At 43.8% G+C, this 142,188-nt stretch overlaps 6 protein-coding genes across 14 annotated transcripts in view; all 6 read right to left on the reverse strand.

Annotated features, from left to right (window-relative positions):
• Nucleotides 1-6,827: 6,827 nt before the first annotated feature.
• Nucleotides 6,828-17,230, reverse strand: LOC146559079 (aldehyde dehydrogenase, dimeric NADP-preferring-like). 2 transcript variants are annotated; one of them, XM_085244742.1, is made up of 10 exons: nt 17,086-17,230; nt 15,883-16,046; nt 15,558-15,789; nt 14,915-15,000; nt 13,846-14,054; nt 9,306-9,423; nt 9,061-9,202; nt 8,815-8,981; nt 8,626-8,725; nt 6,828-7,263 (listed from the first exon to the last, which is right to left on the reverse strand). In XM_085244742.1, the coding sequence occupies exons 2-10, from the start codon at nt 16,036-16,038 to the stop codon at nt 6,950-6,952; spliced, it is 1,524 nt and encodes a 507-aa protein (XP_085100868.1). In that variant the 5' UTR covers nt 16,039-16,046; nt 17,086-17,230; the 3' UTR covers nt 6,828-6,949. The 2 variants fall into 2 exon arrangements, with proteins under 2 accessions (XP_085100868.1, XP_085100867.1); XM_085244741.1 differs by having other exon boundaries at nt 15,558-16,046.
• Nucleotides 17,231-17,429: 199 nt separating this feature from the next.
• Nucleotides 17,430-31,885, reverse strand: LOC146559080 (aldehyde dehydrogenase family 3 member A2-like). 2 transcript variants are annotated; one of them, XM_085244743.1, is made up of 13 exons: nt 31,855-31,885; nt 31,641-31,700; nt 30,989-31,151; nt 29,357-29,588; nt 28,531-28,616; nt 28,234-28,442; nt 28,032-28,149; nt 27,792-27,933; nt 27,427-27,593; nt 27,241-27,340; nt 26,921-27,159; nt 20,250-20,385; nt 17,430-17,807 (listed from the first exon to the last, which is right to left on the reverse strand). In XM_085244743.1, exons 3-13 carry the CDS (start codon nt 31,148-31,150, stop codon nt 17,779-17,781), a joined length of 1,620 nt encoding a protein of 539 aa, XP_085100869.1. In that variant the 5' UTR covers nt 31,151; nt 31,641-31,700; nt 31,855-31,885; the 3' UTR covers nt 17,430-17,778. The 2 variants fall into 2 exon arrangements, with proteins under 2 accessions (XP_085100869.1, XP_085100870.1); XM_085244744.1 differs by lacking the exons at nt 20,250-20,385; nt 31,855-31,885 and having other exon boundaries at nt 31,641-31,781.
• A 3,606-nt stretch (nt 31,886-35,491) lies between these two features.
• ulk2 (unc-51 like autophagy activating kinase 2) lies at nt 35,492-69,393 on the reverse strand. The gene is made up of 27 exons (XM_085244748.1): nt 68,242-69,393; nt 64,257-64,349; nt 64,032-64,073; nt 56,253-56,285; nt 54,146-54,182; nt 52,003-52,176; nt 51,586-51,659; nt 51,365-51,466; nt 51,220-51,278; nt 50,001-50,083; nt 49,347-49,397; nt 49,176-49,264; nt 48,662-48,830; nt 47,110-47,167; nt 42,815-42,964; nt 41,314-41,459; nt 41,147-41,227; nt 40,372-40,634; nt 40,117-40,295; nt 39,715-39,824; nt 39,441-39,578; nt 39,107-39,348; nt 38,823-39,001; nt 38,578-38,696; nt 38,333-38,490; nt 38,110-38,245; nt 35,492-37,941 (listed from the first exon to the last, which is right to left on the reverse strand). The coding sequence occupies exons 1-27, from the start codon at nt 68,329-68,331 to the stop codon at nt 37,877-37,879; spliced, it is 3,120 nt and encodes a 1,039-aa protein (XP_085100874.1). The 5' UTR covers nt 68,332-69,393; the 3' UTR covers nt 35,492-37,876.
• A 1,478-nt stretch (nt 69,394-70,871) lies between these two features.
• On the reverse strand, nt 70,872-73,532 carry tmem97 (transmembrane protein 97). The gene is made up of 3 exons (XM_085244639.1): nt 73,356-73,532; nt 73,136-73,280; nt 70,872-71,336 (listed from the first exon to the last, which is right to left on the reverse strand). Exons 1-3 carry the CDS (start codon nt 73,467-73,469, stop codon nt 71,062-71,064), a joined length of 534 nt encoding a protein of 177 aa, XP_085100765.1. The 5' UTR covers nt 73,470-73,532; the 3' UTR covers nt 70,872-71,061.
• Nucleotides 73,533-82,614: 9,082 nt separating this feature from the next.
• On the reverse strand, nt 82,615-93,345 carry LOC146559083 (tyrosine kinase receptor Cad96Ca). Of its 2 annotated transcripts, XM_085244975.1 has the most exons (13): nt 92,814-93,345; nt 92,627-92,699; nt 92,469-92,556; nt 90,716-90,941; nt 90,432-90,570; nt 89,509-89,607; nt 88,919-89,079; nt 88,646-88,783; nt 87,441-87,552; nt 86,573-86,672; nt 84,818-84,917; nt 84,290-84,430; nt 82,615-84,005 (listed from the first exon to the last, which is right to left on the reverse strand). In XM_085244975.1, exons 2-12 carry the CDS (start codon nt 92,640-92,642, stop codon nt 84,323-84,325), a joined length of 1,287 nt encoding a protein of 428 aa, XP_085101101.1. In that variant the 5' UTR covers nt 92,643-92,699; nt 92,814-93,345; the 3' UTR covers nt 82,615-84,005; nt 84,290-84,322. The 2 variants fall into 2 exon arrangements, with proteins under 2 accessions (XP_085101101.1, XP_085101100.1); XM_085244974.1 differs by having other exon boundaries at nt 82,615-84,430; nt 92,814-93,344.
• A 5,433-nt stretch (nt 93,346-98,778) lies between these two features.
• The window catches only part of usp32 (ubiquitin specific peptidase 32), a 67,900-nt gene continuing 24,490 nt past the window's right edge, over nt 98,779-142,188 (reverse strand). Inside the window, exons 3-35 of one of the 6 annotated variants that reach the window (XM_085244757.1) lie at nt 137,359-137,464; nt 134,876-134,994; nt 132,542-132,701; nt 125,804-125,935; nt 125,535-125,642; nt 125,104-125,219; nt 123,814-123,876; nt 123,412-123,495; nt 123,247-123,308; nt 123,059-123,161; nt 122,079-122,265; nt 121,808-121,986; nt 121,150-121,290; nt 120,343-120,508; nt 118,234-118,388; nt 117,317-117,398; nt 117,159-117,233; nt 115,432-115,570; nt 115,172-115,277; nt 114,822-114,995; nt 109,196-109,370; nt 108,727-108,878; nt 108,424-108,465; nt 106,752-106,863; nt 106,489-106,673; nt 106,217-106,401; nt 105,820-105,906; nt 105,282-105,402; nt 104,549-104,740; nt 104,200-104,425; nt 103,646-104,100; nt 103,466-103,558; nt 98,779-103,060 (exon numbers count right to left, since the gene is read on the reverse strand). In XM_085244757.1, the coding sequence (XP_085100883.1) occupies nt 102,887-103,060; nt 103,466-103,558; nt 103,646-104,100; nt 104,200-104,425; nt 104,549-104,740; nt 105,282-105,402; nt 105,820-105,906; nt 106,217-106,401; nt 106,489-106,673; nt 106,752-106,863; nt 108,424-108,465; nt 108,727-108,878; nt 109,196-109,370; nt 114,822-114,995; nt 115,172-115,277; nt 115,432-115,570; nt 117,159-117,233; nt 117,317-117,398; nt 118,234-118,388; nt 120,343-120,508; nt 121,150-121,290; nt 121,808-121,986; nt 122,079-122,265; nt 123,059-123,161; nt 123,247-123,308; nt 123,412-123,495; nt 123,814-123,876; nt 125,104-125,219; nt 125,535-125,642; nt 125,804-125,935; nt 132,542-132,701; nt 134,876-134,994; nt 137,359-137,464 (4,656 nt within the window). In that variant the 3' untranslated portion in view covers nt 98,779-102,886. Of the gene's footprint in view, nt 103,061-103,465; nt 103,559-103,645; nt 104,101-104,199; nt 104,426-104,548; nt 104,741-105,281; nt 105,403-105,819; nt 105,907-106,216; nt 106,402-106,488; nt 106,674-106,751; nt 106,864-108,423; nt 108,466-108,726; nt 108,879-109,195; nt 109,371-114,821; nt 114,996-115,171; nt 115,278-115,431; nt 115,571-117,158; nt 117,234-117,316; nt 117,399-118,233; nt 118,389-120,342; nt 120,509-121,149; nt 121,291-121,807; nt 121,987-122,078; nt 122,266-123,058; nt 123,162-123,246; nt 123,309-123,411; nt 123,496-123,813; nt 123,877-125,103; nt 125,220-125,534; nt 125,643-125,803; nt 125,936-128,925; nt 130,677-132,541; nt 132,702-134,875; nt 134,995-137,358; nt 137,465-142,188 lie in introns of those variants that run through there. The other 5 variants (XM_085244751.1, XM_085244755.1, XM_085244753.1 and 2 more) reach the window with 5 other exon arrangements.

A 142,188-nucleotide genomic window follows, 5' to 3' on the forward strand; every position in this document is an offset into this window, starting at 1 on the left:
GACCGAGCGTTCTTAGTTTTCTTGTGTTTTTGTATTTTGTTAGTTTGTTGCCATCCTGGCATCCTGGCAACAAGCTGTTCCAACTTCTGCAATCTGGTAGAAGGTTCCGCATCTTCCAGGCAAGGACAGAGAGACTCAAGAGGAGCTTCTATCCCCAAGCCATCCGTGCCCTAAACACACACACCCGCCCTCTCACATCATCTATAATTGACTGAGACAGGACTCTTCCAGACACTAAACCAAGGCACAATGTACATTTCAATTCCTTTAATTTTAAATATGTTTATATTGTCTATCCTGTAAAATAGTCAGATGTCTATTCATATTAATGTACAGAATTCACCTGTTTGCTGCTACTACTGCACATTCACCCAGTGTATATACTATATATATATATATATATATATATATATATATATATAAAATGTTCTTCCTCTACACCCCCCCCCCCCAATTTTTGCGCATGTCGAGGAGCGTGTCAGGCTACATTTCACTGTGTGTTATACTTGTATATTGCGTTTGTGTCTCTGCCCTCGTGTCTCTGCCCTCGTGTCTCTGCGCCGTGTCTCTGCCCTCGCGTCTCTGCCCTCGCGTCTCTGCCCTCGTGTCTCTGCCCTCGCGTCTCTGCCCTCGTGTCTCTGCCCTCGCGTCTCTGCCCTCGTGTCTCTGACCTCGCGTCTCTGCCCTCGTGTCTCTGACCTCGCGTCTCTGCCCTCGCGTCTCTGCCCTCGTGTCTCTGACCTCGTGTCTCTGACCTCGCGTCTCTGCCCTCGTGTCTCTGCCCCCGCGTCTCTGCCCTCGTGTCTCTGCCCTCGTGTCTCTGCCCCCGTGTCTCTGCCCTCGTGTCTCTGCCCCCGTGTCTCTGCCCCGTGTCTCTGCCCTCGTGTCTCTGCCCTCGCGTCTCTGCCCCCGTGTCTCTGCCCCGTGTCTCTGCCCCTGTGTCTCTGCCCTCGTGTCTCTGCCCCGTGTCTCTGCCCTCGTGTCTCTGCCTCGTGTCTCTGCCCTCGTGTCTCTGCCCCCGTGTCTCTGCCCCGTGTCTCTGCCCTCGTGTCTCTGCCCCCGTGTCTCTGCCCTCGTGTCTCTGCCCTCGTGTCTCTGCCTCGTGTCTCTGCCCTCGTGTCTCTGCCCCCGCGTCTCTGCCCCGTGTCTCTGCCCCGTGTCTCTGCCCTCGTGTCTCTGCCCCCGTGTCTCTGCCCCGTGTCTCTGCCCTCGTGTCTCTGCCCCGTGTCTCTGCCCTCGTGTCTCTGCCCTCGCGTCTCTGCCCCCGTGTCTCTGCCCCGTGTCTCTGCCCCGTGTCTCTGCCCCGTGTCTCTGCCCCCGTGTCTCTGCCCCGTGTCTCTGCCCTCGTGTCTCTGCCCCCGTGTCTCTGCCCTCGCGTCTCTGTCCCCGTGTCTCTGCCCTCGTGTCTCTGCCCCGTGTCTCTGCCCTCGTGTCTCTGCCTCGTGTCTCTGCCCCCGTGTCTCTGCCCTCGTGTCTCTGCCTCGTGTCTCTGCCTCGTGTCTCTGCCCCCGCGTCTCTGCCCCCGTGTCTCCCTATGTGTCTGCGTTTTTATGGTGATGTGAGTTCTCGTGCCATCTTGTTTTCTCCAGCCTGTCATGTCCGCCTCTCTCCCTCGTGCTCCTCATGCTCTCTCTCTCCTTCTCCAGTCTACTTCTCCGTGTACTTCCTGTTTTACTTTGAAGGTCCGTGTCCTGTGTTGGTGTGTTCAGTCTTGTGTTCTCCCTGTCTCGTTTGTGTAATCAGCGTCCGCCGTGTGTCCCAGCCGTTTCCTGTCAATCCTGATCTCCTCTTGTATGTAGTGTCTGTGTCTTCCGCTGCTCGTCGTCGCATCGTACTATCAAACATCGCTGTTTGTTCCGTTAACCTGTTTGCCCGCCCGTTAGTTTGTTTTCTCCTGTTCAATCTGCGACTGGCAGTAAAGCTGTTTATTCTGAGTTCACCCTTGCCTCCGTGAGTCCTGCATTTTGGGTCCTTTTCCCTGCCTGCCTGCACACAGCCATGACACTTGCCTCTTGACATTTGACCTCTTAACCTTTAAAACGCATTATCCTGCTTATTCAAACAACTCAGATCACAGTGCCCCATTTCTTGCCTATTCACATGTATAGACTGAGCAGTTATAATATGGAGGCAAGGTGCCTGGCTGAGATGATTTAATGTGTTATGGCACTGTTGGAAAGTAAGGTAACAAAGGATATAATGACATGTTGTAGAACGCTGTGTTTGGTGATGTACCCAGAGAGAGGGCTGGCCAAGTGTGTCATATGTGAAACAGGCAGGCTCTAGACCTTCCTAGTACTGAGTACTCAGTAGGCGGGCTCAGGCAGTCCAACCTGTCCTTGGTTGACTGTGAAAGGCCCTTCAGTGACTCCTGTTCCTCCTCCCCAATGTCATTGTTCAGTTCATTGTTTTGGTGTGGACCGTCTTGTTCCATCCCTGCTTCCCTCGCTTCTTTTGTTGTAGTTTGTTCCTCAAATGGCGTTGCTTCATTTCCCTGAGCTCACCCACGTGTCTGGTCGCAGGTACGTAAAGATTCCTCTTTGTTTCCACTCCTCAAATCATTCCTAACCTGTAATAAGTGGAGCTCACGTTCTCATCCTAGCTTGTGTCACAGTTGGATTGAGACTCAGTCGCTCTTTGAATTCAATTCAGTTTTATTTACACAGCGCCAAATCACAACAACAGTCGCCTCAAGGTGCTTTATATTGTGAGGTAGATCCTACAATATTACATACAGAGAAAAACCCAACAATCATATGACCCCCTATGAGCAGCACTTTGACGACAGTGGGAAGGAAAAACTCCCTTTTACCAGGAAGAAACCTCCGGCAGAACCAGGCTCAGGGAGGGGCGGGGCCATCTGCAGCAGGGGTGAGGTAACAGAGGTTAATAGTAACTAACGATTAAATGCAGAGTGGTGTACGTGTCTGTGTGAAACAAGGTGAGAAAAGGAGAAACAGTGCATCGTGGGAAGCCCTAGGCATACGTACGTGTACTGTAGATGTAAGCATGCATAATGTAAATAGAACTAGCCTAGCACAGAACCATATTAGCATTAGTGTGTGAGGAAGACTCCGTATTTATGTGAAGAAATCAGAGCAGTGCAGTACTTTTACTAGAGCGTGCTCTAATCTGTGTAATAACATATTGTGGTGAACAGTAATGAACGCTGCACTGAGGTCTAGCAGGACAAGCACAGAGATGAACCCTGACAATTATACCTGTGCTGGCGGCAGTGAAGTGGATCTGTAGAATCACAGTAATTAGGATCTCTTTGCCAGCACGTCGTTATTGAGCTAAGATTTAAAAAGCTCTCTGACGCCTCTGGAAAATAATGAGACAATAATAATGACACGACAATGATTCTAATGCTCAAGAAAAGTCTAAAATATAGGATCTGGCAGGATCCCCGTAGAAAGGAAGACAAAAACGACTAAAATCCAGTGGATGGTCGCTGACAGAGCCAATCTGATTCAAGTCACAAAGGCCACTAATGAGCTCAGATAAAGTGATGAGCAGTTAATGAGGCAAAGTGGAACTGAAAATACAAGTTGCTGACAGCTACACACACACAAATAAAGTGACGAGTAGTTAATGAAGGAAAACAAAACTACAAACGCACATGACAGCTTCGCTTGTCTCGTCTTTAAAAGTCCAGAATGAAGCTTTTAAAGATCTGAAATATGGTAAAACTGTAGGAAGTAAATAGTGCTTTCCTCTGAGTGACTCTACACCACTATATAAATGACTGTATATACACTATACGATGCTTACGCAACGTTATTGAGGCCTCCAGGAAAAAGTGAAGGCTGCCTGTGTGAGTGAGGCAGGCTGCTGAGAGGGCGACTGTTTCTTTTTGCTGGCTCACGAGCTAAAGGGCTCAGTATCCACAGACCTATTAGGTGATAAAGCTGTCAGTTAAGAGCTTAGCAGAGGGAGCAGGGGGATCCAAATGCTAATGGGGTGCTAGCTTAAATGACTTAAACAAGCTGTGCTACAACTCTTGTTGTACTTTTACGTATAACTAGACATTCACTGCAAGTTTTCCATGGGTGCAGTGAAATATCATGCAACATGATATTAACAGAGAGCCTGTCAAGCCTGAGAGGCAAAACCATCTTCATCTTCTTTCAGCTTTTCAGTCTACTCTCACTGCTTACATGAAGACTCATCAGACGAGTGTGACGATGTGAAGGACAGTTCAAACATCATGTCCAAGTCACTTTTCTTCTCTTTTCAGGATTACAGAGACATTTTAACAAGAACATTTTGTGGAATTACTTTTATGTGGAGCTTTAAAACTCCAAATAAAAGCCTATAAATGTGAACACATGGAACACTTATTCACCATTCTCAGTTCTGGCTCTCTACCATCTCAAAGATCTCTGCTGCCATCTGGTATAGAAACATCGTATGATTTCAGTAAACTACAACCTCTGCGCTCATATGTTGTTAACAGTCCGTGTCATGTAGGTTAAAGCTATGAAGTTGTACCTGTGGGTGGCTGTAGTTCAGGAGGTTGAGCAGGTCAGCTACTAATCAGAATCAGCTTTAGTTAGGCTACTCCAGTCTGCTTAGGTAAGATACTAACCCCAAGTTGATCTCCAGTGCTTCCATCAGAGTATGGATGTGTGTGAATGTTAGACAGAAAGCACTTAAGCCCAGAAAAAAGTGCTTGTGTGATGTTGTATTAAGTGCTTTGTATAGTAGAAAAGTGCTGTAGAGGAATCAGTCTGTTCACTGTTTAAATGAACTAATCATATTCAGCATTTGTATTTTGTTTGGCAGGGATGCTACAAAAACATACATATATAGAAAATAATGAAGCACTGGAGGCAGGAAGTTAGCAAAGACAACACGCAACAGAATCACTTCATAGCAAGTCTGTGAAATTAGCTTTTAGAAGTGATTTAAATCAGGTCACTGATCGTGTGAGCCTGAATTCCTCAGACAGGCCGTTCCAAGAAGAAGGAAAGAACCCATATTAGCACTGTCAGTAAAAGATACTGATTTTTGTCTTAGTATGGAAACTTGGAGCCAGGATATGTCCTTCAATGCACATGTTAAACAAATGTGTAGGAATGCTTTCTTCCATTTGTGCAACATCTCTAAAGTTAGAAATATCCTGTCTCTATTACTTCCAGGCTGGACGACTGTAATTCATTAATATCAGGAAGTCCTAAAAACTCCCTGAAAAGCCTTCAGTTAATCCAAAATGACCTTGTAGTACCATATCACCATATTAGAGCACTTCACTCTCGCACTGCAGGCTTATTATTGTAGGGTCTACCTTACAATATAAAGCGCCTTGAGACTGTTGTTGTGATTTGGTATCAGCGAGACTGCATGCTACATTGACCTGCTGCACCATCTTGTGGTCCAAATTAATATTACAAGAACGTATGACCCTGCCCTACTGTAACTTCTGTCTTCAACGCAGTATGTTGACTTAAAGTCATAGAGGTTGTCTCTCTGCATTCTGTTGATTACAGTCGTTCTAGAAGAGTTTAAACTCAGTTTAAATTTAAAAGCCAGATGGGTTTTTGTGACTGCTCTTGAGCAACTGTTCTCATTGAATCATATCTGGTAGTCATGTCTTAAGAAACAGGAAAGAAATCCAGCAAGGACATGACATGATCCCTAAGAGATTCACCTAAGCTCTTCAGAAATGGTCTCGGCGATGGGCGAGTTGGCTCTGGTGAGGTGAAAGGTAGGAACAACAGATGGGTTTAGAGTGGAGGCAGGAATACATCGGGGATTGGGTCTGAGCCGCTTCTTCTTTGCAGTGGTGGTGGAAGGGCTGAGAGATAGGATCATGTTTGCAGATGACATTGTGATCAGGCAGGTAAAAAAGAGCCTGAAGAGGTGCAAAGTAGAAGAGCAAAGTAACAAAATGCATGAGAGTGAATGAGAAGGAGGCAGGCAGAAAGGTGAACATCCAGGCACTAGAGATACTGAAGGTAGATGAGTTTAAATACCTGAGGTTAACTATCCTGGTGAAGAAGCGAGTGCTGGCAGGGTGGAGTGGGTGGAGACGAGTGTCAGGGCTGATTTGTGACAGGACAGCATCAAGAGTGAAAAGTTAGGTTTACAAGATGCAGTTCCATGTATGTTTGCACGTGTTTAAATCACACCTATTTTCCTAGAAAATGTAAACAAGGGGTAGAGCAACACTTTTGCACAGTAGCTTTAATGATGTATGGTTTGGAGACAGAATCACTCAGAAAAAGACTGGAAGGAAAGAGTGAAAGTTGCTCTCCAGAGTCAACATCTGGGTTGTCTTTGGGAGTCCTGAATGGACAAGATGAGAAATGAGTAGATCACAGGGACAGCTCAGGTTGAGTGGTTTGGACACAAAGTTAGAGAGACGAGGCTAAGATGTGCAGAGGGATCGTGAATACACTGAACCAAGGATGCATGAAGAGAGAAGGAACACCAAAGAAAAGGTTCATGTAAGAAGTCATGCAGAGAGCTGGGGTTACAGAAGAGGATGCTAAAGATGAGACAATACAGAGGCAGATGGGGCACTGCAGTGACCCTTAAAGGGAAGAGCCAAAACAAAAAGAAGATATTAAATTAATTTGTCTCAATAGTGCCCTCTTGTGGTCACAATAGTAACAGAGTGTAAAAGGATGGAGTCTTGCTCAGTTTTGTGCCAAAATAAAATGAAGGTTTAAGAAAAAAAATGGAATATTACATTTTAAGAACACATCTTTTAATTTTAAACAACAAATTACATCAATATTTCCTCACAAAGTGAATGTTAACCGACTGTAAAAATAGAATCCAATTCACACACTGCTCATAAAAGAGATAATAGATCAAGCCAAAGGTTACTGTTTTATTCATCTTTATGAAACAATAAAACAAGATTCATCTGATCATGAACATCTGTGAAAAGCACTTTTGTTTCTTTGGAAGGATCTTCCATAGCGAGGTCACAGTGTGTCTAGTTATAGAAGCCTCTCCAGTACCAGCAGGTGCAGTTGAGGCCCGCTGCAATGAGCAGGATGACCAGCAGGGCGATGAGGAGACCGAGGCCGATGATGGTGGCAAGAATGGCCCACACCAGGGTCCTCTTGGACATGTCAATCAGCGGCGACGTGAGGGCCATCCGAGCCCTGCGTGCCCGCTGGCGGTTCTGAGGAGGGTACCTGGCCAAGTTAACGCTCTCCATGCCCAGTGACCGGACCATGCATGCCCTGTGGTGGCTCAGCTGCTCAAAGGTGTGTTTGCCATGGTAGCGTCCCATACCACTCTGACCTGGAGGGGTGACACACAAGTCAGTCGTGTCTTCTAAAAGGAGCGCTTCATTTGTGATTTGTGCTGTCAGTATGTGCTCACACATGGACTGTAACAGGGTGAGAGTGACTTTTTCTTGCATCAGTGATCACAGTGCAAATGTGCTCCTGATGTAAAGATCCCCAATATTGTGTATGTGTCCCCATACATCACTGAAGGTTTAAAAGGTGAACTGGCTGATGTTAGTAGTGTGAATGATGTAACACTTAGCTTGAATAGTTTTATTGCTCGCCCACAGATTTGCACAGTGGGTCAGTTTGTGATTGTAGGGTCATTTTTTAACTCAAATGAGGGAGACTACAACACAGCCCGGAGACAGACAGACAGTCCTCTCTACATGTCCAGCCAGCTTGCAAGCACAGCCGTCTCCTCCAGCCAGAGATGCTGAATAATAACACATTTAATGTTGGAGGGCAAGCTTACACATGGGAAGTCCAGGTTTCAGTAAGATACATGAAGATAGATGCTATTACCGAAATAGGCAGTGTTCTCCAGAACTCAAATTTGATCTCAATCTTGTCCAGTATAATTTGCTTCATATAACACTTTTAACTGTTTGTAATCTCAGCTCCTGAATGTATTCTTATTCAGGCTTCATGAAGAAAGTCTTGCTCACTAAGCACAACAGGCATCAGCTCAGAATCAGCTGTAGTTCCAATAAATGTGTGGAACAGTTTTCTCAAATCTGCAGGAGCTGTCGATGAATGTTTGCTCACTGCTCCACAGCACACACAGAAAAACGCCAAACGGAGAAAGTTTTATTAAAAAGGACTCGACTCAAAGAAAAACAAATATCCTGAGAAAGGAGACGGAGATGGGTTAAAGTTAAAGGTTCACTTCTGCTGCCAGCAGATAACAGCTACTCACTAGTAGCTTAAAGGTAACACAAATGTGACTTGACACAGTAAAAGTTCACGACTCAGTGCTGGCCCGCTCACTGACTGAGCAGCTCTTCACAAGCTTGACTCACTGCTGAATGAATGGGTGGCAGCTGAGCTCCTGGAGGCGACAGGACACACACACACACACACACACACACACACAGACAGCGCAAAGAATAGGAGGGCTGTCCGTGGCATGTCCAGTAACCAACAAGTTAGCCAATGAGCAAGCGGTATCACACTCGGACCCGCTTCTCTGCCTCCCTTTCTTTTTAAAAACAATGTTTAGCTGCATCCATCTTTGATTGTTTGTAGTTTTGTCTGTCATCTGACATCATGGTTTAGCTGACACTGTTTCATCTGATGTTGTGTTTCTTTGTCTAAAGTTGTCACATTTTGTGAAGCTTTCCCACTTCAAAGCCACACTTTGAAGTCTTCCTACCTACGCCACCGAACGGGAGGGAGTTGAGCGTATAGTGCATCATGACGTCGTTGACCGTCACGCCACCGCTCGTCGTCTCCGCAATCATTTTTTTTATTGCCTGTGAGAAACGTGAGAAGAAATCGTTGTAAGACGAGCACGAGGGACGCTGCTAACGTTAAAAGCTACTTAAAGATGGTTCCTTCTCACCTTCTTGTCAGAGCAGAAGATGTACAGAGCCAGGGGCTTCTCTCTCTCGTTGATGAAGGTGATGGCATTGTCCATGTCACTCACTGTAACTATGGGCAGCACGGGGCCGAAGATCTCCTCCTGCATCAGCCTGGAGTGGGGCGGCACGTCCTTCAGCACCGTTGGGGCTTTCAGTGCAACATCAACATTTATCAAACAGAGCACAGATGGATCTGCATCGCATGATTCAATCTGCATTTTCATTACCAATGTAGCGCTGTGAGGAATCACTCTGTCCACCCACCACAGGAGTGTAGCCCTCCATCAGCCCCATGATTCTGTTGAAGTGACGCTGGTTGACAATTCGCCCGTAGTCAGGTGAGCATTTTGGATCGGCACCATAAAACTCCTGGAATGGAGCAGAGAGGTAGTCTCAGTAAGGTTTCACACCGTGCAGCTCCACCTGTATGAGCGATGTCGCAGTGATTCTCTTTGGTTATTGGGTGCTTTACCAGAAGCGTTTGTCGGATGCACTCCACCACTCGGCCCTGGATGCACGGCTCACACAGAATGTAGTCTGGAGCGATGCACGTCTGCCCACAGTTGATGAACTTCCCCCACGTGATACGACTGCAAACAAACCAGGTGGAGAACAACTTTACAATATTCGTGTTTTGGTTCATTCTTAGAGGACCTTTATTCATTTTATTGAGAGTGTAGCTATCCCCCCCAAAATAAAAAAACAAGGAAAAAAACACCTTTTTCTTGCTTTGACATTTACTTCCTTTTAACTGAGAAAAGATTTGTTGCGGCCCCAGCAGGGCCTCCTCCTGAAGTTACCTGTGTGGGCGGGTCCTACCGTCTCTCCTGCCTTAGGTGCCGCCTTTTTCTTTTGTACAGCTGACTCACATCAGCAATTAAAGGTATTTAAATGGTGATAGCGGCTTGTAGTGATGGCCAAATGAAGCTTTCTGAAGCTTGTATTGAAAAACGGTTCATTACTCGAAGCTTTTCAACACAGTCCTCTCTGGTGACATCTGGTGGCCAAAAATACAAAGAGCAGCGTGAATCCACAAAATAAAACCAACTGCTTCATTATGACTGCCCACTCTACAGAGTGGAGTTCTGTCTGATATTGGGCCGCCGTCGTGTTGCTTTGAACGCGTATTGTTTGGTGGTTAAAAAATGTGTTTTATTTGTTTAATAAATAGTTTTGACCAGTAAACTCTTCTTGTTTAAACATGCATCATGGTGTGGTCTTTCTTTGCTTGTGACTTCTTGATGTTGGTACATACAATAATTGAAAAATACCACGTTACATATAATATACATATAATAATGTACAACACATTATGGAGTGCAGAGAAACTGGTAGAGATGCAGTTATACAGTCTACCTGGGCCCCACCAACTATCAGCTAAAGAGAATAAATAAATTCAATTGCTGCACATTTGGCAGACTAACATTTTCAGATTAATTAAACAATAAAATATATATTTTTACAACATTACATGTAAAGAGTCAAGTGGAAGTTTTTCTAAAGTTATTTAATGATATTTATATTATGGAAGCAGATTTTTGACATTTTACCTTTTTCCCGTTTTCAGATATAATAAACACGCACAAAACAAAAAGCAAACGGCCAGAACACAAAGCTGGAAAACCCACCTGATCGACAAAAATCAACTCAAAATCCTCCCACACAACAGAACCTCCTTTATTCCTCGCTGGCTCCAAATCTCTCAGTGGAATGATCAGTGGTTCGCTGTCACCATCAAAACACTCCACAAATCCCACGAATGATTCACTTCCTTTTAAACCATTGAATCAGACACCGAAGCAGTTAGGCTCTAACTGAAGCTTCGGACGTCACCGATCACGTGACTCTGGCCAAACGAATCAAGCTTCAACGCAGAGCTTCTGAAGCAGTGTGTTGATTTTTTTGACGCACGCACCGGAGCTTCAGCTTCAAGCGGACCATCACTAGCGGCTTGTCCGTCTCTGTTAGTTGAGTTATTAGTAGAAACTTTAATAAAACTCTCGAATTTAACCCCTTTTGCCGCCCTGTCTCCTTTTTCTGACCCGCACACTTTTGTTACTTTTCCTGGACCCTTTTAGGGGAATGTAACAGATTCTGGTAACATCGAATGGTTCATGACATTTCTGTGAGTTTGATCTTTTCTATTTCGGTCCTTACAATAAAGAGTTTGTTGTTTTTTGTACAGTAGGCTTGACATATTTAACTAAATGACAGAGTTGGAGTTTAATTCAGTCCCAGGAGTTCCAGAAGAGTGGGTCAAAGTGTGCTGCGTTTAAGGACCTGTATTTTCCAGCTTTTTGAGTCCTTGTAATTGAAGCACAGGAAAAGGACTCAAACTAAGCTCTGTTTAACTGCAACCAAACCAAATGTATGTTTAAGTTCATTTACTCAATAAAACATCAAGGCCTAACATTTATGAACTGAAACCAAACAATGTTTGTCACGTTAGTCAAAATGTCCATGTGAATTTTTATACTCAGGAATTTCTTAACCAACATTTTAATATACAGTGGGGCAAAAAAGTATTTAGTCAGCCACCGATTGTGCAAGTTCCCCCACCTAAAATGATGACAGAGGTCAGTAATTTGCACCAGAGGTACACTTCAACTGTGAGAGACAGAATGTGAAAAAAAATCCATGAATCCACATGGTAGGATTTGTAAAGAATTTATTCGTAAATCAGGGTGGAAAATAAGTATTTGGTCAATAACAAAAATACAACTCTGTTAGAGTAAATAGTTAAACATTTGTCATTTTTATATTTACCATTTGTCTATTGTTTTTAACTCTGTGAAAGGAATTCTTTCTTTCCTCCCATCCCCAGATTCTCGAGGTTCTGGGTGCAAGGTTGAAGTGTTTTATCACAGGAACATCCTTTTGAAGGTCTGTTTGATGTTTGGTAGAACTTCCCACCCTTTGTATGGTTTGACTGTGTTATCTATGGTAAACCATACATTGGGTGTGGGGGAGACTACCCTCTTTATGACCAAGGATGTTGTTCCTGCTTTTAGGTTTTATGACCCTTTGATCAGCAGGAACAAACAAACACACACACACACACACACACACACACACACATTTACATACAGTCCTTGTCTATGTAACCAAAGGGGGTGTTTTGTAAACTATTGTTTGAAGTTTGTCAATAAAAAGGCGGCGAGAGGAGGCCACCATTGTGGTCATTTCGACGTGCTGGTCACAGATGAGAGGCCTCCCTTGCGCAAGAAATCGATCGAACACTGTTGCCTTGTTTTTCTTTCATGGGAATAAGTCCTGGATACAGCGGGGTCTGAGTTTAGACCCAACAAACTCAATACTTTGTAACATAACCTTTGTTGGCAATAACAGAGGTCAAACGTTTACTATAGGTCTTTACCAGGTTTGCACACACAGTAGCTGGTATTTTGGCCCATTCCTCCATGCAGATCTTCTCGAGAGCAGTGATGTTTTGGGGCTGTCGCCGAGCAACACGGACTTTCAACTCCCGCCACAGATTTTCTATGGGGTTGAGGTCTGGAGACTGGCTAGGCCACTCCAGGACTTTCAAATGCTTCTTACGGAGCCACTCCTTTGTTGCCCGGGCGGTGTGTTTTGGATCATTGTCATGTTGGAAGACCCAGCCTCGTTTCATCTTCAAAGTTCTCACTGATGGAAGGAGGTTTTGGCTCAAAATCTCACGATACATGGCCCCATTCATTCTGTCCTTAACACGGATCAGTCGTCCTGTCCCCTTGGCAGAAAAACAGCCCCATAGCATGATGTTTCCACCCCCATGCTTCACAGTAGGTATGGTGTTCTTGGGATGCAACTCAGTATTCTTCTTCCTCCAAACACGACGAGTTGAGTTTATACCAAAAAGTTCTACTTTGGTTTCATCTGACCACATGACATTCTCCCAATCCTCTGCTGTATCATCCATGTGCTCTCTGGCAAACTTCAGACGGGCCTGGACATGCACTGGCTTCAGCAGCGGAACACGTCTGGCACTGCGGGATTTGATTCCCTGCCGTTGTAGTGTGTTACTGATGGTGACCTTTGTTACTTTGGTCCCAGCTCTCTGCAGGTCATTCACCAGGTCCCCCCGTGTGGTTCTGGGATCTTTGCTCACCGTTCTCATGATCATTTTGACCCCACGGGATGAGATCTTGCGTGGAGCCCCAGATCGGGGGAGATTATCAGTGGTCTTGTATGTCTTCCATTTTCTGATGATTGCTCCCACAGTTTATTTTTTCACACCAAGCTGCTTGCCTATTGTAGATTCACTCTTCCCAGTCTGGTGCAGGTCTACAATACTTTTCCTGGTGTCCTTCGAGAGCACTTTGGTCTTGGCCATGGCGGCGTTTGGAGTCTGACTGTTTGAGGCTGTGGACAGGTGTCTTTTATACAGATGATGAGTTCAAACAGGTGCCATTCATACAGGTAACGAGTGGGGGACAGAAAAGCTTCTTACAGAAGACGTTACAGGTCTGTGAGAGCCAGAGATTTTCCTTGTTTGAGGTGACCAAATACTTATTTTCCACCCTGATTTACGAATAAATTCTTTACAAATCCTACCATGTGGATTCATGGATTTTTTTTTTCACATTCTGTCTCTCACAGTTGAAGTGTACCTCTGGTGCAAATTACTGACCTCTGTCATCATTTTAGGTGGGGGAACTTGCACAATCGGTGGCTGACTAAATACTTTTTTGCCCCACTGTATTCAGCTTTCAAGAGTTTTCATGTTTCTTGTTGTATCCAGGTCACAGTGGCTGTTTCAGTGATAGTTACTGAGTTGTGATTTAAAAAGTGCATGTGCTATACCAGCATCCACTGAAACATACAGAAGTATTAATGTACGTTGTTGGGGCTTGGAGAAGGTTGTAAGTTCTGCTATTATTGCGCTGAGCTTCAGTCACCCTGATATGTACCTGCAGACACAGTCAGCGCCTCTGTGCCCGCTTTGATTATCAGACTTTTAAATTCCCGTGTCAGCAGCTGTAATTCACTTCGTTTGGCTAAATGTGGATTACCGGCAGGCGACCCTGATGTTGCAGTTCTTGTCGATGTAGCAGGGGCTCTTCCCTCCCAGCTCCAGGGTCACCGGGGTGAGGTGACGAGCTGCAGCTTCCATCACCAGTTTGGCCACTGTGCTGCTGCCCGTGAACACGATGTGGTCAAACCTGAGCCTCAGCAGTTCCTGGGTCTCTGACACACTACCTGTCACCACTGGGTACAGATCCTGCAAAACAAACACATTTACTGATATATAAGTTATTTACATTAAGCACAGAGTAACTGACTGTAATATAGGTCATGTTTCCAAACATATAGTGATGGGAAAATCTCTACTGGGGAGGGGGGGTCACACTTACATGTTTCAGATTAAACAAATTCTAATATTAGAGAGTGATAAACCAAATAAATGCAGTTTTAAATTATATATTAAGTGGAAAAGGCTCGCACACTCATGTCTGATTATCAGACCTGAAGAATCAATAAATCACTTAAACAGAACTCGAGTCACAAAGTAAAGTAGGCTAAAAGCAACACATCACACCATGATCTGAAGAAACAGATTAGAAACAAAATCACTGACATCTGTGCGTCTGCATCAGCAACTCATCCAGGAGGACACCCACGAACCCACAACAGCATCTACAGAACGACTACTTTCCTCAGCTAAGGTCAGAGTTCACGATTCAACAGGATGACTGTTCGTGCTCAAAAACCCTCCAGCGTGGCTGACATGAAACAGTAGAACCTCACAAACGCTTGACTGGAATTAGGTTTATTAGGTTTAGGACGAAGTTACCCTTTCCCACAGGGCAGGGCAGGTTTGCAGAGCTTTTTTCCTTAATAAATGAAATCATCATTTAAAAACTGCATTTTGTAATTGCTTTGGTTATTTTTGTCTATTGAACTTTGTTTTTTGATCATCTGAAACATTTAATGTGCAAAAATTCCTGTTTTGTAGCAGCATATTCAGCGAAATGGCAACAAACGTTGAATCCTGTGTGTCATTGGGGTCTAAATGTCTGAAGCACTGTAGTATGATGGCTCAAGGCTTTAATGCATGAACAATAGACCTGGTGTTCAGACCTTGTCCAGATAGCGAGGCAGCAAAGCCCGGAGCAGCAGCGACGAGCACTCGCTGAGCTCCGATGGCTTCACCACAGCTGCGTTCCCTGCAAAGAGAGAACAGTTTTCCATGAACGGGATGAGATCACCGTGTGACGCAAAGCCGGCGTGTAGGAGGCTGAGAATGCAGAGAGAGAGGCAGTCAGATGCACTCTGTTTCCATTAGTATTTTATTTTTTGAATCGGTTTTGCAAAAGTTGAACGACAGGGAGCAAAGACTGCGTTTCTGAGCCGTCAGCTGACATGTCTGGTACCGAGACAAGCTGATCAGCTGGGACTCTGACTAGGACCAGTTTATCAGTTACATCGATTGTTTCTGTATTTCATGGAGCTCAGCTGACTTTTTTACCTACATTTAAAAGAAGAGGATGTTATGTAGAGTAAAACATTCCCACTGTGGGTGATTGCCTTGTTAGATCTGTTAGAAATACAAAATACATTTTGGGTTTGATAAAGTCTAACATGACAGAATCCAGCTGCACACAACTGAAAACAGCACAGTGACTGTGACACCGGGTTGCGGCCGTGCCTTCTCAAAGCCATCTCAGACTGCTGTTATCAGGGGTACGTGACTGTCGCAGGTGTGGAGAGAGTGTCTCCCTACCTGCAGCAATGGCGCCAACAAGTGGCATGAGAGTAAGGCCCCAGGGGTAGTTCCAGGCCCCGATGATGAGTACGACTCCCAGCGGCTCTGGCTGGATATAAACCTCATCTGATATCGTGAGGAGGTTCTTTTCTGCCGGTCGCGGAGCAGCCCACTCTCCAAGCTTCTCAATAGCCAGCTTAATCTCGTTCTCGATTCCAATCAGCTCCAGGAGTGGTGTGTCATACTGACTCTGCAGGAAACCCAACACAGTTAAGCAAGCAAACGAGCCCCGATATACACATTGTATTTCACATCTTATTCTTAGTCTCTCGTGTCTGCTAACTCTGTTGATGTCCTGTTTGAGAGCAGTGGCTATCTCCGTCTCTTTCTCAGCGATCATCCTCTGCAGGGCGTGGAGCTGCTGCAGTCTGAACTCTAGAGGTCGAGTCCTGCCGCTCAGGAAGGCCTCCCTGGCCCGCTGCACTGCCTGCCTCTCCATACACACACCTGCATGAGAACAGAAAAGCGTTTGTCCACAGGACTCTCAAATGTTCACAGATAAGCTGTCGTTCTAGCAGAGGTGCTGCAAACATTTCTGCTGTCACCAGGAAAGCCTGTCTGCCCTCCTAGCTTACCTTAGAGTGAGCCTGTGCGCTCTGCCGAACTAATGTTTTACTCTCAGCAATTTGAAGAGCAAAACAGACGACTGTAGGTTACAGAGTTTAATCTTATCAAAGGCTTTACAGACAGACAGCAAAGTAATAAAAAGCAGCCTCGAGGCGCACAAGCAAGAGACACCACACACACACACACACACACGCACGCACGCGCACGCACACGCACGCACGCACGCACACACACACACACACACACACACACACACACACACACACACACACACACAACAAATGATTTGATAAACAACTGACACGTCTGAGAAAATGAACTGAAGTTTATCCACGTAAAACAGGCAAAGGTAGATTTTCAGCCCCACGTGTTACTACTGTGGACACTTTGCAGTCTGTTAGTGTGTCCGGCATCGAAACGCAGTGAACACTTCATGCCTTACAGTCATAACTGACATAATGTCAGTGACAAAGTGGAATAAGAAACGTAAAATATACTTTAGTTCCCTAAAATAAAGAACTTTAGAAGAAATAGACACACTAAATTTAAAAATACACGTACGTGACAAAACGAAGTCAAATAGAACATGTATCCTGTATGATGCATGTGTTTTATTGAGACTGTCACATGTTTGCATAGCTGATAATAACTGTGCTGTGATAAAGTCTTAATTGTTGCACGCTGAGAAAAATACCTGGCTGCATGTTGCTTGCTGACTGACGCAAACTCCCTGAAAGATGAGTAAATAAAAATGAAGCGCTCCGCTGGTGTTCGCGGACCGGACGAACAGCTCACATCACTACAGAAAACTGATTCTGTCCGCTAAATGCCGCACAGCTCGTCATTTTACAATTAATCAATCGCGTTATTGATCACCGATAATTCACCATGGCGCCCACTGTCAAAGTCTGAAACTTACCGAAGCTCAGGTGCAATTGTTCCTCGGATATAAGCTGCAGTCCGTCACTCGTGTGATCTCACGGACGCGCTGCGGGATCCCTCCCTCACCCAGCGCCCTCACCCAGCATTGTCCTGTGTTCATCGGTCACGCTGCTCTGGGATCAGTTTACCGGGGTAGATTGGTTACCGTGTCCGAGTTCACTGAGACCGATAGCGTCGTGCGCATGTGCACACCCCACTTCAGCTTGGCTCATCTTAATAGCAGTCATTCAGTCAGGCAATCTATTACAGCCTTGAGGTGATGTTAATGATATACCACAGACAAGTGGTGTGCAAAGAAACAGAAAGAGCAATTTCAGCAAATCTCTGACTATGAACTTTTTATTGATGTTCAACAGCAGGCAGAACAGACATTAACACGGAGAGCTGGCATCTTGCTGGCTTACCTCTAAAGCAGGAGTTAACAGTGATTTTGTTTTTATTCTTAAAAGAATCACAGCATCACAGACAGGTTTGTATTTTCAATATCTACCAGAGTGAATACTGAAGAATTAAACTCAAAGTGTAGCTAAACGTGTAACAGAAAGGAGATGCAACAATAACAGAAGAAAAACAAATATCAGTGAAATGTCATGGAGCGTGAAACATCTGCATTGCTGTGATTAGTCCGTGTGGCTGTCCCGGGATCGCCTCAGCGCCGGCACAGCGCCGTCTACCTGCTGAGCTTCATCGCAGGAACCTCTGCAAACAACAGATGACAAAGCTGTCAGCAGTGGGACAGTTTTAACTGTTCACATGAGCATGTGTGGATGTCCACAAAGGCAGTGGGGTGGACTAAAACAAAGGAGGCTATTTAGCCATGGGGAGTGAAGCATGCTGGGTAATTAAAGGGAGGGTAGACGAGCAGGCATTACCGGTATGTGGTTAGATCTCCTGCACAACACCACACATTGTGTCCAAGAGACAAAGCTATTGTTGTGTCCAGTGTACAAGCCTGTGGACGGTGGGTGTATGGGGGGCACGAGTACCGAGATTCATTCGGGAAAACGCAATTATTTACAAAGTTGTAACCACACAAATAATGCCCTAGAAGGGGATGACATATGTCTGCAGTGCTGTGCAAAATATTACTGTGCAAAAGTAGAAGAACATGTGACACCGGCACGCAGACGACCTGATTTTCAGTCCTGCTCTTGTGTAATTTGCATCACCTCAGCCTTTTCTCCTCATTTACCTTAAGAATGACTTTACAACCTCCGTCCACTGGAACCACTGGATTTATTCCAATTTATTAAGATCATGACTTTCGGACACACTTTATCTTTTCTTTTTTTGTTTACAGGACACGTTACTCACCAAGCTGAAATACACCAGTTGTTTTTTGGCTGGAAGCCCTTCTGGGGATTACCTTCCTGGTGCAAAAATACTATTTTATGCCTTTAAAACTGCGTTATCTTTGTAGACTCAACTAAAGTAACAGGAACAAATGTGGTCCTAAAGATATCATGTAATATTGGTTCTTTGATAAGCCATCAGTTATATGTAGACAACAGAGGTGTGGACTCGAGTCACATGACTTGGACTCGAGTCAGACTCGAGTCATTAATTTTATGACTTTAGACTTGACTTGAAAAAATGTTCTAAGACTTGTGACTTGACTTGGACTTTTACACCAATGACCTGGGACTTGAATTGGACTTGAACCGGTTTACTTGAAAAGACTTGATATTTCACCCCAAATATAAAATTTAACATGCATATTATATAGAGATTGAAAATGTGACGTCATTCACGGGTAGAACCGCAAAGGATTCTGGGAACTCGTGGCAAGAGGTACTAGCGCACGCAGGCTTTCAATTAAAATCAGTCACACAGCGATAAAAAGAAACACAAAAATGTCAAGAAGCTGTTGTATTATTAACTGCAATAGCCGGTCGCATGACAGCCACGGGAAGCCGACGGGTAAAGAGATCGGTTGTTATCGGATTACGTCGTTGAAGAGAAATTGTTCAGCCATGTTTCCGAAGTAACAAAGACGGCCTGGATTGCAGCCATTCAAAGAGCAAATATAACGTCCCAGAACCCTCCAGCTCACAGGTTAGTCTGCTCCAAGCATTTCCACGAAGGTCAGTCTGCTGTTGTAGTTAATGCGTCATTTTCATAACATAATTGGTGATATAGGTTACAAGCAAGTCTGGCGCTGAACAGAAATTGTCGCGCTATGCTCCTTTGTTTATTGTGCATAAATAGTGAATTGTCCTGACACAATATTGCGTTTCGCTTCTGTTATTATGGTACACTGACAAAAACACATACTTTTATTCACAGGATAAAACAGGTTTTTTGTATCACTAATTGCCCAGTACGATTACAGCATACAGTATTATTGTCACTGCTACATTTCTGTGATGCTACCAGAAATTATTTCCACTACTAATTAATTACCGTTGAGCTCAAAGGTCCTATTAATAAACGGTTAATGAATGTGTATTTATGAAGACGATTTGTGAGACTGGTAAACTTATGATACGTACGATGGTCTTTCGTTCTACACGTGCATTTCAAGGTCCTGCACCCATCCGTCGGTAAACTGTACCTGGGCTTGTTGCAGTGACCTGAAGTTACTAAACTTCATGAGTGTATGCACTCACTCCAAGAACCGTATAATTATAAATATGCATATAAATATGCTAAGATGAGATAGCTGACTTCATCTAACTAGCAAATGTTTTCCAGGCTACGTTGGTGATGCAGTTTTTTTTTAATGTGTATGATATTTTTGTCATGCGGTTTTAAAGCCGGTCCTACAACCGCATCCAAGAATAACATGCAGCTTATCTCAGAACTGTCGGTGAAAATTATTCTAGGAGCTAGGTTTAATTGAGCTGCATTTTAAAGAGGTGCAATTTCACAATTTGTGTATATTTTCTAAGTTCACTATTTTGTCATGTGTTGAGAAAAACACAGATTTAAAATTACATGGTCTAATATTTACATTTAGCATAACTGCAACATTATTTTTTCTTTTCTTTTTTTTAAAGACTCGAAAGGACTTGAAATTCAAAGTTTCAGACTTGTGACTTGACTCGGACTTTTACACCAGTGACTTGAGACTCGACTCTGACTTGCCTGACATTACTTGAGACTTGACTTGAGACTTGAGGATAAAGACTTGAGACTTACTTGAGACTTGCAAAACAATGACTTGGTCCCACCTCTGGTAGACAATACTGTTTGATTCCTTGACTTCGGTGCCTTTTATACACTTGAATGATTCATAGGTCGCTGGTACGTGGCTTAAAACTATCAGGTACAAGGACTGGAACAAAAATGAGTGAAAAATGCTGAGAGACCTTCAGAAAGCCTGAATTTCTGCTCAAGACCACTTTAAAAATACTTTAGAGTACTTTAATCTATGGAAAAACAGAGTGAGTTAAATATTACCACTGAATTTATCACTTTGTGAATAACAGCAATCTAATTTTGAGAGAAATCTTTCAGGATGTCTAAAAGATGATGACAACATGTGGACATGAGAGCAGCATCACAGCAGAGACATCCAGATACTCTTCTAATACAAGATTGTTTGGTCACTTGGTTACATGTGCACAGTTTGCAATGACAGTAGATGACACTTGATCTCCCTACATCACTCATGATTAAATATAACACTAAATAACAAAATGTTCCTGGTCTAGGCTTATATATGGGGACACACACTTCACTTCCACAAGCATCACATTTCTGTAGGGTGGCTGTAGCACAGGTGGTAGAGCAGGTCATCTACTGATCGGAAGGTTGGTGGTTTGAGTCCTGGCTTCCCCGAGTCTGCATGCCAAATATCCTTGGGCAAGATATTAACCCCAAATTAATCTCCGATGCATCCATTGGAGTATGGATGTGTGTGAATGCTACTTAGAAAGCACTTAGAACAATGTGCTTGTGTGAATGGGTGAATGCAAAAGTTGTGTAAAGCGCTTTGAGTGCTCAGAAGAGTAGAAAAGCTCTATATAAGAACCAGTCCATGTCTTCTTTCGTTTGTTTTCAATTCAGTGGAATTCAGTTTTACTTATACAGGACCAAATCACAACAACAGTCACCTCAAGACGCTTTATGTTGTAATGTAGACCCTACAATATTACAGAGAAACCCAACAAGACCAGGTTTCCTCCAGAAGGTTTGCCAATTACCTGTGAAGCCCACAAGAACTTTGCCTACTCGTGTCTTGCTTTGCTGTGTAATTAAATTGTCCTTAACGTTCCAGCGAATAGGTTTATGCTACAAACCTATCACCTGTGCGTCCAAACTGTAAATGAATCACGCATGAGCGAAGCCGCTGCTCCCGCACTGACTGTAACGCAGTCAGTTCTGCTTTTACTCTTATGTTGTTTTGCGGGTCACAAGGTTTAAAACTACTTATAAACACACACACACACACACACACACACACACACACACACACACACAGTAACTCCACCAGAGTGCCTATTGCCGGTCCACTTTTGCCGGTCCAAGCCCGGGTAAAGGAGCAGGGTTGGGATTGTGACATTAAAAAAAAAAAAAAAAAAACCAACAACAATAATTGCTAAAAGAAATTTAATTTGTAGTTCTAAATAAATTCTAAATGCATTTAGGATGTTTTTAGCTCACTTTATGTCTCTTCCACGATGTTATTTTTCTCTCCAACAACGTAGGTTACAATTACATTAGACGTCATTTAGCGACTTCTAGCGACTTTTAAGACGGCCAATAGCGACTTTCCTTACTGAGGAGTTGGCAACACTGTGTGGCACATTAGTATATGTGAGGGGGCAAACTCCTCAAGATGGGCGGTGACCATGGTGGCCATTTAGAAGTCGGCCATCTTGGATACAACTTTTGTTTTTTTCAATAGGAAGAGGGCCATGTGACACATCAGACTTATTGGTAATGTCACAAGAAAAACAATGGTGTGCTTGGTTTCAACGTAACTTTATTATTTCGTGAGTTATTTACAAGTTTCTCTTTGTTCACAGCCATTGACATGTCAAAGGTTAACACGTGAGGAGCGGATCGAAATCGTGTTGATATCTGGTGAACGCAGTAACCGGGTCATTGCAGCAGATTTCAATGCAGACCCCCTACGAGACCACCCATCTCCCATGCTACAGTTAGCAAACTGCTTGCTAAGTTTCGTGAAACTGGTTCAGTGTTGGATTTGCCAAAATGTGGACGCAAGAAAACTGTCACTAATGAAGAAACATCAGTGGCTGTCCTAGCTTCATTCAGCAAGAGCCCACAGCGTAGCACTCGCCGCATGTCACTGGAGAGTGGCATTAGTCGAACATCCCTTCGGCAGATATTAGCTACTCACAAATGGCACCCTTACAAACTCCAGCTACTGCAGCATCTCAACGAGGATGACCCAGATCGGCGCACAGAATTTGCAGAATGGGCAAAACAAAAATTGGAACAGGACCCTCAGTTCACGCAGATTTTGTTCAGTGATGAGGCAAACTTTTATGTGAATGGTGAAGTTAACGAACAAAACCACCGCTATTGGTCTGACACTAACCCACATCGGATGGATCCCTCCAAGACTGTTGGACCAACAAAAGTGATGGTTTGGTGTGGTATATGGGGCACAACGATAGTGGGTCCATTCTTCATCAATGGAAACCTCAAGGCCACTGGATATTTGAAATTGCTACATGCTGATGTGTTTCCCTCTTTATGCACTGAAGCTGGCACGTTCCCTGAGTTTTTCCAGCAAGATGGTGCACCACCACATTATGGGTGCAGGTCCGAGCATTCCTAGATGAACAGTTTCCTGGAAAGTGGATTGGTCGTCGTGGGCCAGTTGAATGGCCCCCAAATTCTCCCTATCTGACCCCTTTAGACTTTTATCTTTGGGGTCATCTGAAGGCAATTGTCTATTGTGTGAAGATACGAGATGTGCAGCACCTGAAACTACAGATACTGGATGCCTGTGCTGGCATTTCTCCTGCGGTGTTGCTATCAGTGTGTGAAGAGTGGGAGAAGAGGGTTGCACTGACAATCCAACACAATGGGCAGCACATTGAACACATTTTATAAGTGGTCAGAAACTTGTAAATAACTCATGAAAGAATAAAGTTACGTTGAAACCAAGCACACCATTGTTGTTCTTGTGACATTACCAATAAGTTTGATGTGTCACATGGTCCTCTTCCTATTAAAAAAACAGAAGTTGTATCCAAGATGGCCGACTTCTAAATGGCCACCATGGTCACCACCCATCTTGAGGAGTTTGCCCCCTCACATATACTAATGTGCCACAAACAGGACTTTAATATCACCAACCATGTTATTACGGTGTATCCATATAAATGGCCCACCCTGCACATGAAAAGAGAAACAAATTAAGTTTGAGTGAAAATGTACATTTTTTGCACTCTCTGGTTAACTGACTCAGTGACTCAAAAATCCTGATTCACTTTGGTGAGTGACTCATTAAAACTCGATTCAGTAAAAAGAATCGAATTTACCATCACTACAGCCTAGTGTGTCCTTAACATGGGTGAGCCAAGTGTAGGGATGCAAATAGATAAGAATGTAACAATTCAGATTACTGATATCACTTATCAATATGATTCCTTATCAACTCCCTTATCAGTTCTCACTGGCTCCATTTTGAGAGTCACTGCTACCACTAAGCAGCATATCAAAGAAATTATTTTCCATGCAAATTAACTGCATGCTGGCTAACTTAGTGTTAGCATGCTGTCTGTGCAGATGCTTGCAAAGAGCCGCAGTTGTGCTAGCAATATAATACAGTTGTTTCTGTCCTGGATGCAGTTTACACTTTACCATCACGCTCTCATCCATACTTGTTATTAATCTCCGTCTCTCCTCCACAGCATGTCTTTATCCTGTCATCATTCTCTCACCCCAACCAATCACAGCAGATGGCCCCGCCCCTCCCTGAGCCTGGTTCTGCCGGAGGTTTCTTCCTGTTAAAAGGGAGTCAAAGGAGCTTGCAAAGAAAAGCGTCTGGACTTCTTTAAGTTACTTGAAGACGTTTCACCTCTCATCCGAGAAGCTTCTTCAGTTCTAAGGTCAAATGGTGGAGAGTCCCAGATATAAACCTAGTGGGAGTTTCCCCCCACAGAGGGACAAAAGGACCCCCTGATGATCCTCTAATCGCCTGAGCCAAGGTGTGAAACTGGGTGTGGGTCCCAATCAGCCAGAGTTTCGGGTGTGTTCATTGTGAAACCTGGCCCCACCTTATCATGCGAATTCCTGAGGTCAGATGGCCCAGGATGTGAGTGGGCGTTAAGGCGTCTGGGAAGGGATCTCAAAACTGGATTATAGATGGCATTATATTGGTGTAAAAGTCAGCAAAGAGGCACAGAAAAGAAGACCAGACACCAGCGAGGGAGGATAAGAAGGACAGACGCAACAACATTGTCATCCCCTATGTAGCCGGTGTATCAGAGAAACTCAGGAGAGTTTTCTCCAAGCATGACATCCCAGTGCATTTCAGACCCAGCAACACGCTCAGACACAAACTGGTTCACCCGAAAGACAAAACGCCAAAACACAGACTTAACAATGTGGTGTATGCTGTACAGTGCAGCGAGGAATGCCCAGACCTCTACATCGGAGAGACCAAACAGCCACTTCACAAGCGCATGGCACAACACAGAAGAGCCACCTCCACAGGACAAGACTCAGCAGTCCATCTGCATCTAAAGGTCAAAGGTCACTCTTTCGAGGATGCCAATGTTCACATTTTGGACAGAGAGGACAGATGGTTTGAAAGAGGAGTGAAAGAAGCCATCTATGTCCACTGTGAGCGACCATCTTTGAACAGAGGCGGTGGTTTACGACACCAACTCTCTGCCATCTATAATCCAGTTTTGAGATCCTTCCCAGACACCTTAACACCCACTCACATCCTGGGCCATCTGACCTCAGGAATTCGCATGATAAGGTGGGGCCAGGTTTCACAATGAACACACCCGAAACTCTGGCTGATTGGGACCCACACCCAGTTTCACACCTTGGCTCAGGCGATTAGAGGATCATCAGGGGTCCTTTTGTCCCTCTGTGGGGGGTCACTCCCACTAGGTTTATATCTGGGACTCTCCACCATTTGACCTTAGAACTGAAGAAGCTTCTCTGATGAGAGGTGAAACGTCTTCAAGCAACTTAAAGAAGTCCAGATGCTTTTCTTTGCAAGCTCCTTTGACTACGATGACCTGGATGACTGAGAACCTTCACAGACATACTGTTAAAAGGGAGTTTTTCCTTCCCATTGTCGTCAAAGTGCTGCTCATAGGGGGTCATATGATTGTTGGGTTTTTCTCTGTATGCATTATTGTAGGGTCTACCTCACAATATAAAGCACCTTGAGGCGACTGTTGTTGTGATTTGGAGCTGTATAAATAAAACTGATTGAACTGAATTGAATGTGCATCATGCACATAAGGATGAACTACTGGAACCAAGTCTTCCCATCTTCCCATCCCTAATCAACACATTTGTTTTTTTAATTGTTGTTGTTGCCGTTGGACCATTTAAATGTAACATTACCAGCGTATTTATAACGTGGTTAGAGGGGCCCCATCTAAGACATTTGGTTTGGCACAAACCGGTTGTGACAACACCTTGGCAAAACTCCAGCTAAACAGAACTCTGGCCAATACTAAACACTGTTTAAAGATATTAAAAATTAAATATGACACTTTAATTTTAAACTACTGATTTTAGCCATCACGTAACAAGCAAAGCAAGGATCTATGAATAGCCATCACAGGGACAGTTAGACAGCTAGCTGTAGCGTAGCTATGCAGCTTGTATCGGTTGCTTCACGTCAAATTTAACTTTACTGATACTCATGTTATTCTGCCATGTTAAAATATTCCCTGAAAAACCCGCCATTTGAATGGGAGTATTTGTTGCTTTAAATACCTGATATATTGTAAATTCCTGGTGGTGCAAAGGCACTGAATCACTTTAACCTGCATATGTGGCTGGAACGATAAACAGTGTTCACTGGCAATGATTAGAAACTGATCCTTAGCCATGAAGTAAGTACCACGATAGAATGATGCCTGATTTTAATGCAGAGGCCCTGAAGGTTGTTGACGTGTCACCCTGATTTTGAGCATTGTCCCGTGTGCACAGAGATTTCTTGAGAATGTTTTGATATTATTATGACGGAGATCAAAAGTGAAAGTTGCCTCACTAATATGCTTTTTTTCAATGAACCTATTAGTTGCAAAATGTTTCTCTAGATGTTTTTTGCATCACTTTTACTTCTAGTTTTGAAACAAAATTTGATGCTGCGATCAAACTCAAAATGACCCTTTTTGCTACACTTTCTCGATTTAAACACTGGATGTGTTTTTTGTCCTATTGTAAATAAAATGTGGGTTCATGACATTTGCTAATCATTGCATTTGCTTTCTTACGCATGTAGATGGACATTTACAGCTTTTTGGAATTAGGCTTGTACATATTGTTGTAGAAGACGTGACATAGTAGTCCGAGAGACCTTTGAGTAGGTCTCATCGTTGTTTTGGTTGATGCTAGCTCACATAACATATAATACTAAACCATAAGGGTTGTTGCCATTGTACATTGCACTTTTTTTGATGATAATTTGGGCTGTTTTCTCTGGGCTTTGTGTGTGTGTTGTTTGTTTTTGTCTCTCTGTATGGACAGACTGCAAATCAGTTTCCCAATGGAGACAATAAAGTTACCATTGACCACACAGCGTGCAAGATAGCTAACAGCACACAAACATTAACATTGGAATACTGGCTAATAGGAGCAGTTTTATGAGGCTAATAGGAGCAGTTTTATGAGGCTAGGCAGAGCTTCTTTACCTGCACCACAAACGATGCCACGCCCACAAACATAGCCAGCAGCATCATGCGACGCAGCCTGCCCAAATTGATCTGCTTGAGCAGAAAGAACCGAGCCCAGCCCAGTTTCTTGGCAGTGTGTGGGGGGTAACGCATGCTGTTGACTCCTTCCATCTTCAGCTGTTTGATTAGGCAGCTGCGCATGTGGCTCAGCTGGTCAAAGCCGTAGCGACCGTGGTAGCATCCCATACCACTGTGACCTTAGAACGGAAAAAGAACAAGTCAGCATCAAGATGAAAAACCAGTAAGTCTGATGGAGGGTTTGACAGGCATCCACTCACCAACTCCTCCAAAGGGCAGCGAGCTGACAGTGAAGTGAACCAGACAGTCATTAGCCAGCAGAGCTCCACTGGATGTCTCAGCTATTACTCTTTTGATCAGCTGTGGATCACACAGGAGGAGTGAAGGGAGGAGATTTAAAGAGATCTAAATAACAGGAAATGACGTCTGCAGGTGATGCGCTGTACCTTGTTCTCATTGGAGAAGACATAGATGACCAGCGGCTTCTCTCTCTCGTTAATAAACTGGATGGCCTCATCCACACCACTCACTGTGATGATGGGAAGCAGTGGCCCGAAGATCTCCTCCTTCATCACTTTGGATTCGCCTGTAACGTTCTTCAGCACAGTGGGAGCTGCACACAGACGACAGGGTCAGAGGGCAATGACCAATACACCGCACATACAGAGCTTTGGAACAGAGGCTTTAACCATCATGTGCATGACATTAGAGAAACACAAAATACAAAGATGGTTCCACTTTACAACCAGTTGGCTTAAAACAACATTTTGAGGGATACCAGCTGGCTCCATCATACCACTTACATACATACCTATATAGCACTGGGATTCATCAGAGTCTCCACCAACAACAACTGTGCTGCCCTCCATGAGAGCCATGATTCTCTTAAAATGCCGCTTGTTGATGATTCGTCCGTAGTCCTCAAAAGTCTTTGGATCATCTGTGTAAAACTCCTGCATTGTGTCAAAGGAAGATCATTTAAGAATAAAAGAAGCATTAAAGTGCAAAAGTCTTCAGCCACCACTCATTTCTTTATATAGTGCAAACCAACCTTGATGCAGTTCTTGATCTCCTCCTGTACTCTGCTCTGGATGGAGGGTTCACACAGGACGTAGTCCGGAGCGATACACGTCTGTCCACAGTTGACAAACTTTCCCCACGTGATGCGACTGTGGGAAAAAGAAAACACTTGATGTTTGGAAACTCAGCTGTGTTTTTTAAAGTTTCTCCTTTGTTCTACAGAGATGACCGACCGGCACGCAACAGTGATGTCACAGTTCTTGTCGATGTAGCAGGGGCTCTTCCCTCCCAGCTCCAGGGTGACTGGGGTGAGGTTGCGAGCCGCAGCTTCCATCACCAGTTTGCCTACTGTGCTGCTGCCCGTGTAGAAAATGTGGTCAAATCTCTGCCTGAGCAGCTCCTGGGTTTCTGGCACTCCACCGGTCACTACCGGGTACAGGTCCTGTGGAAAGGGCGTCAAGTCACTGGAACTCCTAGCATGCTTACACTACATGTACGAGAAAGGTAATCCAACAGCGAAGGAGCCTCACCTTGTCCAGATACCGAGGGAGGAGCTCCTCCATGACCTTAGCAGAGTGACAGCAGACCTCAGATGGTTTTATTACAGCTGCATTACCTGAGAGACCGAACAGACACAGTGACATGGATGACGGCACGCTTTAAGAACCGACTGAGCAGAAGATGCAGTATTCATTCGCAGGACAACTGGTTTTATTTCTCACACTTTACTGGTTAAAGTTGGACAGTGAATCATTGATTCCAGTCTACAACAGCAGCAGAGTCCTTCCCCCATTTCTTTTTAATTAAGGCTTAGCATGAAGGTATTTAAATCTATTCTAAAAATGCTGAACTATCCCTTAAAAGGGGATCCATCATACTCATTTCTAGCTCATCTTCTAAAACAGGTTAAGCTCCTTTTCACCTTCTTTTAAGCCGAGGTGGATCGAGCTTCTGCGCTCCAAGCCAAGGCTTTGTGTCTGACAGGAGCACATAGGGCTACTGTACAGAGCCTGGAGTGGAAAAACAGAAACCGAGTGTGTGGAGACTGAGCATGTGGTTCACAAGGATTACCTGTGCACGAACTGATCTTGGGCCATGATTACTAGTAGTATACAACACTGTAACAGTATAAGTAAGAAAAGGACAATAGGTTCACTTTAAACAGTCCTTCCTTTGTGATTAATATCTCTAAGGCTGATTTGCCTACCCTGCTCTCTGTGATAATGTGCAAAGTGTCAGTGCACTAGAATTTGTGCAAAAGGAGGTTTTGATATGCCAACAAAGGTTGCACATGTGCTATAGACTATGCACCTAAAAGAATACTGGTAAATAAATACACATGGGTATATATGGTACCGGCAGCAATAGCTCCGACCAGCGGCTGCAGGGTGACAGCCCAGGGATAGTTCCAAGCACCAATGATGAGGACCACTCCAAGGGGCTCGGGATGCACGAAGACCTCATCCGATACAGTGAGGAGGCTCTTCTCCACTGGCCGAGGAGCTGCCCACTCGGCTAGCTTCTCGATAGCGAGCTTGATCTCACCCTCCACTCCCAGTGTCTCAAATAGCTCCGTCCCATGTTCACTCTGAAAGCAGGGGCAAAATCCAGTGGTGGACAGTTTGCAAACCAAACTGCTTCCTGGATGATCTGCAGCTGGTCTCCACAATATTCAATATGACACCAACACAAATAGTGACATCATTTCCATAGAAAGTAGAGCTTCAGGCACACAAAGTAAGAAATAGCAGTCAGATTATTGCCGTGAAGAAAATGAGAGCATGTCCCTTTGATTTCTTTTAATATGACACTTGCTTGAGAACTTATCTGGTGTCTAAACTGCTGTGAACATACAGACGTATACTAAGTATACAAGAACGGGTCCTGCCAGAACATTTGTTTTAGTATTAACACTTTCCAGCCACATGTTTCATTTTCTCCACAGGGAACTTACATGTCACACTGTCACAGCCACCCCTCTCTCTCTCTTCTTGTAAATATTTTATACTTTTTACTTCTATAATGTTTCTGTAACACAAATTAATGTGTCATGATCGTGGCCCTACTAAGGTTAGGTTACTTATTGTTGTTTCATGTTAATTTTTGTGTCATAATCAGAACCATGAGTAAGAAAGGTGCTCTCAACATGCTCCACAGCACTCCTAGTGGGCTACTAAAGTGGGCCTAGTTAATCAGCCAGCTGGCGTATCCTCGGCTCACCATTAGCCCCTGATTACTCTGAGCATCTGCCAGTCTGCTCAGGTCAGGTGCAAGGGTCTATGTGGATGTCCATGTGTCATTCTTTAAACTGCATGGACTCATCCTCAGAGACTTTATATTACAATGTAGCAACTGCGCCCCAGGCAACAGACTTGAAGCTAACGTCAAAGACGTCAGGACTGAATCTCTAGCTGTCCATGTACGCAGCAGTATCAATGATTTAGACCCACACATCTGGTAAAGGGCTGATTACTATAGGGGTGCTGCCCTCCTCCACATTGGACTCTTCTCCACACACTTCGTGGACTAAATAACACTCCCTTCCAGTACTTGCACTATTCTGTATTGCACTGTTTGACTCCGTCTGTGTATTGTCTTTATTTATTCTCATGCTTTTCTATTCCTATTCTATTTCTATTCAAGTACAATATTGCTGTACTTATTCTTAGTTTATCTTGTTTCTGTATAGTTGGATTTTTATCATTTTTATCTCTACAGTTTGCACCTTTGATCCAGGAGGACAATATTTCGTCCCACTGTACACTGGACTGTATATTGTTGGGTTCACTTGTCTGTACAAGCATCTGAGAGAGAAAGGGTGGGAGAGCAGGTGAGAGCTGTACCTGAGGTGTTTGGTGTTGTCCAAGACTGTGCTCACATGCTTTAAATATTTATAAGCCGTTAATAATAAGAATAACTGATGGTGTTCATTCACAGGTTTACAGACGACGCTAATGTACCATGTGCTGTTAACAGTGATACTGTCACCTTGCTGAGGTCCTTCTTGACAGCCTCTGCTATGTCCTTCCGTCTCTCTGTAACGAAGCGGAGCAGGTTCCTCAGCTGGTGGATCCTGCTTTCCAGAGGTTTGGTTTTTCCCGTCTGGAAGGACTTCCTGGCCCGCTGCACGGCCAGTTGTTGTCGGGACATCCTTCACAGAAAGCTACAGCACGTCAGTATTATACTCGACTCTCTCTGTCTGCTAACGAAAGGCTACGTTTTCCCCGAAGATAAGCACTGAAGATAACCTTATAGAGACCGTAGCCTAAACGCCCACGTTTCTGACATTTGTCACATGTGAAACGTCAACAACACCTAAAGCAAAGCGTGAAGTGTACGGTACTGGGAATGAACATGATGCTATCATTACTGCTAATAACGATGAAAGGTTATATAACCTTGTTCGCTATGAGCAGCTTTCCCTGAGCGTTAGCTGTATAATCAGTGTTTGAGAGCCATTGTGATCCAAGAATGTATTCAGTACTGCATAAAACTCCACGGTGCACAAATTGTTGGTGGAGCTCCAGCTCGGATTAGCCTGGCTGCTAAAACAGTGTTTATGTGTAGCTAACATGTTAGCGGCTAAGCAGCGTTAATAACTTGTGAACATCTGAAGACCGGCTAAGCGAGTAAGTTTTACCTTAAAAAGTCCCTATTCCACTCCAGCTGGTTCCAGTATTAACCTCCAACTGGACACAATCTGTTAAAACAAGCCCAGGAATGACGACGGTATGCATGACAATCAAGGAAAACACCAATCAGCACAAGAGACGTCTAACTAAGCACCGCCTACCACCACAACAACAGGCTGCTTTTAAAGGTAAGAAGATTCAAGATAAGATAAGATAAGATACCTTTATTAGTCCCACAAGGGGAAATTTCATGTTAAGGCTGCGGACCTGTTGCACGCAATGGCGGCGCTATCTTACCCGGGACATTTCACAGTAGTGATGGTAAAATCGATTCTTTTTACTGAATCGAGTTTTAATGAGTCACTCACCAAGATGAATCGAATTTTGTGAGTCATTTGAGTCACTGAGTCAGTTGACCAGAGAGTGCAAAAAAATGTACATTTTCACTCAAACTTAATTTGTGTCTCTTTTCATGTAAATCCTACTGCTAAGATGATTGAAAAAGAAAAACAACTATTTTTATAGAGCAAAAAAGAGCAAAAGAAATTACGATTTCTAAAGGGAACGTTTATTTTATTTTTATTTTATTTTATTTTATTAGTATTTTCCTCAGATGTGTCAAATATATATTTTCTCATTTGACTGTCCACTGAGCTGTGAGCCAGGGGGCGGTAATGCGCCTTAACATTGGTTGCCAACCAAGAAGAAGAAGAAGAAGCTGTGATCCAGGAGGGAGGGGGTGAGTGAGTCCTGAGTGATTCGTTCATGCTATGATTCAGCTCAGGAAAGGAAGGGGTGAGTAACTCAAATGTGTTGTTAGCATGTTAGCAGAGCGATGCTACTGTGAGCTGAGAAACTATTGTCTTGATGTGAGCTTCTACTCGGGGGTTTTTCTTCCAGTTCAGAGCAGAAACGTTTCTGTTAAGAAACTGGCTGTTTTCCCCCACAATTTTAATTATAAGCTAGATATATTTCTATTAATGAAATTAGTTTGCTAACAGCAAAAGGGACGAGTCAGTGAATGAGTCAGTTGGACTTGTGAATCATGATTCACAAGTCAGTAAAGTGGTTTTCGAGTACTGAACGGTTCGTTCATGATTCGCACATCACTATTTCACAGGCTTGTCGGTCAGATTTGGAAAGGTTGATCTACAGGTATTGAATTTCTTATCAGAAAGACTGGCAGACCCTGTCAACAGGGAGACATAAATAAAGTAGAAAGTGTAGAAAACACGGTGTTCTATGACAAAAGTGTGAAATTTGTTTTGTAATGTTTTATTTTATTTTTCAAAGAACAAAACAACTAATTAAACCATTTAAGTGAAAGTTTTGCTTAAAAAATAGAACACAAAAGATCTTGAATAAGTAGATGGCAGTAGTGCGGAAAGAAACGAGAACATAAGGAGCACCAGCTGCTCCTGAAACATGTCTGAGGTCTACTTTGGAGGATCCCACACTTCTCATTCCTGTCATTTGACGCCACTGTAGCAGCACAATCTTCCAGTTTAATGAGACTGAGGTCCTAAATGCAGCCTTACAATGAACATTGCCTAACAACTATTCAGAGAACTGCTCGTGGATGTCACTGCCACAGAAGGACTGGGCCTTCTGAGGCCTTCCTGTCCCACTCCACAGAGAAGGGATTGTCTTAATATTTTCACAACTTGTTCATAAATATTAACTCTTTACACCAAAGCATATTCTGTCCATGTGTTCATTTGCTATTGTGAAGGTTACATTGTTTCACTTTTCCAAGTTTTTTTGCGCCTTTTGTCACACTTACCATTGTTTCTTTGTTCTAAGCCTCTATGGAAGTCAGGTGATTGGGAAGGGGGCCGCCCAGCTTTTCCTGACCTTTATGGTTGGTATGGTCATTTCATATCTAACCTGATCAGGTTAAACCAAGAGGCAGGGTGTTTTTTCCATAGGAATCTTTTATTCTGTTTGTTTTTCGGGTTGTGGAAAAATTTCACAGGAGTATTTGTCCCAGAGGGCGACATTTAGCTGTGCAAATGAGTGAGTCGTGGGATTAGTGAGTTTTTATAGGATTTTCAGGTACTCATGTGGATTTCTAAATTTGCTGGCTTAAACTATCGTTACTGCCTAGACCACATGTGTCGAACTCCAGGCCTCGGGGGCCGATGTCCTGCAGGTTTTAGATGTGTCCTTAATCCAACACAGCTGATTTAAATGGCTAAACGACCTCCTCAGCATGTCTTGAAGTTCTCCAGAGGCCTGGGAATGAACTAATCATTTGATTCAGGTGTGTTGACCCAGGGTGAGATCTAAAGCCTGCAGGACACCGGCCCTCGAGGCCTGGAGTCCGACACCCCCGGCCTAGACTTAATGTGAACTGACAGCCCTCTATGTTACACAGTCATAGGTTGGTTCAGAGGAGGATGAGCGGTGTTGTCTAGAGCAGGGGTGTCCAACTCCAGGCTTCAAGGGCTCGTGTCTTTGATTCAACACAGCTGATTTAAATGACCTCCTCAACATGTCTTGAAGTTCTCCAGATGCCTGGTAATGAACTAATCATGTGATTCAGGTGTGTTGACCCAGGGTGAGATCTAAAACCTGCAGGACACCGGCCCTCGTGGCCTGGAATTGCCCACCCCTGATACATACTGATGACAAATTGAACCAAAAATGTCATACTTAGATTCATGAGACCTACTGCCACTGATTCTCATTAACCAGTTCCCTTTCTTAAGAATGGCTCCTTCACAATCACCCTGTACCTCAGACCATTTCTGATTATGCTTCAGTGAACACTAGAGGGCTCAACTGAATGGCCGGCTGCATCTCTGTGTCAGGTCTTTGCAGGATTTTTTCCACCCTATTTCTTAATGGCATGACTTTCAGGTATTGATTGCCTGCTCTGTTTATAGTGGATGTGTCGGTTCCTCTCTTGTCCTCCACTTGTCCAATTTTGTCAAATGTTTTAAGGACACTGCACACAGTGTCAAAATATGGCAGGATTTCATCTAATAGCTCATTGGTGCAGACTTGGCACCTATAACACACCCATTTCTGTAATATATCTATATAACCCTATATTATTGCTAATATATATTTTGTAATATATCTATATCATGGCTAAAGCATTTGATGGATGCAAACTGCATTTCGTTGCCTTGTACTTGTGACATGTGCAATGACAATAAAGTTGAATTCTATTCTGTTATCAGAGTTGTCTGTTATGTGTCGACTGCACCAGTTTCTCCCTTGAGTCAGGTGTCTTGGGTCATGGGTCAGGGCTTTAACATTCCTCTAAAAATGGTGAAAAACCAGCCAGTGTCCCAGGAAAAACTTCCAAAGGAAGTCAGAACACCTGGAGAACTATTGTTCAAAACCACTTTTTAAAAAATAGCAAGAAAGTCTTTGGAAATCAGAAGTTTTGAACAACTCCTGAAGATGATGTAGTGACAGAAGTTCAAGTTACAGGCAGGAAAAAGCTTTTAAAACTTGAATTTGGGTCCAAATTAGTTTTTGATTTGTAAAAATCAGATTTGAAGAGAGATTCTAAGGAGAAATTTATTTATGCATCATAGTAGCTTCACAAGTAAATTTCCAGTTCCAAGGACAGCAAATGTTAATTAATCATTTAAAACGATGTAAATTAAATGATTGAATTTAGGATCGAAAAGTCACATTTGTAAATTCAGTTGCACAGTAGTCCAAGTAATTTGTCATTTGTTAGTTCGAGCCGTTATATTTTTAAGGATTAATCTGAGAGATTGTTACGTTGCAGTCTTTGCGATTTAGGAAACTGATTTTTCTTGTTAAAAACAGAAATGACAGAAATAAAATTGTACATTTAAAATCAGAACTAAGATTAAAGACAGCGCAGTGACACAGCTTCACTTTTCCTTCTCTTTTTAATAACAAAAACTGCATTTCAGTTCCATAAAGAACAAAGAGAGACCCCCCCAGTGACAGACGAGTATAATGTTAAACGTGGAAAAACTGGTGTTCATCATCAGGGTCTGATGGTGGGGGCTTCCAAAATGCATTGAGATCAAGCTGGAGAGGCGCAGAACGACAGGATACATACATTCCACATCCTAGAGGTTGTACAGGGTAAAATGCAGACGTGGTACCCATGCTTTACCTAAAATATCTCAGTTTTACTCGTAGTTCAGAATGGTACAAAGTTTCAGGTGGCTCGCCTTATTTATCCCTCTTCACCCTTTATGCAGAAAAGGCTTTATGTGGCTCAGAGCGCCCATGACAGGGATGAGGGAAAACCGAAACCCAGACGTGTCTAGAAAAGAAAACGAGAACAGTACATCGGAGGAACAGTCCAGAGACCGCCGTTATACAAAGAATGTATTCACACCTGTACAGAGGAGTAGGCCTGTGTCTGCTTTCACAAGAAGGCACCTCCTTTCCATGCTGACTGGATACTACTGGCCTTAAAGCACACCTGGCAAGTGCACGTGTGTTTATATATGCTCGTACATACAGTACATACCCCGTGAGGACTTGACGGGGGGGCGGGACGATGTGGATTGTGACAAATCAAGTCTCACAAAATTAGGAGAATGAAATCTGAAGACATTACGCTCACTCGGGAGCGCTGAACAAACATGACCTCAACAATGAACAGTCCTGGTAAAAAGAGTTCTCTGGAAAGATTTGGAGCTGCCAGAAGTTTTATTGTAGTCTTTGGCACACTCCTGTTGTGCCCAAGGAGGGTTTCCTTATCAAACCCTTGGCAGACTTGAATACAAATTCATCTATCTACATATAAAGATTTGTGCTCTTTGACTGACAGGCAGGGCGTTTGATATCCACGCCCTCTCCCACACACTCACCCTCCTCTCAAAAAGAGGCTAAGGGAATAATCACATGCTCCACAATAAAATATATACAAGTCTGCAAACATGGAGTTTGTGTTTACTCAAAAAAAGCTACAGATTCTGACGAAGCATAAAAAGCTGTAGTTTGTTTTTAGTCTAAGGAAACATGTTATTAAGGTAACTTGTCAAGTAAATATGACCAGTTTAAATCCATCGAGGTGTAAAGTGGACACCCGACTGGCTGCTCAGCGAGGCAGTGGTGACAGAGTCTCTGATCCACTCAAGTTCTGGGTTTCTTTTGGATATCTGCCGCCACCACACATTAGCCTCCATCCCTCATGCTGTGAGTGGCATGATCCAAAGGTTTCAGCTTTCTATGCAAACGCTGACATTTTGTATTTTAGCTATTAGTTTGAAAATCAGCCTGAATGCGTCACATGCAACATACAGTTAGTGTACCTGAAATCCAAAGATTTAGTGTAACACTTCCAGAAGGTTGGGAACAATCACAGACTGAACAAAGACATTTGTAGAAGCTGCAGGAACCGAATATTCCTACGCACCAAGCCACTCTAAGCAGAGGAAATTCCCATGCCAGAATCAGGATGACTCCCAGTGACATCACCAGGGAATCTCGGAGAAAGCTCCAATCTGTGTCACACTACACAGACTGAGCTGCACTCAGATAAATAGATCATGATTAAAGCTGTGGCTTTACAGCAGCTTGATGATCATCCCACACACAGCAGGTCGATTTTGAGGCTCGGAGCAGAAGTGATCACGTTTCCACCTTCCTCCTCCTCTCAACGGTAAAGTGCATGAGCTAAAAATACAAGAAACATAAAAACAAAGCAATCACAAATTAGATGTTCCTCCCCCCCAGACACAGAGCTCTCCAGCTGTCTGTAACAGTTTAATGTTAAAGTCCACAGAGTTAGATCTGTTACAACGAACAACAACACGCTCCTCAACTCCAATACTTGAGGTTTTCAGGGAGAATCCATGTGCATGTGAACCAATAAATAACAAAACGAACTTCTGAGTAAATAACGGACACTGACAGGATTTGAAAAGATGAGCCACATCTTATGGAGCTCGAGTCTGTCGAGGTCCCGTGAGTCCTCTTTGTTCTGGTAGAAACGAATCCCCAATGTTTCCGTCTGATGGCGGTCGACCATCGTGACATAAAAAAGTGCACCTGAAAGGGCAAGTTCACCTACAGCCAGGTTCAGCGTCTTGTTTCCGGATCTGCCATCATCTTTGGTTGTAGATTTATGCGGTCACTCTGCGATGCAGCTGGTAAAATGAAGTCATGATAAACAGAGATGGAACCTAGCCGATGAAAGGTGCTTGAACTGCTACACAAGGAATGAGGGCTTTGTGGGAACGGTAATCAACAGTCTTAGGACGTGGTCCCTCTGTCTATGATTTCACCAGCTCTTCTACTCATACAGTGTGACAGTACAGTAGCACAGAGCTGAGATCCTGCGGTCCACACTGGCCTTGTCTGCAGGGAACAGATACAAAACAGGAACTCGTTAATAGAAGTCATTAGATAAACGTGGAATGCACAGGAAATGCTGCAATGTCTCATGAATCACAGCGCCATCCTGAACACGTCTGAGTAAAACATCCCCCCAAGTTCAACTGCTTAATACGGTGAGCTCGTGCTTACATTTCATCACGTTTTCGATGTCTGTGGGGTCTTGGAGGATCTTGGACAGGCCGTCCAGGAGCATGGAGGCCTTGCTGTAGCGATAGGCTATGTCCTCCGTCTGCTTGAACATCTCATCGAGAGCTGCTGACTGAACCTGGAGCACGCACACGATCGCATTAGCCTCACCAGCACCAAGTCTATCTGTACAATAGGTTTGTCACTGCATACACATGAGACCCACCAGCTCCACTGCGTGATTGTAGACAAGCTTCTCTGCGGTGACGCTGTTGATTTCGTCCACAAAGCGCTGCTTATCAGAGAAGAAGTGGTTGAGTTTGTCGGTCAGCTGCCTGCACAGGGAGATGCAGCTTTTGTAGCGCTCATTCAGACTCTTGACCACTGAGAGGATAAAGGGAGAGCCTTTATTAAACTAATAAAGATAAAATACAAAGGAAAAAGGCAGCGAGGAAGCCGAAACGTCCTTACCCTGTTTGACGGCAGTGGAAGGGTTGAGCTTGGCAGATTTAATCTGAGCTTTGGCCAGATGGAGCGAGGAAGCAAGGAGCTGAGCTGCCTTCATGTAAAGCACCAACTGCTCCACCTGCCTGTAGGGGGCAGCACAACCACAGCTCGTAAGACAAATGGGAAGTGTTTACAAACAAAGGGCCCTATGATTACATGATATTAAAAACGATATTACTTAAAAATCAGAGCAGACTTAAGTTTCTTACCCCCACTCTTTGCTCAGCTGGCTGATCTGGTCCACAACCACGCTGTCCTGGGGAGGGTAGAGGGATGCAGCCGAGATGCCGAGCTCTGTCCCCCCGGCTCGAAGCGCCGCCATCTCCAGGATGCAGTCGGTAAATGAAAGCATCATCCGCAGGTGCATCAGGGTGTCTGTGTGCTCACGCTAGGGCACGGAAAGAAAGATTGCAATGAAATGTTGAAGAGGAGAAGAGACACTGCGTGAAAAGAATCAACCACTTCTTGTAAGGCACCAATCCCTACTTCTCACCTCCATCAGAGTCTCCTCAGGAAGTTCTGGGGCTTCAAAGGTGATGAACCCCTCTAGGCTGGGAGGAGAGGTCCCATACGGGACGTACCGCAGGCTGCTGGGTGCCCCCTCTGCCCCAGGGGCCAGCTGCCCACCTCCGTAACCTCCTGGAGGAGATGAGCCTATGGCCATGCCCGGAGGAGAGCCGACATAAACCCGACCACTGACTGAGCACAGAGAGCCTGCTGAACTGTTGGAGCCCACTGAGGGGACAGAGAGGAGAGAGCATGGCAGAAAAATTTTAAGCTTTCCTCCTAAAGCTCAGCTCTGCAAGAAGGTGGCAGGTTTCCCTCACCTGAAGTGGTGCGTGATCGGGTGCCCAGGTGGCTGCAGGTTGGAGGAGTGCTGCTCTTGGGTGGTGAACCCACAGTGAAAAGGACCGTACGAGGACTCGCTGACCCACCGTGAGCGAGCGTGCTCGGACCTGCGGGGGCTTTGGGCAGGAGGAAATGTGCTCGTTACTTCTGTCGTTCAGTGAACCGTTTATTTGTAAACGATGTTCTCACGGCTTAAACTGGACACAATGTTGCTAATTTCACACATGCAGAGTATCTGCTCAGTGCTCATACCTGTGTCCATGGGCCGCTCAGTATTCAGGCTGTCACTGCTGCCCTGATAGGGCTGCCCACCCAGAGTGATTCTGATTGGATGGTCAGACAGACGACCTGTACTGACAGACCTGTAAGGAAAGTGCAGATGATGTCAGCAGAGGTGCACAGCATCATCCTTTCACAGTTAAAACACTCTTAACATCTTTCATGTAAAAAGGAAATCAATCAGATTTCCGGGAAGTCTGAAATTGAGCCAGGCGAAAGATTGTCACTGCATAAGAACACCAACTGATCAGCTGTTTTTTATTTATTTATGACGAATCTCACAGTCCATGTTGTAAGTGACTGCACTGGACTGTCCATATGTGCATTTATCAGATTTAACAGCTCCAATGGAAGCAGATTTGGGTGCTTCTATACCTGCCAAATGTCCGGCTGCCCTCAGGAGCAGCTGGTCGCCCGGCGAGGAAGGGGTTGCTGTGGTGTCCGCAAACATCGTGTGCGTCAGCCAGCATCCTTGTGGGTTGGGGGCTGTCTGCCAGCGCCATCAAGTTACAGGAGGCTTGTGTTTTGGGGATCTTAAATGGTGCTGAAATGGTCTGAAAAAGAGACAAAAAGGTGAAGTAACCTAAATTTAACAGCTAAAAGCATACTTCTTCACTGAAGGGCACTCACTTTAGTTGGGGAGCCAATGATTGTGGGCAGTGGGGACTTTTGAAGCCAGTCAGACGTGCGAGGGGAGGAGCCCAGCAGCTTGGTGGGGGAAGAACCAAGGTTGGCGGGACGGCCAAGCTGCGGGGAGTGACTGCAGGAGGAGGAAGGCTGCACAGGGTCAGACAGCTGCTTGTGGAGCTTCTGCCTGGTCTGGTAGACCTCAGTAAGAATGGGGGCGCTCTGAAGCCGAGCCCCCAGGAGCTGAGAGGATGGGATGGGGGAACCTAAAGACACAGTGGATTAGAACCAATACCAGTTAGTAATCATCCATGGCTTAGCATCAAGTCTACCATTTTCCCTACAACCTTCCACAGAGTGTGTGCTGCTCATTTGTGTGCCTCTTCACACAGGGGACAAAGCACTAAAATCTGATTCATCATTTAGGACAGTGACGCCTCCTTCCTGGTCACCATGACAGCAAACCTCTTGACACAAACAGTGAACAAGGCGTAAGACATGTGCGGAGCCAGAGACTCTGAAAATGGCCTGGAGTCATGGTGACTCATGCACTTTCCAAAAATTAAGTCATGTCACTAGCAAGAGAATCAGAACTCAGAACAGCAGTTGTTGTCAATTCTGCTTCTTTTAAATGTCAAACACATCGTTGTTGGGAAGGGTTGTATACTGTGAATCTCCTTTTTCATTACAACTGTACCCACAGCACCTGAAACTGAAGGGAACAGGACAATACAGAGTGAGATAGCCCTGAGAACGAGCAGGGAGCCTGAGAACGTACCTCCTGAAGAACTGCGGCTGCGGGGTTCCTGGTTCTGTAGGTGACAGCAGCAGTGACCCAGCTGCTCAGGGATGGTGCCCACTGCACACAGAAAGAGCTTAGATTTGTCAGGAGACTCGAGAGATGTCCCCTTCATGTCTGGGAGGTGTCCTTAAACGTAAGCTTACCGAGAGGTGAGGGCGAGTAGGGCCGGGAGCTTCCAGTGGAGAGGCGGCGGCCCACAGTCTGAGGGACGTCTGCGGAGCTCGGAGACCCCGAGCCCACCTTGGGAAAACCCATTGGACTGGTGTTAGATCGCCTCACTGTGCCAGATCTGAAAAACACAAGCATGAATCTTTAATTATACAAAACAGACATGAAGTAACAGTCTAAGCCAGTCTTCCTTTGGCTCATTTCATCTTGTGGCAGTTTGCAAACATTTGTTTGGCTGCTGAGACGACTCACGACAGCTGAAAGTTGGCAGTTTTCAGTCCGATACTAAACTGTGTAGTCTACTCAGTCGTCTAAACATGAATATCACCATCATCAGCTCGTTACACATTCATGGTGCTTCGTGTGATGACACAGATACCCCACATCATCATATCTGTCAAATGTGGGTAATATGTTTTGGTGGTACAGCTGTATGTTCCTCGCTGCACTTATGAAACCACGAAGGCAGGACGAATGTCTGCAGGGCTGAAAGAAATAGTGATTCCATGCAATGCAACTGGTAAACTGCAAAACATAAAACACAGAATGTTTTTTAAAATTAAATTAATATCTTTTAAATTTGCACAGTCGTTTTTTTGGAAAAACAATTGACACGATTCTCATCCTTGTATTAAAAGAATCTTTGTGGTGATTCTTTATCACACGTGTTAATCATGCACGTTAAAGTGAAACATTACAGTTTGACTGTCCTGTGGTTAAAACATAAACGAACACCTGAAATTCACCTGCATACGTTGCTCACGTAAATTGTGCTAAGAAAACTCAAAAAGCATCAACCTTTCATCAGCTGCCTCCTCTGCACTCCCCACCTAATATTAGCATTTGTGTGCACTGTTCTGCTGCTAATACAGAGGAAAATGAATCCACAGATGAGGAGGAATGTAACTAATGTTGCTCCTGCAGTGAGAACAATAACACTAACCATCTGACTCTGAGCTGAAGATTTGAATTTGTCTCTGACACTTTGTTCAGCATTACGGGAGGAATTTCACTGGCAAAGTAAGTAAACCACCAGACGAACGAAATTCTACAGAGAAGCTAACATAATAAACTTCTAATAACAGAGCCATTAGCAATGCCACAGTGAGTAGCTCCACATATTTGATTTGGCAGATTTTTACGCGGGATGCCCTTCCTGACATAACCCCAGAGGGATCTGTGTCTCCTCCCAGGATCCGATCGAGGACCTTTCCCTTGTTAGGCGAATATGTAAACCACTACACTATCATGTAACTAGTTTCCCTGAGAAACAACGTGCCATCCCTTCTCTTCTGTCTTCACGTGAAACTGTCAACAAACCCCTCAGTAAGGCCATAAACTCAAGCAGGCAGTTGACTGATGTAATTTCAGTGAAACCTTATGGCTGATGAAATAGTTGTGGTGAGTTAAGCATTCCTCTGCAGTTCATCATTGCCACTCGATAAGTTGACTGAGCAATCCCAGCAGAGTCCTTACCTGGGGGAGCTGTAGAGTGTGGTGTTCGGGCTGCTGGACAGATTCTGCTTGATGCGCTGGTAGTTGCGAACCTGCGTAGGAACTGGAATGGGGGTGGTCTCAGCCCGCGGGGACACCATAGGCGTCTGTCCTGGGGTGGGCTGTGGCTGCCTGGAGGGGACGAAGTGAGAAAGGAGCGTCGTTAGCCAATGTGTTTGAAGTTGCTGCTGCTTGCTTGTTTGCGTGAAGTTGTCTGGAGTTTCAATTGTCATGGTAAGTCCAAAAGTTACAGCTTGTGAACTTTCACAGCCCTGAGGTCTTTGTTTACGCTCAGATGGAGGCAGGTTGGGGAAGTTCAGTTTTAGCCCAGCCTCTCAGGGACAGAGGCTTCCATGTAAACACAGGCAAGACCAATCAGCTTCAGACTTCACTCTGCTTGGGGCAGGACTACATGTAGGGGCAGCCAATAGCACGCATGAGGGCGGTCCTCTGCTGTACAGACACGGGAGGGGAAGTGCATTTACATTCTTTTATCATTCCAGAGGAGACAAAATGTTCTGAGCGTAAGGTAATGACACCTAAACAGGGCCTTTAAAAAAAACATCCTATATGTTCTTAATGTTTTTTAAAGGTGACACGAGTTAGAAACCCGTTATGTAATAATGAAAGCCTGGAAGGGTCCATAAGGGAGGGAGGGAGGAGGACACGTGAGGCTGAACTAGTCCAGACAAAGAACCCGAGAGCAGCTGCTTTGTGGCATATCTGCAGTTCTGAGAAATAAACACTAGCACGTGCTGCACCACTAGCATGTGAGGTAATGAGCCTTGTTGAAGCGATCCATTTTCTCTAAGCTGCTAAAAGCTTTACTGAGCCCGGCCATTGTTAATATGGAGAAAGGTGTTGCGTGCTGCTGTTATTGGCTTTAAAAAGGAGAAAGAACATTTGGTCAGTGAACAGCTGCTCTTCAAAAAGAGCCAAGAGTAGAAAGAGAGCGAGGCTGTATCTTCAAACTCAGCTGCGTCTCCGACGACCTGGTTTTTAAACCATGTCAGCATCTAAAAAGTGTCCTCATTCATCACCATCACTTGCTTTGTCTGTTTTTTTACAGTAACAATATCTCTACACGCTCCTCTCGCTACCCCCAGGGTCCACACTCCCTTCCTGTGCCACCTTTCATCCTTTCTCTGGACTCCAATTCAGGACAAAGAAAACAGGATAAACAAGGCTTTGGTTTTGGAGAGTGTGCCTGCTGTTTCCAAATTGCTAGGGACAACTACTGCAATGAAATGAAAATTGGTTCTTCCTGTGTGTCAATGATTAACTCATTTATGTAAGCACTGAAGACTTATTGTTAAGGGGAAAAACAAAACCATGAGAACAGTAGAGGGAGGGAGTAAAGCTGGCAGCACAGGGTGTTAGAGGGGCACAGCACAGAATAGACACATAGGAAGCTGAAATGGAGCAAGTGTGAGCAAAACGGGAACAGAGAGTAGTGAGGACCGTTGGCTTGGAGCTGGTTACACATGAAAAACAGGAAAGTAGGGAGACGAAGTGCAAAGCATTGGGGAAGGACAGGGGCACGAGAAAGTAGTCACAGAGAGCAAGCAAATGTATGCAAAATACTACACAAGGTAGTATTTAACTCTCATATTAACCTTTAACTTGAATTTTGGGTCTGTATTCAATCAAAATACTTACGGGTTTTACCATCTATCTATCCTGCTGAGTTTGAAGTTGTCTGCATTAACAGTGTTAGGCTAAAATGTGTGCTCCATTTACCAGGGTTTCTGCATGCAGGGGGAGGGGCATACACACACACTGGTGCTCAGCTGTCTGTAGGGTCAAATGGTGATTACAGACAACCTGAGATGCCACGGCTGTAGTAGCTGTTCATGTTAAACGTTCAAGCCTGCCTGATGGCTGCATTGCATCGCAAAGTCTGTGTGAATGAGTCCATGCAGTCACAAAACCACCGGCAGAGATGTGCACACCTGCAGAATGTAGAAACTGTGCGTAAGAGGCTCGGAAAAGCATTCGTGTCAGCATCGCTCAGAAGACAAACAAGTGCTGCTCGCCTGGGGTGTTTTCCCAGACAGCGTTAGGGGTACGCTGCATGCCTGCCGCAGTAATCAGGTCTAACATGGGCAGTGAAACTGAACTCAGCTTTCTATAAGATTGACTTCACCAAACATTCTTGATGACTAGTTGCAAACAGCTAACTGATGATTTGTTAGAACATCTGTTACAAACATGGTTTATTTGAAGAGTTTCAGTCAGTTTTCAGCACAGAAACAGCGTGAAGGTTACAAATGATCTGGCCTCTGACTGCGCACTCATGTCTGTGCTCGTCCTGCTAGCCCTCAGTGCAGCTTTTGATTTGGGGACCATAAATTTTGATTACAGAGATTGGAGCACGCCACAGAGATTTATAGGTACTTATAGGTACTGCACTCCAATGGTTTGAATTCTATCTAATAGACTCCAATTTGTTCATGTAAATGGGGAGTCGTGATCCATGCTACACATGCTTTGCTTGGGCAGTATCATCAAAAACTAGTATTTATTAGTTCTAGGCTGGACAAGTCAGTCATTATTTATCAGGCTGTCCTAAAATCTCCTTGAGAGTACAGGACAGAACTGGACAGGGACTAGAAAGACAGAGCATATCCCCCATACTGGCTTCTCTTCTCTGCCTCCCTGTTAAACGCAGAATCAAATTCAAGATCAATTTAAGAGTATTTTAAAGTAGAATGGGAGGCAGAGCCTTTAGCTTTCAGGCCCATCTTCTGTGAAACCAGCTCCCAGTTTGGATTTGGTAGACAGACACCATCTCTGCTTTTAAGATCAGGTTCCAAACTTCCCTTTTGGATAAAGCATATAGTTAAGACTGGATCAGGTGACCCTGAACCCTAATCCCAATAATGCCTTGAGGCACCTGTTGTTGTGATTTGACGCTATATAAATGCAATTAAATTAATAAGGAACTTAATCAAACTAAACTGAATTAATGAATCAGTGTGGGGTTGTGTGCAATTTAATACAACATCACAGGTATCACAGGTAGGACAAGGAAGTCTGAATGTATTTCAATATGGACTATCACATTACTGCAGTAAGAAAAACACCAGCTGATCAAAGGGAATAAACTTAGGAAGCATATGGAAGGCCAAAAGGAGATGAAAGCCGTGTCAACGGCAGTGTGAGAGTGTGTTTGTGTACAGTACTTACTATAATAAGACCAATATTTATTCCATAAACTGTGTTTGCGTGTGTTAAAAAAATGCAAGAGAGGTTTGGGGACTCTTATTCGAATACACACAGTCCTCTCTGTGGGTCTGGTGCTGTTTTTAGCACAGCACCACCATGTTGTCTGGCTCGGTATCTTCTTTGTAACCGATTAATCACGAAGAGCTGGTAGTGGGCAGGAGCGTTCAGTCAAGATAAATAAATCGGCACCATTTAAGGGTTACCCAGGATAAAGCTGGAAGCAGGCTGTTTGTCAAGTGCTCACAGAAATAGTGATACAAAGAAAGAAAGTAAGCCCTGCTGACACAAAAATAGATCATATTAAAATGGATAATATGAGCATTCAAACATGTCTTTGTGTGAAACAGTCTGACTCATCGTGACACACTCCTATTGTCCTGAAAATATCCAATTCACAGCCCACAAACGGTGCCTGGTGGCTTAGTGACGCTGGGCTGCATTCAAAGCATCTCCAACATCCAGTGAGGTAACAGCCTTTTTTATGAATCACACTTAACTGTTGTTAAACAAAACAAATAATTACTGAAAAAAACAGATGTGGCGTGTCAGCCCTACCACAGCTATGTCTGGAAAACCTCCATTCACCTCAATGTGGCCAACTCTAACCCAGCTCATCTTTTACATGCCACCTGCAGTCAACAGGGGTTTAACATTATAGGGCACAGAATTCTGGTAGCAGCAAACCACCTGTCATCTAAATGGGGAGCAAGCACACAAACAGCAATGGGTAGTGAAAGTCAAAGCTGAGTGTGAGTCTGCTGTGGCTGCTCTTTGGTGGCTCATTACTCTCTGCAGTACTTCAAATTGATCCACTGTTTGGTCCAAGTCTCTCTCTGCAGACACACTTTGCTAGTTCTGCTCTTCGGGCTATGTGCATACAGCAACACACGACAAGTGCCAAACTTGCTGACAGAAGCAGAAGTCATTTATGGTGAACTTTCAGTTCTCTCTTTAGAACTGCATTTTCTTTTTCGGCTGATAATTATTTTGGTAAGGTCAGAAAATTCAACCTAACTTAAGCAGAATGTGTTGCACAGCCTCGTACTCACCCTCCACACATGAGAAACTCGCTGGATGCCCGACGACCCGGTCCCATTGGTTGGTCATCTGAGGATGAGGAAAAAAGGAAAGAAAACAATCATTAACACACACACACACACAATGTCTGTGAAGGTTCTCAGTCATCCAGGTCATCGTAGTCTAGGAGAAGCTTCTTCAGTTAAAGAAGGATGAGAGGTGAAACGCCTTCAAGCAACTTAAAGAAGTCCAGACGCTTTTGTTTCCAAGCTCCTTAGACTAAACACACAATGTTGTTGTACAGCAGTTACAAACAGAGGTGAGCAGTCTCTCGGTTTTCTGATGAAGAGTTGAGACATTTTTAACCAAACAGAACTAGTCTAATAAAAGTCCAGTGAGCTCTGATAAATTACTGACCGTTACATCCTAATGGGGTTTTTAAACGACTCGAGGGTTTGAGTAAACGGAACATTTAACACATTATTCTTTGGACAATTCTAACTCACACTATTACTGTCTGAAATGTAAAATGTTGTAGATTTACGAGTAGTCTTAGGAATAGTTTCTTTTTTCTATTAACAAAAAACCCCAAAACAAAACAAAATCTTAAGGAAATATCAGGTGTGCTGGAGTTTGGTTTACACCAGAGTTGCACTGTAGACTACATGGTGCGACATGCTGGTGCTACAGCTGTCATTACTATAGCATAGGTTAGCAATTCCCATAAAAGCTGTGATTTGGTCAGCTGTTATATTGAGATCACACGTGAAGCACATAACTCACACTGGTGTAGTTGCTGGAGTCTTGGAGCATTTTATACTCTACAATTAACTAATGGGAGAACCACTTCTGTCTACAATATAACAAGTGGTCTATGTCAGTCACCTTCAATTAATGAGTACATACTTCTGATACACAGTAAATAAAGACTGAGTTCAGTTTGCATGTGTTACAGCCTGGCAGTCCCTCCAGCTGATACCATGAAGTCACCACATGGTCTGCACACAGATCCATGGATATATGTATAGATTCCTTTAAAATTACAGATAATGGAATGGTGCTGAAGTTATGTCTTTGATGTTAAATTATCATTTATCGTCGAATTAAATGATAATGTAGCTCAGGCTGAAATAGGCAGTTTGCAGTACTATGGCAAAGTTTACAGTGATGGACTCTGGTGCACTGCTAGGTTAGGTCCTGGGTAGACACACAGATATTATAAAAGAGACATAGCACTGAAAGTACTGAACTTTATGGGAGCAGCAAAGTAAAGTAAAAATCAAGCACAAATATAACTTTCCTGGAAAAAGCTAAAGCTTACATTATTTTGGGGGCCATTTTTAGGCAGTTTATTATTATTTTATTATTTATTATTTTATTAAACATTTGGTACATGATGTTTTTATGTTCCAATCACCATTAAAAGTCATTTTAGATAATGCATCATAAAATGTGAGTCATTAATTTAAGCAGGTCTTTAGTTCTACCTCAGTACTAGCGGTTGAAAAGAAGACATGACGGCTAATATAATGAAGACATTAAGATGCAAGTTAGGTGTAAATATAGACAGGTGTTGGCACTTACAGCTGTCAGCAGAGATGTGGGGCACCAGGACAAAGTCGTCCGTGTCACAAGAAGAGTTCTTACTGCTGGTGCTTCCTGCAGACTCTTTGGACAGCTGCAGGAAGTTGGGCGGACCGAGTGGAGGGGATGACAGACCATCCTCTGCTAGAGTCTGCATGTCTGGCAGAGACTGTTCACATGCAGAGAGAGTATGGGAGAGGAGGGGGAGGAAGTATAAATTGTAGTGAGGCTCCTGACTGATCCCATTAAGTCTTCCAAGCAGGGCAGCGCTGACTGTCAAACTAATCTCGTTACATTGTTACAGAGAACACTGCTGAGAAATCTCTCCTTTCCTCCTGCTGCAGTGACATGAAGAGATTGCTATAACTAGCGGAAGATGTAACCGCAGCAGCACTCACGCTAGCAGTATTCAAAGGCAGCACACACGAGGACCTAAAAATAAGGCTGAAGTGTTTTTACACAGGATCTGTGCATTTCCCAGACAAATCCATGTGATACATGTGATCAAACTCACAGGAGGAGAGCTGTAGCGGATACATGGGGAGCTGCCACAGGAGCTGTCTGTCACAGGATTGGAGGTGATGGGCACAGGAACTGGACACGCTGAGGGGGGAAACTCACCATTAATCATGGTTTCAAGTTGATGAGGCGTGGATGTGCTGTAGACTCTGACCTTTGTGCTTACATTTTTTAATGGTGGATGACGACTCCAAGAAAGGGTGGCTGAAAAATGTGTCTGAGAGAAAGATGGATAGGTAAGTGAGAAACAGCACGATATACCCCATCTAAACCTGTTCAGAGTTTTTCTTACTCTTCCCCTCCTGCTGCATCAGAACCAGCCGACTCACACAGATTCATTTTCATTCTTAAAGTTGCTGTCAAAGCTCAGAGTCAAGTTTTCATTTTTACAAACACTGAAATCCCAATTAGGCTGTTAGTTTTTTCCCAGTCGTTACTCATCAATATGTTTTATTTATTTATCTAGATTCTCCATCTTTCTAGCTTTGAATCTGTGGACAGTCGTGCAGCTGTCCAGCCAGTGGTCCAAGGAAAAGCTGTGATTGGCTGTCAGGTGTTGAAATCATTTCTTAAGTTTTGCCTTGTATTAGTGGAACATTTTTAATCTTGGTTTATCCTGTTCATTTAATCGTAGGAAACCAAAAATCGTGATTTGTATTGAAATTCAACTGACTTTGTAGCCCTGGTAAACAGTGGAATAAAGTGTCTCACTGTGCACAGTATCCTTATTTAAACCCTACACCGTTTAACACACTTTATACTGAAATTAGAGGAAAAGTATGGAAAGCACCACTACTGAAAGACTGATGTCAGTACGTACCAAAGTCCATTCTGTCCTTCTGATTCCTCTGCAGCAGCCCAAGCAAAAGATCGCTCAGCTGTGGGGACGTCTCCCTCGGGATGCTGGGTAGTAAGAGTATGGAAACATCAACACTTTGTTTCTCTCAGGGTGCATATCAGCTGTGCAGTGCATTCTGAGGCACGTCAGACAATGCAATGGGTGCACTGTAGCTTATAGGATTGTTACTGTTAATCACGTACGTATTACAAAGTCAGTACTGTTAGTCTGCCAGTTTGGATACAGCTTGACAGACCATTTGAAAACTGACCTGCAGGTAGCACTAAGTAACTGAAGTCAGAACTTCTACTCCTCCACGGCTCCATCATTCGCTATGGATCTCTGGCTCTCTCCCACAGCTTGTGTTTTTGCCCTCTTCCTCCTCTCAGACAGACCCTCCCTGAGCCTGGTGCTGACACAGGTGTCTTCCTTTTAAAAGGGAGTTTTTCCTTCCCACTGTCACCAAAGTGCTTGCTCATAGGGGGCCATATGATTGTTGGGGTTTCCTCTGTATTATTGTAGGGTCTATACCTTACAATATAAAGCACGTTGAGGCACCCGTGGGTGTGATTTAGTGTTATATAACTGAAACTAAATTGAATATACACCTTAATTTAAAACTGAATTAGTTCTTTTCAGCCTATGCTGCTATTCAAAGCATACAAGTAGTTCAAATATGTCAGAATTGGGGGTGTAACACCTGACAGAACACCACCTTCATGCCCCAAACCATGTCCTGGATGAAACAACAGACGCCTCGGCACCAAAGCTGTGCCTTCAAAGCCGACTTGAATTCTTTCCTACCACTCAAAGCCAGTCTCAGCGTCTTCCTCAGCTCTGTGCAGCATCCTTTAATCCTTTCCTCTGCCTTCACTCGCTTCCTTTTCTTCATGTTCACCTGTGTCCTCCTCTCTTATGTTGGTCTTATATGGTCTTCCCTTTTCTTAAGTCACATGTTCACCACAATCCACAGCAACAGCAAATAACACCATACCTACACAGTTTCTGTTCCTAAAAACTATACTGTATAGTCCCATTTTCAACTAGACAGGTATAAGCCACCAACTTCAAAACATAATCTTCAGGTATTATGTGTCACTTGTATCCTGTTAAATCTATTGATCTATTTGAAAGAAACAGACTGATTGCACATATTTATTATGCATCTCGTGTCTGAGGCTACGGTGTGAAGGTGACTTACATGGGTTGCAGATTCTTGTTCTTCTCATAAAACATCCGTAGGTCTTGGGGACTGTTGGCCTGAAAATATAAGTTGAGAAATAAGACGCACAGTCGCAAACACCGACAGGTCCATGCGTTATTGGTTTGTTGTGCACACTGTTAACCTGGAATGGTGGCTTTCCAACCAGACACTGGTAGATAACCGTCCCTATGCTCCACAGGTCAGCCTTGGCGTCATAGTTCTGGGACATGATGACTTCTGGGGCCTGAGAGAGAACAGGTCACGAGCCAAGAACCACAACACAGAGTTATATGTAACAAACCGAGCAGACAGATCTTTTTTAAAGCTGACACACAGAAAATATAGAGAATAAAACACACTGACCATGTACATGGGGGACCCACACAGTGTAGCTGCCATCATGTTGCTGTGGAGGTACCGTGCAAAGCCAAAGTCAGCTGTAGAACGGAGACATGAAGCACACGTGTTGTTATCACCAGTAACACAAACCACTATTGTTGGATGAAGAATGAATGGAGACGCCCTGCACTCCAAACAGAGCTCGTACTGTGGTGTATAACAACACAACACTGCTACTCATCATCATCATCATGGCTGCATTACTTTTATAAAAACTTTCTGAATTTATAACATATTGATTTAAACTTAACCTCTGGCCACTGTAAATGACACGAAGCGAAACAATGATAGGTCTGTACACGCTTCCAAAATGTAGTTATGAGAAAACTACGCTGCACGTAACTTAATAACTGATAGTAACTGACATTCTTCTTCCATTACCAATTTTGATGCGGATGCCACTGATGTTGGACTTCTTGCGACCCACGTATGACAGCAGGATGTTCTGTGGTTTCAGATCACGGTGAATAATGCCTTTGCTGTTGAGGATGCGCATGGCAGCAGCAATCTGCTGTAGAAAGACCCTCAGTGTATCCTCTCTCAGCGTCCCCTTAGCTTAAACAAAAAAGACCACAGTAGTCAGGATCCAGTTCAATGTTTTTCCTCAAGGAGCATTTATGTAGCAACCATGCAAAAATGTTCATTAAGCTGCATCTATGTCAAATTCTCGCTTTGTTTTCAATTCAAAATTCTTTGAGTGCCATGTTTCGCTCATGTTCCTGCTAATGAAAAATGTTCATTACTGTTAAGACATAAAGTCATAAAAACTCTGTGGGCATAGATAATCTGCTCTCTGCCCAGCACAGCGGATCGACTTCTAACATGAAAAGTTGTGTAAACTGTAGAATAATTTACTAGAGATTATGCAATTTAAATGGCTGTTACCTACGCAGTGTTCACAGCAGCACTCCAATAATAAGAACACAATCACATAAGGTGCCCAGTGTAACGTAGCGCTCTGCCCACAAAGGTTTCAATTTCACAACCACTAGTGTTACTCAAGCAAGGCTCCTGGATCACGGATCCACAGAAGGGTCTGACTGTGACCCATGCTGCAAAAAGCACCACGCAGGCAGGTACGTCATGCAAAGGTACAGTGATAAGAACAGTTCCAGCAGCACAATCAGTGTTTTTATGGAACAGAGGTGTAAACACATGTCAGAGGGCCCGGTGGCGCCAGTGTCCGGCAGCCTCGCCTCTGTCAGTGCGCCCCAGGGTGGCTGTGGCTACAATGTAGCTTGCCATCACCAGTGTGTGAATGTGTGTGTGAATGGGTGGATGACTGGATATGCAAAGCGCTTTGGGGTCCTTAGGGACTAGTGAAGCGCTATATAAATACAGGCCATTTACCATTTACCATTTACATGTTCTTATCTAATCAAGGTGCCGTCGACTCGGAGGATTTGATTCTAGAAGCTGACCTGGTTTTAACCCTGTGAAACTATTCACAGAAACAGTGTGTTGGACACCAACACCTACATCAAATAAGCCGAGGTCACAGTTTGCTTGTTTAAATGAACCTGTCCTGTCCGGGTGTCCGGGCTGAGTGTTTCAGCAAAGTTGTTCAGTAAGCCAACAACACTTTATCCTAAGTCAGGGGTGGGCAACTCCAGGCCTCGAGGGCCGGTGTCCTGCAGGCTTTATATCTCACCCTGGGTCAACACACCTGAATCAAATGATTAGTTCATTACCAGGCCTCTGGAGAACTTCAGGACATGCTGAGGAGGTCGTTTAGCCATTTAAATCGGCTGCGTTGGATCAAGGACACATCTAAAACCTGCAGGACACCGGCCCTCGAGGCCTGGAGGTCCACCCTCCCCGGTGTACACAGTGGTCTCAAACAACAGCCTTGATGTCATTGCAGATGTGATTTTTTTTAAGCCCAAACCTTTGAGATCAATTCTGAAGATGACTTCAGTATATGCATTTAAACCTTGTGACATTTTTACAATATTTCCATGTAATTCTTAAATCAGTGTTTTGCTACACGAGTAAAACTTACTGTAAATATTCAACAGTAAAAAACAAAAGTTGAAACAGAGAATTATTTTGATTAATTGCTTATTTGACTATCATAGCAACAACACTGCTCGCTTTAACATTGTTTATTTTCAACATGGGTTTGAAAACAATCTGATTTTGCTTTCATTTATATTTCATACAGAGCCCAAGTTTTTGGTTGTGGTCACAGATCCAAGGCTGTTAGCTTAAAGTGTGTAACCTGCGTCATCCAAAATGCAAACACAAACATGAAACTTGACTATCTGGTTTTTCTCATGTGCAGCTTCAGATTCTTGTCAGGGTGGCACATCCTGCTCTCATGACAATCCCCCACCCACACCCCCACCCTCAACTTCACAACTGACCTGGTAAACTTCACACTTCCTTTATTTTCTTTGCTTTACGAGCAGACATGCTGATATGATACACCACTGCATGCACACATAATCATAATATCAACAGTTACATTAGCTACTTTGTTTTGATGAACAATAATAGGTGTGTGGGGCAGACAGATGCTTACCTTGCAGGTAGTCTGCAAGATCACCTCCGTTACAGTACTGTGTGTGCAAAGACAGACAAACACCATCAGCAACAATTACATTCAGTTTCAACAAGTTGATTGGCTCCTTATGCATATACATGTGCCTCGGCATGCTTTTATTTTAATCCTAGTCCAGATTACTGCAGGTTTATTAGTTAACCTGCTAAATGTCTTAAAGGTTACCAGTGCTGACAACTCCACTTGAGAGAAATGATTTCTCATGAGTGAAAAGAAGAAGGGGCAGATGAGACTGCAGCCGTGAGTTAAAGGAAAGGGCTATAATACTCTGTTATGAGAAAAGCTGAGAAAAAAACTGATCTAGGATCTGCTTCCATTTAATCTGTGAGCTCCAGGTACAGACGGTTGGTGATCAAAAAGCTTCCCTGCTCTGATCTGTAGTGGAGGGATGACACAATCCTTCGAAAAGCTGCATCTTGATGCTGTAACAGTGGAAGCCAACCCATAACGCATTTTAAAGCAATTGGCTTGCCTCCAGCAGAGGATAAACAGGGGCTGACTTTACATCATGTTCAGTGGAGCTTCACAGACTAACATTGTCCTGAAATACCCCACAGGGGTTTAGTTGACTTGACTCTCAAATCATCATAAGTGTAAACTCGACTGTGGGAAGATCCTGCGCTTCCAGAGGCTGTTTGTTTTCTGAATGGAAAGCTGGATTTCAACCAGAAAAGTCATCAGCCATTACTACTGGAAGAGAGAGATGGGCAACTTGGTTAACCATGACTATCTGTGACTAGATATCAGCTGAACAACATAAGGCTAGTATGGTTTTTAAACTTATTTAGTAGTTCTTATCTCCTTTTACTTTAATCCCAACAAAGTATACGATGTAATTAATGTAACGTAACAATTCCATACACTGGCCAACCTAACAACTGAAGCCTGGGTCTAAAAACATCTAAAATATGCACTCAAACGCTTTAGTGTAACAACAACAAGCACCATGTGCTAATGAAGGTAAACATATCACAAACCAACTCTATAGAGAGACTTGCACTGGTGGATTTTGGTCAGTTGACATTCAAACTGTAGAACTTTATTTGTTCATTTGATGAGCATCAGACATGTCGCCTGTATCGCTTACACAGATGCTTTTATTTGTTTCATCTGTGTAGGCAGGTCTTTTAAAAGACAAACAAAAAACACTAATATAAATATACCAGAGCAGTTTTCAAAGATATGTCTGCTGCTGAATGAACAAAGAAATATTCAGTGTTCTAACAGCTTCACTGTTTATATTATCCCCTCCAGACTCGGGGTTCAGTGAATACAATGCTCTCTTCATTGGGACTGCATCTGGCACATTTGCTTGGGGCCTATGGTTAATGTTTCCAATACCAGAACAAGACGAGGTTTCTCCACCCAAACAAAACACGAGGGCACAGCTCCAATTTGGCCAGGGCAAGTTCATACTTAACATTCCAGCGAGGGCCTGATGATCCGGTGGTGCTTATTCCTTCTTAAGGATGGAAGTTGGAAATATATCCATAAGAATTCATTAGCAAAGCTCCACCAATCTTCAGCTAGTGCCAGCTCTGAAAATTTTCATACATATGATGACAAACCCCCAGACAAGCTGGAGGAGGTGGCTGGGGAGAGGAAGGTCTGGGCTTCTCTGCTTGGGCTGCTGCCCCAGATAAGCGGAAGAAAATGGACGACAAAACTGTTATGTCAACATCCTCAGAGTAATGTAACCTCGCTGTAGGACAAACAAAGTCATGTTTCTAACAATGTAATGTCCTAAAAACTCCAAAGCAAGATTTTAAGCCAAGGTAGATCTGATTCTTAGAAAAGAGGCTTGTTGTCAGAGAGAACCCTGAGATGGTTTGTTTTCTATCCTGCAGCCAGCCGAGTGTTGCAACACAAGTGCAGAAAGTTGGAGACCGTGTACAGAGTGAGGTCATCAGGAGGTTAAGAGAAAAAAAGGCAGCAACAACAGAACATTAGTGAAGCCTACACCAGCACAGAGGGAAAGAGCACATGCTGACATCTGGCCATAAATCATTACTGTGTTTAAAAAACACATATGTTCCAACTATCTACAGTGTCATGTTTCTATACTTACCTCCATGACCAGGAAAACAAAGTTGGGCGTTTCCTGGAAAAGAGGAGACACAGAATCTGTTACAGCAGCCATTTATCCTGCAGCAGCTGTCAGCTCCAAACACACACGACAAAACAGGCACTGGAGAAAACACAACGTACCCAAACTACTTGCAGATGCCATTTATAACAGACCTGGCTTTTTCTGAACCTGCATTTTTATTACTTCCATCTTACTATGCATGTACGTGATGTTAGAATAATCTGCAACATCGTTCTGAATGGGAACGTTCACCAGAATGCCCACTCGACTTGGAAACTGAGAAAACGTTGTTGCCAACTTCTGAGGGAAATTTTGACCCGTTGCCAAGCTGCTGACGTCACGCACGAGCGGCAGATGAAAGTAAAGGGGTGACTATGGAAACCAATTAGTGGACATAACTGAGATTAACAGGCCAAATGATTATATTTGCATGATGACGCTTCTGTTTAGTAGCTTCCAATGATTAAAATCATCTGTAAAAGTCTCTGCACTGTTTCATCCTTTGATCATGTGACCGCAGTGCATTGCTCTTATTAACCTGCGCTCTCACTGACTTATTCTTAGTGCTGATTGGTTGGTGAAGCCTAACCACATAAGACAGCACGGTGGTCGTTCCCACTGACCTCCATCAGCAGTGGCTTTATCTTTCTGTTGCTGTTAGCTTAGTTTAAGTACAGGATGAGTTGACGGTTACCAGCACTCCTGTTTTCAGTTTGGTTTATCTAAACTAGTTTAGAGGAGCAGCCTCAGTCCAACGGCCCACTGTGTGGTTGACTCTGGGTTTTCCTCCTCTTTTGTTTGTTTAGCCATATGGGCAGCCATCTTTTTTGTTTCTGTTTGTCCTTCGTAAGTAACAACATTTTAACTCAACGTTGTGGCGTCTTATATGTTCTGTTCTTTAGAGCCATAAAATTGTGAGCGCCAATGTATCAAATTCATCTAAACACAGATCAGGCCCTGAGGCTCAATTTCAGTCACAACATAACTTTAGTGCACCACACGCACAAACTCTTCTCTAGCATTTCATGAGATTCACTCAGCTTATCGAGCCACACAACAAACACGACTACTCGCCGTAGCACGGTGACACCATGTAAGTCAGCTGATGTGTGTGACCCCGACATAAATGGCTTTGGTGTTTTGTGTCTTCTAGGTAGCTCTTAAGTAATCTTTTCCAACTCCATACCAATGATTTCACCAGCTGGGGCAGATGTTGGAGGGAGATGGGACAGCCGAATCCATTCTTGGTGTGTCAAGTAGGAGGGATTACATAATGTGGTCGTAATCTTGAAGAGGGGGAAGTGAAAGAAGAGTCACATCACAAAGCCCACTTCATAACTAACCTCAGAGACACTGAGGTTAGTTATGAAGCAGACATGACTAAATAACACTCTTACACAAACAAGTTTGAGCATCCACAGAAAGCAGAGGTAAGCAAACAGCAGGGAGTGAAGCTGTTGCCTGGGGATTGATCCGTTTTATCCATGACGGTTCGGGCCCTTCACACGTTACCGTCTCTGGCTGCAGCAGTTGCTTCGGTTTCGGCGCGTTGCCCATTGGTAAGAAACAACATGAATTTCAAGAGGCAGGTGGTGACGACTGCACATAGGGCAGCCTCTGTCTGTGAGAGCTTAGAGGAAGTAGCAGCTCACAGTTATAAAAGTGACAATCTCTGACCATTTATAAATGATTTCTAGAATGTACCGTTCACACACACTGGCTGCTTCTGATGTAAACACGGGTGAACTTTGGATTTTGATGGGTGGATTGGGCTGGGCTCCAAAAACATCGCCTTCCAGCACAAAATTTCCAAAACAACTATGACATAAATAGACTCTCTCCTCCTCTCACATCATAGCCATGTCACACACACATAGCACTTAGAAGCCGTTTCACAAGCAACTCAGCTGGCTGGCTGCTTCGCATGATAACTGACGACACAATACATGGGCGCTGTGCACATTCACATGAATGCAAAAATACTTTGGACTGCAATGAGTCAATGTGAGCCAAAACAAGATACTGCCTGGTTAGCTGTTCCACTATTACATCATGCCAACTCCAGGAGTGCACGGTTATGTAACTATATGGGGGATGGGGAAAGGTCAAACCGAAGAGGGCAGGGGTGCACGGTGAAGCGGGAGGTCAGGAGACAGGTTCTTCACAAAGACTGGAATAATTCAAGGGAACTCAGCTCCGAGAAAAGCCTACGTTTGACCAACGGGAGAACAACGCGACAGATGGCTTGTGTAAGTGACAGCAGGGAGCAAAACAAAAAAACAACTAATGATGTGTTTAGAACAATAACTCAGGATCACTTGTTGACCATCACAGCTGCTCAGTCACAGATACACAGGACAGGATGTTTATCATTTCGCAGGAAGAGAAACATCGCGTCATTACGCAGATATGCCAGTTCACTCATACATCAATATACACTTGACTGCAACAGGTCAGTGCATGTACAACAAAAAGGCCAATAATACACTTTTATTAAGGGCCAAGACAGTCTGACACACAGTACCCACAGTTTCACAGGCTTGTATTTTGTGGCTTGAGACCTTCAGTCAGCTTCTTATGCAACATGTGTACTGAACATCATGTGACTGTGTGCGCTCATGCTTACGTGGTGATTAAACAGACACATGTACATGTTCTAAGCAGATGACTGGGCATATGTTTGTGTGCTCCAATGAGCAGCCACAGTGATTTCCTCTGATCTTCTACCCAGTTAAATGTCTGGAAAGCAAAGCTGTGCAAAAAGAATGTAGACACAGGACGATTTTCTAGGAAAACTCAAACGAGCTCTAAAACAGCAGCTAAGAGGAAATGTGCCTCTTGCTCCTTAAAACAGCCCCTATACCAGATGTTTTTACACATGTCAGGCTGGAGGGACCCTCCTTGAACAAGCACACAACGTTCCTAGGAGCAGCTTTCTCAATAACCAAAAACCTGTCTTCCTCTGTTTAACACCAGTCAGAACCTGTCCTGCTTTAATCATGTTGATCTGCTCAGTGTCCAGTTATTAGCCTTTTGTAGAACTTTCAATAATAAAATTCAAATCTTTGTCAGGAGGCAGGAATTACTCAGTTGGACATCATTCTTATGTGCTGAGAACAACAATCAACTTTTTGTTGACTGAGCACATTTTCTCTGAGTCGTCTTGTTTCTCATTTGACGAGAAGGAATTCAGTGAAACCATGAAATCAGCCATTATTATGCATCCATCCATCCATCCATCGATAAGAATCCAAATAGCAAATCTGTGGTGGCGGCAGCGTTAGAGAGGAGAAGGAACCAGGAGCCTGACACGGGACACCTTATAATTAGACCAGGCTACCTCACGCTGCTGCAGAACGCTTAACATCAACAGTGCAGAGGACAAGGACTGTAAGCCAATCAGCTGTGTGCTTGAGGCTGTCATTAAACAAAGCAAATGAACAGAGCTCCTCCAAACTACAGCTCTGGTCCCAAGGACCTGCAATCTTTCAAAGGTGCAGACTCCTACATCCAGCTACACGGTCTTCTGTCAGCACACAGCTATTCTGAGAGGCTGCTGGTGCATCTGTGTACATCTGTGACTCACTGCATCCAAAAAAGCTAGCACACTCTAGTGTATGTAGAGGTTTCCAAAGATATGTAGAAGTTTATTTAGATTCTACAGTATGACCAGAGTGAAAATCAGCAGAGAAAAACATGAAAGAACTGTGACTGTTCTGTGCCATCAGCAACTAGCACGAGAAGTGCTGAGATGCCACGCTGTACGTTAATATAGTCCCTCGTCAAAGTGTGGATGCTGAGTGAACACATGTAACATACACAGGGATGTAAGCTGTTCTACTAAGTGTGTAGTAACAAGCACATGATCTATATGGTGCTCATAAAGATCCAAAGCAGTGTGAACACAAACAGCACTGTGAGCTAGAATCGCTTGATCTCCACATCTAAATTTTCACTGACCATCGAGCTAGCATTTTCCAAATGACCCTACTGAAAAAAGCAGTAGGTCACTGTGTGCACTGTTATCACTCACAATGTTCTGCAGTTCCAGCTCATACAGGATTGCCACAGTAATGTAAAACCAGCTTTGTTGCCAGTTTGCTTTGTGGGCTTGGGATGAAATATTAAGGTAGTGGAACCATAAGAAGCAGAAAATATCTGCTCCATGCTCCTAATACAGCGGCTAGGACGGTTGCACAAGTTGGTTTGGGTCACATTTCCTGTTGTGTCTGGTAAGCCCATACATACAACACATGCTTCAAACAACAGCTAATAGAGCTGGGAACAGGTCAAGTGGGGGAGCTGGGGGGTAAAGTGAAATATATATCACGTATAAATAATGGGAAGTGACAGCTGCCAGGCTTGTAATACACCAGACAGTACAGATAACCGCCAAGGGAGCCCAGCCTGCCACGCAGCATTGTTCTGCTAGCACAGGGAACACTAAAGGGACAGTAAAAAAAGATGCAGCTGCTAAGAAAAGACACGGAGACACTGTGCCTGAAGCGGTGACAGGCAAAGCTTGGTGACCGTCTCAGACATGCAAGCAAGAGGTGACAGAGCTCAGGTAAACAAAATCACGACCCAAAGTGTACGAGTACGAAGGAACTGCAACCACACAACTGAAAGAGTGCTGGGAGTGACTAAAATGCTTTTAAGCCAAAAACAGCAGCAGTATCTCATCTCATGCCACAAACATCATGTTGGGTTTGGGTTCTTTAAACCCCAATTCTGTCAGTATGATAAACAGATTTGCACACTAAAGTCAAGTATCAGTGGGATGATCTCATAATTTCACTGACCTCTACCAAACACGACTTTTTGTGTGCCTTCTCTTTTATGTGAGTCTCTTATTTTCTCATGATGTAACCATTTCTCCCCCCAAACACCTGATTAAATATGAAACTCAGAAACTTGAACATCTCATCCCTGCTGGAAACGCACCCTGACTAATGGGTTCCTCAGCCACTTGCTTGTGGAAGAGATCTATTACATCAGCAGGAGAGTGGATGGGTGACGAAGGGATGAGGACATGGTGGGAGGAGTGGACCGGTGGAAAGGCTGACCAGCAGGATCCCAGAGGGAGGCTTACGCAAACACAGGAAGTACCATTGCTATGTGGGATGTGCTTCACCATCACATTTGAAGTGGTAAATTAGTAGTTATGGTATTACAGCCAATTCTGGACATCTAAACAGAACCTTTTTACTGCTTGCTGATATGAACCAATATAACAGAGGATATAAACAACATAGCAGTTTGAAGAACGGGTTTTTCAGCATTCTTGTCAGAACCATCCTACTGTGCGCTCGCCTTGTGACAGACATCAGCAAAGTGGAGTAAATCACGTCATTTATTCGTGACTGCAAGTTTTCTGCCTTTAAAAAATTCAAAATCAAACATTTGTTTAACATGTGTGGAGTAAATGCAGAACAGCCTCTCTCACACCCACCATCAGTGAACAACAGTCTGTGTAGGAAACTAACTCCATCATTAATGCATCACAACATTATCTACGGCTCAACCACTGCTAAACACTACAGACAGACAGCTTTGAAAAATACAATCAAAGGCTCTCCTGACTCCAGTCTCGACGCACGCTCGTCCAGGTAAAGAAATCCACAAACGCTGACCCCGTCCTTCTGGACGTAGTGTTTTCTAAGTGACTTCTTCTTCAGCCTCAGCTGACAGCAGGTTTCCCCAATCATATAAACAGTACATTTCCTTAATGACTGAAACCAGCACCACTAACTAACAATGAATGTATAATTGTTAGGTCTAAAGGGGATCTAACCGGAGGTAAATGGTATGATGCCCGATCTGTGGTGAAGATCCGGGTTCAGGAGAGATGAGCAAAGGTAGCAAGCGCCTGGCGACGGGAAACAGCTAACACTCCTGTCTGTGGACAGTTAAGCTAGCTAGCTAAGTTTAAGATTTGCTCCGAAGCGAGAAGAGGTTTTTGAATAACCACCGTGTAATAGCGCAAGCTAGTTAAGGGTGTATGGCTCTGCCCGACATGGCCGTCGCCTTCACCAGCCAATCAGGATTGGCGGAATGAGATAAATGCTTTTGAGGAATACGCAGGGAGGCGCATCCAATAGTGAGACATTGCAGTCATGCTACTCTGAGAACCGGGGTTACACAAGTAAGCTAAAGTTTTTGTTTTCCTCCTAACGTGAACATGGGCAGCTCAGCAGCAGACTGACTGCACTGACAGGTTGGCCTTTCAGATTAAAACACTTTTCTACTAATTTGACTGCAACATATTACGACTAGTTTCTTGTGGTGCTGTGATCTACTCTTAGAAATGCATATAACAGCATTTTCACATCAAGCTCGATGTGCATGTGAGCCATAGAAAAGGCCAAAATGATAGACTTACTTAACTGTAACTGCAAAGCACTCTGGGTAATTAGTCACATGGCCGCCAGATTGTATTCAGGAATTCTGGAAGCTTTTATTGTGTTTGTCAGAGTTAACGGTTTTAACACCATCATATAACAGTAATGCACTTTGACACATTTAAGGAGGTTAACAGGCTTAGTTTGTGAACTTGAGCTGCTTTGTTAATGCCAACAGCTGAGATCAGAGTAAAGCAGGCGAGTTCAGAATCAGATTTTTTACCCTCACTAGGAGTTTTGCTTGAGTTCAGTCATGTCTAGAAACACAGACAAGTTTACCCACAGACTCAGCGTTTCCAGCAGAAACTGCATCTGTGGCAGTAGCGAGGCCGAGGGCGTACGCCGGCGCATGAACGCCCGCAAACATGTTTGTGGATGGACAAAAACCACATACACTTTGTAACAATATTCAGCTGCCTCTAAGTTTGTCATCAATATTCCCATCTAGGAAAGCCTATGTACGGCAAAACAACAAGACCAAGTGACTAATGCAATAAAATAATTTTTTAACCAAAGTATTTTTATTTATTTAAACATTCCTTAATGATCCCTTCACTAAGATAAATTCTGACTAGTTGTGCCAAAGTTATCAGATTAAGAAGACAAGCTGCTGCTCAGCTCTTAATACTCAGAGATCCCAAATAAAGTGATTAAGATAGCGGTGTGATAACCAGGACAGCGTGCGTGATCTCGTTGGCACAAAAGATCTACGGCATCATCACAGTTTAGTGTCACCCGTTCATCATCCTAAGCGTCCATGACTTATGCTATATGTGGCACTGAACAACAACATTATCATTTCTTTTTTGAAATTCATATAACATGTTATCATAGCTATCAGAGACAGTTGCTGCTGATCTCACAATCACAACAGCTGCAGATGTGACTCATGTTTGAGGATATATTTACATTTTACTTTCACATTATTTAGCAACATGCTAACAAATGTTCATTTCTAACTTACCAACGGATAAGTATACTGCCAGCGCAGCCTGATAATCCGCACCTCTACAATATCATTCAATCACATCCGTTTAAACGTATGGCCAAAATGCTGGCAGCTTGAAATAACAGTAAACCAATGTGTAACTTTAATATGGCTTCATCCAGCTTTCACGTACTGCCTGTGCATTGAACCATAGCCAATCCCAGGTTAGGCTAGCTGAACATATTCTTACGCTTGGTGATCTTTTTGGATGAAGGTTCATTTTGAAAATTTCTGTTTTTCTACCACGGACTTTAGAAGCTCATCCTCTCAGACACAAACAAACGATGAAACAGTAGTTAAAGAAGCTGCATACTAAAATTAAATCAAACACTAAAGACGTACATTACTTTAAAAGATTCCCAAACTTACCTGGACATCATAAAGTGCCACAATGTTTTCATGCTGCAGCTCCTGAGCAAAAAGAGCAGAAAAGTGAAAAGCATTAGCAGGAGCATCAACTAGCCTACGGAAGTTAATCGGGTCACTTTCATTCATGTTTCTATCTGGGCCGGATTTTATAAGGTGCACGCTCAAGTCGAGTCGACTCCAGTAAAGAGGAAAAAAGGAGGGAATTAAATTCAGGGTCATGCTCACCTTCAAGATTTTGATTTCCTTCCCAAGAAGGATCTGGGACTTGGACAGGTTCTTCTTGTTAATGCTTTTGATGGCCACCTCCCAATCAGTCTTCTACACAACACAAAACAAGAGGAAACAGATCACGTGAGAAGTTAACAAGGATGTTCCTGCACAACAGTTCAGATTGAATTTTTAATGCTGCCACTCATACGTTTCCTCTTGAGGTTTTGAGTTCCTTGACGCTGCAGGCTGACCACTTAAAACCAATAGAGAAAGTGCATGAGTTAGTTGTGGCTAGAGGCAACCATCCTTTCACTCAGGAAATATTTTTGTTGACCTGAAACCCGTAACATCCTGGCCAACTCGTATTGTGATCAATATACCTCGGAGACAGCCCAACAGAAACACACATGTGGGATTTAGTGTGTGATAAAGCTCTACCAGAGTGTTTTATTATTCAGTCTTAGCAAACACTGCCTCGGTTTTAGACGAGGCACGCTAAGGTAACAGACTTTATCATGTAAGATCAAGACTGGAGGTGGAGGTGAAAGAGAGATAACGGACAGTCTGAGCACAATAGCAATATGTACGTGAGGTCATAAGCTCAGCCCAATCAATCTGTGTTTACAGGATGCCCTAGAAGTCTTCGAACCACACTGGGAATCTTTAACATCAACTTCTGTCTAACTGACCGAATGTTTGCATGGTGTTCTACACTGAGCACTGTTTAATACAAGCCTCATTCACCCTGTCACAAACACTCATACAAGTGTATTTTCTATACCCTACACCGTGCCGATGAGTCAGCATGAACCACAAAGAAGGCATGAGACTTACAGACAGCAATCTAATCAGTCCATTAACTTTAAAGGCAAGAGCAGCCAAATTTATCCCCCTGATTTCCAGGTCCTCATCAATGATGGCAACCCTAACCCCTGTGGCTATCTGGCTAAACATTCTGCCACACATCAAAAACTCTAGATTTTATTTTTCTCCAAAATCTAAGGTTACATCTTATCATTGATGTGAATTTACACTTCAAAATTAAACTGATATGGCTTTGATTTTTCTAGCACATGCAAAATGCTGTTGGCACTGCAGTGGACAAGTTCTCGTGAAGGACGAAGGAAATTTTAGCTGTCCCAGTGACACCGGGTCAACTGGCTTTCTGACAGCAAGGTTCTGCACTCAGTGACAAGGCGCTCAGATGACTGTTAGAGCAATATCTTGTTTCCAGATGAGCTCTTGGATCAGGATGCCTTTATTGTACAATATAAAGGAAATGTATTTGCTCAAACCTAGCTAATTGCCACATAAGAGTTATGAAAAGGTGGAGTCACCAGATTTGCCCTGTTGAGCGCGACAGAAGCACGTGTTCATTTTCCAGGATAAAGCATTATCTCATTTATGAATCACAGCTGATTACAGACCTGTGAGCATCAAAGAGATTATAGTCAATAACACTGCAACCAGATATAGCTGAAGGTGAGACTGGACAGCTGAAAGTAGGACCAGAGCACTGTGAGCAGCGCTCTTCATAGCTTATGCGAGCCACTCATTGTACACAAAGTTTAAAATCACTTTAAGCATATTTGCACTGCACAAGACATGATGTGGATCGCACAACACTGGTCACTATATTCTTCATTTCCAGTTAATACTTGTACAGCTGCTGTTATTGTGTGTGTGTGTGCGCGCGTATAATATAAAAAAATATATATATATACCTTCATACATTCTTATATAGTTCTATATTGTGTATTTTGTTGTACAGTTATTTTATTTTCAACTTTAATTTATATATTTTATCTTATTCTTTCCCAGTTAAATTTACCCTTCATTCTAATTTGTGTTGTACAGTTATTTCATTTCTAACCTTAATTTTTTATATTTTATTCCTTCCTAGTTAAATTTACCCTTTTTAATTTTTCATATTTATTTCCTATCTTATTCATAGCCTTTTCCTTTTTTTCTTTAGGTCACGAGCAGTTGTCTAAGCATTTCACTGCATATCGTACTGTGTATGACTGTGTACGTGACAAATAGAATTTGAATTTGAAATGTCCTTGTCCTGAAAACATTGGGTAGATCAACATCCAGTCAATTAAAACCAGTGGTTATGAATACATCTCTACGATTCATGTTTCAAAGAATAAAACTTGCATTGAGAAAATATTATAATTTGTTATATTATTATGAAAAGTTAAGAAAGCATTTTTAAAATGTAACAATTCTGCATCATTCTAACATGAGTTAAACAAAATCACACCCACAGCATGGCCCCAAAGGAAAACTGCAATTACAGATTTACAGAATTTAATCTTAATTTAATTTTTTATACATTTAAGTCGTATTTCACATAAAATAAAATGAACCTTTGTTTATCATTTGGCCAGAAAAATCAGGTAAACAACTCACTGTCTTATCTATACAGACCGGTAGCGCTGACTTGCACAGTCCTCCCCTACAGACCCACTTTGGGTGAGGAAAATTACCCCTTTATTTTTGAAAGGAGGGGGTGCTTGTTTTGCATTAAATACCAGAAAGAATTTGATTTTGGTAGTTTCTAAGGTGATAACATATTTGGTGTAATGTATATTATATTCATTCGCCTCAAAAAATACAGCAGTCATATATCTGTCACCTCATTGCCACTAACTGGGCTGGCTGAACTGTTCCTATTGACTTGCTAGCAATAGCTGATAACATAGCTCTCCACCCAACAGTCCAAATATGGTCATTTCTATCTGAAAAAAAAAAACACAACAACAACAGGGCAGCAGAGACAATGTTGAGGGTCTTAAATGCAGTCCAAAACCAGTGGGCGATGTCACAGTTGTTACATCATTTATATAAAGTCTAGGAATAAAACACAAAGTGAAAAAGTGTGATATTCACACCAAATACATTTATTTCTTTTCCGACATTTGTTGTTTCAAAGTTCGAGGGGGAATTACCCACAGAAGCCAAAAGACATTTCTCAAACTAGCCCCCGGTCTATCTTATCTGTGAACAGACTCTGCATAATAAATTGATATTTCAGTGCAACATGAGACCATATGCAACATCCAACACCGCCCGAGGAATGAATCAATCCATTAGGTCTGATGCATCCAGGTGCCTCTAACTGTCCTGCGCCTGTGAGCCCACACAATCCTATAAATAGGCTAAACAGAGGGCAGATGATGGGACTAAAATAGTAAACACACTGATCACATGCCAGGTCTGTTTTAACCTGACATGGAAGCATGTGACCACACACAGGGATTGTTTACACAGACACATATGTTTCAGAGTTTCCAGGCTCTGAGCTGGTAATCGATTATCACAGTGAGATAGAAGCTTGGCTCCAGGGATGCTCTGATGCAGCTTCAGTTCAGGAATTCAGGACCATCTGTTTCACACCAGTAGCACTGGGCCACCGTGATGTCATGGCCTGCATCTCTGTCACACATATATAAACCCACCCCATCCTAAGCTTCTTCTGTCACGGAAAGCCCCACTCCGGGAAATGTTAGCAATTTAATCCACTTTCTGAGCTTAATGATCTCTCTGTGGTTCAGTGTGAATGAATGTTGTGCAGCTCTTACATAAGTAAAGCTCTTCTGCTTAAAAAGGCAAAAGGAAAAACACTGCACCCCCATGCTCCCTCCTGCCTTAGTACGTCAGCAAGTCATTCACAGCTGCCTGACTCATCTCGATCATGAATGAACGAAATAGCATAAATGCACTCATGCACCTCCCATCAGGCCGGTGAAATGGCACCATAATCACCTGTCACAGCATGACTCCACATTACATCAGCCAGGATGCAGGGGTTTAGTTATGAAAGTGCTTGAAAATATTATCTTTCCCCACAAAAAAGGGTGATATAGTGCTGCAGAGCAGCAGTCCCCAGTTCTACTGACTGACCCAGATTTCCAAACGAGTTGTCTGCTCGCTCTCCCTTTCCCTGCAAGATGAAGTAAAGGAGGGGATGCAAATGTGCAACTGATTTATTTACCTTCCTGTGTCTTCCTTTGAACACCACAGCAAAGGCTCCATGTCCAACCAGATCTTTTCTGCTGTACTCAAAATCTCCCACAGTTTCCATTGTGAATGACCGATGGTCCAGCTGGGCACAGTTGGTTATCCTTGGATGACGCTGTCCTCTTTAGAGGAAAAAAAATCCCAGGGCAAGCTATCGACTGAGTCCTGATGATGCTGCTGCTTCTTGCACTGCGGAATTATTTCATGACAGGCTGCTCTGGTGTGCGTTATTGCATAAATAAGAGATGCAGCCAGGACATGATGCATTCACATGCCCTCCAAGCAGGCTGGGATGTTTGCAATATCACACACAACGGACGAGTTTAAGCATGGCTAACTCAGTCTGAGCTAAACTATATCCGTGCCAGCTGTCACTCGTTCACCTAGTTCAGTAGCTTCAATCCAGCTTTGCAAAGCACTCTAAGGACGCTCACTAGCACATTGCGTGTCCTGGTCACCTAACCCGTTCAGAGGGACAGTCTACATGATGCCAATCTTGCAGATGCAGACACTGAGCTATCTGTTAGCCTGACAGTGATATAGCCCTTTGGCTATACCAAGCGTCATGTAAACAGCGCCTAGGAACATACTAAGTAGTATAAGAACGTAAGGATACCTGTCCCGATACTTGACAATAAATCCAGACTCAAGCTAAAACATACAAGCTGTAGCAACCTATGAAGCTAGCCAGCATCAGGGAGCTAATACACAGACCATGTTAGCGTAAAACATCAACACAGGACTGTTAGTCCCTATTATCTGTCTTCTTCGACAGCAAGCCCAGGTCCATAAGAGCTGTTGGAAAAACACAGACGTCTCCCCGGTTAGTATAAATTTCATCCGTGTAAATAACAAAAACACTTCGTTGTTTCCTTCGTCGTCGAGTCTGGCAGGACAGCTAACGCTGCCTCTGGAAGTAACTGTCACCTTCGATTAAATCTGCTTCCAAACGCAACGACTGTAAGTCTGCCTGTACATATACTGTGCAGTATTTAAACCCCCGTACAGTGCTGTCACTTCTCAAAATACAGCAGAGCCGACTACTCTGCCGTTGACTTAAACAATACAGAAACTTAGTGCCATATTTCCTTTTATAGTCTCTCCGTCCGCGAAGGCCAACATAGACCCTTCCTTCCGCTGCAAAGGTTAGTCCCGGCAGTCTAGGACTGTTCGTACAAATAAGACTCACAGCGATAAAACGATACATTTTATCAACGATGTTTGATGGCTGTTTAGATTAACTCTAGTTGATATTCTTATTTTTAAAAAATGATCACAATGAATTCTGGGAAATTAGGGGTGAAGGAGGAGGATGTTGCCTTTAACACATGTAGCTCATATATTTTATTAGTGTTTTTTGACATATATCCTATTTAAACGTGAAACAATGGATATTTTAACAATGGTTAAACAACAAAAGTTGTGTGAGAAGGGGGTTAATTAAACATCTAACTATATGTAACTATACAATATGACAGCAAATATATTTAAAAGAGGGGAAAAACCACCGTTTGTCAGCAAAATAATACATACACTGTTATTAACGACACATCTTGTCTTGCTTAGTGTTTAAAGTCTACACCCTCTGGGGCTGGGAAAAATAGCAGTAAAAGGACAAAGCTGAGTGGACATTTTAACTTGTGCAACAACTTAAAAAAAATGTCTTTTGTAACTAAGGACTGGCACACACACCCAGAATCCCTTCTGTGAAGGAGGTGAAGGCGAGCCTCCACCCTTCCAGGAAGAGAGCCTGGAGACGTGGAGGTGCGCTGTAAAAACACAGCCAAACAGACGCCATAAAAGATTAATAATAAGAACAACTTGAATTACTGAAAGAAACGTTCACTTAGTGGAGCCTTTTATCTAGCTGACTGTATCCGAACAGTGTGATACGGGAGATGTTCAAATGTATGTGCAGGGTCAGTGGGCAAAAGAGCACATTTTTAATCGACTTAAAACAACTGTAAGATCAACAGCTGACAAGAAAATCAATATAAGAGATAAAACAAGAGTTTGTTTAAACTCTTTGATGACAAAGCATTTCCACGAACAAATACAGCTTATCCCTTTATCTACATGTGACGCACCACTCCTGAGTGTTTGGCTTGAAGAAAGGTGACATGTATAGATTTCTCATTAAGGATGTTTAAATAGCTAAAAGTCACAACAGTAAACAAAGTCTGCCTTTCTATTTAATTTCTACATCATTATATCTGTATATAATATCATTACTGCAGTATTACTGCAGGCTCATCTTCTACTTTGAGTCCTTTAAAATGAGAAATGTCAATTAGACTCCCAGTGAAGATGATCTGTTGTCTAATTATTAAGTGTTCAAAAACAAACATCCTGACTGGAAGTTTCACATGTACCTGTGTCTTACACTAGCCTCTCTGACAGCACCAATAAGAAGATGAGGTTTAATAAGCACCCCTCACCCCACCCCCACCAAAAAAACAAAACAAAAAAACCCCAAAATGGTTTATGTTCCTGTATAAGGCAGAGATATAGTACAAAGGATGGGCTTAAGCCTCCTGAAACAGAGAAGCTAGATCATTTAGATAGGGGTATGTCTAAACCCAAAGAGAAACATCAGAACAAAAATCACAATAATATGGATTTTATTGAAAGGTCAACATTAAAAGTGACAGTTCCGGATGGTTCACGACGGCAGCTTCTTCCTGATAAACGGTGTGACTCACACAGACTTACACATACATGTTCATACATTCACAAATGTAGAAAAAGATCTCTTAAAATCACAGTAAATTAGATAATATTGTCTTGTGGCACTTCAGTTCTTCTTCTTGGCCTTGGCTGACACGTTCCCAGGCTTAGAGGAGGCGTTGTATGTCGAGGACATCAGCATGGTGAGGAGGAGCAGCACAGGCACCAACAGGTATGGTGCATATATGGAGACTAGCAACCAGCGCTCCTGGACAGTCTGAGGACCAGGATTGGGTTTCAGAGGGAACTGATAGAAGAGGATGTGGGCGAGGATTGGGATCAATGTGGTGGCCACGTGTGTGGAATACACAATGGCAGGAATCCGGATCCACTTACAACCACCTGTTTGAGCGATTGGGAGAAAGGACGTAAGACACAGAAAACCTGTGACGCCAAGTCTGTGAATCATCCAAGGCAATGCAGACGTTTTGTTTGTTTCCAACAAGCACAGAAAATTCAATTCCCTTCATCTTTATTATTTGTGTGTATAATACAGTGTGGTGGTGGCCCGGGTGACATTTTCTCCACCCTCACTGGTTCTTGGTCATTTCCTGGAAACGCCCCTGGCTGAGCTGCAGTTTGGTTACAAACACTTGAGGCAGTAGATGTCTGATGGTAAGGCAACATAAAGGCCGACAGAGGTCGCCTTTGACCAGCGTCTCTGTCCTACTGGTGGTGGTCAGAGGGCCCGGTGGCGCCAGTGTCCGGCAGCCTCGCCTCTGTCAGTGCGCCCCAGGGCAGCTGTGGCTACAATGTAGCTGCCATCACCAGTGTGTGAATGGGTGAATGACTGAATGTAGTGTGAAGCGCTTTGGGGTCCTTAGGGACTAGAAAAGCGCTATATAAATACAGGCCATTTACCATTTACCATTTACTAGGAGATAGTGATGGGATTTCCGGCTCTTTTTAGAGATCCGGCTCTTTCGGTTCGGCTCACTAAAAAGAGCCGGCTCTTTCGGCTCCGGCCGGATCTTCGGGTTGTTTTGTTGCTTTAATTAATTTATTATTAACAATAATATAAAATTATGCACAAAAGGAATTACTAACGTAAAAAAAAGTGGTTTTATTTATATGTTTATATATAAATATATGCGGTGGCCCCTAGAGACAAAACACGTACAAACTCCAAAACACATTTCTAGCATGAACTGAACTTCCAAAGCAGAGCTACTAGATCACTTAAATTACACAACTGAAAGCATGTGTGTATTGTTTGTGTATTTATACACAGGCACTCATATATATATTCAAATAATTTAAAAAAAAGTTCATTTACCTGTTACTACCACACACCAAATCCGGTCGTTGGTACTTGCTGGCTTGTGTAGCCAGTAGGTAACAAAAGCTCAACACTGCGCCCAGCATCCTGGAGCACTGCTGTTGTTCTTTTGTACGTGTTTTGAGTTTTTATATGCTTCTGAGTTTTTACGTGTTTTGGAATTTTTTCGTGTTTTGGAGTTTGTACGTGCTTTGTCTGTAGGGGCCACTGTAAATATACTTTTATTTATTCACTCCACATAAAATGTAATAAATAAATCATATAATACAAAAATCAACTATTCACATTTCAACTTTTAACTATTTAAATGTTCAGCTTTTTCTTTTTAAACAAATTTAAAATGAAACAACACAAAACACTGCAAACCACAACACAATTAAATATAAATTATAATATGAAAACAAAAAGAAGATGCATATTCTCTGTCATATGGACCTGCATGAATAAACTTTCTGAATCCTTTATCATCTGCAACTGAAAATAGTTGTAGATGATTACTATACCTTTCTAATGTGACGTTGTTGTCCCTGCTCTCTCTCTCTCTCCCTCCCGCTCTGTTCCTGTGCTACCGAGTAACTACCGCCCCTCCCCCCTCTGCTCAGCGTAAAGCACAAGGCTCGAGTGAAGCAGAAAAAAAAGTGCGAGAGAGAGGGTGAGAGAAAGAAAGAAAAAAAAACCTCGCGTCGTTCACTTCAAGGAGTCGGCTCTAAGAGCCATTTCGTTCGCGAACGACCCATCACTACTAGGAGAGCAGCTGACCTGAGAAAGTGCGCGGTTGGCTGGGTGGGTGAGTAGCTTTGATTTATTATGATGATTTTAGTAAAGTTTAGTTAGTAAAGTAACACTTTTCGTGTTAACTGACCTTTCAGAAAAGCGTACGCTGCAATGGGGAAAAACGGTGTTTGAAGCAAAGCCTCGCAGAAAACAAAGGACTTGAACCACTCCGGGGGGTCCAGCACCATGGGGTCTTTGAAGTCGGCTGCGTACCATTTCAGAAGGTCCTTCAGCTGGAGGGGAAAAGTGTGCATTAAGTTGTAGCTGGAAATGTGCGTGCGTGTGTGTGTTTATTTAAAGTAACTCACCGGTTGGGGGTACACGTGTTCAGGCAGCAGAGCTTGTAAGTCAATAAATAATGTGATCGGAATATGAGTGGCGAAGTAGAAGAAGAAGATTAGTTCTAACACACGGAGAGACATGATCTCTGACTTACTCAGTGCACATAACGGCAGAAACGGGGTCCAAGTCCGCTGAGGAAGCAGTGCAACGTTGAAACGCCTGTTCCCAGGCTGGATCCCATTGGCTAGCGAGAATGACATGAGGGCATTCCTGAACGCACCATTCGTCCCACAGTGGAGAATGCGCATGCCGCTTTACGAGCTCCTCGTGAATGTAGGAATTATTATTATTATTAGTAGTAGTAGTAGTAGTAGTATTTTACAGTTTTCATTACAGCATTAAGAAAAGATCCAGTATGTAGGATAATTTTGTGCTGGTGGTAATAGCTCTGTTATTTGGAGAGATTTTAGACTCAGAAAGCAGAATCCGAGCAAAGGAAAGATGAGACAAAAATTTAAATATAAACGGAGTGCAGTCTCTGACTTATGACTGCAAATATACTTAAGACCTACTTTATTCAGTCAGTGGAAGAACTGCCAGAAGAGCTGTCAGAAAATTCAGTAACTGAGTCCACTTAAATCAAACACACGGATCAATGTGAAATCAGATGAATAATTAACCATTTAAACCTCTCTATCTGCCTTACCTATACCTTGTTAGTAATCCTGCTTTCTTGATCCGTTTTCCAGCTAAAACCTCCTGTGAAAAACATCTGGAGACAAATCGTCCAGTTTCCACGTGCAGAAGAAAACCCCTTTCCTATATGACAATACTTGGCGGTAAAGCTCATCTTAGAATGAAAACTGTGTGTTTGTGGTATTTGGTGGTTAATCTCCGATAGCCCATCACAGCAGAACAGAATCCCAGTGGCCATGCGAATTAGGACCAGGGCAGGACACCCCGGAGTCTAGAGGCTGGTGGTGGAGATGAAGATGGAGGCTTGAATGGAGCCTGAGTGACATGTGAGAGCTGGTGATGGGGAGAATGACAGATGCGCAGTGAGCTTTGAAGTGCAGGGAATGAAGGCTGACCAGTGATGTCACAATCAGCTTGACAGTGTGGGAAAGTGGAAGTGATTTAATGCTTAGATTAGCTGCAACAGCTGGGAAGCAGATGTGTGATGACAGATAATCAGAATCAGAATACTTTATTGATCCCTGGGGGAAATTATTATTTTTTGTTACAGTGCTCCATTATAAACCAACATAAACCAACATTAAGACAAGACAGACAATACACTAACTATGAATAGTACAATATATATATATACATACATACATACATACATAAGTCACTCATAAATAAATAGTTGGAAAAGAAACATGTGTAGTTGTAGCAGCAAACAGTGTGTTAAGTGGATGCGTTGTACAGGGAGATGGCCACAGGCAGGAATGATTTCCTGTGTCGTTCAGTGGTGCTTTTCGGTAATCTCAGTCTCTCACTGAACGAGCTCCTGTGACTGACCAACATGTCATGGAGTGGGTGGGAGGTGTTATCCAACATTGTCTTTATCTTGGACAGCATCCGCCTCTCCGACACCACCTTGAGGGAGTCCAGCTCCATCCCCACAACATTGCTGGCCTTACGGATTAGTTTATTAAGTCTGTTGGCATCTGCGACCCTCAGCCTGCTCCCCCAGCATGCAACAGCATAGAGGATCGCACTGGCCACAACAGACTCATAGAAAATCCTCAGCATTTTCTGGCAGATGTTGAAGGACCTCAGTCGCCTCAAAAAATAGAGACGATTCTGGCCCTTCCTGTAAAGTGCTGTGGTGTTTTTAGCCCAGTCCAGTTTATTGTCAATGTGTACTCCAAGGTATTTATAGTCCTCCACAATGTCAACACTGAGCCCCTGGATTGAAACAGGGGTCAAGTGTTTCCTGGTCTTCCTGAAGTCCACGATCAGTTCCTTGGTCTTTGCCACGTTGAGCTGCAGATGATTCTGCTCACACCACGTGACAAAGGAGTCGACCACAGCCCGGTACTCTGTCTCATCATCCCTGCTGATGCATCCAACCACCGCAGAGTCATCAGAAAACTTCTGCAGATGGCAGGTCTCTGTGCAGTGGCTGAAGTCTGTGGTGTAGAGGGTGAAGAGGAAGGGGGAGAGGACAGTCCCCTGTGGTGCCCCTGTGTTGCTGATCACCTTGTCAGACACACACTGTGGGAGACGTACATATTGTGGTCTTCCTGTCGGTTGATCTGATATCCTCGTGTTGGTGTTGTTCCCAGATCATCATACTAAATGTTGTTCCAGGATCAACATTGCAAGTGACCAATCAGAATGTTGTGACGTCACACTTTTGCGACTTCGGGAAAAAACGGTGTAAAACAAAAAACTGTACTAAAGCTGCGTGAAACCGCCTCTGTCCACCGATCAACGGACCCTGACCCTAACCCTAACCCTAACCGTAACCCTTTAATAAACAGCAAGCAGAATTGATATTGTCCTTGCAACATTGGAATTTCATAAATGCACGAATGGCTTGGCGCGCAAAAGAATAACGTCACAACAATGTGATTGGTCACTTGCAATGTTGAACCTGGAACAAAATTTTCATGATGGTCTGGGAACCACACCAACACGAGGATATCAGATCATCCCTTCCTGTCAGGTAATCAACAATCCAGGACACCAGAGAAGCATCCACCTGCATCGCTGCTAACTTATCACCCAGGAGGGTCGGCCTGATGGTGTTGAAAGCACTGGAAAAGTCAAAAAACATGACCCTCACAGTGCTCGCCGGCTGGTCCAGATGGGTGTAGACACGATTGAGCAGGTAGATGATGGCGTCCTCAGTTCCGAGACGAGACTGATAAGCGAACTGAAGGGGATCCAGATGTGGTCTTACTAAAATAAAAACTAAAATAAAAACTTACTATGGGTCGCAGCTGGTCCAGGATGAGCCTTTCCAGGGTCTTCATGATGTGGGAGGTCAGTGCCACGGGCCTGTAATCCTGAGGGCCACTGGGACGTGGCGTCTTTGGTACAGGGACGAGGCATGATGTCTTCCACATCACCGGGACCCTCTGCAGACTCAGACTCAGCATAAACAGTTTATGAAAGACTCCACACAGCTGGGGGGCACAGGTCTTGAGGACAAGGGGACTCACTCCGTCTGGTCCAGCAGACTTGCCTGAGTGAAGTCTCCTCATTTGCATCTCAACCTGGTATTGAGTGAAGGTGATGGGTGGGGGAGGGGTGTCAGGAATCTCACAGGAGGCAACATGTGAAGAGAGAGGCTGGCACAGTGGTGTGGCTCTGGATTCCAGGCTGACTGCAGGTGAGGTTGTGGGGGTGGGAGCAGACACTGTGGTGTCGAATCTATTGAAAAACAGATTCAACTCGTCGGCTCTGTTCTCACCTCCCTCAGTTCCCCTGCTGTTGGTTGGCCTGAATCCAGTGATGGTCTTCATGCCCCTCCACACCTCTCTCATGCTGTTCTGCTGGAGTTTCCACTCCAGCTTCCTCCTGTAATTGTCCTTAGCCTCTCTGATCTTGTCCTTTAGTAACACCTGGATCTTCCTCACCTCCTCTTTGTTGCCCCCTCTGAAAGCCCTCTTCTTGTTGTTGAGGAGGGCTTTGATGTCCTTAGTCACCCACGGCTTGTTATTTGGGTAACAATGAACAGTCTGAGCTGGAACAATGGAGTCGGTGCAGAAAGTTATGTAGTCTGTGATACACTCAGTAAGCCCATTGATGTCCTCGGCGTGAGGCTCACAGAGTGTTTCCCAGTCGGTCACCTCGAAACAGCCCTGTAGTTCCGCTATTGCCTCCTCTGACCACCTCCTAACAGTCCTGGTGGTCACAGGTTCCCTCCTCACAATTGGCACATAGCGGGGGGTGAGGTGAATCAGGTTATGATCTGACCTACCAAGTGGGGGGAGGGAGGAGGAGCTGTATGCATCCTTGACGTTAGCATACAGTAAGTCTAAAATTTTCTCTCCCCTGGTGGGACAGTCCACATATTGTTTGAATGTTGGTGTATTGTCCAGTGATACATGGTTGAAGTGACCCGAGATCACAATAAAGGCACTCGGGTGCTGAGTCTGTAACCGAGCTATGGCAGAGTGGATAGTGTCACATGCAGCTGTGGGGTTAGCAGAGGGAGGAACATAAACAGCCACCAAGATGACGTGAGAGAATTCCCTGGGTAAATAATACGGCCTGAGTCCAACAGCACATAGTTCAGTGTCCGGGCAACAAATCCTTTCTTTGATTGTTATGTTGGCAGGGTTACACCACCGGTTGTTAACTAAAACAGCAAGCCCACCTCCTTTCCGCTTACCGCTAGCGATGCTGTCCGTGTCCGCCCGAACAGTGTGGAAGCCTTCCACGGAAGCATTCTCATCGGGAATGACCTGGTGCAGCCATGATTCGGTGAAACACATCAGGCTACACTCTCGGTATTCCCTCTGACTCCGTACCAGTGCTGAGAGCTCGTCGATTTTATTCGCTAACGATCGCACATTTCCCATCACGATAGACGGCAGACACGGTTTAAACCTCCTCCTCGCTTCGAGCCTCCGCTGTCTCACCGTCTCCTTTTTTCTTCTCTTCTGTCCTTGACCTCTGCATCCCCGAAGTGTTTTCCTCCAAATTTCAGCTGGTACTTCTGCGGGCCTGGCCAGCGAGCCGGCCGGCATCAGGGCGATCAGCTGATCTCTGGAGTAAACAGTCCGTGCGTGTAGGAGATGTGCATGCGCACTTACTGCTTCATAAGCTTCATTACCTGTTTGGGTCACCCTCAGCAGCAACAACTGCAATCAAGCGTTTGCAATAATTGACAATGAGTCAATGACAACAGCGCTGTGGAGGAATTTTAACCCTCATTTTGCAGAATTTTTGTAATTCGGCCATTTTGAAGGCTTTTTAGGCATGAACCACCTTTTGAAGGTCATGCCACAGCATCTCAATCGATTTCAGGTCAGGACTGGGGAGGCCACTCCAAAGTCTTATATTTGTTTTGTTTTTTTTAAGCCATTCAGAGGTGGACTTGCTGGTATATTTGGATCATTGAGGTCAGCTTGAGGTCCTGAACAGATGGCCTTCAGGATGTTTTGGTAGACGGCAGAATTCATGGTTCCATTTACCACAGGAAGTCTTCCAGGTCCTGAGGTAGCAAAACAACTCCAACCATCACACTACCACCACCACAGGAGGGGGAGGGGGCATTTAGGATTTTTCCCCCTTAATAATAAACACCTTCATCTACATTACACTGTACATACTATGCAATGATATATTGAAACAAGTGCAAATACACAGGTAAACACAGTTTGTCAGCATTTATATTTCACAGTATGAGCTCTCTTAGGCTAAGTTTTTTGTAAAGGCTCTCCAGGTTCTTGAGGGACATTCTGATGCTCTTCTTTGGATGTTGGATGTCTTTTGTTTCATTTTCTGTCAAGATGATCCCACAATACTACAATTGTCAAAGTCAAAGCTAACCGCTAACCCATGACAGACCCTTCACTATGTTTTACGCACGGCTGTGGACACTCACTGTCGTACCCCTCTCCTCACCTGCTCTGTGCATATTTCTAATTTGATTAAACACCATATGAGCCGTTCCAACTGTTTTCTGTCCACGTCTTGTGTAACTTCTCCACCTTTTTGTCCCCCTTCCTTCTTTAAGAATGGCTTCCCTTCAGGTGAGACCATTTCTGAAGAGGTTTCAGCTGAAGGGCCAGAACCAGCTCTCCTAATGGCATGACTTTCACATTGTTCTGAGTGAGAAAGTGTTTCCAGACTCATCACTACTTCTTCTGTCTTCCAAGGACTAAAACAGCCAGACAGACCATGTGAAAGATCAGGATGCACATGTGACAAATCTGTCTGTTAATATTGCTTCTTTTGTTAAAACAATGTATTGTAACACACTTTTTTTTTTAATCTGGACAATATTCCAGATTTACATCTGCATCAAATGCCACCCACCCATCCATCCACGGTGGTTAGCACTGTTGCCGCACAGCAAGAAGGTCCTGAGTTCAGTTCCACCATCAGGTCGGGGTCTTTCTGGGTGGAGTTTGCATGTTCTCCCCGTGTTTGCGTGGATATTCTTCAGGTTTACTCCGGCTTCCTCCCTTACAGTTCCATATAGTCCAAAGACATGCAGGTAGTGGGGTTAGGTTAATTATTAACTCTAAATTGCCCGTAGGTGAGACTGAATGGTTGTCTGTGTCTATGTGTTAGCCCTGCGACAGACTGGCGACCTGTCCAGGAAGTACCTCTCGTCCTAAGACAGCTGGGATAGGCTCCAGCTTCCCCTGAGACCCTGACAAGGATAACTGGATGATGGATTGATCGATTCATCAATTTTAATTATTCTTGCAATTTATTGAAGACCTATCATGTTATTGGGAGCCAGTTACAGAATTAACAGTTTTTCTTGAAAGAAATTTGTTTTGTTACAAGTATCTTGCAGCTATCTTAGAAAAATTATGAAGTGATCTCTAGATAGTGGTGAAATCAAAGGAGCAGTACCGAAGAAAACCATTTTATACTGTGAAACATGAGCTGTTGCTACATAAACGTTGAAAGCCAACTTTCTCACATCTCTTCTGTTCTGGGTCGATCTGACCTGCAACATAACAGGAGGGATCACAAATGAAATCTCAAGAACAATGCATAAAATGAATGGCCTGATCATCTTTCTAAAATCCCTAATGTTCAGTTTTGGGACCACTACTCTTATCTGTACATTTGAATAGAATAGAATTAGAATAGAATTCAACTTTATTGTCATTGCACATGCACAGGTACAGGGCAACGAAATGCAGTTTGCATCCATCCAGAAGTGCTTTAGTGATATAGATATATTACAATATATATTAGCAATAGTATAGATATGTGAGTATATTACAGAAATGGGTCTATTATGGTATGTTATAATGTACACGGTATGAAGTATGTTGTGAATATTCTATAACTATAAGTATGTACAGGCTGTAGTGAGTACAAGCTATGTACAGGATATGAACAGGATATAAATATGAAAAACTATACAGAATATGAAATAAATAACTTTACAGAAATCTGAGATATACAGCTATACAGAAATGGGAACTATGCAAGTTGTAAACAGTTGTAGGATTAAAGATGATCAAATGTACAGAATGATTATTTACACAGAACTATACAGTAGTGCAGTTATGATAAGTGAGATATAATTTCTACAGAGGCTATATAAAGTGCTGGTGGTTGTGAGTGGTGGTTCAGTCCATGTTATTATTGTGTTTGAGGGTACAGTTGTCCATTGTGGGTGTGTGTATGTTCAGTCCATGAGTTTAACGTGGGTCAGATGTCAGGAGGCAGAGTTCAGGAGTCTGACAGCTGTGGGGAAGAAGCTGTTCCGGTACCTGGTGGTCTTAGTCCGGAGGCTCCTGTAGCGCCTCCCAGAGGGCAGGAGGGTGAAGAGTCCATGTGATGGGTGACTGGGGTCTTTGATGATTTTCCCAGCCCTTTTCAGACACCGCTTCCTGTAGATGTCTTTTATGGCAGGAAGTGGTGCTCCGGCGATGCGCTGGGCAGTTTTCACGACCCTCTGCAACGCCTTCCGGTCCGAGGCAGAGCAGTTCCCGTACCAGACTGTTATACAGTTGGTCAGGATGCTCTCGATGGTGCAACGATAGAAGTTCACCAGGATGTCTGAGGACAGGTGGTTCTTCCTCAGAGTCCTCAAGAAGAAGAGGCGCTGGTGAGCCTTCTTGACCAGCTTGGAGCAGTTGGTCGTCCAGGTGAGATCCTCGGAGATGTGGACTCCCAGGAACTTGAAGCTGCTCACACGCTCCACAGCCGTCCCCTTAATGTGGATGGGTGGATGTGGGTCAGCATTCCTCCTGTAGTCCACGATGAGCTCCTTGGTCTTCTCGGTGTTAAGCAGCAGGTTGTTTGTGTCGCACCACTCAGCCAGACGATCCACCTCCTCCCTGTAGGCGGCCTCATCGTTGTCACCGATGAGGCCAATCACCAATTGACTCGTGGCTATGGTTCCAAATCGCTTCCACTTTGTTATAATACCACTAACAGCTGACTGTGGAATATTTAATATATTGGGAATTTCATGACTGGATTTGTTGCACCCTAACCCTATCACTGGAATTCACTGAGCTCCTGGGAGTGACTGGAACGCCTGAATTCAACAATTTGGATGTGTCAGTACTTTTGGCAGTGTAGTGTGTAAATCAGCTACATCCACGAGAGGGAGAAGAGTTAATGAAAAGGTAAATAATTATGCCTCACAGTGATTTCAAAATAATTTCCATTTTATGATTTCCACAGAAATCGTACCAATGTCTTCATGACACCACCTGCAGGGGTTGGATGTGTTAGTGATGGGCAGGAGGAGAAGTGCAGAACACTGGTGGATAATTTGGTTCAGGAGAAGTCATCTGCCTTTCAGTGTGAAGGTGGCCAACCTCAGGAGGAAGAGAACAGCTGCACAACCCATTTTCATCCTGGGACAAGATGATGATGTGCAAGTATTTGTCGTCCACACTGACAACAAGTTGACCAACACACAGGCTGTATAAGAGAAAGCTGTGTTTCCTAAAGAACCAGAGATCCTTCAATATGTGCAGCAAGTGTGCATTGTTATGGTTGTCTGGGGGGAGTAGCATCAGAGTTTGGATAAACTGACTGCAAACTGGTCACTTACTAAACTGTTACCCTGCTGGGTAATCCTGAGCCTCTGCACCAGTTAGTGAGCAGGTAGTGAAGCGCCTTCAGACCGATTCTGCACCTCTGCCACAAAGACAGAGGTGAGTAATCTCTTATGAAAACATGCTATTGGTAGTCTACCCAGTAACGGCTCCTCTTGTTGTTACACCTTTCAAGTAATAGGAAAAAAATCATATTTATTTTATTTGCATATCAACAAAAACAAGCCACTTATCGGGGCCTGGAGCCTGGGGCTCGCTCGGGCCCCTTCGGAGGTGGGGTGCCCCCGGCCTCTCGGCCTGGGGCTCGGTCACTCAGGCGCGGCTGGCTGCCGGCGGAGCTCACGGGCGCGTCACTGCAACTCCCCCTGGCTTCTGCTCCGCGGCTGCTGAGTGAGCCCTCATCTGGGACTCTCCTCAGCTCTTTCCGGGACAGTGGCGCGGCTGCCCCTCTGTTGGTCTTCCTTGGTCTCTTGTGTTCTGGGGGCCTCTGGATGTCTGGAGTTTTGATCTCCTCCATACCTGCTTCATGCCCTGGAGGACGGGGCTGTGGCCCCCCCACACCCTCTAGCAGATCATTACATGAAGGAACCTTTTAAAAACAAGCGCGTCCATGCTCACAGGTGTACACACGGGTGATCACACCCACAAACTACACCCTTTTTGGCTCCTACCTCAAAGCACACTGTGTTCTGTTGATCTTATGTGCTGCACAATAATGTTTAACATTTAGTATTTACTGTCATATTCCCATATATCATTGTGATGTTGTTTATTCTATTACTCTTGTTCTCTTCTGCTTGCTTTCTTTTTTCTTTCTCAGCAGGTGATCCAGGTGATTGATATATGCATTTTTTTTTTTCTCTGCCCGTTCTGTTGGTTTTTGTCTTTTGCCCTTCTCCCCCGTCCCTCTTCTCAGCTGTTTCTCTTTCCCTCTTTCTTTCTCCCCTTCTTTCCCCCAGTCAAGTCTGTCCCGTATTCAGTAAGTGAAAATAAAATAAACAATAAAAGGTGAATCAAATGGACCATTACGGCAAGGCTGGGATGGTCAATTTGGTAAAGTAAATCCGTTGGGCATCTTTCTTTGCCTTTAGACAACAATTCTGATGCAAAAGAGCCAAACGGGACAGGCCAAAAAAAAGAAAAAACAAAACAAAAACAAAAACAAGCCGATGAGTTAAACGTAGAACAGCATTTGGTCCGTCCCCCTTCACAGGTAAGTCTTCCTACAAATCTTTGTCTGCTTGTGTTAGTCTCAAACGTTTCCATTAATACAATTCTGTTCTGTCATTTATCTTTATGTTTGAGTCTTAAAAGCAAAACCAGGGACAAGGTCTGCAATTCAGCTGTTGCAGTTTATTCAGATGTAGCAATGTTAAGTGACCCCTGCTATAGAAATACATTAAAACTGGATTTTTTTATATTGGTTTACAAAACAGCAAAACAGAAAAGCTAAAATATACAAATGAACGCAAACACTGAGAAAGCTTTGAATAAATTAATAAAGAAATGCTATTAAAATACAGACATATTAAATAACGTACATCAGACATGTCAGACTGCTGAATGCTGAACAGCTCCTCCTGTTGGACTTTACGTGTGATCATCTTGTTTCATAGAGGTTCTTCAAACGTTGAGCCGAGAACATAAATGTGATCTAAAAACGTATGTATGTTGAATTTTGCACATTTTCTGCAAACAGTTTATGAAACATCCTTGTAAAGAAAACACAACAATTAGACTCCAGGTAACAAATCAGTGCACACTGAATGATTATGAAGTGAGGCTCTCTGTATTGCTTTCAAATAATTATTCTCAACTTTTCTCATTTAGTATTACTCAGGCTGCGTCGCTGCACACACTGGCATGATTCAGCCTTCAGTGGTCCCGTGTGTAGCTGGTAATGTGTCAGTATTTGTGTCTGTTGTCAGAGGAAGTTGAAGTGTGCGCCTGTTAGGATACATTCACAAAAACAAAGTCCTGAAATGTGACAGTCATCAGCGTACAGTCGGCAGACTGTGATCACACAGTTTGATTCTGTTTACCACAAAAATTGGTTTTATATATAAACTAATATTTTATATATGAAAAATGATATAAGAATATAAAAATACAGAAAATGAAAACCACAGGTATATATTTAAAAGAATCCTTTTTGAACAAACATGCACATTATGACTGTTGTGATAAGTTTTCTGCTCCTTTCATTTATTCAGCAGGAATTAAAAGCCCACCTGAAATCTGCACGCATGATTTAAAGTACCCGTTTAGAAATTAGTGTCCAAACTGACACTCGCTGCTCGTAAACGATTGTTTTCCTGAATTTCGGCCTCATCTGTCACCACCTGCTCTGGACTCTCCACATCCACGTAGTCCTGCAAAGAAGAACACAGTTTATCTCACACATGTTTGTCTATCTGCAGGTTCAAACTGGGAGAAAGTTCAGAAAATAATCTCTATAAACACAATTCAACTACATGTGGGTGCATTTAATAACCAAAACACGATGAAGCTGAGTGAAACTCAAACGTTACCTTTCTGTTTGATTGAATTCATTTCAACAGAATTATCGCGTCAGTGAGTATTTAAGACAGAGAGACTGAGGAGTTTACTCTGACAATACTGTGGAAACACTTAATATAGTCGCGTTTTTGTCAGGATTTTAATGCTGTGTGATGAATATCTCAGCACCACAAAGGCTATGCTGTGATGTTTACAGATCATAACAAAGAGAGAAGAGCTTAAAACATGCTGCTGCTTACCGCATCGTTTTCCATGATGCTCTCCAGCATGCAGACGATGTCTGTGAACGAGGGCCTCAGGGTGTACGGCTCCTGCCAGCAGTCTCGCATGATGTGAAGTCTGTGAGGTCAGAGGCCACTCAGTGATACACAGTCCATGATTCTCTATCATAGTTACTATCATCCTGAGGTATAAGAGGATGGTACATAAGGAATGGTGCGGGACTGGCACATGAATGCGACTCATCCAGTTTAGATATTGATGGGGGGACGAGTTGAACCGAAATTAAGCTAAAGGAGGAAAAAGGTCGGAAAGCTACGTCCAGCAGAACACAGTCGCTTTCAGTTTTACTTTGTGAGTCATCTACACACGTGTTCTGATGACACCTCCCCCTCCTAAACACACACTCCCATCACAAGCACAACACACAAAAGACATGATTTTGTTTTTCTGAGCATAACTTCATTAAATATTCTCCTGAAAACAAAACTCTGTATGAGCCATGAGGCTCGACAAAATGCTCCTGACAGCGAGCCTCTTTAGTAAACGCAGCAGCTTTTTAGCGGTTTTACACAGATGTTGATGGGTCTTTTAGATTTCTGCCAAGCTAACGGGATCGAGGTGTATTCCTACCTTCCTTGGGTGAGGCTGACTCCCCCCTTTGTTAGAACTCTCTCTGCTTATTTGGCCGTTACAATTAGCCAATCAGCCTCCCCGGTGTACGTGCACCTGCTGTTCGTAACCTCTGGTTTGCACGAGCGATCTTGTTCCTTCTGCAGCTTGTTTTCCAGCTGTTTCTTTGCGTATGACACTTTGTCATTTGCTGACTGCGTGTCATAACTGGCCGACTGTGCCTCGTGTGTCCTCCTCTGAGTTCTACCAGATATCTTTGATTTGACAACAATTGTTCTTAAATTTTGGATGTTGATGTTGCTGCTCGCCTGCTGACAGGGACACGCTGGCTGCCCGTCCGTCTTAGAATTGACTTTAAAAGTTTGTTGTTCTCCTGGCTCCTACGTACCTCTGAGCGTTTGCTGTCGTGGCCCCCAGATTATGGGATACGTTGGCCCTCTGTATTAGGCATATTTACATCTCTTTTAAAAACACACATGTTCTCTGAGGCATTTTAGGAAAAACCAGCTTCTGGACAGATTTAGTCAGTTTTTTGGTCACTTTTAATCTTTGTTATTTCTTTAATTGTATTTATTATCTAATTATTAATTCAAGTGTATCTTTTATTTAATTATTTAATTATTATTTAATTTTCTTTGTCTGATTAATGTTTGATTTCTTAACTTTTATCTCTGTTTTTACTGGAAAGTACTTTGGTCAGCCATGTTGTTTTTAAAGCAGAAATAAAGTTGGATTTTTTCTGATTTTCAGCAACAGTTTATGTGTTGAATATTGATGCTATGATGGCATGTTGTGTTCTTTAAAGCAGCAGCTTCAGATTTGCTCTGAAGTCTCTCACAGTGACACGTGAGCATTACTCTGCTAGAAACCTGAAAGCTGATGTTTCAACAAAGCTCAATGAAACCTGACTCTGAGTAACAGCTGATTTCATTACGAGGATGATTCTTCTGTTGAGAACAGCAGTATTACTCTTTACTGCAGCAGAGTACACATGTGCGGTTGCATCACGAAACATGAAACGTGGCACGGCCTGCTGAGGGACCCACTGTGACAGGGGGGAGCTGTTTTCAAAATGAAGAAATAAATCTAACTTAACTGACATATATCAATAACTAATATACCTAAAGGCAGTTTTCACTTACATCTCTGGTCTGCAGCCTTCCGGGTTTGTGTTTTTGTGACCCATACAGATGTGGTACACCACTTGCTCTGATGTCTCCAGGTTTGGATACGGCAGCGTACCTGAAAATGTATTCATATCACAATTTCTCTTAAAGTGGATTCTGTCACTGAATATGTGCCCAGAGCAGCAAATATCACTGTGTAATAGAAATCCCTGTGTGGGTGTGGACTGCAGACTTTTAGTAATTTACAGTAAGACAGATAAAAGTATCCAACTCATAATCTCTACAAAGAACCGTACAAACACTGCAGGGTCCACGAGTTATTAATACACTGTAATTCAATTCAGCTGTATTTATATTGAGTCAAATCACCACAACAGTTGCCTCGAGGTGCAGCTATTGCAGTTGCACTGTAGACTTACAGGACAGCTAACGTTTTAAATGTCATACGACTGAACTGGAGAGCGAAGTCAGACAAAAGTAGGACGACAGGATGCTTCAGTCAGCTTCTTCATGTGTTTGGATGCTGGTGACAAGGCGCCAGGTTTCCACCTCTGTTCAGAGATGTACTCGTAACCAATGACACAACTTTCCAGAGTCAATTTATGTTTATATTTGTGCTTACATTAATGTTGTGTTATTTCATTTCAGCACTGCTAATACACTGTGGCTGTATCACGGTAGAGGAAACAAGCTTTTAATTTCTCCATTTTATTCTGGCCGGAGTGAACAGCGGCCCGTTGTAATGACTTTCAACCAAAACACGGAGCCACCACAACACAAGGCCGCTCTTCAACAAAGAGCACGTTTGGAACATATTACTGAACAAGTAGAGGAGAAGTCATGATTTCCAGTGGTCAGAGAGCAGCCCGAACCTCCCACTCACCAAATGTCTGCATCTCCCACAGCACGATGCCAAACGCCCACACGTCTCCCTTGTAGCTGTAGTAGTTGTTCTTGAAGTACTCTGGGGGGTACCAGCGCAGGGGTACACGTTGCTGCACAATTTACACATGATGGAAAAAGTGATTTCACCAAAACTTGAAGGTGATATTTTCAACTATGTCAGTGGGACAATTTTAGACATCTAAAAAGATCGTGGAGGAAATGCACGACACCATTACTGCTGGTCTTTTTCTGCACCACAGTTTCCTGTTGAAAAGGATGTTGCTAAATCTCCTGCACACGTGCAGTAACACAGAAGCAAAGTCTGTTTCAAACTGGGCTCAAAAAGAGTTCACTACATTTGTAGCTCAACCAGTAACAAAGGTCATCCTATCACATCAGGTCGGACCAAACGTGAGATGCAGTTACACTTTTTGTTTTTGTAATATCCAGGTTACATTTGAAAGTGTTGTCCTGAAGCACTTTCAGTCAGGACCACTTTAGCTAACGAGAGATCCGCGGTCATTTAGATTTGCTGGTGTGGCTCATCTCTGGGACATCCCCGCTCTTCCATGTGCACACATCGAAAGCTGGAGGTGGGGAGAGGAACAGCAGCAACAAAGCAAGGCACCAGCAACTACAGACAGTGATTAAGTCAGAAATTACATAAAAGGAGAAACAATGGCGGAGGAAGGGGGTGCGAAGCGGCCTAAAGACGCGCAGTAACTGTGGACGGCTCCAATAGCTTGTACAAAGGCATGACTGGCTGTAACTCAGGATGTGGAGCAGGTCATCTGCTAAATATAAACACCAAATATCCTCAGGCAACATCTGACTCAAAGATTCTCTCCTGAGTACAGATGTGTGCACACGTTGGACAGAAAGCACTTCTGTAGAAGCTCGTATGAATGGAGCAGAGCTCATTGAGGCTGGTGTTGAGATCAGCTGATGTGACGGTGGCTGACTTTGTTCAAACTCTGCTCAAACCTCAAACATGCATTGATGTTACAGTGAGAGTGAAACTACAGCGCGGGAGCAAAGCTGGAAACGTTTGGGTCACTTTGGATTCTCACTGGGAATCAAACACGAACGGAGGACGTGATCATCCACAAATAAGATCAATGAATTTGAAAATGTGCTGCAAAGCTGTTCGGCAGTCCGAGGACTGTGAGAAAAGGATGCTGTGTGTGCGTACTGCGATCTTACACGTGGGTTTCTCCAGCGACTGCTGCGACGGCTCGCCATTCGCGTCAAGTCTCGGGCGAGACCAAACTCGGCCACTTTCACCTCCCAGGGAAACTTGTTGACCATGACATTCCTCAGAGCCAAGTCACAGTGAATAATCTGCACAGAGAACCAACAACATTAATGCAAAATGTAAACACAACGATAAAAAGTGTGTTCAAACTGTCAAAAACAAAAGTCACACTGGGACAAAGTGGGACCAGTATATTTCCTATCAGTCTGCTATGCTCTTACCATTTTGGAGCGCAGGTGCTGCATGGCTAGAGCAACGTGGTACGAGGCAATGGTGAGGAGGCTCTGCAGCTCAGGGTCAGTACTCAGGTGGGCTCTGTTGGTCTGCAGGAAGGTCCTCAGAGTGCCGTAGCTCACATACTCCATGATCAGAATGTAGGGCTCTGCACAGAGAACATCCCAGTCAGAGACAGAGACGTAGGGCCTTACAGAGGGACACGCCTCCAAGAAGAATGCAACAGACGTTACAGGTTAGTTCGTAGTTACAGGTTAGTTCATAGTTACAGGTTAGTTCGTAGTTACAGGTTAGTTCGTAGTTACAGGTTAGTTCGTAGTTACAGGTTAGGAAAGGGGGGAAACTAAGCATATCTGTCGGTGTGGAGGAAGATGACAAACAAACTGGTTCTTTCTACTCTACCTGAGCACTCTATAAAACATTTACCCGTTCATACAAGCACTTTTTCATGGTTACGTGCTTTTTGGCATGCAGACTGGAGCAGCCAGGGCTCAAACCAACAACCTTCTGATTAAGAAGGTTCCAAGCCGCTCTACCTGAGCAGAGAAACAGCAGTCTGTATGCACATGTTCATCACCTGCAGTGGTGTTCCAGTCCAGTAACTGGAGGATGTTCTTGTGGTGCATCAGTTTTCTCATGATGGAAACCTCCATGTCCACGTGTTTGAGGCGGACGCCTGAGGTAGAGGAAGACACAAAGGTCAAACCAAAGCCCAGATGTAACTGGCTAAATCAAAAGGAACGTATTCAGTTTTGTACTAAAGCTCAGCATGATTCATGTTAAAAATAATCCTCATTATTATTCTTGTCCTGACTCTTAGTTCAGCACCTGAGCTGAAGTGGTAAACGAAAAAGACAACAAAGAATAGTCGATGGATGCTAAAACTGTAGCTACAGCTGAGAGGAGTTGCAGATTCAGGTGGTTAGCCTCTGTGAGCTTGTCTCTGTGGGCAGCTCCTCCCACTTCCTTTTACAGTATTGAATGCATTGTTGTTATACGGCAAAACTTATATTGTACAAGATGAATTTGGTGCCATCAAAGTTCTCCTAGCTCGTCTCAGAGCTGCGTTTGACGTCACTGGTCACAGCATTTTAGCAATTTCATGAAGTCTGGAATCCCACAGGGTTACGTGTCAGTGCTTTTACACTACACTCGCTTCGTTTTTTTCAGTGCTAACAGTAAGTTATGGTCGGGGCTGTAATATTAACACCGAGCGCAACGTCAAAAATGTATGAAATGGCTCAGACCAATTTGTTTTTCAGGAATATTTGATCAACCAGAGCGATGACGTGTTGCAAAAACTGCATGAAAAATGTAAACAAACGTGAGCTTAAAGATTCCCACTAATTCTACTTAAAAACAGAATATTTGAACATCATTATAGGACAGCTTACAATCATTTACTTGGATGACAGTTTCCTTCTGCTTATCATGTCAAGTACTTAATTACTGCTTTCAGGGATGCTCCGCCTGCAGGCAAACCTCCAGCCATGTCCTTACCTTCCTTGCTGATCTTACAGGTGAACATGCTGTGGCCTTTACACGTCCCTCTGGTCATCCTGGCCTGGTAGAAGACGCCCTCCTTTCCTGCTTTGATCAGCTGCAGAAGGTTCAGGTCTGACTTGGTGAAAGGAGGATCCTTGAATTTGAAATAGACCCGTTCGTACATCATCAAGGTAGAACCGCACCAAACAGAACATGTGAAATCTAAATCTATCATCATCTGAAGGTTCATCTTCTGTGTCTACAGCAGGAACACAAAGATATCTGTGAATCAGCGCTACCTGCTGCAGTTGCTGCAGACCTTTCCACAGCTTCTTGGACGGAGACCTGGCTGAAGTGCTGGGTCGGAGTGGAGATTTGGGAGGAAGTTCCCGCTCCTCCTCCTCCTCCTCCACCACAACTGGGATCGGCCTCGCAGGTAAGAGGGGAGGCTCTACCCGAGGCACAGCACTCATCAGCATCTTGTTCTGCCGGAGCAATCTGATTGTCTTGAGAGCGGATCGGTATCTGCAAAATAACGTGGACAGTAGAACAGGTAACACCGACCCAGGTACGGAGGCGAAACACTCGGCTGCCCTACTAAACCAGGAGCAGCAAGCCTGACGACACACAGTTTGGGACTCGGAGCTAAACTGTGTAACTGTAAGTGACACTGCACATAAACCAAAGATCCAGACATCCAGTCTCTTCCACGTGTCCTTGTCAGTGTCATTGGGGGTGGAGCCTATCCCAGCTACCACAGGGTGAGAGGAAGGTCACGCCTGGGACAGGTCGCCAGTCTGTCGCAGGGCTAACACAGAGAGATAGACAACTGCTCATATTCACACCTATGGGTGATTTAGACTCACCAGTTAACCTGAACCCACTAACTGCATGTCTTTGTGCTGTGGGAGGAGCCAAGAGAACCCACTCAGACACGGGGAGAACACCCGGACTCCACACACTCCCAGCCAGACAGCGCATTCAGAGCCAGGAGGCAACAGTGATAATATTCCTAACCTTAATGAAAACAAATCACATTTATCTAGAAATACATTATCTATAAACAGATCACCGAGTCTTGGGAGCTTTATTCTAAAAAAACGAGCTAAAACTGGTGGTTGGATAACACAGACATGAATTCAGATGGAGGCTGCAGAGCTGACCCTGACTCAACATTCGTTTTGAATAAGTCAGTCTTTTGCTATTATTTTTCACTTTTCCACTTTTTGTAATGCACCATCATTTTAGTTGGTAACATGCTGCACAAATAGAAATGTTTTCAGAATAAAAGAACGAGGAACAGCTGAGAACAGCTGGCCATGTGTTCTTTTTGGCTCATTTCAAAACAGCGACACATTTGAATGGGATTGTATGCTAATACTGAAAGATAACATATGACGCCAAAATATTAGAAACATCTAACAAGGTGCTGTATAAAGTAGGTCCGTAGACATCTGTATTATGAGTCTATGTTAACACGATCTCTTACAGTGGATAACATCTGTTTTTGGACCTATGGCGCTATGCATTTATTATAATAATAATAATAATAATAATACAAAGGCTGAGCAAAAAAACTAAATTCATCTTCGGTGTTTTCACGTTCTACTTTAAAAGTACATAAACACTGAAATCTGAAGACTGCAGATCTCAGGAAATGAGACGATCAAAGAAGAACATCTCACTTTTGTAAAAAGGGAAATAAACGTCTACACCAAACTTCACACAGCAGGTGAGAGGTACATTTCACAAACAAGCAAAGACAAACTTTAAGGAAACCGTTATAGCGGTTAGCATCTGAGCGGCTCATTCCCTCCGTGAAGCCAGTGTGGCCAAAAATGGGCTTTTATTAACGTCTGATCTTATAATATATTCACGCTAAAGTACGTGAAGGGAAATTGTTATGTTTTATTTAATAATGCTGCTGTTACTGTTGCAGCTTTGGTGAGGACAGTCAGCTTAATTTGAACATAAAATGTAGCAAACAGACCAAGTGAGACTGAGGTCACGTCGTTAATAAAAGCCTTTTTAAAGAACTTCAAATGGACTTACTTTCTGATGCACACGGCTCCCAGCACTGTGAACACCACGATGGTGAAGGAGAGGAGACCGCTGAGGGTGTATACAACGGAGTTGACATCTGAAAGGCCACAAATAAGTAAGTCTAAGATTCACGAGCTCTTACAAAGCGTCAAAGCCTCAAAGCTCACCTGAACAGTTCGCCATGTCCTCTGCTCAGTGTTTGTTTTCTGGCACAAACTGGTAAAAGAACATCAGGCTGGTCTGGAACAGCGATAGGAAGAACGTTTAGAACGTTTCTTTTTATAGAGCTGATTCACTGAAGCCCAAAATACAAAGAAAGCACAGGAAGAGAGTAACTAAATGAAAAAGCCCTACCTGTGCTCTGTGACAACTTTGATCAAGTCCATTCTTCTCGCCTAAGCCTGCCAGTCAGACACCAGACAGTATTTATTCTGCTCGGTCCCACTTAAAAATTCAAAAATCCGCCTTGTGCTGGATAAAATGTCTGACCCGTGTTGTGTTCAGCAGGAGCTCTCACAGTACATCAACCACAAGACAATCAGAGGAAATGAAGTGAAGCAGCAAGTGGTTTGAGATGCGCTGTTTCACCTCACGCTGATTTCTAGAATGAGTGTGAGTCCACTTCACACTAAACTGTCTTCATGTCAGCTCTCCCAGCTCACGCAGTCACGCTGCAGATGCTCGGTCAGTTTGTAGAAGTATGAAAGTTCCTCAAAAAACTTTAATCATGCAAACTGTTTTTTTCTTTTAACTCTTTGGTTTACCCCCGCACCCTCTCATTAACCACAGTGGAATATTATTTACTGCAGCAAAAATAGAAATACCACAGTACTAACGACATAATCTCAAGTTAGACTCGAAGACGTTATCTGTGCAACTTACAGTAACAATGTCATGTAGAGGGGCTCAAATCAATGTAACAATGTTACAGTGATTATTTGATGGAGCTCGTTTTAAGCACATTATTGTTCTGAAAAATGACCTCACTTTAATGTTTAAGGACAGCTTTCATAAGCTTGTTGGGGCTGCCAACAGAAAGAGAACCAGATCAACAGGTCATCTAAAGTACAAACATTTTAAATTTAATCACACCCAAAAGTTAATCTAGTGTTAAGTTACCGACTTAAACACACTGACGCAGTCATTTTCCACGTCCAACGTGTGACCAGTCACAGTCTCTCTGCTCTGACACTAAAAACTAAAAATGTCAGTCAGGATTAGGCGAGAGGCGGAAAAGCCCCTGACTGGTGCGCAGGGCAGAAAGAGTAGCGCTGTTTAATTCGGAGAAGCTGCTGCAAAGCCCCTGTGTGTGGTTTCCTCTCTCGTCTGTTAGCTGACTGCAAAACACCGAGGAAGGACAACAAAGGTCAACAACTGTTTTAAATTTGCTGCACTTCTTCGTTATGACGAGCACAATCATGTAAAACCACTGCTGTTTCGAACATGTTAGCATGCTTACATTTGCTCATTTGAACCAAATAATAAGTCAAGTTTAAAAGACTTCCATGCAAAGAAATGAAGGTCCAGGGCTTTGTGGTCTAACCTCTGTCTGCCAAAACTCGCTGTAGGTGCATGTAGTGTGACATCTGTGGAGCCCGGGCATGTGTGGGAGGCTGAGAGATACGCACAGCACGCGCTGTAGAGAGCTCCTCTGCAGTAAAAAGTGGTAAACTGGGGTGAGCACGTATAGACATCTCCAAAAAATACAATTAAAGGAAAACTTTTTAATAATCAGTTAAACTTGTGGGATGTTGCTCTGCTCAATTAACCCTCATAATGTCCTCCCGATTTCCACACAGCTGTGGTCCTCAGGGGTCAGAAATGTCCCCACTTCATTTGAGTGTTTTTTAAAGTATAAATTGTCAATCAATTCAGTGTTACACCTTAGTTTTACTTAAGACCAACACATTAACACAAAATTTACCCAACATTTTAGGGCCACCAGACCTTGTTTACATAAAGTACACTTTGTTTTTGAGCGAAAATAAAACGAGACAATAAAAGATTGTTTTGACTGTTTGTCTAACTACAGAGTGCTGTATGTTGAACTGTAGTGAGAAAGTTCTTTTGAAGCATTTATAAATTTTAAATGGCAGCACATAATCACAGCTGTGGTCCTCAGGGGTCAAAAATGTCCCCATCTGGTTTGATTGATACTTAATTAATATGAAGTGGATTTTTCCCCACTTTTAATTAAAACTTAATTCAAACATTTTGACACAATTTTTTTTATTCCATTTTGAATTTAAGTCTGATAAAAACCTCATAAAAATGAATTTTTTCTTTGTTTTCGGGTAAAACTAAATTAAATCATCAGTTATTGTGAGGATCGTTTCACAACCAGAGTCGGTTGCTTTAAAGAGCAGGAGGGGCCGTTACTCAGTTTGCTGCTATTAGAGATCAGGATGAAATCCTTGTGAGACCCTGTACTGGTGCAGTGGGTCCTGCTTTCCACCTGGTGCACGACAGTGCCCGGACTCATGTGACCAGATTATGCAGGCAGTTCCTGGAGGATACCACTGCCTGGTCTCCATGCTTGCTGGACCCACGTCCAATAGAACCTCTGGGAGATAAACAATATGAGAACAGCACCACCAAGGCTGGAGATGGAGCAACACTGAAAGAGAGGACCGGTGAAGCACGCAACACATAACAACAATGCTCAGTGGCTAGGATCTAAGAGCACACCACAGCAACCATCACAGTGGCAGAATGACTCACAGAAGCTAAAGCTACAGAAGCTAACTACACTCCATCAGCACAAATTAACGAGCTGCTTATGTATGAGATACACCCAGAATGGCTAACTGAAGGCTGGATAGTCCTGATCCCCAAAGATCCCCAGAGGACATCAGTCATGTCCAACTACCGGCCAATAGCCTGTCTCAGCACTACATGGAAGCCCCTTTTAGGCATTATAGCAGCAAGATGGATAGGTGTATGGCTCAATACATAACCAAGGAATTGGCAGAAACACCAGAGGGGCAAAATACCAACCAGTGTTCGAGCAGTCTCGCTAGACTTCTAGACTCTCTAGACTGCCTAGAACTGTACAAGATCAGTGTGATGCTGAGAACCTTCTTCAGGAATCCCATGGGGGAACAGAGACCAACAGAGGCCAACTAAAAGTCAATACCACAAGTTGCCATCAAGTCTAGGATCTAACACATGCTCCGTCCCAAAAGCTGTTCTGCATAGACCTGAACCCCATGGATGGAGCAGTCGTTAACCACCTCTAGATGGACGACATCAAGCCTTATGCCAGGAGTGAACAAGACACCAACTCACTGATCCACAACAACAACATGGGAATGCCATTGGACTGGACAAGTGTGGTCACATGGTAACAAAGACAGGGCAACATTGCAGACACCTACAAGTACCTTTGGGGGGACACAGAGGCAATTTGGAACCATGAAGAGGCCACCAGGAAAGTTGCAACCAACAAAATAAGAGATAAAAGCCACTGACATTGAAACAAGGAAGCTCCTTACCATGCATGGAGTCCAGCACCCTCCAAGGAAGGACCTCGCTCTCCTGCAGCAGTGCGGTATGAGAAGGGTCCAGAGGAACAAGTGGTATAAATGAGCCCAGAAGAATCTGGTCTACATCAGAAGGTTGAATCTAGTCAGATATGCAGACCACCTCAACCTACTGGATGACTTATACGCAAGTGTGTTTCAGGCACGTCTAACCAGGAGGAAGCTCTGTGGCAGAGCCCATGAAGCTGTGGTTGCAGCCTTACTTCCCCTACAGCGAAGACATTGACTGTATTCCAAATTAGAGATGGACCGATCCGATATTACGTATCGGTATCGGTCCGATACTGACCTAAATTACTGGATCGGATATCGGAGAAAAATAAAAAATGTAATCCGATCCATTAAATATCACGAAAGCACCTCACAAAACTTGCAACACGCCGTAACTCACCTCAGAACGTTAGCACGTCGGAGCAGTATGCATCACGTGATAGAGCGGCTGTGGCATGCGGGACCTGTCGGTGGTCTGGATAGCATGTGGAGCTTCGCTAGCAACCCGGCATTTCATCTCCGACAAAGTTATCCCCGAGAGAAGTAAAGCAAGTGTGTAAGTCCATCTCTGAATGTTTGTAAAGCATTCCTGCGTTAAGCTTAACAAGCGATATATGGAGCGACTGCCTCTCCTGCTGCTACTTCAATCATGAAACTGCTTAACGATCAGCTGATCGGCTTTTCTGTCGCGAGTCCGTGTCTCTTGTTTGCTTTTGGTCCACTTTGCACCAGAAAGAGGAAACCAGCGGCTGAACAACAGCAGCACGTTTAAGCTTGATCAGCTGTTGTTAGAATGTATTTAATATTACTTTCTACTCGAGGATCTTTTTCTACGTAGCTGACGCTGGTAACTGTGCAGGGGCGGATCTAACAAAGTTTAGCCAGGGGGGCCGATAGGGCATTAACTGGGAAAAGGGGGCACAAAGACATACTTTTCTTTCTTATTCTCATTTAAAATGTCGAGCTTTTAATAAATAATTATCTGACACCCAAAGTTTTAATTTGATGTAAAATGAATAGAAGTCAATTACTGTATATAGTGACTATTAAGTCTAATATACCCTAGTAAGCTATAGTACTTTTTCCTTTGGGAAGGTACCATCTGTGCAGTCTGCAATTTTGTTGAAGAAAGATGTTGAATCTATTTAATTATTCTTGAAAAATAATTGATTTCTGTGCATTTTTTTTCACACTGCATCAAATTAAGGTTGATTACGTCGATTAAGCATCATGAGGTGGAGCGTGAGGGGTGGTTCCCTATTTTTTATTTATTTATTTTTGTTGTTGCTGGGAGTTGGAACCCTATTAGTTAGGTTGCTTAATATTTATGCTAAGTACTCTTTAAAATACCAGAATAGGGAGGATGGTGTAGGTTTAAGTTTATTAGATTGATCAGTATTGCTGAACTATGAAATATTTTTTTTGCATACAGGTATAACAGAATAGCTTTAGTGTAGTTGTTGTTTTAAACTTGAGTATGAACTTATACAAAATGCAGCAAGATATTTAAAAAACAGTTTTGTTGATTAAAAAACACTATATCGGATTCATATCGGTATCGGCAGATATCCAAATTTATGATATCGGTATCGGACATAAAAAAAGTGGTATCGTGCCATCTCTATTCCAAATATGGATAAAATAAAGTAGCTCAACCTTGACAAAAGTCACTCTGCTGGGTTGGGAAGGCAATATGAAGGAGCCAAGTTAGTTTATTACTACAGTCTGATTATGTTAACTCGAAACTTGTGAGGTAAATGTGGAACTTTTAGGCCGTTGGCTGCTTTAATCAATTGGGGATCAAGGAATAGCTGAAAGTGTTGGGGTACCTGGGTCTGGTGGTCAGTGGTTTTGATTTTGTTTGTCTATATTCTGTGACTTAGTGTTTCTCTTTTTTAGTTAGTATCTCCTGATTTCCAGTCTTAGGTTTTGTTTATATGCCTTTTCATGTCAGGTTCACACTGCTGTGTTGTTTCCTGTTTTACTGACAGTCTGCGTCTGTTAATGTTTCCAGCTGTGCTCTCATCCTGTGTCTCATTCCCTCGTCATCCTTCTCTGTATTTAAGCCCTGTGTTTTCCTTGGTCTGTTTCACGATGCCTCTCATGCTGTGTGTTCTACCTGTTTAATCCTTGTTCATTTTTCCAGCTGAACCTCCGAGGACCTGGCATCCACACGTGGACGTCACATTTTGGGTTGTTTAGACCAAAATACTAAGTTTTGCTCTACAAGGGCCTGATATCCACTTATGAGGACGTTATCCTGCCACTGTTCTATCGAAATTTAAAACGAATGTCAACAACAACAATCTTTATGTGTGGATCTCATTTTTCTCAGCAACAAACATCAGGTAAAAAACAAAAACAAACAAAAACCTGGTAATTCTTAGTTTTTACATTCATCAGATCCCAGTCAGCCTAAATAGGAAAGAGAAATTAAAAATGCATGCTGTGAAAGAGTTCGGGTCTTAGGAGGTTAAGTTAGTTTCCTGTTTTTCTAATAAATCTAAGTTTCTAAGTTTGACCTCCTGCAGTCGGCGCTTCGGGTCCATTCCTGCCTGCCGCACACAGCCTGACACAAAGGAGCTTAAAAATATGTTGGAGTTCAGTCAACTTATGGCCAAACATAATGAGACACCATCGAGTTGGATCGTTTCTGTCTGTGTGATGCTTTGCTCCTGCTTGTGGCATTAAATTGAGATGATCAACGAGGCTGTTCTACTTCACAAGTCTACGCAAATTGCCTGAAGTGTCAGATCAGGGTTGTGACCACAACAAAACGACTCTGATGTCATTTCCTTTGCTGAATTTAATTTGTTGCTTGGGTATTTCGTTACAGATCAACAGGATCACTCCATATACACAACTACAGGTACAGTATTTTGTACAGTTCATATTCAAATACATAGTTTTCATTGGCTTATTTACAAAACACGTTTTGTTTATGTACACGTTTTCATGTCAGTGCAATGTGACTTTCTTCCAACGAACACCTTACAAAAAAGTTTATTAAATTAACACATCTGGTTCACATCAGACAGATATGAACTTAAATAAAAAAAGAAGCTACACACACTGAAAGACAGCTCAGTAGTCGATCGCACTGCCTGACACCGTGAACTAATCTTCCTGGGGGGCGGGGCTTCAGATGCTAGCCCGATGTTCTACAGAATCCGTGCTAGTCCAGTTTCCCTGGGCGTCAAATCCTCGTTCCTGGATTAGAAAAATTGTGCTGAAAGTAACCCCGACATGAAACATTTCTGCTAAGAGATTACGCTACCGGCCGTTTGAGGGCACATTCACAGCCCAAGAAACAAAGAGAAAAAGAAAGAAGTTGACATCTATTGCACCTTTAAGTAGAGCAAACATTGCAAACTGAGCTCTCAAGGGACAATTTTTCCTTCGAGTCCTGTGATAACCTTCAACCACAGACACAAACTGGACACTGTCTACAGCTCAGTGCGACGGCAGGAGGGTGGAGGGGGAAAGAAAAAGAGCTGGCCAAGCAAACATAAATAACACTCTTATGTACATTTCCATTTGTTCAACAAATGTGATCTTTGCAGAAGGAAATAAAGTTTCATTCAGTGACAGATTTATCTCCAAGTACATCCATAACAAAGTCGTCTCATCACAAATACAGCAGCTAAAAAAGGGGACGAACGCAGAGACGAGGCTCTGCGCTCCAGAAGACGAAGCCGGGCGCCATCGACAGTCTGCCGTCTGTTCACAGTGATTAGATGGAGCCCCCTGACGTGACAGGAGCTCCGCCATTGCTGCTACAAAGCAGACACACAGAACTCTGCAGCTGGAACCACGCGGTGAAAACATGGGCTCGTCCATCTCAAAGAGACCTCAGCAGCCACGTCGAAGCAGCCAAACCTTCAGAGGAAAGGAGGAACGGCAGCACTCTGACCCACAGAAACAAATCATTTGCTCGAACGTTGGCTCCAGTCGTGTAGCGATGCATTTACGCTCCTCACACAAACAGACTTTGGTTACTTTCCACACGTGAGCACATCTGTCTACGGGGGGATGGTTGTTTCCAAATCATTTCCCTGAAAACATCCCGGCAAAAGGTGAAAACGTTCTAAGACACTTATTTGATTTTTCTTAAAACTTTCATAGAACTTCCTGAAAAAGTTTAAATATTTATTCATTTCCACCAGAAACCATCATCCCAGTCATCAAACGTTATGCCAGCAGCTAAGAAATGAAATCATTAAAAATGGACACTGCTCCGTCTACACTGACCTGTCACTCGCTTTTGTTGGACACCCATCAGGGTGTGGCTGGCCCACTGGATGGCTCAGCTGAGGAAAAGGGGGAAACTGGTTTAAGATATGAAACACTAAGCTATTAAAATGAGATTGTGAAAGTCCGTCTATTGAGACTGGGCATTAAGATCTGCTAGAAATACAGAAGCTGGAGTAAGACCTTACAGTTTGTGTTGTGCTTTGATGGTACCCATTCACAAATATGTGGTTTCAGCACCCCTGCTGCAGCGATCAGACTGCACAGGACGGGGCACCTCACACGGCTCTCCAGGCTCGATACCCACAAAGCTCAGAAAGGTGAATGCTTGCATTGGTGGTGTCATTCACAAGCAGGCTGCTCATACACGGCAGGGCAGATGTGGCCAAGTGCACAAGTGACTAATATACCAGCCTATGGAGGCTGTAGCCAGTGAGCTAGCCAACAAGTGGTTATCCATAGATTCATTTTTTCCCCCTAAAACTAAAAAGTGTTCCAGGAGCATCTATGATCCCCTAAGCAGCAGGAGGTGGGACCACTGCAGCGATACTTCACTGCATCTTTATACACTCATGCTTCAGGTTTTAGGTGTGCTAAGCAGCATTGAACCCGAGGCTGAGCCTGCTGTTAAAAGGGAGCTCTGTTCCTATTACACATTAAAACAACTCAAAAATACAAGATGGAAGCTTTAAAAATGTAATGATGTGGAGTCGGAGAGAAGCGACTGACCAACCCTCTGCAGCCGCTCCATTGGTCATTGCATTCGCCTCTCACTCAATTGAAATACTCGTGTCAGTACACTACAAACTGTCTGACACAGTGTGTGAACTCTGACAGGGGAGAGAAATCACACGAGTGGGAATTTATCGGAGATATTTGTTAGATATCCGTCCGATCTATGAGTGCACGTCCGCACTCGACACTGAAGGAGCTCTTCCTTATTTCCTATCGTGCACACACTGGTGCAAAAGTCACTGCTCATATTAAACAGCATGACTTCTGACCTCACAGTCCAGGAAGGTTTATCAGGTCTGTATGAATTCACTGAGAGTAGATATATGAACTATGATCGCTTCAGGGACAGAAGTTAGAACCCAGGTGCTTTTCCAACTCCACGTTTGCACGGTGCAACCAAAAGTACCTGAACTGTGAATCATGCAAAGCTGCTCTAGTTGCGTGAAAAACAAAAAACCCAACAGTGCAACACATGAAACACTCATGGTTAACAAAGGCTTCCCTGCCTCTGTGCGAAGTAGCCAAGGTGAGAAACACTCACAGCGATCTGTGGGACTCGTTCGAATGTGAGCAAAGTGAAGTGTAAGCACAGAAGCCACATGAGACACAGTAATAAAGGCTAAAGTTGGATTCTGAATAGCATTATGGGTAATGTGGTTTACAGGCTTTGAGCAAATAAAAAAATCTCTGCTTCTTCTGTTTTGACACTTTTAAAATAACAAACAGTAAAATAATTGGCTGTGATGGACGCAGGAAGTCCAGGTTTGGGTGGACAGCAGAGAACTGCAGAGGTTTGCATCAGCCCCGTGGAGATGTGCCTGGTGTCTACAGGCGGGGCCTTTAGGTAGCCTGAAGCAACTCTAAGAAAAACTAAAAAAATAAAGCAGATCCTCTAAAATGACACATTTACACAATCAAAAAAAAGCGTTTAAACATATACCGTACAACTTTTTAAATCATGGCACCTGTCCCCAACAAACCCAGGTTCTCAGTCGTCGTGGCTACATACTGGTCAACATTGCACAAATCACCGTGGATATTTGGCAGCTGCAGGACCAAACACAGCTTTTGGCAAACGTGCCGAATTTGATGTGAACATCAGGACCCGAGTGTCCTGGGAGGGGAGGGGGGTCTTTGTGGGGGTGTTCCTGAATGCATGTACCGAGTCTCCTACACTAAAAGGAAGCATTTCATGATATTAATACTGTCACAGACTTTTGGGGTCCAGTTGGCTGAAAGAATGCAGGAAGCGATGAGGTAGCGTATGACGCGTGTTTTCCTGCTCACACTATCGCTAATAAAACCTCAGCAGAACCATTGGTTTGAAAGCTTGCCCGGGCATCCGTCGTCTCCCGTGGCACCAAACGTGACTCCAGCACACAGTGAACGCTGGGCCCCGTGTACAGTTGGCATCCGTAGGCCTGCAGGGACTCACGCCTGGAGCACATCGGTTTTTCCCTGCTCAGGTCAAATCGTGACTCTGGGTAGAAAAAGCCGTCTTTTGTTTTGAATCCTGACATCACAAGTGATAAGTGCACGATAAGAAAGCAACATCGCTGCATGACTCGGCCGTACTGCCATACATTCAGAGATGCGTTAGTGTGCAAGTATATTTTACATCTATGTCATGGCGAGGATCACGGGGTGGGAGCTGATGGGAGTTCGTCGGGCTCAGCAAAGTGCACCGGTCGGGTGCTTTCACAGGGAGGGGCTTCGCTGTTGTCTTAGCAAACCTTTTCACCGATCCGTGTTTGCAGTCGAGTTTAGAAAGTGCTGCGAAGCAGCCATAAAGACCGCGCGCGGTTCAACTGTCAGCCGTTCGTGAGATCTTCTGGCGCTTCCTGTTCAGAGCAGCAGGCTGAAAGAGGCGAGCGGGCGTAGTGCTGGCTGATGGAAGACGAGCTGCGGTCACTGGAGGACGCAGTATTTCTTGTAGTCTGACTCAAAGTCTTCGTCCATGCTACTGGTGTCGGCCATCTTCTTGCCATCGATCTTTGGCAGGAACTGGGAGTAGTTGACTCCCTGCTGCTCGTAGAAGAGAATGTAGGCCGAGTCGGTGTCGATCTCCTCAGAGTGCACTTCCTGTAAATGAAAAAACAAATAAAGCGGAGTGTTGTTACAGCGTGGTCGCATTTGAGGTGTCGACAGAGCCAAACTTTTCCTTACATCACACAAGAGTGCCCAGCGTGTGCAGAGCAGCATGTGTTAAAGTCATGATAAAGCAATCACAAGTTTGGTAAAGGTGTGTGTGTGTGTGTGTGTGTGTGTGTGTGTGTGTGTGTGTGTGTGTGTGTGTGTGTGTGTGTGAGAGACACTTTAACCAATAAAAACAACCCACATAAACCAGCACAGCTTTAAGAGGACCATCTGTTTCCCTGCACAGTGCTCCTCTAAGCTGAGTCTGTGGAGGTCGTACTGGATGTGTAGGAGGCTGTAACTAGTTACCTAGTACCTGCAGACAGTAGTGGAGGTGTGCTGCTGCCTTACCTTGCAGCTGCTGTCATTGTAACAGTACCATTTCCCATTGGGGTTTTTGGCATATGTCACATAGTGGCCTCCTCCCAATATTCCTGAATGGCACTGGAGAGATGAAGCAGAACAACATTCAGGACTTGTCTGACTGTTCTCCCCGCCCGTATGCCAGCGTGCACAAAGCGCCTGACTTACTGATATTGCATAGAGGTTGTATATGGCATCCAGACACATGTTGTCTCTGTGCTGCAGCAGAGAGCCGTCCGGCTCCGTGCTGCTCGCTGTGCTGCAGTCGGAGCACAGCCCGTTGCTGTCTCCGTTCACAAGGACCACGTCACAGTGGCTGCTGGATGCTTCACTACCGGAGGACGATTCTGATGCAACGCCCTCTCCTGACCCCTGAAGCCCTGACGCTCCTCCTGCTGCTGAACCCTCTGGGTCCGCCTGCAGTGCATCGTCTCTCAATTCAGCCTCAGAATTAGCTGCTCCGTCCAGGTTCTCCTTGCTGTTGGAGAGGCGATGTCTGCTGCCCAACTGGGGAAGGCGCAACCGACCTGGTCTGCGGCCTCCGCTCCCGGCCTTCGGGCTGCCAGACGGGCTACTGTTCCGGCTGAGAGAGGGAGCAGACTTCCTGCTTGAAGCTGGGGAAGCTGTTGGGGAAGCAGCAGTGTTAAAGCATTAGCACTTCAATTTTCACATTCTTTAAAAAACACAAACAGTGATGAAAGTCTTTACTGGACATGCCGTACCTTTGGGGAGGTTGCCAAAGCCAGCGGGTGCAGAGATGGAGGACAGATTGTCTTCTCCGACCCTCAGCAGATCCTCGCTCTCACTGCGGGAGTGGAGGCAGCGATGCTCGAGGTCCCTGGGAGCCAGGAAGGCGCTGGGGTCAAAATTCTCCCGTGGAAACTTGACGATCTTTTGGGACTTGATCCAGCGACCATTCACGAACTGGAAGCGCTTCAAGTGGACAATCTACACAAGTGAACACGTGTCAGACGCCGTCTCTAAATTTATTTCACGTGAGAACGTTAAATGCTACCAACACCCACGCATCGTTTCACATAAAACACTCAGATGCACGAGTCTGCTCCTGACCAGTATGGGTGGCAGCCTCCAGAGGTCCAGCTTCTTGGTGGCCAGTCGGTGGGTCTTGCACTTGGAGCAGTAGTAGAGTTCGTCCTCTCCCAGCTCCTCCTCGCTGGTGAAAGCCTTCAGACAGCTGTCCAAGCTGATGGGCTCAGCCTGAGCTCGCCGAGACTGCTCCACACTGCAGTGCTCCTCCACAATCTGCAGGGAGAGGAGCGCGATGCATGACGGAGGATAATGGACCACGAGAGCAGACACTCGGGGAAACAGCTACCAGGTGTCGTTTTAGAGCCAAGCAAAGTGCAACTTTAATGCATCTAACAAGTTTTACTGCTCAGAAACTCATTTTTCCTAGAATTCACATAAACCACAGCACTTACCAACACACCTCGAAGGAGTCTGGACACTTTAATCTGACATTTACTGACTCACTGACGCCTCCGTGTGGCCATACTCTGAATCACACCATATTCTGGTTTGCACAGCGATCATTACATGAGGACAACTGGACCCTGATGTAGAATTGCTAATATGACGGTGTGAAATATGAAAGCAGTGTTGCTGCTCATCACTCCTCCTGCCCCGAGGAAAGCTGGTGTTTACAAATGATGACGTTAATGACAGCGAGCACCATTTTCACAGAAATTCCATTACTGCTCTAACTCGAAGTGACTTTTTCTCTGCCTGAATTGGTGCTGTGTGTGCGTGCGTGCGTGTGTGTGTGCGTGCATGTATCCTTTACCCTCTCCTGGGAGGTCTGGTAGCGGAGGTGCAGGGCAGTTGGATCCCAGTCTACAGCTATGTAAGCATTTCCTACAGAAGCTCGGTCTTCTGTGCACTCTATCGTACAGCCTCTGCAGAACCTGCAAACACACAGATGTGCAGTACAGATGTGTGAGTTTTGCTTACAGAACACGGTTACAACAAATCAAATGTCATAATCTTGCATCAAAATGTGCTACTCCCACTTTAAGCTGTATGTAAGCCTGAATTTCACAGAACTTCAGGACAATGAGGTTCGGTTTATTTTGCCACAGCTGCACTCTCACTTTAAGCACACAAAAACAACAAAACTCTGTATTTCCAGTATTGTAATTCAGCAGGAGACGGCGTGCATGGCGTCTATCGTAGATATTAGCTGCAGCATTTGCACGCTGGGGGCTGGAGGATTAGAGAGTTCGGCTGCGTCACACAGCTGAGCTTTTGCGTGCACCTCAGAGCTGCAGAGCGTGTGTGAAAACGGCTTTAGTCGCGAGTGTCTGTATCCGAAACGCTCTTACCTGTACCACGGACACCAGGCACACGAGTTTCCATCCTTGCCCACGACCCTCAGAGTAAAGGGGTACTGATAGCCCATGCTGTCATCACTGCAAGTTAAAGGAAGACAAAAATGTCAACAAACTTGTCAGCAAAGTTATTTTTTCCTTCCAAAATTAAATTACACTAAACAAGGGAAGTGGCACGGATCAAGCTTTAGACAGCTGATGCTGATCCGACCTGATCCTGATTGCGTAAGAGACTTCGTCCGGACAGACCTGCTGCCTCAGTTTAACAGAGGAGAGTCTGGAAGTTCGCTCAGGTTCACACTCGAGAGGGTAAATGCTTCTTCAGATGAATGTTACTCAACAGAATCACATGAGTGTTTCTCTAATAAAGAGATTCGTAGGAGGAAATTACCAGTCCTGGGCATGGTTGCTGGCCTCCTGTGGGGGCAGGGGACTGGCCAGTCTGGACACCTGGATCCAGACTGCGTCGTACAGGTCCTTCTTACTGGTGTGCACAGTGCAGGGAACAATGAGCGGCATGCCGAACAGACTGGGTCGGTTCTTCTGAGACGACAGGAAGTACAACTCTGTGCGCATCTAAAGCGGGGGGCACAAACATTTACGTGTTACGTCTACAACAACCATAAAAATGACACTGCATTAGTTTTTTCTACGAGTTCTCACCATCTTCCTGTGCATAGCGATGATGTATCCAATGAAGGGGCTCTCGTGCACCGGTGTGATGTGTCCATTGGCGACCCCGTTGGTCAGAGGCGTCTCAGGGCTGCAGGGCCCACCGTTAGGGATGAGGTCTAGCTTACTGCCCACGTGCCCATTGGCAGCTGTATTGTTGGCTATAGGTGTGATATCTGATGGAGGAGGGGAGAAAATGAGAAACTCGCAGGTAGCTCTCTGGTGAGTGCGCAGACATGTGTAAGATGACACACCTGTCAGCGTGGGCGAGCTCAGTGATGTTGGTGAACCCGGCACCGGGACCTCGAACGCACACAAGAAGCCGTTGACAGACAGACGGACCTTCTGGTTATCCTGAGGGAAGTTCTGAAAACCAAAGGTCAGCACATAAGACTGCAGCAATAAAGACGCCTACATGCAAACATTTCAGCAGAACTACGAGTTCATTACACGCCGGTTTGTGCCACACATCTAAAACCTTGGTAGGACTTTAACTCTCGTTCACGTAGATGGTGCTAAATGGCGTCTGCAGCTAGTGGTGCAACGGATCAAAACTCTCACGGTTTTAAAGTCACGGATCGGATCAATTTTCGGATCAGCAAAAATAGAAAAAAAAAGACAAAAATTCGACTCGCCGTTTACTTATTCAAGTATTTTTTGCCTATTAAAAATCATTCAACTGAAGACTCATTCCAGGCACTTATATAAAAACAAATTAAGGTGCAATATGGACATTATGGACCATGCTGGGCAGCCTCTGCACACGGCCATAAACAACCAGAGGAGTCTGTTCAGTGACAGGTTGCTTCTCCCAACGTCAAGGACCAGCAGACTTAAAAAGTCCCACACGCCAACAAACTGTTTAACTCCTCGCTGGAGGGGAAACGGGGACAGAGGAGGGGGGAACAAGTAGCTGTAGTGCCTTTTCACTGTGCAATAGTTGTTGTTAATATCCAACGGTGTAACAGACTCACAATACTTAAAATGTGCCGTTCCCTTGTATTCTTATTCCTATTTATCCCTTTTGTATTCTCTGTATTTATAAATGTGTATATTTGGTATATTTCTGCTCACATTCTGCAACTTCTGTGGGTGCTGTGCTACTGGAAACTGAATGTCCCGGAGGAACCCACCCGAGGGATAAATAAGGTTTCATCTAATCTAATGTAATCCATAGGGCAGTGCAGGGCTTTGTATCTACCACTCTGGGCAGCAAAGGGCTGCTTAAATGCCGCAAACTCCTCTGCTCCGCTACTTGGACCGCTGGCGCTGACCATAACTATCGCTTGACAGACTGACCACGCGCACCATACACATACTTTTTTTTCCCCCCCGAGTCTTCGGATCACGTGCGTACCGAACCGTGGAGTGGGATCGGTTCGGATCAACCGTGATCCGTGGCACCACTATCTGCAGCAGCAGCTGCGTGTTTCCATGCAGCCGTATAACAACTGGAAGACGTGCTGCAGCAGCACTCACATCCTCTGGCACTTTTTATCTTTGATCGTGTTCGACGTTTCAGCCGTTAATTCTGGAGCGCTCTCACTGCGCCGCATACGATCGCCTAAAATATCAAGATTCTTATTATGGACACAAAATACACCTCACAGAGGAAACGTAACCATGTGGACTGACAGACAAATGAGTGTTTTTAACACAAAGAGTCTCGTGTTAAAAACACTACAAGGTTAGAGTTAGTAACGTATGACTTTCACCAGGGTCTAAGTGTGAGTGTGTACGGTCATGGATTGAACACAGCATTACGCCCCCACCAAGAACCAACCACACCGCCTGCCACAGACGGGCCCTTTATGTCGTCCAGGAGAGCGACCACCACCTCCACCACCACAGCAACATTTCCACACACCAATGAGACAACGCGGCCAAAATGTGGCTCCGACCCACACGCTTCGATTATGCACGTACCGTGGCTTTCCTGATCGCTGCTGTCAGCACGTCTGAACCAAACTGTGAGGAACATTAACATAACGTGATCATGTCTCACTGAGGAGAGGATGAGGCCAGCAGTGTTACGAGATACGAGCATCACTCACACACATTTGTAGTTTTTAAGTATAAATCGTAACCTAGATGAGCGAAGACAAACAAGCAGTGACTGCAAAGGTTCGAGACAAAACGATTCAACGAATCCTTCATTTTAATGCCGTCTTCTGCTGCATGGCGCACAGATGAGAGAGGAGGCGTTTAGCGTCAGCGTGGTGCGAATACCTTGATATTAGAAGAATGGACCTCAGCCAGGAGGATCTGCTCGGGCTTCAGGCTGCACAGTTCACTCAGCTGTTTCTTCAGCCCGGTGTACTTCTCGTCCATATTCAACCTCAGGCCGTAGCGCACGGGCGTGGAGCCGTCCAGCTTGATAACTACAGACACATCGCAGCATAGCACCGTTCAGAATTTGTTCTTTAACAAAGAAATAGGTTTTAATGACCACACAGCACATTTTTATAGATTCACTTAAAAATGTGTGGATGTGGTGGGAGAACAAATCTGCAGCAACGGTGTTATTCCATCATGTCAACAAGGACCAAAATCTGAGACGCTAAGAATTTTATTCTGAAGCAAAAAGGGAGTCCAGCCCAGTGCTAGCCTGTCTGCCTCCAGCTTTAACCACTAACACTGATCAGTTCTGCAGCATTAACTCTAAGCACAGTTGATTTCTGTTCATCGGCCTGCTCACCGGTGATCTCCAGATGCATGGAGCTGTCCATGGGCAGAGGCAGAGACAGGAAGTTGAAGGGATCAAAGCGAGCGCTGATGTGGCCGCAGGTCTTACACTTCACCTGAGACTTGAGCTGTCCGTGGAACAGGTCGACCACGATGGAGCGGTTCCTACGCAGGTGATTCTCCCACGCCTGAGAGTGGAGAAAGCATAGCAGACCGTCACCAGATCATACGCTGTTAATTCTGTAAATCCCAACATCAATACGGTGCCTTATCCTCCGATTCAGACAAAGAGATCGCAAAGGCTGTGAATGAACATCGACATCCCTCTGAAGAGGGGAGGGCTCGCTTTTCAGCTGAGACCACAAAGCCTGAGGATAGAAGTCAGAGCCGGCCTATCCCCATTTCTCAGGTTTTACCCAATTTTATCATCTATCTCCCAACAGAGTTAGCTGAAATAGTTCAGCTACAGTTATTGTACCGTTATAAGAACATTACTAGTTAATGCCACTTTAACAACACGGGGAAGTCCTTCCCTCTGAAGACATCCTTTCTTTCTTTTTCTTGGTTGTGGTAACAAATAACTAAACAGCAACAGATAAAATGTGATTTGTGCCACTGCAGACACCTACAGTTTCAGAAAAATTAATAAATAGTATAAAAAAAGACAGTAAATATGATTTGAAGTGAGTAGAAGTGAGGACAATGAGTGTTTTAGCATAAAGGGATTGTTTTCATACCTTTCTTATTGTTTTTGAAAAGCAGCCCCTGCCCATCACACTCCCACCACCCTGTCTGACTGTTGCTGTCATGTTCTTTATTAGAAAATGCTGTGTCTGTTATACACCACATGTAACGCAACCCAAACCTATGGGCTCAAAATGTGGTCACAAATATTTTGTACTTGCAAAAAAGATTTGTGTGTGGACTTAGCCCAAAAAAACCCTGCAAGTTACAAGTACGAATTTTGACCCTATTTTTCTTCCTTTAAGCTGATTGGTCAATGTCATGTCAATCACAAATGTAACAATCCAATCAGAGAACAGATGGGTTTGGCTGTCGGAGGGGCGCTTTTTTTTGAACTGCAGGTCCTTGAAGGGAATAAATGCCCTTTTACATGCCAACCCAGCGTTTTCCTTCATCACCACGAAGGAAAACAGTCTGTGGTCGTCCGAGTTTGGTGATTTTTGTGTCACAGGTCTACGTGTTTAATACAGGGACTTCCACAGCCTTTTCAACAGCGCTGCGGACCGCGGGGTGGGGGCGGGCAGTGTTTTGGAAATGACAGTCTTCATTACAAAGCTTTCTTAGTTATGAATTAGCATACATGTTTTTATTGAACATTTGAAGAACCAGCAAAAAAAAACAGAAACTCTTGTAGTTCACATAAAGTCAGAGATAGAAAAGACAAGGAGCAGGTGCATCTAGTACAGGTAGAGCTGCTGCACACAGAGCCCAGCAGCCAGCAACAAATTCTGGATCCTTGGCTTTCAGTTAGCAGTTAGCATTAGCAGCACATCCTGCGTCTGATGTGAAAGGACTTTTATGCTGCGCCCTGTGACTCACAGCAATGGTCCTGGGTCAGCCCTGACTTTGTGTTAAACTAATCCTAAAGTAATAATGTTATTTCTAATTACTGATATAGCACAACTTTATCCTTTCAACAGCTGCTGAAAGTTAGGGGACCTAGCTGCTATCGGATATTTATATAGAGATTACCCTTCAAGGACCTGCAGTTCAAAAAAAGCGCCCCTCCGACAGCCAAACCCATCTGTTCTCTGATTGGATTGTTTAATTTGTGATTGACATGACATTGACCAATCAGCTTAAAGGAAGAAAAATAGGGTCAAAATTCGTACTTGTAACTTGCAGGGTTTTTTTGGGCTAAGTCCACACACAAATCTTTTTTACAAGTACAAAATATTTATGACCACATTTTGAGCCCATACAAACCTTCCAGAAAGTTCAACTTTTGTCTCGTCAGTCCATTTTCCCAGAAGCCATCATCAGTATGTTTTTGGCTAAATGTGAGACGAGCCTTTGTGCTCTCTTTGGTTTGCGTCATCTCATTAAAAACTAAAATGCCAGAAGGGATTTCTTTAAACACAGATGCCATTTTTCCTCAATCTCTTCCTCATTGTTGAATCGTGAACTCTGAACTGCAGTTCTTTGTTGTTCTGGTGTGTTGGTGACCTCCTGGATGAGTCTCAGCCTGGCTGATCCTGGAAGGTTCACCGCTGTTCCAAGTTTTCCCATTTGTGGATAATTACTGTCACTGGAGTCCCAAAGCCTTACAACTTACTTTGTCATCCAATGAAAGGTGTCAGTGACCTTGTTTCTCATCAGTTTCTTTAGATTGTTGCTTTTTAGGCTGGAAGATTTTCCAGAGGTTCTATTAAGGTGACAACAGGACTTATAGCAACTAGAGATGGCACGATACCACTTTTTTATGTCCGATACCGATATCATAAATTTGGATATCTGCCGATACCGATATGAATCCGATATAGTGTTTTTTAATCAACAAAACTGTTTTTTAAATATCTTGCTGCATTTTGTATAAGTTCATACTCAAGTTTAAAACAACAACTACACTAAAGCTATTCTGTTATACCTGTATGCAAAAAAAAATATGTCATAGTTCAGCAATACTGATCAATCTAATAAACTTAGACCTACACCATCCTCCCTATTCTGGTATTTTAAAGAGTACTTAGCGTAAATATTAAGCAATCTAACTAATAGGGTTCCAACTCCCAGCAACAACAAAAATAAATAAATAAAAAATAGGGAACCACCCCTCACGCTCCACCTCATGATGCTTAATCGACGTAATCAACCTTAATTTGATGCAGTGTGAAAAAAAAGGCACAGAAATCAATTATTTTTCAAGAAATATTAAATAGATTCAACATCTTTCTTCAACAAAATTGCAGACTGCACAGATGGTACCTTCCCAAAGGAAAAAGTACTATAGCTTACTAGGGTATATATATTAGACTTAATAGTTACTATATACAGTAATTGACTTCTATTCATTTTACATCAAATTAAAACTTTGGGTGTCAGATAATTATTTATTAAAAGCTAGACATTTTAAATGAGAATAAGAAAGAAAAGTATGTCTTTGTGCCCCCTTTTCCCTGTTCATGCCCTATCGGCCCCCCTGGCTAAACTTTGCTAGATCCGCCCCTGCACAGTTACCAGCGTCAGCTACGTAGAAAAAGATCCTGGAGTAGAAAGTAATATTAAATAAATTCTAACAACAGCTGATCAAGCTTAAACGTGCTGCTGTTGTTCAGCCGCTGGTTTCCTCTTTCTGGTGCAAAGTGGGCCAAAAACAAACAAGAGACACTGACTCGCGACAGAAAAGCCGATCAGCTGATCGTTAAGCAGTTTCATGATTGAAGTAGCAGCAAGAAGAGGCAGTCGCTTGTTAAGCTTAACGCAGGAATGCTTTACAAACATTCAGAGATGGACTTACACACTTGCTTTACTTCTCTCGGGGATAACTTTGTCGGAGATGACATGCCGGGTTGCTAGCGAAGCTCCACATGCTATCCAGACCACCGACAGGTCCTGCATGCCACAGCCGCTCTATCACGTGATGCATACTGCTCCGACGTGCTAACGTTCTGAGGCGAGTTACGGCGTGTTGCAAGTTTTGTGAGGTGCTTTCGTGATATTTAATGGATCGGATTACATTTTTTATTTTTCTCCGATATCCGATCCAGTAATTTAGGTCAGTATGGGACCGATACCGATACGTAATATCGGATCGGTCCATCTCTAATAGCAACCAGTTAATTAAAAATATAACAATTGGCAGCTTTCCCTTGATAACAGATGAAGTCAACATTTAAAAACTGCATTTTGTATTTGCTTCACTTCTCTTTGTCTAATAATAAAAATGATTTTGTGATCTAAAAACAGCAAACATGCAAAAACAGAAATCAGCAAATGTAACCAACAATAAGCAGCGTTGGGGAGTAATGGAGTACATGTACCAGCGTTATTCAAAATACAAAACACGAGTAACTGTATTCTGTTACAGTTACCGTTTTAAAAGGCTGTATTCACAATACAGTTACTTTGTTGAAATAAAGGGATTACTCGGCGTCTTTTCCTGTTTCATACGTTAGGCTGTCCCCTCTCTATTTCTTCACGCCGGTGGAAACCCAAACACGCGAGGCTCAATCTCACGGCTCGTAATGACGTGAAGGAATATTTTTTAATTATTGTTCAAAAAATGATTTAATATGAAGGCAACAGGCAGAGTGTTACAGCCCAGCTGTAAGTAAGCTATTAAGACTCGACTGTGTTCGTGTTTTCCTCCCAAACAATAAGTTCCCTTTCAACGCCTCTCTCTGTCTCTCGCTAGCAAAGTCGACCCAGACAACAAAGTAAAGCTAGTTTTCAGCTACGAGCCCGACGTATCAGCCAGAGGTCCCTTTACTACGGTTCGGAGCCGCTGACCTGTTTTATATACGCACGGAATAGTTTTCTACACGAGATCGCTGCAAAAAGTGCAGCCTTACCTAATGTCCACCTACTGTTACTCATTTATATTAAGATTTAAACATCTAGTTGCTATTGGTATGGAGAGTACCCTTCAGTAATAGTCATAAATCACACAGCAATAGGACATTCATGTAGTTGTAAAAAGCATGATAATATATTAAGTAATCCAAAGTATTAAGAATACGTTACTCTCACTGAGTAACGTATTCTTAATACGTTACAAAATACATTTTGGGGCATGTAATCTGTAATCTGTAGTGCAATACATTTGAAAAGTAATCTGACAATAACTTAACATACAACAATAATGTAACCAGTGTCTGAGCAGAAGCTTCCTGTTAAATATGCACGTGAGAGAGCAGCGGAGGCCAGTGGACAGCTGTGATCAGCCTTTTCCACTGAAGGAAACATGAAGCCTGATGAATACCAGGTAAGCTGTGGGTTGCAAGAACGCCCTCATTTTTTTGCAATTTCTGGAAAAAAAACGCGTCTCCTGTCCTTAAATCTCAGGGTGCTACGAAACAACACTGACGCCATATTTGGCAACTTCCAAACGTTAGCCGAGATCACCTGCAGCGAGGCTGCGGGGCTCCGATTGTCCTGCAACATTACGCCACAGGGACACATACGGACTCAGTATTTCACTCAGTGCTGTAACGTTCTTATGAACATGATCACTCTTTTGCATTCACTCGTATGAAGCTCTCAGCTTTTACTTGTACAGTGAATTAAGCACAGCCGGCTTCCCTGACAGGAGTGTTTGTTCATCTTTAGAGTTTGAACTCAGTCGCTCGAGCAAAGATCCTGGAAGTCTCAACACAATTTACCCGGTTGAAGGCTATAGCTCACCTGGCTGTGCAGGTGAGGCTACTGCAGAGGTGTGGCTTAAAATCCCGCCCAGATCATTACCGACCAACCTTTGCTGCTACGTCTAATTAAAGGTTCTCTCTCTTTTGCTTGTTTTTATATTTATTATCTATCATTTGAATTAAAGCTCAGGGACTCCCCCGTTACAGTGTAATTACCTGAAATGTTTAAAATGATAATCCAGATATGTTTATTATCTTATCAACCAAAATAACTTATTCTTGCTCCAATTAATCAGCAGTGTGAACTCTGACCTCAGAGGCCACCTCCCAGTCTGGCCGACCATCGCTGTCCTTCAGCTCCACGTACGGCTTCTCGTGGACTCTGTTCAGGTCTTCGTGGAGGCCGTCCAGGAGGAAGGCCAGCAGCTCCTGAGAGTCCTGCTGCTGGAAGCCATTGAAACGGGGGGCGTACTTTGCTATCGTCCACTAAAGCAATGAATCATAAACTCTGATTAGAACATAAGCACGACAAAACATAGCTGAGCCAAAAATATCATCCCACACTATCACTTTAATATTCTGTGGCCTCCTGTGGATGTGCACCCGCCTGCACATGAAACTCTTTTTGTGACTAATATATGGGAAATGCTGCAACTTCTCACCCTGAGTTTGAGTGGAGCTACATTCTTCTGTGTCCCACTCCACAGCTCCATCACCAGGTCGCCGTAACACTTGGCCATGTGACCTCGCATCCCAATAGGATTGGTTCTATTGATACACCAAAAAAACAAAAGTTAGTTAAAATGAAAATGTTTGTTTTTCCCCTCATTGTTGTTTTGTATTCATTATGAACAGTTGGTTTTCTGTTTTTCTTTAAACTATATCCACAAATACTCAATAAAATATTTTGAATAAAAGGCACCTGTTGAGCTCGTAGAGGTGTCTCCCTGAGAGGAAGTAGTCTGTGAGAGGCTTGGTGTTGCTCACACACTGGATGCTCGAGTTCATGAAGCAGGTGTTGCCAAGGTTACTGAGGCCAGTCGCCCCTTTCTCTGTGGGAACTGTGTTGGGATACAAAGACGTGCTGTTCAGATGCTAAAATGCTTAACTGAAGAAAAAAAGAGTCATACATACAAGCACGTATGACTTCAATATGTTTTTTACATATGAGAATAAAGGACATGAGGCCAAACTGTCTTTGAACGCTTAGACAGGAGTCCTCAAAAAACAAACACCTAAACAAAGAAACAAAAAACCTTTGAACTCCAAGCACTTTTGCTTTACTTCAAAACAAACTTTATACAAATTTTAAAAATGGATCAAAGGGTTAAAAACATCCTTTTTTCCTCTTTAGACATAATTCTGTATACTTATTATTATTATTATTAAAATGTATTTAGTGATATAATCTGCACTGGTCATAGTTACTTCTTGGATTTTGGAGTTCAACATTTTCCAGAGCTCGGGCGCCGCTTTAGCTCACTAGACCAAGCAACCATATTGTGGTGGATTTTTGTGTGATATGTATAACTATGTAACTATATACACTATATATCTATGTGTTCTGAACATATATATTTTAACTTTAATGCAGAGTCTTAAGCACAAGACATTTTGCTTCACCGAGGTTATTAAGGTTTTACAGTAACAGGGCAGTTGATGCTGTTGAGAGTTTGCCTGAATAACTCTCCAGCTCCGGTAACTGACCTTCACTAATACTCACTCAACATCTTTCATGCAGCACAACCAAAACAGTAACATTGTAACAGAGATCCTGAACACATCACGATAAAATATCCTATGATATAATCACACACACACACACACACACACACACACACTCTGAAGTGTTTTTATATATGAGAAAGCATGTATGTTATACGATTGTGCCACTTGCTGTATAAGATTTAATAATTAGGATTAATGTGTGATGTTTGACTGTGTCATGACCTATTGTGATAAGCCAGAGCAGGGGGTAGCCGGAGTCCTGACTGGCCTTTGGCCAAGACCTTGGCCGCTACCAGACCCCTGCAGCTGTGTTTGGATGGGTGGGAAAGTTACCCAGCAGCAGGGGGATACTGGTCCCTGTATTAGGGGACCAGAGGACACCCCCAGAGCTCTTTTTCCTCCTGCTGCTGCCTCCTGTCCGTCTCGGTGTTGCTCTGCTGTCTGTGCTTAAGGCTGTACACCCCGGGGTTTTGCTTTGCTTGCTTTCTGCTTTGCAATTTTCTTGCTAAATGTCTGTATGTATTTTTCCTGCTGTTCATATGATTCAGTGTATTAAACTCTGTTCCAAGAATTCTACTCTTTTCCAGAGCATCTTTTTGAGTGTCTTGATTTTAATTGGATCTAAAGAGGTTGGATCTCCACATCGTTGGTGGGAGAAGGTTATTAGGGTGGCTTCAAAATTTGCGACCACAATATGAGGCCGCGTGGCTGAGAGCGGCCGGCCCGGGTTCGAATCCGACCCGTGGCCGTTTGCCGCACGTCTCCCCCCCGCTCTCTCGTCACTCTACCCTTTCAAATAAAGCTGTACAAAGGCCAAAAAATTATCTCCAGAGCCTTTTCTTTAGAGGCAAAAGCAGAAGAAACATTACAGCATCCTATCAGAGCATGCCAGCGGTTGCACAGTGCGCTCTTTAAACTTACCTTTGTGTCTGTCCATCTTACTACTGTTGGCAATGAAAGACATTTCCTCAGGCCAGCTCATGTCTTTGTTCCTGACTGTGGAGAAACAAAAGACATGTTTGTTCCACTCTGCTGTGCCGTGATACAGAACGATCAGCAACTCTGGGGAGAAACAACACCTTCAATAACCAGCTGCTGCTCATCCTGGATCTTCAGGCTTTCCAGTGTGTGATCTTCATCATCCAGAAGTGTGAGGTAGTTCTAGTGGACAACAGGTAAAGGAAACAGGAGAAGATTGGTTGCAGTTCATATGGCTGTTTAATAACTTTTGACTTCTTTCAGCACTGGGCTAACAGCTCTGCTCAGCTTTCTTCTGTGTCAGCTTATTTTAAAAGCAGCTGTAGTCTGGGCCGGGTTAATCTGCAAGGAGGTCCTGGGGGGCAAAACGATCTGCTGGGCCACAGACTGCTCCACACTGAACGAATGCACATATAAGTTCAGACTTACCACCACCCCCAACTTTCAGCTACATAATAATGTCTACAGGAAGCATCTAGCACTCTGCTTTGTAGCAGCAGTGCTTCCTGCAGGAGATTCAAGCTTTCTTCAATAGAAATGGGATTTAGGGAACAACACAAGGCTTTTAAAAGCAGTGGATTTCTCCCTGTTAAACATACTTTCATGCAGTTGGATGTGCGCTTTGGGATTCTGAAAGTGTTCTGACACTGGGAATACATTTTCCTTTAAAATGCATTCAGTGTGCTGCAGTAAACTCTAATAAAGGCTCGTATGGCCTTCATAAACAATAATCTCTCCAGGTCTGTCCAGCACTCTCATCTGAAGCTCTGTCCTACGAAACGCTTTCTTCTCTGTTTTCCTTTTAAGCATCTCATCAGCTTCATGACAGTAAAGCTCCTGCAAACATCTGGGCCTGTTGTGTTTCTGGTTGTTCTCTACTTTCTCTGGAAACCAAAGCAGACATTGGCTAACATATATCTAATATCTCATCAGAGCCCAAAAATATAACAACAGTGTGTGTGTGTCTCAAAGTCCAGGGTTAAATAGCGGGGATCGCTGTGAGAGATTTGATCCTCACCTCACTGTTGTAGAGCCAGAGCCTCATGTCCTCCTCCTTGATGCGGAGCCTTTGCGACAGGTACAGGTGGATGTCCTTAATGGTGCCCATGCGGCTGAAGCAGCCCGTGTAGGCCAGCATCCTCTTCAGAGGAGCGTTGGGGGATGGCACGTTACCTGCTCGAAGAAAGCAACAGTGACATACCCCAGCCACGCTCGGATGCAATTATTCATTCACACTAATGTCTGTTCCCATTGGCTCTCACATAATCACTGTTCATCTGTTCACAGGTTGGCAGACCCAAACAGCTGATCGGTACCAACAGCAGCATGTTGCTGACTGAGGATTAGTTGTAAGAAAGCAGCAAGAAAAGGGCAATCAGTGCAGGTTTGATTGGTCAATCAACTTAGTGAATTTAGAGGACTGTGTGTGGATTAAATCAAACACAAACCAGGCAACATTAGTCCTGTTACAATGAGATTGATTGGAGGGTTTTTCATGTGCACAGCTTTGTAATTAAGCATCCTATAAACTTGGTGTGATGCTTCACTGCCGCCTACAGCTGTCAGGATTACATTCTGTGGAATATGAGGTATAAATTAGATCTACAGTATATCAGATACTCGACTCCATGCCTAACAAAGGTCTGAATGCCCAGCAATGACAGCGGCTGCCCAGATAGCGTGAGTCACGATGGAAGCTAAAACTCAGCGGGCTCTGTGAAACCTGTAACCAGAAACTCGATCTGTTGACTTGATTAGTGCCGGCAAGCTCGGGGTGAGCGCTGAGCATCTCCAATCTGATTACAGCTCGAGTGACTACGCACGCCTACGCATTTCGCCTCGTCATCTCGCCGCAGTGGGACATCTTTTGTTTACAGGTGTCCGTTTATACACTATGCAAGAGAGAATGAACCGCTGAGCTGAAAATCAGGCATCGCTTACTGTGTGAGTGGGTGGGTCTATAAATAGAGTCAACTGGGAGCGTTTTACCTCATATGGCTGAGCAGCCATCTACCTACAGCTCACTCACACCTGCTGGAAAAGACTCCAAGAATCTGGAGAAAGAAACTACTGACAAAGCTAAAAATCAATATTGGGCTGCAAGCTGCCACTGCCATGTGTTCATGTCACCCAGTAATTAGAAATGAAGGTTGAAGTTCCATCAAACAAAGAAGAATCAGGAAATGAACATCCAGGCCCAGTAAGGCTGCTGGCCTTATGGTTTTAAAATGGACCAAGGCACAGAAACTGCTTTGTGGACCAATGAAGAGAGGGGCCACTGACGGTCTAGGGTGCATCAGAGCCCTTCCAGCACAGGTTTCACATCTGGAAAGACACCATCAGTGCAGAAAGTTACAGTGAAGTTAGAACCTGCAAGTGCACTGGAACAATGCACACTGCATGTATTACCACAGCGTGGCTTCATACTAGTCGGGGCCCTAAAACGGCAGTCCAGACCTTTGACCGACTAAAAACACTGAAGACCCCACAGGAGCAGGCGGAGTCGTCTCGGACAAGAACGAAAGCATCACTGCTGTCCTCAGGTCTGTTTACAGGCGCTGTTGAGACAGGAAGCTGCGTAGCTGTGAACTCGCTGCAGTCTCCGTGTTTTAAACGTGTTCAAAATGAGCTCATAGTTTTCTTAGTTTAAACATCTGACGTTGTCCACAACACGGATCAGTGAGAAAATCATTGGGTTTTTTAGAATTGGGGACGTAACCATAGCAACAGGTTTTCTGCTGACAGGAAGCACATTTCTTTATGTGGTGATGGATAACGTTTAGAAACAGCTGCTGCTCCCTGTTTGGGGTTTTCCTGAAGTTTCCTCATTTTGGAAATTGTTCTGAAAAGCAGGGAGACCGAGGCGACTGTGATTACGCCGCTCACTGCTCCACCTGCTAAATAACACTACGACGAGCTGTGTAGATGAAAATAAAATGGTTTGATTATTCCAGTGTTAGACTGATCAGCATTTCTCCTTTGTGCGCCGTGGGTTCACTCCAGAGAATCGCCTGGGTTGGATCAGTCAACTTAAAGAAGATTAACGGAGAGGAGGCGGGGGATGCGGGGTTGCTGAATGAAGCACTGTTCGACGGCTTGCTCTGGTCTTGCTGCAGGCTTACGTTACCTCTTGTGGGGGGTAAATTCGGTGGGAACATTCGCAGGCTGGTCATACCCATATTGACCCAGATGTTGGACTGGGGGGAGCGCGTGGCCGGCTGCTGGCGAAGGAAGAGGAGGTAGCGGGGGAAGAGTTCCAGCTCCGGCTGGCCTGTCTTACTTTCCAAGATTACCTGCAGGGGAAGGAATTTCAAAGGCCCATGAAACATTCTTGTACTAATAATCAACATAAAACACAAGAGACATGCAGCACATCTGAATATAAACCTTTTTTCTGCACTCTCAACTTTAATCTGCACTTAAATCTGAAACCATGTGACTTCTACGCAGCTAAAGTGGAGTACAATAAATGCACGTAATACTAGTAAAGTAGGATATTTACTGAGAGAACATGTGCTTACTATCTGCATGTTGCTGAAGTTCAACAGATGACCTTATGTACAATATAAAGCCCCTGAGGAAACTGTTGTTGTGATTTGGAGCTTTATAAATAAAGCTGAATTTGACGGCAGTGTGGTAACCCGTGGAAACGTCACCAGTGCTAATGACTGTCACAGTCGTGGTTCTCTGTGCATGCTTGGATAAAAGCGAGGGAGTACAAAAACACACATGTGCTGTATTTATTTTCATTGAATTTGTATAGAAAGCAGCTACTTTTGAACTTCCAGTGCACTTTTCAGTTTTGCCTACACACTCATTTGTTTGCTCATGGATGACCTGCTCCAGCCCAGCAGCTGACTGATTATTCCCAGGTACTGCATCACAGTGAAAGTGAAGTTCATTAGCTTGTGAGTGGTTTGCTGTGTTCACTCACCGGTCGCGGCAGGCTGAGGTTGGCACCGTACCAGTGGTAGAGCGCCCGCCACACAGGCTCTGGCACCGTCTCAAAGTCTCTACGAGGCAGCAGCTGCAGGGAGCGTTTTAGCCTGCCGCCCTCCATAGTTAACGTGGGCGCCTGCACAGGACACGGGACACACATCAGCATTCGAATAAGGGCACAAAGACGCTGGTCTGTCTCTCTGAATTACGCATAATAAAAAGAGACAGCACCCTGATGCTACACACGAGCAGAAATGCTGCGATGATTACAGAAAGATAAGACAAAAGGAAAGAGAGGTGCCATCTGGCCCCGCGGAGCCTTTGCCAGCAGATGAGGAGCGACTCCAAAACAAACCGAGAAAGAATCTGGTCATACGGTTTGGGTTTGTTTACACGTGCTAAAGATTGCAGACGCCCTCATTGTCAAAAGCCAGGACCACATCTGTCTGTTAGACGCACAGCTTTGTAAAACATGATGCATGAGCACCACCCAGAATGCAAATCAGGAGGGAGTGCAACGCTGCTGGAATGAGCGGCTTCTCTGAGCTCGTGTGTCAAACATACGCTCCAGCTGAGCTGTGAACGTGATACGGGACGCGCGCTATGCCTGAAAAGCTGCGACCTTATTACAGCCATACTGAGTTAGTCCTTGCCTTCATGGGGTCAGTGGTGACCAGAGGCTGGTTGTCGATGGCTCCAGGTCTTTGTGCTGCCAGCTGGGAGGGGAGGTGGCCGTTGGCTCCAGAAAAACACTGATTGTTGTTGTCTGAGACGTTGTGCTGACGTGCGAAACAGCTCTCTGTGGCTGAGGCTACCTGTGGGCTCAGTGCTGCTGAGACAGAGAGGGAGCAGAGCAAATACATAGTACAAAAATAACACCCACGATTTTCATTTTGATCTACAATCCGTGATGTGCGGACTGACCAGTTTCTGTAGCCTCTGAGGCACTGGACACGGCATCGGGTGACCTCTCCTCGGTGGGGCTGACGTGGCCGGACGTGGCCGGTCCTCCCAGGCTTTCAGGGAGGGCAGGCTCGACGGTGGCCGTGGCCATTGGAGTTCTGAGTGAGCTCAGGATGGACGGCTGTTCCACCACGATGCCCTTATGCTCCTGAGGGGAAGACGACACAATTGGCAAGATTGTTTACCGTGAGAGCCGCTATCACGTTTTATCTTACTGGCTGATGGTCACTGCTTCTGTCCCAGTGAAGTTACAGCACAAGATGCAACGATGAGTCTGACACACTGACTGGAAGTGCATGAATGGAAACAGAAACTGTCGCAGATGTTTTTAAGTGGGGGAAAATATAAATACATATACCACTGCTAAATCGCACACACCCGAGACATATATAGATAATAACAGGACAGCTGTCACGCATGTAATGGCCTGTAGCTAAGCTTTGTAGTGATGTATGAAAGTGAATGAGAGGTGAAGGTGAAAACAGGGCACTCGACTTTAAAAGGCCCCGGATAAACAAATGCATGGAGTAACGAGATTGTGACCAGTTCCCGTTTAGGTGCAGAAAAGGCGACTCAAAGAGTGTCCGCTGAATATTCGATCCTGTGCCGTTCACCGCACAGCATCACGGGACGCTGCCTAACATATGTTAACCACAGTGCTGTCAGCTATTAGCAGCTATATTTAAAGCTTTCCCCATAATGACAATGTTTGACAACCTCCCCGTACCCTTAATGACAAGTTGTGACATCTTGGTACATATCAGAGGTGGTTTGACGACCATCAGAACAGGTTCCAGGTGTTAGACAGAGATCAGACTCATTTCTAACGCGCGCTCAATCATTTTGCTCCCGACGCCAGAAACCTGCTCAGCTCAGAAAACAGAAACAGACGTCTGAGGGGAAAAGAGCTCAATAAAAACTCCCGTTAATGCACTACTTACATATTTAACGTAGTCTTTCCACTGCTGCCACCACAGCATCGAGATGAGGAACCAGTTCTGGCCTTGCTGCAGCCCATGTCTGCTCTCCCTCTCTAACCAACCCCTACACACACACACAAAGGAGAAAATCACAAATCGGACCTTTCAACCAAACAATGACTGGACAGGTGGCGAGGACAGGTACGTACCTGATGATTTGCCCCTCCTCCTCTGGAGTAGCAGGCCTGAGCCCCAGGACTATGTGGCACACCTGAACCGAGATAAAGATGAAAATACACGAGGATAACGAATAAATACTCAACTTCAATGTGAACACTGTGTGAGTTTTAAGACTGTAGCATCTGGGTGCTGACCTGAAAAAGCAGGTTCAGGAACTCGTTGGCCAAAGCGCTCTTTACACTCCAGATCTGGTAGTCCTCGAGGGTCAGGTGACCCAGCTGGTGGAGAGTGAAATAGAACCAAGGCGAACATAATCAGGCACGCAACTCTGAAAATAAACACTGCTGTGACACCTTCGAATAGCTGTGGGTAAGATAAGGTGGCTGAGGACTGCGAGGTTATTGTCAGTGAGCAGCCAACACTCACACGGCCGCGTGAAAAGTGTTTGCTTTTTCTGAATGAGAGCAATGATTTCTTTAAAGCTGCAGACGCTTTAAAAGCCTTAAAAATGAATCATGAATACTAATGAGCATTTATGTATTTAGAGGTTTTGCACAGGACTGTGTTCCAACGACGATAACATGGAGCTGTCTTACCTTAGTTGTGTCGTGCATCTTTAGGATGTCTTCTACTATGTCTGACACACTACTCTGCAGCTCCTGCAACAGCAACACAATAGATCAGCATGCAGCAAAACACAGTAAGCGCCTCGTCTTAACCTCCTCCAGATCTGCAGCAGGCCATCACTGAGCTCCCGGACAGTCTGACGCGCAACCTGCTGACACTCGATGCTCTGATGTCTCAGACTTGGATTTAGGTTGGGTGAGCATGGGAGCAGTGGACGGCACCACTTCGTTCATCCTTTGGTACCTGACTGCGCGTTTGCACCACGTGAGGCCGGGCATTGTCGTGCACCAGTAAGAACCCACTACACCAGAGCAGGGTCTGACAGTGGGTCAGTGGAGTTCATGCTGGTACCTGATGGCAGCCAGGGTGCCGTTAACTAGCCTGTAGAGGTCTGTATGTCCCTCTGTGGATATGCCCCCCTACTGAACAAGGTTACATGCAACAATGTTCCCCATGACTCATTCAGACCCTTTTACATCTGTCACATGTGCTCAGGGTGAACCTGCTCTCATCTGTGAAAAACAGAAGGTGCCAGTGATGGACAGTGGTGGACCAGTGGAGGATGATGGGCTCTCAGGCCACCGTCATGAAGTCTGGTTGTTTGGTCAGAGACATTCACACCAGTGCTGGAGGTCATTTTGTAGCTCTGGCGGTGCTTATCCTGTTCCTCTGTGCACAAAGGAGCAGATACCGGTCCTGCTGACGGTTAAGGACCTTCTGGAGTCGTGTCCAGCTCTCCTAGAATAACTGTTGGTCTCCTGGAATCTCCTTCATGTTCTTCAGACTGTGCTGAAGCAAACAGCAATCCTTCTGGCAATGGCAAAATATTGATGTGCCATCCTGGAGGAGTTGAACTACCTGTGCAACCTCTGCAGGGTCCAGGTATCGCCTAATGCTACCAGTAACGCCCCTAGCCAAATGCAAAACTAGTGAAAAAAAACACACGAGGAGGGAGAAATATCGATGCTGATAGTGGAAAAGTTCACAAAGAGAACAAATTTACAGATTTACATTCTATTTATGCTGAATGTGCATATTTGCATACGTCTCTTAAACAGATCAGAAAATATTTTGTTATCAGAAAAAGAAAAACCTCTCTCACTCACAAAACCCTGACTGCTATAATTACCTTCCACAGTTAAAAGAACAGAGCACAGTTCTGTGCATGAGTCAGGTTCCAGTAGGCATAAATATGAAAGTTCACCCTTGATCGCTCTGGAGGGTTGTGTGCGTGTGTGTGACAGTGTGAGTTTACTTACAGGGAGTAAGTCTGTCCGATTGTCCTTCCACACCTCCAGCAAGGCCACCACCATTTCATGAAGCTCATCTCGAGACAGAACCCCATCACGGTCCACATCAAACACTTTAAAGCAAACTGGAAGTGAAAGAGACCAAAAAGACGTTTATGATGTTGATGAAGCACCACGCCGATGCATCGTGCCGTTCAGTGTACGAGCAGGAAATCCGACACGCTGCCACTGCTGCCAGTGCAAATGTAATTTCAAGCACCAGTGGAAGTCCTGATGAGAGCGGTCCATGACTGTACCGACCGATCGGGACTTTCTTTAAGGAAAAAAAAAAGACATTTAAACCCTGGATATCAGCTTCAACTGAGAAACGGGCTTGTTATGGGCAGCGGTGGGACTTGTGTGGGGTGTCTGTGTGGATCTGAATCCACAGTGAGCCTTACATTTCTGTCTCTCAGCAACAGGCCCCCTGCAGCATGCGGAGAGCCCACAAGAGATCTCTTTAAAGTCGATGTGATTGTCCCGATTTTCATCGAAGGCGTGAAACAAGCCTAAAAAACAAGATCAACAACACATAACATTAGGCACGCTTAAAGCAGGTCGTGTTCTCTGCTGAGGTCGCGTATTCAAAGCGAGAACGCCACTTTGGTCTCGTTTCTTCATCATTATTGCAAAGCTATGCAGATATGAAAGTGAGCAAGTATCGTCTTACCTTCACTCAGTGACGCATGAATAGGAGGAGAGACGAGAGGAACGAAGGTTTCCAAGTCAAAGCGGCCGGTCCTGGACTGAGCTTTCAGCAACCAGTAGCGCTTCTCCAAGTCTATAATGTCAGACTCCTCCACTGCAGGAGACGCACAGAGACGGGCAGTCAGATATTTGTCACTGAAGGATCGTACTGCAGGCGAATGTTGCACAGTGACATTTGATTGAGCAGTTTCTCCACACTTTCCAAGAATTAGGAACAGCAAATCAGAAAGTTTTTATGAGACAGGTTTAAAGCCTGTTTGGACTTTCTAAAGTCAACGCATTCATCCAGAGACTGCCAACATATACATAAAGTGAAAACGGGACAAATGCAGAAGAACAAAATAAAACAAAAACTATATTTCTTCCTGAGACTGGCTCCAGGACGTCCGGTGTGCTAACACAACCGGCTGGGCTCCATCCACCGTTTCTGGGGTGTTGGTGTTTCTGCATCACTAAATGGAAGCACGGGACAGATGAGGTGCTGTGGTACAGAACAGCCAAGAACACGAGAGCCAAACGTCGTGTTCTGTTAGTCTGTTGCTGGGAACTCATAAACAGGTGTGTTAGTCTGTACACTGCTGCTCACAGTTGATTAAATCAGCATGCCAAACAAGCTAGCTAGTATCAGCTGATAACTTCACTCCACCCCCTTTTGCTCAAGGTCACTTCAAAATGTCACGTTGGAAGCTGACGGAGCCGTCTGGGTTTTTATTTCAAACAATATTATCCTGGTTACAGTAACAAAACTATGGAACAGCTGCCACGCGGCTACACGGTTACTGTCTGCGGCACTGAGCCACAGAGCCAAAACGAATGTGTAATTTAAAATGGAACAACAAAGAAACAGTTGAAACACCGCAGATCTGAATTTGACCTGATTTCTGTAAATGACCAATCCAGCACCGTTGATGTGAGAATGGAAAGATAAAAGCAAACTGTATTTTAGATCGTCCAGATGAAAGCCGTTTGCAAACATGCACTGCAGACCTGAACGTCTCTTTACATGTGAGGCGCATCAGCATGTCTAATGCAGGCAGATCAGCTGTTAATGCAGCCCAGCGTACATGAAGCATCTGCGTTAATCGTTATCTTTTTCTTTACAGGTTATTAAGCTTAATCGGATATTTTTACTTAAGATGTGTCGGCTAAAACTTCTAAACTTCAAACCTTCTTCTTGCATCTTCATTACTGATGCACATTTTTCTCACGTCATGCAGCTCTAACTGAATTTTATTACTGTACAAACCATGCAAACGGAGAAAAATAACACTGTGTACTGAATCATAAATATGGTGCTTGAGGGCAAAGAGGAAAGAAAACACGGGAGCATGCGATCCATAAGTGATGCTGCTGACAGGTGAGGGAAGAACTTCTGTGGGAGTATGGAGGAGCAACACGACACGAGCGCACTCAGATACTTTATCGTACATCAGCAGAAGAAAGGATCTCCTGGGGAGAACCAGGCTGTCTCCACTGCCTCAGCAGAGCTCGGTCATTATCCTCCACTGAGAAACAGTCGGCCAGCTTCTCCTAGCAGCTCGTTTGGTTATGTTCCCGTCTACGTTCACATCTTCTCCATGAGAACAGTCTAAAAGGATGAAGGTCGTTCTGTTTCCTTTCTGATTTCTTTAAACGGTTTAAATAACTAATACAGAATGAAAGCATTGCAACTGCTGCAAACAAAACAGTGACAAAAAAGTGTGTGAGAAGACACGCTGAACACTAGTTCAGTATTTAAAGCTCTGTGTGTGTTTATGGCTTTAAGCACGTTGCTCAGTGAGACTGAGAAAGAACCAATAAATTGATAATATTGAGCCTATTTCATGTCAGCAATGAAAGCCGGCTAAAACGACGACTTTGTGGTGTCACAACTCTCACTGATTATAACAGAGCGTTTTGTTAATGTTTAAAGACAGGTCAGGATGTTGTTCTTTCAGGTGCAGCCCAGGTGACGTTTAACCATCCGAAAGAAAGAAATACAAAAATTTATTCAAACGTGTCATCGGAAATTTAATACAAGTCCACAAGTACAAATTTAGGATCATATAAACTAATTATTGCTAATTAAGCAATTACATTTGGTGACCACACACACACACACACACACACACACACACAATTATCATCAGTAAACCCAGGGTAGGGTTATGCAATGAGCAATGGGAGAATTTGCCTCTGGTTGTCACAAAGTGATACGGATCAGACCGATATAGCACATGAAGCTCCGCCCGGGGTAACAACCAGCCTCCTCCTTTAACTTTCTAATCTGCAGCTTAAGCTAACTGGATTCAGCAGCTAGTCAGCTAGCCTGTGGCAGGTAGCCAAAATGATAATAGTTGTCAAACGCAGACGTATGAATCAAATGGCCGGCACTTCCTGGTAGAAACTGGACTGTGGATTCTCGGTCAGGTGGGCTGAAAGCTTGTTTTTAGCAGCTACGGGTAACAAACAGGTTGCAGTGATGGGAGGCAGGTGAAGCTGAAGCCCAGACTTCTCTCTGACTCAGAGAAGGTTTTTATAACTCTCTGTAGTAAAGACACGGACGTCGACACAGCTCGACGACCTTTCTCACTTCCTGGTTCAGACATTTAAAGTTAAAGGAAACACTGAATACAAAACGAATGATTTACACCAGGGACTGTACGGAGACTGCATGGAGGAAATGATACAAGCCAGAAATATTACTGAAGGCTCTGATTCAGTCAAATGACGGTCTGACTGCTAATCTATAAAACTCACGAGGCTCACTTTGGATCCACTCCTGCACATCTCCCATCCACCATAGGCTCACTTCTACAAACACTGGCGTAGACTCGAAGACACACAAGAGCCATTCTTTGCTGGATTTAACGTCTTTATAATGATGATGAGCTTCAGTTTAGCAGTCTTCTCTTCTGAGTACGTGCATTAACTTCTACAGAGCCCAAGGACCTGCACTGCTGCTATGCTAGATGTGCTACTCAGATGCTGGTACGCATAAATCTACCAACGAAAAACAAATCCAGGTACTTTTCATTTGAATGACAAAACCGATCTGATGACGGGCCGTTACACGTCATGGCGCCCTGCAGGTCTGATACCCACCCAGAGGTGCTACTCTGTCCGAGTGGCAGCAGAGATACCATACCATTATCCAGGGAACATCCTTACACAGGTGTTGCCACCGCCAGTACGTAGCACAGCAAAACTCCCTGCATCAGCTGCCTGGAAGGTTATTTCCAAGGATTTCTACTCAAATAACTCCAAGATAGCATCCAAGCTAGCATGTTAGCAGCAGATTCACCGTGCTAAGCTCCGCCGCGAGTCACGCTTTATGTTCTCGTTCTGGAAAGAGTCATGAACCAGGGCCGTGTCAGTCACGCTCTCTCTTCATCTCACACTCACAAATACAGATCAAGAGACGCAAAGGTAAGAGGATAAGCTGGTAGCAGCCAGATTAAAGACAACCTCAGCTTCTCTGGACAACACAGCTTCTTTGCAGCCATCTGAACTTAACGGGCTAAATTTACTTCTTGGTCTTGTGAAAACACTGACCTACAGCAAACAACAGAACGTGCTTTTGTTTGACGTGCCAGCAATCACTGCTGTTCGTACGATCGCTCCATCGTTACTCTCACTGTAACTGTGAGACGCAAATGTGGAAAACTGAGCTAAAAGCCACAAACCAATGTGACACACCCACATGCATCTCTCTGTGTTTGTGGAACAATGTGGATCTAAGGTATAATGAGGTCAGGGAATCATGTGGCATGAAGTTGGCTAAGAAATCGTTTTAGAATAAAGTTTTTAAAAAATCTGATTTGTGGAGACGTGTTGACAGAATAAGTGTACTGCTACATCACACACTACTTCTTTTAAAAGACTTTTTGCAAGGATAGACACACTATGACCTGCTTATGTCGAGCTTAGTATGCGAGGACGTCCTCAACACAATAACAGTAACCAATTTTTTTCTTTTCTTTTTTGTCTTAAACTCTGTCGTAGAGTAAAAACTTGCTGTTTCTGAGTGACGTAATCATGTTTTTAGACACACTGTGCTGTAGATCAAACGTCTGGGCTGGTAATAAGGCTTTGTATCTGCAAACCACAGCGTGTTTCTAAAGTGAACTGTAGGGTATGAAAAGGTTTCATTATCAAGCCTTTTTCAGCTCCTTCATTTTACACAAGCAAAGCAAAGTTTCTCTCATCAGGACAATATCTTTAAGGACTCGTGTAACGTCCTGTACTGCACACGCTGCACTATACTACACTTACTGACCCTGAACAGTCTTTCACAAATCAATCAGTAACATCAGGCAGAAATAAAACCACCCATTCAAATACTTTTGTTACATAAGAGCCGGCTGGGACAGAGGTGGCTGTCAGCATGGGAAGACACTCGACAGCATCAACATTCATGTTCTCTGGTTCACACTTTGACAAGAACTCGCGATTCATATGAAGGAGTGATGGAGTCACGAAGCTGGAAGACGACATGAAATAAGAATCGGGGTCAGTGGGTTTAAAAACAGCACGTTTTAAGTGTAACGCTGTCGGAGCTGGAACGCACGCCGGGAGACGTTTGTGGTGTTTCCTGAGACGTTTGCTCTCCAAGACCGAGGACGGAGGTGCAGGAAGAAGAAGATGGAAATGGGAAAATGTCCGTTTCACTCACTACGATATGGCAGAACATCACACAGTGAATCTATCACGTCCCTGAAATATTTCACTTTTAGTCCCTGCTTTTTTATTTAACCTCCCACTGAGATTCAAAACCTCTTTATTAAGGGAGACCTGGCCGAAACAGGCAGCAGCAAGTATCTCACAGTTACAAATATTACACAATTAAACACAGGCAACAACAACAACAACACACACAAACAAAATGTAATTAAAATGACATCAGTCTCATTGAAACAGGTGTGGAAGGATCCTGAGTTTTAATTTTTCAGTGGTTCTGCAGCTCGGTCCAAGCCGGGGGTTCAGTTCGTGCAAACAGAACAGAAAGCAACAAGACGAAGAGAATAACCACCAGCACGTTTCGCTGCTTCGAATTCAGGAACAAATATTTACAAATAATCAAACGTTCTGCGCGACCAATCAGACGGGGCTGCACCTTCACATGCAACAGGCTCCTCCCAGCAGCCTGTGTTTACTGGTATACAGTGTTGGTCAAGTTACTTGAAAAAAGTAATCAGTAACTAATTACTGATTACTTCCCCAAAAAAGTAATCCCGTTACTTTACTGATTACTTATTTTCAAAAGTAATTAATTACTTAGTTACTTTTTAAAAACACGATTTACAACCTGAGTAGGTGATAAAGCGATAGATCTTTCAGCCCAATTCTACTTTTTCTGCATAATCCATCATACAAAATGTAATCAAATGGAAAAGTCTCTTTTTAAAACTTGTTTTATTAGTTTTAATCTTTTAACTTTATGCATCAAGCAAACATTTAATTATCTGCAACATTCTCTGACTGGAAGAAATTAGTTTAACATTTAAACCTATTTTCTGCACATTCCAGCACATAAAATAAAATATTTTTTGTGTTTACACTCAGTCTTTCAAATAGATGCAAGTAAAACACAGCAGAAAATAAATAAAGTCAAAGACTCAGCGGTCCTGTTGCTCTATTTTCACCTGTAAAGCAGGAGTGGGGTAGGCGGAGGTTTACCCTGGTGCAGGTGTGCCGCGGTCAGTGGAAGAATCCGTGAGTTTCTCTGTGAGTTTCCCATTACGTCGTAGCTACTCGGTGCTTGTTGGAAGTTTAGGGGTTTTTTCGCTGTAAAAAGAAGTTTTCTTCCCACGCACAGCGGACACTAATGTTTTTGTCACTTTTTATGGAATCAAACTCAAAGTAAGGTCAGTACTTCCACGCTTTAAACGCTGCACGCTCATACTCTCTCTGCACTCGATATATGATCCAGTGTTGATCTGCACACAGCTGTTGCCACTAACGTCGCACTCGCTTACGTCACTGTCGTGAGACATTCTCGCAAAAAATCACGGTTTTAGTAACGCAGTAACGCAGCGTTACTACGGGAAAGTAACGATAATCTAATTACCGTTTTTGCAATAGTAATCCCTTACTTTACTCGTTACTTGAAAAAAGTAATCAGATTACAGTAGCGCGTTACTTGTAACGCGTTACTGCCCATCTCTGCTGGTATATGTCATCACCTTCTAGCAAGAAACCTCCACATCTTGGCAGCAGCTGCTGCTCGTATTAATGCAAACTTTATACCAACTTGTGGTTCCTGGTAGCATCAGGAACACCATCAGCACAAACTGCATTCCCACCACTCAGAAGAGTCTGATGCTCTCCTTTTCCCCTTACAAACACTACTCTTCAAACCAGCTCTAACCTGCTGAAGTTTTATTTTTTTTAATTGTTTTATTTATTAATCCTCCCCTCCGCTTTAACAAGCTACAAGCCATCAATTTTCTTGGAGCAGTTTCACATTAAAAGCTTTCTAAGTTATTCTCTGTGGAGCAACATTGGTTAGTAAGGCCTTGTGCATTGCAGAGTTTGGCCAGGCAGGTCAGAATTTCTTGTAGTGACTAAAAATGCTGAATAATTATCCAGACTGATTCCAATCCAAAGTCCATCTAAAACAAACCAGGTATCAAATGAACACCTGAGCGTCTCAAGTGTGAAGTAAACACATAACATTCAGGCGCACTGCTGCAGGACGCTGTTTTAGGGGTGGCCTTACGGTGTGTGACGCCCGCTAGGGTCTGGTAGAACGTGGGCGTGTCGCTGTCATCCGTCAGCGTGACACACACTCCTCCCGACAGCAGCCATCTGGACAAAGTGAAGGCTTCCTTGTCCTGCAGGAGCCAGTTCCTGAAGCGATCGTAGTTGACCTTGTCTCCCTGCACAAACAGAAAGGCAAAATGAATCTGCTGTCGCCAAAACACCCGATCGCCAGCCGTGTGCCGAGTCCATCCTCGTTTGGCTATTTAATGAGGAAAGGCTTTGGCCCGTCGCTACGGACTCATTAGCTATCGTTATTCATCAGTCAAAGTGTTTTGGGGTTTAGGGCTTTTAAATTTAAACTAACAAATTACACAAAGTCTGACAAATCGAATCATTCGGTCGTGATGAGAAGCACCGACTTCTGCTTCTTGAACGTCTTTTTCCCCCAACAGAAGTTTACTGACATTTTAAAGAAGTCAGCTCATCAAAATGAGTGACAAGTGCCGGGGCAGGACTGCAGAAAGTAGCCAAGGACGAGGGCGCAAACATAGATAAGGGAAATGCACTTTGCTTCACATCAAGGTGGAAGCTCTATTCAGTTGACAGATGTCAGTTTCACGCTGCAAACATCAAACAGAGAACGACAGACGAGGCTCTAATATAAGAAACCTGATGAATCGTAACGATCCCCGATGAATGCAAATGTTCCCTCGTGCACAAACTTAGAGCTACTGTAGGAACGGCCTCGTGCACACCTGGACTACCAGTGGCCGAGGCAGCAGGTAATGCAGCCACCCCTTTAAAACCAAAGTGACACTTAAACATGTTATATGTCACAATGGCTTTGCTAAGGCCTGAACTCTGTATGTGTGCTTCAGTCAGCGAGATGATTGGCACCACAAACACAAGCTGGTCAAAATAGAGCGAGCCGAGCTGCAACACCTCCCTCTAGAAGGACTTGACTTAGATTATTTTGATACTTCAGCGATAAATAATGTTAACAGCTGCACATAAACTGTGCAACCACATTACGTACATGTGTGTGGACGTTAGCCTACATGCTGGTGCTAGCACTGCTAATGATAGCTCCAATAAACTCATTGTGAAATCATTGAGTGATATTTATTGTGCTCCAAGAAGGCTCTTAAATACACGTGCACTATTTTCAGTTGAACCTTAGGTTTGCCTTCTTTTGATGTTTTAAAACTCTTTACAGCAGCGGTCGCCGCAGACCGGTTTATGTCCAACAATATTTTCACGGACCGGCCTTAAAGGTGTGGCGGATAAATACAACAAAATAAAACCAGTGCCGGTGTCGTGCCAAAGGAGGTATCCCCGACAATGTTTCCCCTGTGCTGGGAGCACGCAGGAAGTACTGATGTTTTCATTTTGTGAAAAAGTGAAAAATTAGTATCGTTACATTACCATTCAGTTTGAGGGTTACTACAGAAAATTATATATTTATTGCTCAGATGGGATTATTTTAACAAACCATTAACATTTTGGCTGATAACTATTTTTATTCTCCTGTAACTTTACTATATAAAGAGCTAAATCCTCCAAAGTTTCAGGAGTAATGCGTCATAATAAGAAGTGTTTGTGAACTAAAAATCAGCAATGTGGGAGACCGTTTGTCCGTGATTTGGACAGTCCAGCTTGTGCTCCTGACGCAGGGGAAACAAATTCTGTCGGGGGTACCAAGTTTGGCACGACACCGGCACCAAACAAAAAGGAAGATTTATTCATAACACACAGGAAAAGACGCAGGGAAACCAAGTTAATGATAAAAACGATAAAAGAATAACGCTGAAAGCCGATAAAAACCCTGAAAACCATGAATTCCCCCCCCGGAGCCTCAACTCTTGTGGCCCAGTACCAAACGACTTTTTTGTTTCTCCTGCACACAAACAATATCCCGACTCTGTTTAACCCACAAATAAGCATCTAAACAAATGAAACAATCAGTCTTGGACATGGATTTGGTTAGTGGTGATTTCAGAAGTGAACATGTAATTGCAGAAGGATAATAATGGACATAAACATCATCAGGGGAAAATGCAACACCTGAGTATTAGACTTTATTGTGTTGTGTCTCTAGAGATGTTTGCATGCTTTCAGGTGGTATTTTAATAACCAGCACAATGACTCGCTGATAAGCCAAACTTTGTATTATCACAGCGAGGAGGCTCCCTGTGCGCTCCTAGTAACAATGGCTCTTTTATAAGCATGTGACTGAAACCTCTGCAACGATCAAGCGCTCTGCGATAGAAGCTGAGGAGTCATTAGTCTGCAGCTCACTTGCATGAGTTAACAGATTAATGCTGTGCAGTCTTTTGCAGCGTTTGCTCACCTCGCCGAAGGACTCCTTCAGGGATGCCGGGACTTCTCCATCCAGGACCTGCAGAACTGCTTCTATATCTTCCCTGGCAGCATATCCCCCCAGATCACTGGCAAACAGGCTGAAGAGGTCTGTGCACACAAACACACGAAGAAAAAAGCTCAGCTTTATCACAGGAACGCAGGCGTCCAGCACACAGCAGCAATGAGCTGATAAAAGTCTCAATGTCAATAATGTCCTGATGGATTTGAATGCCTGCGACATGTGAGATACGACTACCAGAATGAGCCTGAGGAAGAGGAGACGAACCAAAAGCATGAAAAACAAAAAGAAACGAAACATTTCAATCACTGTGGTCTCAAAACAGTCGCTCCTTCAGCTTGTAGCCTATCCTACAAAGAAATCAACCAGATGTCTCACACAGTTCTGAGAGTTTCCGGCCCATGTGTGCTTGGACAGTTAAGGTGAGCGAGCTTTTCTGAAGCTGTATATGTAGAAATACCTTCTAAAAATGATGTTTTGCAGTAAAACAGAACCACTCACCAGCTGTCATCCGTCCACTGACAAGTTCGACATTTCAATGTTTTGTTCCCAGATTAAATTCAAGTGTTTCGCTGCAGTTCCGACTTCGCTGACTCGCTTTTTCATAGTTTTCAGTGAGCGACTCGCCACCCTGTCGGGCAAAACATCGCTCCATCATGACGGTCAGCAGTGGACGGTCAGTAGTACTGCAAGACTAAAGTTTTGTTTTTATCTCGAGCCAAGACTACGTTCATCTCTTCATGGAGGGGAGACAAAGATATGAAGAGAAACCGTGATTTTTGGGGACTTGTGACCTGCTGGATGGGTAAATAACACCACCGTGTGGGAGGCGAAGAACAAGAAACTTCACCGTTAAAGCAAAGATAACTGCTACAGCTAGCTTCAAGTACCACGTGTAAATCTAACATTTGGTTGACTTGGACATTTACAGTGTCGGGCCAGGAAGTATGAGGAGCATTCATTTGTCACGTGTCAGAGTATTTGTCCGGTGTCGGCTAAACCATTCCTACAGTTTCACTGAGCCGCCACTGACAGCCTGGTTGCCGTGGAGATTGATTTGGCCTGTAAGGCGGGGTAGGTGTAGGTGTGTTCACAGGTTGGTGCCATATGCCACGCCCTTCTGGAAGCTGGTGCTGTGCCAAGTTAAATCTGAAGACGTTTAGAGGACAGCTGGAGGACCGCAGTACTGTTTTGTCTTCCAGGTGGACGTGTCCCAGTAGTGATGTGACAACTATGAACACTGCATCTTTTCTCTTTGATCACAGTGTATGTATATATGCATGTACCCCATCTCCTCCTTAACGAGTGCGTCGACGAATGTCATCACACATACAGTAACTATTAACATTTAAAAGATTTTTAAGAAAAACTTTTATTATAAAGCCCCAAATCTGTTTCGTTTATGTTAATTTCATCATTCGTTTGTTTTGTCACGTTCAACATATGTTGCCTATACATAACTCGACGGATGCCAACATCCGTATCCGGGATGGATTTTGTTCCAAGTAACACTTAGCATGGAACAAAGAATGGAGACAGATATTATAAAGGACTAAACCGCAGGTTAAAATGAGTGATTGCTAGTTTCTTAAAGTTTACAGATATAAAATAGATAGTGGGGAAAAAATATCTGTGGAACGAGTCGTCTCATTATTTGTTTTATTAGCTTCTAAAATACAACAAAGAACAGTTTGATGACCTCAACAGAAATCTACATAATTGTTCATCTTTCAGTATGAAAGCAAACATCCAAGACAGCACTGGACGAGGCTTAGGATAAATGTCCGAGTCAAAGCCCAGAGGGAAATTTCACCAAGTAATCGTGGAACAAATCCAGGAGTCTGTCGGGCCTTTACACGGCTGAGATACTGAGAAGTGTTCACAAGGGTCAGCTGCTAATTAGTTCTTCACATTTTTAAACAGTACCTTCAAAACACGAGGCCTGTTAATACCTGTGCCAGAGCTCAGCCTCAGAAACAGCATTTAGTTCAGCTAAAGCTAGCTCGAACCAGCCTGATGCTGATTATTTGGTGGTGGAGATATTACCGAGTGCAACTCGCTATGAAAAGAGGTAGAGTGAAAGCACTTAAAGGTAAATATATGACAGGAAATACAGCCTCCGGATGTTTAACCATGACACCCCGTCTACATGCAAAGGGGGTTCGTTTTAGCAATTTAGAAATACTTTAACAAATGACTTTTCATAGTAGGTAATGATGTAATAAATTACTTTAATGACAGTAAGTATGTTTATCCAACTGTGGCAGTAGCCATGGCAACCCCTGATCACTCCTTGACTATAACTAAACTGCATTAGCTTAAAGCTTACATTATATCTCATAAAAAACAAATTTTAAAACGACTTTTATTCTGTTTTTTGTTTTGTTTTTTTTAAAGCGAGACAAGAGAGAGGGAAATGAAATCAACATCTCATGGCCTAAACAGATACTTACACTTTGCCTTCTCCTCATCACGTCCTCTGGTCAGAAGCACCAAACCCACGATCAGATTGTTAAAGTGCAGCCCTTTGGCAGAGCCTCCAAACGAGGTGTAGATCACCTAAAACACACACATAATCGTAACGTTAAACACGAGCTGCTCCACCTCCTGTAACACGATCGAGACGTCAGCCCATCCAAACACCACAGTGACAAAAGCTGCCAATGTGTGAGCAAAGAAGAGTTTTGACCAACGTCATCAGGTTTCACCGACAACTGAGAAAAAAAACAAAACCATTTGAAGTTTGTCGTTCAAAAATATAACAAATGTAACATTTAACATAACAGCTTGGATGCAGTAATGTTGGTGACTCTGGAATACTGCAAGACCTACAGTACGATGTCAGTAAAAGGAAAGCTGACAGGAGGAAAGTACTTCCTGTGCTGGACTTACAATTCATTTTCAGTTCAGTTTCTCAGAAGCAGCCCTGGACTAGTTTCTGTGGAACTGTGAGAGAAAATCACCCAAAACAAAAATAGAGAAATGTGCTCCTCATCTTTAAAACTATATCAGCTCGTGTTACGGAGGCGCTGCTGTCATTAAGCTAAAGGACACGCTGATGGCCTGCATAACATGACTCTGCAGTCAGAAGCTGATGAAGCATGTCCATGCCAGCAGGTCACACAGAGTACAGAAGCTTTATTTGTGGCTTTTAAAAACACGGAAGTCACACTGTGTCATACGATGCAAATTCCTAAATCCAACACTTTCACCGTCATCTGCCGCCCCTTCATCACACACTGCTGCTTAGAGTCCCCGAGAGCAGCCATTTGGCTTTCTACCTGGTAGGCTTTTAGCTAAGCTTTAGCTTCAGCCAAGTGGAAGCTACATTGGCTAGTCATTCATATGTAAATTAGGTTGTTACCTGAGAATTCTGGAGGGCAGTGGGGGTGTGTGAATGATTGCTGATTTCTAACTGCCAACTGCCTCTTTGTTTGTCGGGGGGGGGCTGCTAAAAGCGGTGAACTTCCTTTTGTGTTCGTCTTGATGCATTCTCAATCATCCAGGAAAATAAATCTCCAAAAGTCACCAACTTGGAGTGTTTCAGTTTGCCATCTTAGGGAGAAATCAACACACATGGGTGTATGTCCTTTGTTGCTGAGATTTATTGATAAAAACAGTACAAAAAACTAGGGCTGAACGATTATGGAAAATAATCTAATTGCGATTTTTTGCCCCAATATTGCGATGCGATATGCGATTATTTTTTAAGGTCTTTGTCTTCTGTATTATTAAACAAAGACAAGCAATACATCATATAGTATGGCCAATACTATATTACATTAATTTTAAACTGTTCTTTCCTGGAAGACAGACCTCTGTTATGATGACATGAGGTGATGGATGAATTGATGACTGACATTTTTATTTTACTTCTTCAATCACAACAGTATATTTGAACATACACAATAGTTTATTTTTAGCTTACAAACATCTGAGCATAAAGTGCTGACAAGGAACCCTGGTGTAAACATTAAAATGAAAGTCAGTACAATGTGCAGATTGCAGAAATATACATAAAAAAAATCAGTGGCTTTACCACACTCAGTTTTTCGACATCTGTGAACTACTAGACAGTCATTCAATTAAAAAATAATATTAAATAAATAAAACTAATAAATAAAAAATACACACATCTTACTGATCTCTGCAGTCAGTAACATTACACATAAAGTGCAAACATAATAGCAATTGTATAAACACACACACAAACACGCCTTTAAAGTTTAAAGGCGTGAAATTGGACGGTCTAGTTCTGATTAGCGTCACCGCTGTCTCGGTGGAGTTTAATAAACTCGGCCGTCTGCTTCTTGCTATCTAAAATATAACCAGACACTGGCGTAAATTCTCGACTGTCTCATACTTCTGTTTAATAAGTTTTCTGTTTGACGTTTAGTCAGCTGTGTGAAAACCAAGGAGGAACCCACCCGGGGGATTAATAAAGTTTTATTTTATCTAATCTAATAACTTTAATCTCAGCCAAACCGATTTACTCACGAACAAACAAAACACTGAAAAAAAGCCCAACAATAACATTTTTAGGTTGTCTAAGTGACTTATATATCACGTTTAACCCGAGCAGCGAAACTCCGCGGTGATCTGAAAATGATGTGCCGGGAGTTGTGCCGTTCTCGGCCGCATCAGTAACCCTCGAGGTCCCGGCTAGCTGTCGAGCTGGTGGGTAGCAGACGCCTCTGAAAACGTCGAAGCACTTTTGCAAATATGGGATATCTTGATAAACCGAGCAGATATTTGATGTTTACACAGCTACTTTCTCGCCTGAAAATATGTTAAAAGTTTATTTTGTGACCCAGAAAGATTAGTATGAGTAATTTTAAAACTTAGTAGCGGCCGCCATTGTTGGAAACTGGAGTTTGGCTGGGCCGCGCTATGAATTCTGGGATATGGTAGTAATTTGGACAGCCTTCGGCGCGTCGCTGTGACGTAATCGGTCTACAAATGCGGCCTCAGGAGGATGCAGCCCATGAATTTGGACATGTCCAGAGTATAATCGCAGCCTTTGCGGTTAGAAAATTGCACTTGATCATGTCGCGATATTATCGCAAATGCGATATATCGTTCAGCCCTACAAAAAACCAACCATTTGTACACATATTTACAAATAATAATAAAAAGTGAGTGAGTACACTTCAACATTTTCAGCAATCACTCACAATCCTGGCACTGCCGTGGTATCTGTAGTCTGCATTTACCACATGTGTATCTGTAGCAGTGAACACATCGCACAGTGGCATGATTGTTCTTGCATTTGTGTTTGACCTGACACGTGGCTCTTTTTCCAGGACTAGGTGTGGAGGGTTGTGTCCGAAGCAACTGTTCTTTTCTTGCCTTCTTCCCAGCTACATGAGAGTGAGCCAACTCTCCTGCAAGCTCCACCAGGAAGTCCACCCGTCTTTCCTGCGTCCCGGTGCATGCTTGATACAGCACATGTGCATTCAGTGCTGCCATGTCAATCATAATTATCAAAGACCAGTGGTCTGATTGATACCACAATGGACCACTGATCAATGGTCCACTGGACCACTGATCAGACCACTGGTCAGCAAACCTGGGAAACCCACAGATAATAGTCGACGCGTCGTTTGAAGCTTTGTAAGATCACAAAAGACGCAGGAATAATAGTAGGATTTAAGAGTGTAATAACGGACTGAAACAGAAGATGGCAGCACTGCATGTACGAGGATGCCAGCTGCCGTTAAACCCCGACGAAGAAGAAGCTGTGTCCCAGAATTCATAGCGCGGCCCAGCTTAGTTTCCAACAATGGCGGCAGCTAGTTAGTTTTACTATTACTCTTATTATTCTTTCTGGGTCACAAAATAAACGTTTAACATATTTTCAGGCGAGAATGTAGCTGTGTGAACCTCAAATATCTGCTCAGTTTATCAGGACACCGCATATTTTCAAAAGCGCTCCGACGTTTTCGGAGACGTCTGTTACCCACTAGCTCGATAGCGAGCCGGGGGCTAGGCTCACTAGAGCCGTGAGAACACCGGACTCCCGGCAAATCGTTTTCAAACCCACCGCCGTCTTTCGCTACTCAGGTTAAACATGATATATGAGTCACTTAGATAACTTAAAAATGTTATTGTTTGGCTTTTTTTGTTTTATTTGTTCCTGAGTAAATCGGTTTGGCTGAGATTAAAGTTATAGTTTTTACACAGCTGAATAAACGTCAAGCAGACAGCTGATTATCAGAAGTGTGAGATGCTCCAGAATATACTCCGATGTCCTGTTATATTTTAGAAAGCAAGGAGTTTATTAAACTTCACCGAAACAATCTGCAAATTTCATTAAAATTTAATAAACTATCTTTTTGTCTTTATTTTTAGTTAGCACATACCTTAAACACTTAACCATCTTCTTCATTTAAACCTGCATTTATTTATTTATATTAAAAAGTGACAGAAACTAAAAATACTGATGCATTCACTGATCCATGTATAAACTGTAAGTCAGGTTTGTATTCACTGCCATCCCGACTGCCAAAAACCTGCAAATAGTATTTATTGAATACACACACGCACAAAAAAAAATCTCAGTGGCTTTATGAAGAGAAACGTGATCAATTTCAGTAAACGCACATTTGTGGGAAAACAAAATTAAAGGGGAAGTCCGCCGATCTACATGCAAAAGGTCAACCGTCACAGAAAGCACATTTCACCTGTGAGAGACAGCGTGTCTTTAGTGTTTCTCAGGAACATTGGTCAAGTCATAATTCTGACGATGTGACGAGTCCACGAACAACGACAAACTGGACAAAATGTGTTTAAGTTGGACAAAGAGTAGAGCTGATGAAGACACACAGGTCGGAGTGTTTTTGGAGCTTAACTCAAACTATGAAACGGAGAATTCGTGTCCACGAAGCTCAGAGCCAAGTTGAGTCGTCAGGTTGCAGAGGAAACCTCTACAAGAGCAGATTAGTTCTTTATTCTTTTTAAAGCTGTAAATATTTTGTTACTGTTACTCTTTAAATATCACTACACGCATATAGTTTCATACATGAAACTGACTGTGGAGTCCCCAGAGACTGTGGGGAAGTCCTCGACGCAGCCAACTAAAGCACGCTTCTTAACTCGTCTGTCTCTCCTCCCACTCCCACTCCCACCTCCCAAACAGTGATCGGCTCAAACCTTGTTGTTATATTACATGTGGAAGGTGTAATGGTATTTGTGTTCATCCTGAAGCATTTGGTAGTTCACCATGAGACCTTCTTGCTACAGCACACTGTGAGCAACAATAACTCCTTGTACTTATACATTAA

This window comes from Mchenga conophoros, linkage group LG14 (assembly GCF_057382185.1).
Source record: "Mchenga conophoros isolate Kocher_MC1m ecotype Shallow Benthic linkage group LG14, M_conophoros_male_GT1.1, whole genome shotgun sequence".
Lineage (NCBI taxonomy): Eukaryota > Metazoa > Chordata > Actinopteri > Cichliformes > Cichlidae > Mchenga > Mchenga conophoros.

Excerpts from the sequence above, each read along its gene's own strand:
- LOC146559079 (XM_085244741.1), bottom strand. The coding sequence starts at position 16,038 with ATGGAGAGGCAGGCAGTGCAGCGGGCCAGGGAGGCCTTCCTGAGCGGC. Across the intron at positions 9,424-13,845 it reads AACATCAGGGTCGCCTGCCG|TCGTATCACGTGGGGGAAGT; the intron begins GTAATCCACATT and ends GTTTGTTTGCAG. Across the intron at positions 8,982-9,060 it reads TTCCTCACAGCGCTACATTG|CCCCAACGGTGCTGAAGGAC; the intron begins GTAATGAAAATG and ends TTGCACTGAAAG.
- LOC146559080 (XM_085244743.1), bottom strand. The coding sequence starts at position 31,150 with ATGTCCCGACAACAACTGGCCGTGCAGCGGGCCAGGAAGTCCTTCCAG. Across the intron at positions 28,443-28,530 it reads TCCCTCGGTATCTGGACAAG|GACCTGTACCCGGTAGTGAC; the intron begins GTGAGGCTCCTT and ends CCCTTTCCACAG. Across the intron at positions 27,934-28,031 it reads AGATCAAGAACTGCATCAAG|GAGTTTTACACAGATGATCC; the intron begins GTTGGTTTGCAC and ends GACACAATGCAG.
- ulk2 (XM_085244748.1), bottom strand. The coding sequence starts at position 68,331 with ATGGAAACTGTGGGAGATTTTGAGTACAGCAGAAAAGATCTGGTTGGA. Across the intron at positions 51,660-52,002 it reads TGGCATCCGCATCAAAATTG|CTGACTTTGGCTTTGCACGG; the intron begins GTAATGGAAGAA and ends TCCGTTCTACAG. Across the intron at positions 47,168-48,661 it reads CCACATCTCTGCTGACAGCT|ATGACCAACCAATGGGACCG; the intron begins GTAAGTGCCAAC and ends CCTCATCCTCAG.
- tmem97 (XM_085244639.1), bottom strand. The coding sequence starts at position 73,469 with ATGTCTCTCCGTGTGTTAGAACTAATCTTCTTCTTCTACTTCGCCACT. Across the intron at positions 73,281-73,355 it reads AACACGTGTACCCCCAACCG|CTGAAGGACCTTCTGAAATG; the intron begins GTGAGTTACTTT and ends TTTCCCCTCCAG. Across the intron at positions 71,337-73,135 it reads AGCGTACGCTTTTCTGAAAG|GTGGTTGTAAGTGGATCCGG; the intron begins GTCAGTTAACAC and ends TCGCTCAAACAG.
- LOC146559083 (XM_085244975.1), bottom strand. Across the intron at positions 88,784-88,918 it reads AGCACCTGCGCTCCAAAATG|ATTATTCACTGTGACTTGGC; the intron begins GTAAGAGCATAG and ends TTCTCTGTGCAG. Across the intron at positions 86,673-87,440 it reads GTGGGAGATGCAGACATTTG|GTACGCTGCCGTATCCAAAC; the intron begins GTGAGTGGGAGG and ends ATACATTTTCAG.